Here is a 144179-nt window from a genome sequence, read left to right on the forward strand (position 1 = left end):
AACTTCAGAAACCTTCATTCCAATTATTTGAACCAAATTAGAAAGATTTACAAAGGGAAAGAGTAGTAACTGGGTTAGGTTGGAAGGATAGAGTCTTTACAATCTAGATCCTTATTTCAGGTGCTTTTATGTTCAGTCCTGAGTGCAATTTTACCAGTATAGCCAAAGCAGATGAGAGGTTACATGCGGCTTAAGAACAATTAAAATGGATTTATTAACAATATCAAAATCTATGGAGGGGGGGAAATTAGCACTGTCCAGCATGCATGAATGTGCCCCCACCCCAACCCCCTGCCACACACACCCTTATTTTCAGAGGTGCTGAACACCTGAAGCTCTCATGAACCATACTGGACATGTGGGTGCTCAACACTATGAAAGTCAAGCCCATATTATAGACGCGTTTATACCTGTGGGGAGTGGTAGGGGAAATATATGACTGGGGCATAAAGACTCACCAGAAGCACTTGATAGAACTGGAGTGAAAACAATCTCTAATGTTCATTTAGAAACATGCAATTGAGGTATGTCAGGAATTTGGGGAGGGGGAATCTATTTTGCTTTTCCTTGTATCTGGTTTCTTCAATCCAGGGCAGGCCATTATTCCCCTTGCTACAAAGGCAGGGCACCAGAATATTAGAGCAAAAGCAGGTATCTAAAGAGGAGGTCAGGTAATAAAACAAGGGACACTGATGCCAACAGCACAAATTAAAAGGTACCATGAACTTGCCTTCCTGTTCCATTTCCAGCTAGGACATCTTGTTATGATTTGGAGCTAGCAGATAATTAGGGGAGTGCTCATTATTGTATGATGCCTTATTGAACCGAAAAATGAGGACATGTTTACTTAAATGTTATATGCTATTATTGTAGGGCTCAGTCTTCCCATGTACTGAGCCCCCACAAATCCCATTGAAGTAAAGGGAAGACAAGAGTGCTCACCTCCACAGGAATGCCCAGCACCTTGCAGGATAGAACCTTACAGAGCAGCAAATCTGCTAAATGATCCCTAAGCATATTGGAACCAATCCTACTCTTACTAGAGTTAATGGTAATATGCCCATTGACTTCAGTGGGAGTAGGAGCAGGCCTATTGGCTCATGGGAGAAGGCCACTAACAATTCTGAACCCAAGTGTTGCTAGATAAAGGAAGTGTAGACTGAAGTGGATCCCATAAAGCACCTCTGAAGTCTGGGATGAGGGTAAAGTGAAGACTCATTCCCATCCAGCCCACTTGCGGAGATACCCAGGACAGAGCTTGCTACCCCAGTTCCAAAACTCTCTGGGCTTGATTCTTCATTCTGTCCAGCCTTCCTAGTCCCATCTCAGTTGGGACTATAATAATACAAAAAATTATAATGTAAGAGAGTTCAGGTAAATTTGGGTCTAAAAATGAGTCATATATCCCTCCAAATGAGAATACATACCAAGTTAGTTGTGAAACCTAGATTCAATCGGAAATGACTAAAACACCCCTAGTAATGATTTTTTTATTTCTTGTGACTACAATAGGATTTCCACATCCAACAACAGGATATGGCCCATTATTTTGCAATAAATGAGCATTAATTGAAGTGTAAAATGTATCTATTGAGCTAAATAACTTGGTTAGATACTATGTAATGTCTACCACACTGTGATAAATTCTCAAAAATTATTTTAATAATTGATTAGTGTTTAATGTGCCATAACTGTAATACCCAATCTAAATTAAATATGCATTTGGGAACCTTAAAAAGTGTTATCAGTATGTTCATAGATCCATGTCTTGTTTTGTTTTTAAACTATCCTATAATACCTTAAAGATATGGAAACTGTATCCTTAATGCTTCATTCCCTTTGCAATAAACATGTCACAGTATTACCTTTTTCTCTTACTCTATGAATTTAAAACATTTAGAATGGTATAAATGAGCTTTTTTTTTTAAAAAGCAATATATCATTTGTGGACCTCACTGACTCACGATGGGATGGAGGTAAATAGTTTACCAAGTTTCCTTAAAAGAATTATACATTGATCTGAACAAGAATACCATCTGCAGTTACTCTGACTGCGCAAGAGTCACAAAGGGACTTCGGCATTGCAAAGCAGAGCATCATACCACCTACCTTTTAGATTACCTAGAAAATCACTGGGATTCACAGAGCCTGGGGCAGGCACTAGGCTCCCTATACAATGAATGGGGAGAGAGAGGGCCTAACAATAGGATTCACGAAAGCCAACACAGTGAGTTAGGAGCTGCCTACGCTAGCCAATGGAAGATGCTGTGGCAAGAGGTATATCCTAAGCCCAGCTCTTCTCAGGGAGTTAGGTGTTTAAAGTTAGGTTCCTTTCTCCCCTCTGCTTGAAGGGGAGAAAGGATTTTCACAGGGTCTCCCACATCCTAAGTGAATGTCCTAACCACTGGGCTAAAAGTTAGATGGTGAGTACCACCTCCACCGCCTCTTCCAAAGGGATTTTGAATGGCATGCAATCTGGTAGGTATCCTCTGCGCACGCCTGCAGAATTGAGCCCCACAGCTACCCTTCCTATCTTCCCCTGTTTTGTGAATCACACTGTGACTTAAGCATCTGGGTTGTATTTGCAAAATGAGCTTTTTTGTCTGTATTTGCAAAAAGAAAAGGAGTACGTGTAGTACCTTAGAGACTAACAAATTTATTAGGAGTATAAGCTTTCGTGAGCTACAGCTCACTTCATTGGATGCATTTGGTGGAAAATACAGAGGGGAGATTGATATACACACACAGAGAACATGAAACAATGGGTTTATCATATACCCTGTAAGGAGAGTTTTCAGAGTAGCAGCCGTGTTAGTCTGTATTTGCAAAAAGAAAAGGAGTACTTGTGGCACCTTAGAGACTAACAAATTTATTAGAGTATAAGCTTTCGTGAGCTACAGCTCACTTCATCGGATGCATTTGGTGGAAAATACAGAGGGGAGATTGATATACACACACAGAGAACATGAAACAATGGGTTTATCATACACACTGTAAAGAGAGGTTTCAGAGTAGCAGCCGTGTTAGTTTGTATTTGCAAAAAGAAAAGGAGTACTTGTGGCACCTTAGAGACTAACAAATTTATTAGAGCATAAGCTTTTGTGAGCTACAGCAAATCAGTAGGTTTCCGATACAGGGTGGTGTTTATGTGACCATCGCTTATTAGCACCGTAGTGTCCAGGAAGTGGATCTCTTGTGTGGACTGGTCCAGGCTGAGGTTGATGGTGGAATGGAAATTGTCCTCACCCATAACTATTTCACATTTGGAGACAATGTATACCTTCAAATCAGTACCCGCATGGGTACCCGCATGGCCCCACGGTATGCCAACATTTTTATGGCTGACTTAGAACAACGCTTCCTCAGCTCTCGTCCCCTAATGCCCCTACTCTACTTGCGCTACATTGATGACATCTTCATCATCTGGATCCATGGAAAAGAAACCCTTGAGGAATTCCACCATGATTTCAACAATTTCCATCCCACCATCAACCTCAGCCTGGACCAGTCCACACAAGAGATCCACTTCCTGGACACTACGGTGCTAATAAGCGATGGTCACATAAACACCACCCTGTATTGGAAACCTACTGACCGCTATTCCTACCTACATGCCTCTAGCTTTCATCCAGATCATACCACACGATCCATTGTCTATAGCCAAGCTCTACGATATAACCGCATTTGCTCCAACCCCTCAGACAGAGACAAACACCTACAAGATCTCTATCATGCATTCCTACAACTACCATACCCACCTGCTGAAGTGAAGAAACAGATTGACAGAGCCAGAAGAGTACCCAGAAGTCACCTACTACAGGACAGGCCCAACAAAGAAAAGAACAGAACGCCACTAGCCATCACCTTCAGCCCCCAACTAAAACCTCTCCAACGCATCATCAAGGATCTACAACCTATCCTGAAGGACGACCCATCACTCTCACAGATCTTGGGAGACAGGCCAGTCCTTGCTTACAGACAGCCCCCCAATCTGAAGCAAATACTCACCAGCAACCACACACCACACAACAGAACCACTAACCCAGGAACCTATCCTTGCAACAAAGCCCTTTGCCAACTGTGTCCACATATCTATTCAGGGGACATCATCATAGAGCCTAATCACATCAGCCACACTATCAGAGGCTCGTTCACCTGCACATCTACCAATGTGATATATGCCATCATGTGCCAGCAATGCCCTTCTGCCATGTACATTGGTCAAACTGGACAGTCTCTACGTAAAAGAATAAAAGGACACAAATCAGACGTCAAGAATTATAACATTCAAAAACCACTTGGAGAACACTTCAATCTCTCCGGTCACTCGATTACAGACCTGAGCGTGGCTATCCTTCAACAAAAAAGGTTCAAAAACAGACTCCAACGAGAGACTGCTGAATTGGAATTAATTTGCAAACTGGATACAATTAATTTAGGCTTGAATAGAGACTGGGAATGGATGAGTCATTACACAAAGTAAAACTATTTCCCCATGTTATTTCTCCCCCACCCCACCCCACCTCAGATATTCTTGTTAACTGCTGGAAATAGCCTACCTTGCTTGTCACCATGAAAGGTTTTCCTCCTCCCCCCCCCCCCCCCCCCCCCGCTGCTGGTGATGGCTTATCTTAAGTGATCACTCTCCTTACAGTGTGTATGATAAACCCATTGTTTCATGTTCTCTGTGTGTGTATATCAATCTCCCCTCTGTATTTTCCACCAAATGCATCCAATGAAGTGAGCTGTAGCTCACGAAAGCTTATGCTCTAATAAATTTGTTAGTCTCTAAGGTGCCACAAGTACTCCTTTTCTTTTTGGGTTGCTGGAGTGAGGCATCAGTGCAAATGCCTAGAGGTAGAAACATAGGCATCTAGGGAACTTTTAGCCTAAAATTTAGGTGCCAAGTAGTTTTTAGGTGCCTACTGTGTTAGGCGGCAGCTGAGCAGGGGTTTTGTGAATGTCAGTGGCACCTAAATGTTGGACTTAGGCCTCTAAGTCCTTCTGCTACTTTAGCCCCCTGTATGTAGATAAGATATCACAGTGCTCAAGCTTTAAGACAAAGCTGATCATCAGAGCAGATCAGAAAGTGGATTCCCACTTTTGATAAAATATAACAAAGAGAGGTGCCATTGGAGGGTCTGCTGCCTCCATACCAGTGCTAGAAACAGGGTATTAGTCTATGGATCATTGGTCTTTTCCAGTATGACAAATCTAAACTCTTATAATGCTAAGTTTAACTGCTGCCTATTTCCGAGACTGCATCTATCTTTTTTCTTTGCTTCATTTTGATTCAAGTGTTTATAGCAAAGGGGCTTTAAAAGTGGTTCCTGCCTTTTCCCAGACACAAGCACAGTGGCATAGACAAGAAAGAGGAAGGTCCAAATTCTGATCTCATTTATGCAGTGCAAGTCCAGAATAAATTCCACTGAGATCAGAACACCAAATCAGGATCTGGCTCCTAACCAGAACCATGGTACAGGAATTTCTTTCTGAAACTTGCTTATGAGTCAGGCAGTGAGAGAGTTAACAGGGCTGGCCATGTAAGATGATCTGTCAGTGAGTAACGTACATAGTTGTTATGTTAAAGTTTTCAACAGCATTGCAATTTGGGGAGAGGGAGAGCTCTTATCTCTTGAGCTGTGCAGAGCTGATTTTGTCTTAGAAGGGGCACAGACGCAAGGTATGGGTACTTCAAGAATTAGCAACCTGCTCGAGTTTCCTTTTGGGGCAGACATCTTCAAACACAAACTTAACAAATGAAGTTATGCTGTTTATAATGTTCCTTATCCGTGGGGAAATATTCCAGTATATATTGATCACTGAGATATATTTGATTACTAGGCAAAGTATCCTACAAAATCTTTGTATTTAACATGGCACAGGTGCTGCACTGGATTTTCAGAGAGCAGGTTTCAGGGTTAGCAATATTTGTTTCAGCATCAGAAGGGAAATGATTCCTGGTTAGGTTTCTTTTTTAACACACACACACACACACACACACACACACACACACACACACACACACTCACTCTTCTACTGTGTGTTACAGAACTGTACTTGTTTTCACAAGCCATAACTTGAATCCAAAATGTATACATATTTCAGTGTAAACCAACATACAATTGTAAAAGGAGCTAAACAGGTTGAGTGACTTTACATTGTGGGAGGGAATGATGACTTCTCAGGCTAAGCAAAGCAACTAGTCTAGGTGAGGATGAAATTGCAGAGCTCTTTAACTAAAGTAATACTAAACTCCTTAACTAAAGTCTCTCTTCAAGGTACAAGAATTATGTTTGTATTTGGGTGACTTTTTTTAATATAGAATTGCTGCCAAAACTAGTAGAAAGAAAGCTAATTAGGAAAGATGTTAAAAATGAAACAGTGTGGGTGTGCGTGGGATTGTGTGTAACTAAACTGCTGTGTTAAGACTGAACGTATTTACTCTCGACTCTATGGGATATTTACCAGAGGATCTCCACTCCTGACCTGGTTAAAGTATTGTTATACTATTCAAAATTAACATTAGAATAGACTGCAAAGTATTACAGCAAAGTTTTCCTACAGTACATGTGAGAAGGGATGTTCCGGTCTTGATTGAGTTGCCCTGCTTTGGGGCACTGGCATGAATTAGTATAGTTTCCTCAATCTGAGCTAGGGTTATTTATCTACCCTGACAAACAGAAACTTGGTCTCTCCTGCAGCAGACTTGAGCTTGAATACAATTCTTCTCACTAGTACTGAATCACAAATGACTCACTTCAAACTTGGATGTGAGAGCAAAGTATACATTTGCAAATTAGCTCGTGAGGTATTGCTTTGCAATGTAGGTGGGATAGATTTCATACTGTAGCAGTCAAGTTCTGTTCTTTTATTTCCCTCCTCCTCTCTTTTCCTTCATGCAGGATGGTTTTCTGAGTTCAGGATTTCAGTGTCGTTTTTGAAGGTACTGAAGCAATTGCTACCCAATGCTCTGGTGAATGTATTATGTGGACTTTCCTGGCCTCACATGAGACTGGAGTTCTTCACTAAAGATGGACGATTTCGCTATACTTGACCTGTTGGAATGTCCTGTGTGCTTTGAAAAGCTAGATGTCACGGCCAAGGTGCTACCATGCCAGCATACCTTCTGCAAGCCTTGTCTACAGGGGATACTGAAATCCCAAAATGAGCTGAGGTGCCCAGAGTGCAGAACTCTAGTCTTCTGCAGTATTGAAGAGCTACCGTCCAACTTGCTTCTAATTCGCTTACTGGACGGTGTCAGATATGGACAAAATGTTATGAGGTTTGGCTCAGTCCAAAGATCTCGGGTCCTGACTTCTCCTGCTTCCATCAGGAGAGACAGGGGAGATCCAAGAGGTTTACAACTTAATCAGTACAGGCTGGCACCAAATCCCAGGATCCATATGGAAGGGGTAAGGAGAGTCCATGTTTCTTAATATCTTCATAGGCAGAAAAAGTTGCATTATTATGAGTCAAGAATTATGAAAACCTTCATGTTAGTAACACTGCAGAAATACTTAAAAATAGGAGAGATTAATTCACTTGTTTACAAATCTGCCTGCTGTCTCCCTGTGTTATTTGGCTATTTTGAGTTGATCTCTGCAGTAACAACATTAAATCTCAAGCTTAATCAAAAAAATAACTTGTCTTTCTGAAAATCAGGTTGCAAAAATTTCAAGAAAACAATTTTCATCATGAGTTTTCTGGTGTTTGCTAGTTTCAGTTGGGCCAGAAATATTGTGTGCTCTGACTTGCAGATGATATTTTGGTACATATATCTCCCGTCCGAGATTAACTCGGGAAATGCAGAATCATGAAAGTTAGAGATTGAAAAGTCTTTTCATTTTATCCATCGACTGAGACTGGTCTTTTTTTCCCTTCAGTGATTTTACCAGTCTAATTTTAGAAGTCCTCAGTGGCTTTTGCAGCATCCCATAAGAGCAGTTTTTTCTTATATATTCAACTCATGTTATTTGACCCTTTGAATAGGTTTGGTTCTGTCTGCATTTAGTGTAAAGGGTGGCATTAGGTTTTATTTTACCTGCATTGGATTCCTGTCCCTAATTTCTCATCGCTTCGATTCCTAGGCACTCTTCATATAATGCTCATCTAAACCTTTTTCATAATACTCAAGAACAAAGGGTTGTAAAGGCAGAGGGTATCTGGGTAGAATGATTGTCTGAGACATGAATTTACAAATGTACATACAGTGAAGAAACACACACTTGCATGTGCATTGTGTTTATGTAACATTTATGTACAAGCATATTTCTGTATACATTTAGAACCGGGTACAGTTTGTTATACTGTACCCTATATAAGTACAATTTGGTAGATGCATCCATTAAATCTCACAACCTCTGTTGAGTTAGAAACTCTTCTTGCATATGTGGCACTTTAAAAAATGATCTTTGAAGAATGAATCTCAGATTTTTCCCTTAGCGTGAGAAAATGTGACATTGTTGCCCGAGAAGTTTATGCACTGGACCTCCTTCTGATGTGGCCACCAAAGACCTGTGCAGTTTAGGGGAATAGATGGCTGTTATTATCAGTCAGTGGTGCAAATCGAGCACAGATTGGTGGTAGTGATCCAGAATTCCTACTCCCTGGTAGCTGTTGGGTGGTGTATGAGAAATATGTTGTATCTTTATTCCAATTTCCATCAATGGCACAGTGACATTAATGGTATCCCGTTGCAGCCTTATCCAAGAGTCTGAATTTCCCTCAGTTATAGAAGTCTGTTTCTTTAAGGTCAGGATTGACATATGTCACAGGGACAATATGGGTAAGCATGCATTACCGCTGTGTGTTCTAGACCTGGTCTGTAGTAAATGGAGGGCTAGTGGTTCCAAGATGGTCAATCCACAACCTTTCATCAGCCCAAAATTCATATGATAAATAAGTAAATAAATAAATACATACACACATACAGAGGAGGGAAATTAGAAGACTTGCTTTGCTTCCATTATTATATTGTTACATTCATCATGCATGCTGCAGCAAATGAAATTTTACAATTGCTTGGTCACTTGCAATCCGCTTGTGACAGTAAAAAGTGAAAGGTGAGGGTTGTTCAATACCAGATTCTTTGAAAAAAGGGAAGACATTTTATAAGCTGCAAATCCCACTGGAGAGCACTAGCAAACTTGGTAGCCTATTGGTGGCTATTACTGTAATCCCAATGGGGTTATTAAGTGAGCATGCTGGCTTTACCGCTGCCAGTAGTCGTCTTTCATTTTCATTCCATTAGGTCACTGGCCAGATAAGAAACCAGAGCAGGTCAGCATGGAGGAAATCAATCACCTAGTTCTCTTGCACACATACCTGTTTTGCCACAAAATATATTTAACCCAGATCAGGCAAATTCTGGCTGCAACTCAAATCCAGTCCCAAACATCGTAGACTAATCACAGCCCAAAGGGCCTAAACTGCAATATTCATAGAGTGATTCATTAATTGGAAGGTTTGGCAGGCACAATACTATAAGAAATCAATCTCCTGCTATTTACTTTATCATGTCATTCTTTAAATTATTGTATGAGTGAACATAGGGCACTACATCAGATGGAACAAATACATCAGATAGTGGTTATACAAACTTCCTTTGACAATACCCAGATCTGTGTTCTTCACTCCAGAGAACACCACATGGGCATTTCAGTCTCCATCACCATATAACCCTTGGCCACTGTATTAAAGCTGCCAATGAGAATGACAATCAGTGGCATGGCCAATGATGGGTTTTCCAATATAAAATAGCTCCCCTCTAGGAGCTGGAATTAATCATTTATTTATTTCAAAGAGGCTACTAGTCACTTATCAAATAGCAGTTGTTTTCAAAAAGAAAAGGAGTACTTGTGGCACCTTAGAGACTAACAAATTTATTAGAGCATAAGCTTTCGTGAGCTACAGCTCACTTCATCGGATGCATCCGATGGCATCCGATGAAGTGAGCTGTAGCTCACGAAAGCTTATGCTCTAATAAATTTGTTAGTCTCTAAGGTGCCACAAGTACTCCTTTTCTTTTACGAATACAGACTAACACGGCTGCTACTCTGAAACCAGTTGTTTTCAGTCACTATCACTATGGGCTGAGTTTGCACCTTGAGGTGAAAAGTTTCATAATTTATCCTGTTCAGAACCCTTGTGTAATCCAGCCCCCATTCAAAAGCTTAATTCCTTTTTATGATCATCTTACTCTTTTTTCTCTGTGTGCTTTAGATTTTACTTAGCTCTCAGGACAAGGAAAAACCTGTTGCTGATATTGTGCAGCGGTGTCATGCAGCTATTTGCTCCTACCAAAAACAGTCAAGATCAAATTACCCTTGAGCATAAGAATAGCTAGTTAGATTATTCCTTGCTGGCTTGGGAAGAATCCTAGACAACAGGACTGTGATGTTCTGTTTGTTGCTCTGGCACTGCCTCACTGAGTAAGACTGAGGAAGTCTCTCAACTTCTTCATGTCTTAGTCTACCCATCTGAGAAAAGGGTAGAACAACATATTATAGGAGAGTGCTGTAAAGCTTAATTACTTAATATTGTAAAGCACTTTGAGATCCTCAGCAGTAAAGTACTGCAAAATGCAACATGTTTTGGTAGCTCAGAATAAATACAGCAGTGACATATTTCCTTAGCTGCTGTACTGGGTCATTCATACACACCCCTAAGTGAACTAGCCCTTAGTGTTGACTCTCAAACGGTAACAATTAACCTCAGACGTGCTTATAGTGTAAAAATTCAAGACTAAAAAATTATGGCTGATCTTCTGTCTACATCATGGGAGTGTTTGAGTTTATATTCTCTAATCACCAAGATAAATCACAGTAATCTGAGGCTTCCATAAAAATGTTTTTATGGAAAAAATGTATGTGGATGTTGCCCTTGTTGTGAACATAGCTACATAGAGGGAAATGCTTTTCTGGTTAAGCAAATTGGGAGGAAGGAGAGTCTTCTGGTAACAGCACAGGAGCAACAATCTGGAGGCCATTTCTTCCACCAGACTCTCTGTGCGACTTTGGGCAAATACCAAATTATAAAACCCACATTGACTTCAGTGGGATTGGGATTAAACTGTTTTAATTCTCCCATCTGTAGAATGGTGATACTTACCTAGCTCAGAGGTACTGTACATTGTGAAGCTAAAATTATTTGATAATTGTAAAGCCCTTTAAGACCTTGGGCTGGAAGGTGCTGAAGGAGCCTTTTCCAATGCCCACTGAAGTCATGGGGAGTCGTTCCATGGGCTTTGGCTCAAGCTTTAGACATGACTAGCATTTTTATTATATAGCTAGGATGAAGGAATTTTGAAAGACAGCAGCCTGGTCTCTTGGGTATTTTTAGATCTCATAGCTGTAAAAGAACAAGTTTGAACTTCTGAGATGATTTCCCTCTCTCCTGATCCTCTCCAGCAGCTTTCGTATGTTCTTGAAATGACTTGATTACAAAAAAAAAAAACCAGTTTAACAAAGTGAAGTGAAAACCTCTGGGAAGGTGCAGAGATATCTCTTGAAGCCTATTGATTTCTAGCTCACTGTTTGCATTCAGATGAACTGTAACAATGATTCAAATTGGTGACTCTTCTCAGTTTAAGATTTCTGAAAAACAAGCTATTAGAGCCTCTGATAAAGAGCAATCTATTCCTAGGAGAAAACCCACCAACTACCTTCTCACCACTGAAATTTCCCATTTGATGCAGAGTAACGTGTGAGGCTGCCCTGGCCATTCTCCAATATACTATTTTTTTAAGAACTCCTAAAGAATCTTCATTAACATTTTAACCTTCCCCACCCCTCCTCTCTCCTGCCCTGCCACATATACACAAGGAGAGAAACCACTCGCCTACACACCTCTTCTGTTATTCCACATCCTTCCCAGCACCTCCCCAGTCGTATTTAATCCTTTCCTCCATCAGCACCAGGCAGACTCAACACATTCCTGCAGTATAATAAACAACTGTCTTCTAGATCTCAGCAAGCAACCCACTTATGGACTGGATCTGTGAGAACAGTTTTGCACATGGTGAAATTAGAGGAATTCACCTCAGCGATGTTTTTACAATGGAGGCTGGGGTGAGCCAGACATCTTTGGGGCATATTCAGTAGGTACAGTTAGAATTTCTGAGAAGGTAGCTCTTGAGGGAGAGTTGAGAGCATTATTTTATTTTTAAATGTTTCTCATTTGGGGCATGATCCAAAGCCCACTGAAGTCAATGGAAAGGCTCCCATTGAAATGAATGAGCTTTGGATCAGGCCCTGAGATAGCTCAGTGAGATTAGCATCTCATTTGTATGAGCTACCATAGTTCATTACAAGGCTAACATCAGTCACTTGCTTGTGTGTGCATGGATGCAGGGTCCATGTATGACTGTAGTGGGGAAAATCAGTGATGCCCAGTGGAAATCGTTTCTTTTCCCTGCCATGGGAAGCTGTGCATCAGCCTCAAGCTACTTCCTCTTACAAGGCTAATAAAATAATCTACTCTGTTCCTTGCCTCACTGCACCTGAGATGTGTCATGAAAGGCAGAATCGGGAATACAGTTTTCTTACACTTAGGAAGCCATCCTACAAACATATGGAGCTGAGAGAGATGGAAAGAGCTTAGAGCTGGGCACAAGAAGACCATTTGCTTGGATTCTCAACTCCTGGCAAAGAAGCCTCTTGTTGCCACTCATACACAGCAAGCTGTTGCTCTTCAGCCTCTTGAGCTCAGGAGGAGTGTTCACAAAGCCAAAAAACTAAAACAAATCCCGTCACCACAGAGCAAGCAAAGAATTCAAACCATTCCAAGCGCAAAGTGCATACGAGCCTCAGCAGAGCTGCTGAAATAATATTATCTAGAGACAGACCATAGCCAAGAATTTCACAGCCAGAGCCAAACTCCTACAAAGGGAAAGGGTATTTTATAGTTCCAGCACATTTCTAAATATTTTTTACCTGGTGGTACCTAAATCATTTTTATTCATGCTCTGCATATGTGAATACAATGTAATCTGTTTATATATCATACACAAATACATATGTGAATCATTATACAAACACCACAGAAGTGCAGCCATTTCTGAATTGGAGGACACAGGCCATTTAATAGTGCACAGCCTACTGCTCAAGAGCCAGGGGCAGGAGGAATTTTTGCAAAGGAAACCAGGGCAAACCTCAACTGTTACAAAGAGTGCTATGAGATCTTTAATGCCTATGTAGAAAGCATAAGACTTTTGCTTTTAAAAGTGTTATCTGAAAGATCCCCATACAATAAACTGCATGGAACTCAATCTAACAGAGGGCTAAAGGATTTGCTGGGAACTGAATGCTAGGGTGTGTAAATAATTTAACCTGAATACTTTAGACTGTTAAAAGCCATCCTCTCCATGTGCAATATATGGTTACTTTCTAGGTGAGGGCATACTTCACAGCTCAGGGGAAAAGCTTCAGTTTGGATACAAACTAAATAAAATACATTTTTGACAGTCGTGAGAAGAGTAAAAAGTTTCTGTGTGGAGCACTATGCATGAAGCTTCCATAGTCCTCCAAAGTGTAGCAGGGCCAAACTATAGCCCAGACACAGATATTCTGTTCATGAATCATGCCACTAAACTGCTATTTGGGCGATGAACATTATAGTGCATGGAAATACAGGAAAAAAACAGAGCCAGACAAAAATATCCAGAGAGTATGAAACTCTGCCCTTAGAAACACAGAAAATACTAGTCCACCTGAGGCCTATGTTCTTGTCTCAGTGGAGAATCCCCTTCCCCCCCCCCCCCCACACACACACAGAGCATTTTATGGGAGATAGACAGATACCTCCTCTGTTGAGATAAAAATACAGTATACTCCAACGTCACCACCTTCACACTGAGTCCTATATATAGTGACTATGCCTTGCTATTCTCTTCTCTTCTCTTCTGAAATCATCTCCAACTCCTTTTTGAATTGACAGACAGGATTTACTTTGCCAGCTCTTTTGAAACTATGCATCCAACATTCTTTGCACTGGCACCCAGGATTCCAGAAAGAGGAGACAAGTGCAGCAAGAAACAAGTTATGGATCCATTGCAATACTTAGCTTTCCTCCCCTTGCATTCTGCTCCTTTCCAGTCTCAGGAATGACCTAACATCACAAGGCAAAATCCTGTCCTTATTAATTAGAGTCAGGTCGGGCTTCGAGGGGAAAGGAGTGGATAAATGCTGAGCATGCATTAGGAACAAGAGTTTTCCTATCAGTGCACACTGACTCAGGGTGAGGCACACACTGCTGTTTCTTTTAAACGAAGGACCATTTTCTCCATGGCTAGCAGCTACTGCAGATAGTGGTATACGTGCTGCTCACTTGGGGGTCTGTTCATGCCACGCTGGCTGCCATTGTCCACCAGCTAGAGATGAAGTCAGTTCTCCTTCCATTCCTAGGGCTGGGCTATGCTGCTGGAAAAGGATGCAACCTATGCCCCTTTTCCCATACTATTGCCCCAGGTCAGGATTTGGCTTATGGTGACCAAAACAGCATAGGGTATCCTACAGTGTCATCAGTTAGCAGATCCAGGGAGCTAATGGTCCTCCCCCACAAGGCTTTTGCACTTCTCAAAGTTCCATAGGCTGCTGAGCAGAGTGGTGGGGCACGGCCTGACACCTTTAAGCAGAGGTCCTGTACCAAATTAGTACAGCTGCTACTAGAGCGGTGTGGATTTCAGCACCACTGACATTTGATCTGACCGCCCCTCCGTATGAGCTGAGCCAAATTTCATTGAGTGGTGTTGCCACCTGGCCCATGGGATCTGTTCCTGAATGGCAGAACATAGTGGAGTCCATTAAGAACTTGACCCCTGGTAGCACTGGCTCATACCCAATGTGGGTAAGAGACAGGAGGTTCCCCAACTGAGGGAGACCTGGGGTCCTTACAGGGGGTGGGGAGGAAACTGGAATTTACTCCCCTCCTAAAAAAAAAATCTGAATTGGCACCTCTGGTATCCTACATGTGACTTGACTAATGATTTCCCTAGTGCCAGAACAAATAATGCAGTTTGCAATGTGCACCCTCTGTGCATCACAACGTTGTTGGCCCCCCTGCCCCGATGGTCTTAGTGTGGTAATTGCCACCTAGTGGAATTAGAAAGCAATTCACTGAAATGCAGAGAGCCTGACAATATGAACAGCAAAAGAGGCTAGCCCTAGAGATACAGCAGGCTTTCAAGAGGCAGCACTGCATGCTACGTTTTAAGGTCTCTATATGTCTCCTGCTAGCCTATGAAAAATATAGTTACCAGTGTGTACAGGGGACATCAAAACTTTCAGTCATGTTCATTAGATGGGAGCACAATCCAAAACCACAGCTATAAGCACCCTCAGTGAGGAGGATTTCAGCTCTGAATTGTGCAGCATTAGGAACTCACTAGAAAGGCCACTCATGTAAGAACTTTAGAAGAAAATTTAATCTTGGAGCAGGAGAAAGGATGAAGCACACAAATTCACCTAAAAATGTGAGTAGGGATTAACGGGCTCAGTATGGGGGAACTGAATGAAATTATCTGGCCTGTTTTATACAGAAGGTCAGACTAAATGACCTCATGGTCCCCTCTGGCCTTAAAAATCTATGAATCTACTAATCACTTACCTGGTTAGAAACCTCTAATCCAGCTGAGCTGGGTGATGGTGAGCAAGAACCACACTAGTAATGCAGAGAGTGACCAAATAACTACAGGGAGAAAAAGTCCCCCTCCTGAATCCATCTATCAGAAACATGGAAAGACTGCAGAGATATTTATCCCCGATCCATTACAGATCACCCGACGCTCTTGTTCACACAATTGGTAGGGGAACAAAAATGACCATACATGAGCCAATTTTGTGCTCCATGCAAACTCTCAGCTGTTTACCATCCCACAGCATGAGTGCAGTTCCGACTTGGGCATGCATGGAGAAAGCGACACATAGTTTGCACGGGTTTGCAATAAATTAATCACGAATAAGAAAGCAAAGAGGTTGGATTAGGGTAGTGCCATGCATTGACAAATAGCAAAATGACCTGCCCTAAATCTCAAAAACTGGTTTCCCTGGTTTTACAAAATTAGGTCCTGAATAGCAAAACACACCCCAAAAAAGTGTTTTAATTTGTTACCAAGGCAATGAGTCAGACTCAGATGGCAAGTCAGGAATAGAATAACCCAGGCTTTCAGCAGAGTGCTATGTTCATCTATTAAATACTGCAGTTGGAGGCATGGATGGGGAAAGTCTTAGACACTTTTATTCTCCGGTCAAATATTCCACACTGGTGGTTGGTTGGGTTTGTGATCATGGAGTTCAAGTCAAATGGATTGATTTTGTAATTTTCATTGCTGGACAAAAGGGGAAAGAAAAGGCAGATTCATGGGTCAGTTTTGCTTTTAATCTGGGGTTATTCTAAAAGATGATCTGAGAGGTCTGAGGCTAGTTTTTGACAGGAAGAATACTGATTCGTTGCTTCAATTTTAAACTCTTCTCTTGATCTCCTTCAGTTCTCCTCCTCGCTAAGAAAACTATAGCATTTGCAGATAAATGTTGGCTTTTGTTTTGTAGGTATTATTTATGAGGCATTCGCACCAAAAGATGCTCCCTTAGCAGGCACTTTGAGTAGCACTGATACTGTCTTCCATATATATATGTAGGTAGCAGAATGACACAGCTACATATTATCCTTCCCCAGCATCAGACTGGCACACGAATCTAGTGAGAGACGAGAAGAACTTCTGAGAGTGATCTTGGCAGTGGTGTCAGGCTGCACACTCACTATCATTAGGGCCCAGAATGATGGGGATGGTCTCTTCTCCTTTAAGAGAGTTCGGAATGTCTTTGTGATCTTCCAAACGGTTCCATCACTGCTTGACCTACCACATGCATTGGTTATCTAGACACATACTGCCATCTTTTTGGCAGCCCTACCTGTCTCTGAGCAGTATCATCTTCCTTCCCTTGTTCAAGTACCACATAATGCACAGACATGTCATCTGGATTATTCAGGCCACCCCTCTTGATTCAAAGTCTCTAGGCACCTACTCTGTGATGAAAATTCCCACCTGGCTTGTCACAGTACTTACTGAGGTCCTGGTCAAGAGTGCATGCAGCCAAGAGACTGTGTAGAGCAGGGATAGTTAATTATTTTTTGCCAAGGTCCAAATTTCTTGGTCAAGGTATAGTGGAGGTCCAGACTCCACAGAAAAGAATAAAAAAAACCAATGATGATAAGTAAATAAAAAGATTTTGGGGTCTATTCGAAAGCATCTGGTGGTCTGGATTTGGTCTGTGGTCTGCCAATTGACTACTCCTGATACAGAGTATGAGCATCAAGGTCTTCCTGTTATTGTTGGGGCAAGGTCTGGTAGACCCAGTCATTCACATCCAAGCTAATGGTTAGAAGCATGTGCCATGATTAACAATATTCCGCTCTGAATTAACTTGCTGCAGTGCCTATGAATCACATGCTGCAATGCCTATGAAGAGAGAGTTTGGGGCCCTGTGCAATGATTCTTACAATGGTGAACAGAGACCTTTCAGATGATTTCCTTTTCCACTTGACCTCTCTGAACAAAATCTCTGGGGTTTTGCACCTTGGCCAACTTTCTGCTCTGCAGAGGTTCTGAGTAGCCCATGCCATGGGGTTTCATACCTTCCATGGGCAAAGACCTGGACAAGAGGACCCAATAAATCTTTTCCATATGTAATTCCTATGATTACACAGGTAACCAGCTTTTCTGCTAGTGGAGCATTAGCAGATGACCACTTCTAGTGATTGCTGCTGCTATAAGCAAACTATCAAATGTCCATCCCCAAAAAGCCCAGTCACCCACTCAAACAGTTACTAACACTCTGCTGTCCCTGACATTTTCCTGCCCTAATCCGATGATTAGGTGATAAACTCAATGATCAAATTTGCCCTACTCTAGGAATTTAAGGATACTGATGGCTACAGAGACAAGCAATAAGATTCTTAAATCAGAGGAACAGAAGCAAAATACAAACTTCCCATTGCTATTGACAATAATCCTGGGTGAGGATTAAACTGTGGTTCTAAAGTACAAAGAATTAGGATTGAACATGTTGAGGGCTGGCACATTTTGTTTCTGATGCCATTTAAAAATCATGACACACAATTTAAACACTGTCCCAGATTGCTGACACGGTTGTGGGGAAAAAGTCCGACAGCAATAACCATGAATGGAACAGCTGTAAAAGGTTTGATGCAGAGGCTACAGCTCACACATGCCTGTTGTAGTTACCACGAGCAGCAAATATACTATGCCTCCCATAAGCTACAGCACCAAGATGATACATACTGCTGACAAATCCTTCCCCCTACTTCCTCCCTCCACCTCCCCAAGAAAGAAGATAGGAAAAGATGAAGCTGGGTTAGGGACAGGTCTGAATAAATCATCCTACCACCTACATAATATTGTATGTACAAAAGAATTTGTAACCATCAAATAAAGCCAGATTCTGGTATAATCCCTGAACTATACTTTGTTTTGACATTAATTCTGCCTTTCTAAAAATTTCAGATACAATAATACTTAATATGGTAGTGTCATCATCCTGACCTGTTGTGCGGTATTACTGTGCACTGTTAAATAGCTGATGTGTTCCACCCCCAGGATGTGTGCATTTCAGTAGTGAGTCATGTAATTTCAGGGTGTAAAATGCTTTGAGATTCTTTGTGATAAAAGGGGCAAAGTATTATCTTTAATCATTTTTTTCTGCGCCGTTTCAGTCACGACCCCTCCCCAGTAAATATCTGCAACTTTATACCAAATTCACCAAATGATGTAACTGTGGGTGTGGTTGTGTGTCGAATGCAGATTAGGGAAGTGCTGTGATCTACACAGGTGAAGCACCACTGGCTGCCGTGGAGATGCACAGCTGCAGCGGAGTAGAAATTAGCCCAGTGAGCATAATTTACATGCTCTTTACTTTATATTACATGCTTTTATATACTATGTTTGGTTACTTTTCTTGATATCTTTCTTCAGTCTGTTACACCTGGTTTCTGACCAATTTACACTCAATGGGTAAATTAAGCCAGTGTTTTCCATACTTTGCTAAATCTACATCACTTACATCATCAGCTTCCATACGAGTTGCAGCCAGTCCCACCAGGTCTGAACATGGCTCATTCATTAACTAGAGTCACAAAGCATGCTTTCTTCTCTGAAGGATGGAAGTCAATACAGCAATAAAAACCTGCCTTCTATTTCTATGTGGTTCTAGCACTATACGAGGATGCACGAGACCTGGATTCAGTTCCCAGATCTGCTACAGGCTTCCTGTGTGACTTTAGGCAAGTCAGTTAATGTCTCTGTTCCCCATCTGTAACAACACTTCTTCCCCCACCCCCTGTGTCTCACTTGCCTTTTCAGATTGTAACTTCTTCTGGGCAGCGACTTTCTGCTACTATGTATATGTACAGCACCTATCACAATGAGACTGTGATCTTGGTTGAGGCCTCTGGGTGCTACCGTAATATAAATCATAATAATGACTGATAGCAGCAAAGTCATTGTAAATGAGAATTGTTAGATTGGGTATTTGTTTCAGAGCTCAAGCTTCCAATTTTGGCACTCACTCCATATGTATATTTGTATTTTCATTTGCATAACAGAATAGTCTGTCTGCACACTGCCAGAATTCAAGTAGCACAAGTACCATGTATGTTCCATACCATGTCTGTGCCATGTCTTCACTTCTTACATGTAAGAAAAACAAAATGATGTGTACTACCACTTGAACAGCAAAAAATCCAGAACAATAGTGAGGTGATTGCAGCAGTATGAATCCATGTCTACAGGAGGAGCATTTTACCGGAACAGAAATCCTGATATCAGCAAAGTTCCTGGTGTGGATGCAGCTATAACAGCAAAGCTGCACTTTGTTCCAGAAGAGCAAAGCAACCCCTCACAAATGGAAGAAGGTATTCCTGTACAAGTGCAGTTTTGCTGGTACCTGTATAGCTGTGTCTACACTGGGGACCACACTTATGTCAGTCAGGGATAACAACACTTCATGCCCGACTGACATAAATATGCTGGCAAAAGTCTGGAGTGTAGAGTTGGCCTAAGTAAACGTTTCTATCAAAGAAGTGCAATAGTGGGAGAATTTAAGACAAAGGCTAGGGTAGACACAGCCCAAGCCAACAAGTTATCTATAATAAGTGTATAATCGTGCCAAATTGCAGTCCTGAAACTTCAACAACAGTTTTACTTATCTGTTAAAAAGTTAAGTAGGTCTGGCAAGATATAATATGCTTCCTTGGTCTCAAACAATGGGAATTTGTAAGTTATTGCATAGCATGTACAATGATTCGGAATTGAGAAGTCTTCATGCTTGTGTGTGTCACGGAGGTTGAAAGGAAAGGGAATATGGCTAAAATGAGATGCATTTATAAGAGAAAGGGTCAACAGATCATCCTATTCATATCTATATTGGCTACTCATCTTTTGTTTTAAAGGGGAACTTAGTGCACGTGAGATAACAATAGATTGACCAAACTGGAAACAGTTTAGCCAACAGAAATGGATACAACATGTGCAGCATGAGCACAGATTGCCACACCCCATTCCACCAATGTGCTGCAAATATAATCTACAGAAACCACTCCTAGAGCTGAGCATATAGCTCACTGTGTTGAGTTACCCATTGTCTCTCTAATGAGACTGCAAACAATTCTGAAAACCTTTAACTCATAAATACACCTTTGCAGTCAATAGGCCTACGCATATGATTCAGGACTGCTCAGGTGAGTAAAGGCTGGCAAGATTGAAACCAAGGCTGTGTCTACACTTAAAGTGCCACCATGGCAAAGCCACAGTGCTGCAGCTATGCTGCTGTAGCGCTTCAGTGTAGCCACTTACGAAAGCAAGAGGAGGTGTTCGAGCATCGCCATAGGTGTCGCCATAGGTAATACACCTCCCTGAGATGTGGTAGCCAGCTTGGCAGAAGATTGCTTCTGTTGACCTAGTGCTGCCTACACCAGGAGTTGAGTCTGCTCAACTATGTCACTCAGGGGTGTGGATTTTTCACACCCATGAGCAACGTAAGTGGGTTGACTTACCTTTGAGCATCGACCTGGCCCAAGATTGTAAATTATGGTGGTGGGTTAGTGATGCGGCCTCCTGTCTATTATGATCAACCCATTCATTTCACATAGACCACCCAAAACCGGACAACTGTCAGTGGCCTGTGGTCACTACTAAACTTCACTCAGACCAGTCCTCAAGGAGGTGAAAACTACTGAGCAAAACCATGCAAAGCAATCTTAATTAAAGATGAAGTCAGGCAAAACTCACCCACTTGATTGTATCTAGTTTCATGTTTAACTAAAAATGGAGTTTTGTTCACTCAAAGAGTAGTTGAGGGTTCAAGACCCCTCAGGTGGCTATAGCTATGGGCAGGCCTGGGCCTCATGAAATGCTCTGGTGGGCTGTGTATGGCCTATGGGCAGTATGCTGGGCACCACTGTCTTAGGCAATGAAGACGAGTCCTTTCATTTCTCCTGAAATGTCACTTTTGCACCTCTTAAGAGTTTGCTTTTATGATAAGGAGAAGTAACTGTTGCCGGAGAGCTGCAGCCCCCCCTTTCTCACATGTTGACACTGATCCTCAGTCTTTACTCTTCTGTGGCTTTGCAGGGAGTGGGAGGAGGATGTTCTTTCAAAAACCTCTGTATGGTTTGAACACTTGACTAAACTTAGTTCAGACTTTTGATGGAGCACAAGGCACAGAGCCAGTCTGGAGGAGTTAGGGACAAGTAGGCTTCAATTTCACATGCTTCCATTAGGAATGGGTCTGAACAGAAACTCTGGATCCAAACACTTCTGAACATTGGGGTGTTCAAAATATAGATCCAGATTATAGATTTTGGCCCATCTCTAACTGATGTCAGAGCAGCACAGGATGGGACCAAGGGGCAATGGCACCGAAGAGAATTAAACAGACATTTACAAACTGAATCAAAAGCCTCCAACAGGCAAGAAGTCAATTCGGAAGATCTCCAGATTTGGGTTTCTTTTTCCTAGCGATGAAAACCTTGTTCCTAGAAATAAATCACTGCTCCAGAGCACAGCATAGTGAGGTACATAAACATCTACCAACAGGCCGGCCACTGCCTCAGTGTGCCGTTGCCTTTAACCCCCTCATGCTATTGTACAAATAATCCAGTACTTGAAGCAGAATAGAACTGCAAGCACATCTTGGATCTGTGCAGCCGTTTACATTGACTCTCCGGTCCGTTCACTAAAGAATGGCCATGCCTCTTCTCTGCAGCATCTCTGCTTCTCAATGTCCTGCCCAATGTTTTGGGTGGCACATCTGGGTCTAGTTTTGTTTTTCACAGCTCATTTACAATGTTCCAGTTCTATTTCTGGTCATCTGTGTCTATCTAACTGACAATGACTGCAGCCTGATTTCCAACAACCATGGACAAAACATTTTTGAATGTGCTCTTGACAGTCTCCCTGTCAGAGGCCAGCATTTTAAAGATATTTAGAGCCTGAATCTGCTCTGCATTGTGCCAGCAAGACTCAGGAGTAACTCCATTCCTGTCAGTGAAGTTACACCCATGAAACTGAGATCAGAATCAGGCTCCTGTTATTTAGTCCAGGGAAACTATGCCAATCTGGGAGGAGACTACGTGGTTTGGATGGTTTTCTGCATTTGAGTTTACAGGTGCAGGCAAGAGAGATTCCAGGGCATTTCCCATGTAGAATTATCAACATTGCAGCTGGGAAAGTCACTTGAGTGAAAATCCAAATGTACCTGAACCAAGCCATGTTTGAGCCTGCCAAAATCATCCTAAACACTGTGAATCGGCTCTAGCAATCAGAGCAGTAATGTGCTGGAGGGGGGCTCCAAGGCCTCTAATTAACATCCTGCCACTAAACTGAAAGGAATGAACTTCCTACTTCAGTTAAGCTCACTGGCACACTAGATCCTACCAAAAGGCATTCTCTAAGCATCATAATCACTGAACAGCATTTTTCCCCTTTGGAATGGACCAAAACACACCAAATAGGAGGTATTTTCAAAAAAATTTCCCAAGAGAAGGTACCAGCGGACTTCTTTGCCCCACCTCTCCTCCCACACACATACATGGGGCCTGATGCTCTGGCACACTAAATCCCTTTAACATTGCCAGAGCATCAAAGTGGATGTAAAGGGGACAGCAATGGCAACTGGGAATATCTCCCATGCAGAGGGTCTCCCCAGTTGGCCTACAGCTGGTTTCTGTGGCATAGTTCTGTGCCAGCACTGATCCCATGTTAAGGGAGAGAAGGGGCAGCCTGGGGGGAAGGGACTTGGCTGGAGCACACTCCTCTCTGGCCATACCCTTTCTGTCATGGTCCACAGAGGAGACGGGAAAGCAGAAAGTAAGTTAGATCAGCCCAAAGGCATTAAGTCCAGGACCACAGTGACCCTTCACACCACAATCTGAGATGGATTCAGTACTGACGCAGAGGGAAGGATGCCACCTATTTAAACAAGGTCACTATTTCTTACAATACTCTGTGTCATTCTTGAATGTCTCCTGTCCAAGCATGTAAGATCACCAACTGGTTGGAGGCCCTGCAGTAAGCAGACACTATGCAGTAACTAAGGACAACAAGCTGGAGAGAGAACGAAGGTGCTGCTCATTTCTTTATGTTTACCTACATAGCTGTTGCCTTTTCCAGGAATACAGTTGTTGGGAAAAAAGGGAAAATCCACACTAGCGTCCTTAGCTTGGTTCCACCTAAATTATTTGCAATGTGCACCTTTGGAAATGGGATTAAAGGGAAATTCTGTGGAAATGCATTGTTCTGATGCCTAAAACAACCACGTGTTCATCCTGATGTATCCCAACCAGTTTATTTGCTCCATTCATCCAGCTGCCAGGGCACCACAAGTCAGATCACACTGCTTGTCATGAACGGCATTCAACGGAATTGCCTGAGACTTGGTTTATCCAGAAATCTGTCTTCATCTGCCTCATTGTTCTTCCTTATTTGTCTTTATTTCTTGGCATTTTTAATGTGCCTTCCTCCCTCCTTTCTTTTAATTCCAATAATATGAGTTATGCAATTTTATAATAATCCAGCATCAATAATGGAGAAATTATAACTAGCTCATTTAACATAATTATAATGCACATTTATCCCAGATATGAGGAGGTGCTTTGAACTGCTTCCATATAGATAGATAGTTATTAATTTGCCTCTCCGTTTTGTATGGTAGGAGATTCAGATGTTTTGGACGATTGCCACAGCTCCGCTAAAGCCAGATGCAAAACAAACAAAAAAAAAACCCAAAATTCAGCCAGAAAGATTAGTTCTCCCACCTCCCTTTCAAATGCACCAGTATTCCAGAAAGCACAAAGGGCCACATTCTGCTGTCACTTACACCCTGTACAAGTGAGGGCAGAATCTTGCCCATAGATTTTATTGTGGTGATAAACCACAGAGCTCTTTAACTTTGTAGCCTTTAGTTTTGGCCCGTTGCATTCTCTCTTCCCCATCTCCTGAAGTCTCAAAATAATGCTTTACATTAGGACCAGACACCACTTGCATGATATAACTGGACTAGCTCGCTACAAGTGGTGGGCAAGCTCATTTGCCCTATTTTCTACCCTTCAAACATTGTGATCTTAAAATATCCACTCAAACATGAGTGCAATATCAGGGTCACATTCCACTTAGGCAAGACAAAAAGGGAGCTTAGAGAGAGAAAAAAAATGGAAAAAAATAGAAAAACAGGTGGGCATAAGGCAATGTTATTACAGACTGAAAAACAGAGAGATTGGGGAGTGGGGAGCCTCTAGCTAGCTTCTTTTGGAGGCGAGAGGGGAATTCTCCCCTCAATGTCTAGCACAGGTTCCCTGTAGCTTAAAAAAAGTGGTTTATAAAATTGAATCATACTTGGGAAAACACACACACACACACACACACATATATCCATTGAAATCTCAGGAAAATGAGTTTACAAACACAAACCAATTATTGCACACCCCAAAAAGAACATGCAAGGTTTGCACAACATGACATTCATCCATTCCTACTTGGCACCCTAAAAATGTGACCGAAGAGTTTAACTTTGATACTTAATTACCCCTTTTTGCCACACAACCCTCTTCCCCCCCCCCCCCCCCGCAGTGATGATTGGGAGTATTCAAGTAGGAGAACATGATGCATCCGATGAAGTGAGCTGTAGCTCACGAAAGCTTATGCTCTAATAAATTTGTTAGTCTCTAAGGTGCCACGGGTACTCCTTTTCTTTTTGCGAATACAGACTAACACGGCTGCTACTCTGAAACATGAAAGACTCAGTCACTTTAAAAGGATTGCTGCTATAGGCCCAGTATTGCATAAGCATCCTAGAAAACCACCTTCCTTCACATGTATTTTTCATCCATGTTGTGTCCTGTTGGTCACTCTGGGATAGGTTAAGGTAGATGAAGCTCTTCGGAACCCAGGCTGTGATATTTTGGTAATGAATGCTATCAAAACCTTGAGTGGGTTGTGTGTGAGCATAAACCACCCTGCACACTTGTGGCACTATAATAATATGGAGATGGGATTGCCATATCCTCTCACACTCACAATTCTTTAGTAAGGGTCCAGTTCTATCCATTCAAGTCAATTGGAGTTTTGCCTTTGATCTTGATTGACCAAATTCTGAATTGCTTATTCCAGCAAAATTCCCACTGGAGTCAATAGCCATGAGTAAAGACCTCAGATTTTGTCCCAGTAGTAGCAGGATCTGGCCCCAGGTTCCACGGCACGTTTACGCTTTGTCCTTTATTTTTTTTAAAGATTTGAATAAAAAATACATATCGAGATAAATGAAAAAGGTACACACAGCCTAAGAAAAAAAGATGCTCCTGGAGCCTGCATTCCTGTTTTATATCAAAGTTCAGCACCCTTAGTGTGTGTGTACATGAGAGACAGAGACAGAGAGAGGAACATTGAATGCAGGGAATTTTTCCAATGTATCACCATTTCTAAAGTTATCTGGGTTAAACTTTCTGCCACTATTGATGCTCTGTACAAATTAACCACAGTTCTCAGAGTATCTCCAACTAGGGAGAGGGGCATCTGGCTAGAGACTTGGAGGTACCCACTAGGATACACAAGGGATGCTGCTTCTAAATGCATGTTCTTTATTACTTAGCGCTACCAATTACTTGATTTCTGCAGTTATACTTACCTCATTTAAAAGCAGGCTGAACAGGTTTATTTTCAGATGCTGCTGATACAATCCCAAAAGCAGGCAGAAACCAAGCAATGGCTGAGGGTATGTCTACACTGCAATTAAAAACCCATGGCTGGCCCGTGCCAGCTGTTTCAGCCTCACAGGCTTGGGCTCACGGGACTGTTTAATTGCAGTGTAGATATTTGGGCTCAGACTGGAGCCTGGGCTCTAGGACCCTCAAAAGTGGGAGGGTCCCAGAGCTCGGGCTCCAGCCCAAGCGCCGATGTCTACACCTCAATTAAACAGCCTCTGAGAGTAATCCAAGCAAGGAATTAGATTTTAGGTATGTCCAGAGCTCCCAGAACCTCATATTTTAGTGCCATGTGCAGTGATCAAAATTAATATAGAGATGCCATAGTGGTCTCTGCTCTTCACCTCTCCCAGTTTCAGTAGGCTTTATTTACTGTACCTTTTTATTTTAGTCATTGTTCTTTGTCTTTAGATATTTCATGAAAGCTTTTGCAAAATGTTGAGCCTTGCTGTGCTCTCTGTAAGCCATCAGGTTCAGGTTTTCCTCCTTCAGTGGGCTGTGAAGTACTGTTGGCTTATGCTCAAATAAATTTGTTAGTCTCTAAGGTGCCTTTTCTTTCATTATTAGGGTTACTCTTCTGGGGGGGTTTCTGTAATTCAATCAATGTACTGCTTGTGTCACTTGTGTTCTCATACAGAGCTCTGCTTCTGCAAGTTCCCTCCCAATGGAGCTATCCTGCAGGACCTAGGTTCCCCAGTGCTGGGCTCTTCCAGCCCCAGAATCAGACGAACACACACACACACACACACACTAACAGAGCACATCTGAGAGGACCGGGTTAAACAGCACTCCCAAGCTGACCCCTTATGTGTCCCTGGACTCAGTAGGCTGGATCGAGCAGCACTTCCAAGCTTTCAGAGTAGCAGCCGTGTTAGTCTGTATTCGCAAAAAGAAAAGGAGTACTTGTGGCACCTTAGAGACTAACAAATTTATTAGAGCATAAGCTTTCGTGAGCTACAGCTCACTTCATCGGATGCATCCGATGAAGTGAGCTGTAGCTCACGAAAGCTTATGCTCTAATAAATTTGTTAGTCTCTAAGGTGCCACAAGTACTCCTTTTCACTTCCAAGCTGTCACTCTATTAGGCCTTGAGCACCTCATCAGAATAGAATACACCTGAGCAGGCTGGGTCGAGCAGCACTTCCAAGCTGCCTCCCTCATATGCCCCAGGTACAGCACGTCCCTATCCCCACTTGATGAGCAAACCACACAGGATTTTGGGGCGCTGCAGGAATCTTTAGCTTAGGTACAAGGAGCGTTGCTGCAGAGTGAATGAGGAAGCCAAAAAACACTCACCCGGGGGGAAGGGGGGGAGAGAAGCAACCAGCTTAACCATAAAAGTTATTTATTGCCAGGTAATAACCATAGGGGAGCCAAACAAACCAAACAGTTATAATATTAAATCTAACATAATTTTGATTATAAAAGTCAGGTTTAGAAAACTATAACTAATCACGCATGTCAGGGTCAGAAGGCTACACTTAGAGAGAGCGAGAGAGAGAGAGCACAGAGCTGACCGGTAACAGTAACAGTACTCTCAGCAAAGAACATCTTATCACTGGTTCTATAAAGTCACCCTGAGCACTATCAGCTGCATTGTCCCAGAGACACATAGCTGTCTCTGTGGGCCATGACTGGACAGGGAGTCTCTGATGTTGTTGTACCACAGCCCACAGAGATCCTTAAAGGTTGACATAAGGGTATTGATCTATGTCCTGATGTGGAACCAGTGGAAGGTGTAGAACTTTAGTACATGCTGTCAATATTTTTTCCAGCCAAGGAGGGGAGCTGCTGTGTTCTGCATGGGTTTGAGTTTCCATAGCTCCTTCACATTTAGCCCTATGTACAGTGAGTTATAAAGTCTGGAGGTGGCAGCCATTGATTACTGTGAAATTTACACATGAAAAGCACTATGTTAGCCCTAGGGGTCATTATTATCATCATCATTTCCTGGCCAGAGGGAGGTGAAGGAAGCTACTTCCCACTTCTGTTGCTCCCATGGTGTTCAGGATGAGTACTGGGTCCTGTAAAATGCAGATATTCGTCACTATCTCATTGAATGGAAGGCAAACGCACTTCATCAGTGAGTCTCCTGCTGTACTGTTAACCATTAACGCATGAATAGGTGAAAAATCTAGCTGTGGAGAGACAGGATGAATGTACTGTGGATACTGAACTAAGAAGCACTTCAGCATTGTCATTCATTATTATTACCATAGAAGCCAATAAGAGTTTTGCAGCTAACTTCAATAGGCATTTAATCTGACCAGTCGGGTGATAGGTGTGCTTAGCTACATAAAACCATGAGAGAGAGAAAGTCTCTGCCCCAAGATGTTTATAGTCAGCATTAAATTCTCTACACCAGTTAAGGTGTAAGAGCCGGAGAAGAGATTAATGGAAGGGTAAGCAAAAGAAGAGGGATTTGAACCAGGGAGGCCACTAGGAGACACAATAAGAGGGAGTCTGTTCCAGCTATAGTGAAAAACATGGTGTGGCGGAAAGGCATTGAATTTTGAGTGTCAGGAGAAAAGGGGGAACATTAAGGATTGAGTAATGGGCGAAGGGGTTGAGTTTGAGAGAGAGTGTAGGAGGAAAGGAGATCAACAATGTAGGTGGAGGCAAAGCTGTAGACATTGAAAAAGGTGAAAATGAACATCTTAAACTTAATCTGGAAAGAGAGAGAGAGAAAAAGCTACAGAAGGGCTTCAATGGGGAGAGATATGGTCAGAACATCAGGACAAGATGATACTTCATTTGTAGTGTTTTGGATAGATTGGGGAGCTGGGAAGGCCAGAGAGATAGAGGTAAAGGAACTAATCAAGGTACATGCCAACGTTTAACAATTTGTACAGAGAGGGATGATTGTATTTTAGAGACATTGCAAAGAAAGAAGCCGCAAGATTTGACAAGAGCCTGGATGTGAGGGTGAGGAAGGACAATGAGGTGTTGAAGAAATGAAGCCTAGGTTACAGGGAGGACAATCCAGCATACATTCTTTTACACTGGGAGCTCGAGAAAATCTGAAGTATATGGACAGGATCTACTGTATCCCTCAAAGACAAAGCCTTAGCGAGACCGTGTGACGATACTGACAAGGTTAGGGAGGGCATGTTGATCACAAGTAAAAGGAGTGGCTAGTATAGGAGGCAATGCCTGGAGGTGGATTAAGAGCCATGATAGTGATCAGCCAAAGAGTTCTTTCCCACATGGGTGGCCCCAGCAGGTTTTTATATGCATATGCATTAACTTTAGAAACTAGACTGACTGTGAACAAAACAAATAGTGAGCTACACCCACACCCCACTGGAAAGCCTCTATATCTAACTGAGCGGTTGCCATTGCCAATCCAATCTACAGTCACAATCCATACGATATGACAATTCCTAACTCCTCCACTTCCTGGGGGTTGACTTTGTTCACAAAGAAAATAACAATGAGGTAATATCAAGATCCTCCCCAGGTTTAGCTGCTCCCGGAGTGCCTCCCTCCAGATTGCTCAACCCACTCCCTAGATCTTCTCTCCTAAGAGAGTCACTCTTGTCTCCCACATATCTAGGTGGGGTGATGAGTCGCCTGACTCAGCAAGTCAGCAGACCCTGTTTAACCCTTTTCTAGCAGGATCAACAGCTATTAACAAAGACAAGGGTCTCACTCAAACATTGCCAGCCTGTTACACTAGATTGAGTATTTCTAGACATGGTTAATGGGTTTGATCCACATCTTGTGTTCATGACGTACTAAGAGCAGCAGTTCTCACCCGGGGGTCTGCAGCCCCCCTGGGGGTCCACGAGCCCTTTCAGGGGGGCTGTGGAGCCCTGCAGCTGAAACCCGGTGCCCCAAGCTCCAGCCCCAAAACCAGGATGGAAAAAAAAAAAACCTGGGGCTGAAGCCAACAAATCTCCCCTGCCCAAGCCAGGAGCAGCGTGGGGGCTGAAGCCAGGAGCCCCAGTGCCCTGCACCCCTGCTGAAGCTGGCAGCTGCACTGGGAGCCCCTGCACCTATACACAGCCCCTAGCTACCCCCTGCCTGCACCCTGAGCTCCCCTTCTCACACACAGCCCCTTACTACCTCCCTGCCTGCACTCAGTCCCAAGCTACACCCTGCCTGAACCCTGAGCTACTCCCCTGCCTGCCCACAGCCCCTAGCTATCCCTTCTCTGCACCCTGAGCAGTTTTCAAACTTTTTGAACTGAGTCCCCGCTTTGAGTGATATTTTTGGTTGTATCCCCCCACAGCCCAGGCAGACTGGGTGGCCTCCTGAGTGAGTCAGGGGATGGAGGTGGCGCTCCCTCCCTGGACCCCACTGTGCAGAGCTGGCTTGAGCCCCACCAGCCCTTGCCTCCATAAAATAAAAGTAAAACTATGCCTATGCCCTCCTCTCCAACCCCCACTGGGCCCTCGTGTTTTTATAGCATGTTGAGGGGAGCCTCAGCAAGAAAAAGGTTGAGAATCCCTTCTAAGAGGACCACAGTCATACACTGTTACTAGAGCTTTCTTCAGTATAGCACCACTAATGCTGTTCAGAAGAGAGTGGGAATTTCACCTGCTGACAACAACCAAGAGAGTTGATTTCCAGAGTGTGAAGAGAATAGGTTGGTATCAACACACACTTCACTAGGAAGGTAACTAAACAGAGATGCCAGTGAAAAGTCTCATGACATTCCTCAGTGAATAAACTAGAGGGCAGTTTTGATCCTTTCTTTCAGACTGTTGACATTTAAATTTGCATTGGCAGATACATCCTGGCCTCATCTGACTATTTCTGCAATCAGATTAAAATTTACTCTCTTTGTTAAGTACATGTATAAAATAAGCTAGCCTCATGTGGGCTCTGCACAAACAAATATCTCCGTTTCTTTCAGATATTTCAGACACTTTTTGTGTCCAGATTTGAATTTAAAGTGAACTGATAGGTTCTTCAAGCTACATCTACCAGGGCCTTTGCAGCCGTGTACTATCTAAGGGAGACTGACAGTCACTTTTGGCTATGGACAATTTGATATACCTTGAAAGTTAAATCTGCAGTTAACTAATGTCCCTCCTGCTTAGGTATATTTAGTTCTTAAAATAGATCGAAATCAGAGCAAGTGCTATGCTTAAATTATGTACGTGAAACCAAGCACCGTATGTCATTGCCACACATGCGCAAAACTTCATTTCAGTGAAGAACATAACAGCAGCATTTCCATGTTTGCTTTTTAAAAATTACTGCAGGCTGGAGAGATTGAGCTTGACATTTCAATATGAAGTCTCTGGTTATCTCTAGAACCATTCTGCAGAGGTTTTGTTGTGAACGTTTTTTTCCCCGATAGCACCAGTGATGTGCTAGGTACTCCACGGACAATAAGACAAGGTACCAACTCAGAAGAGCTTATGAACCTAAAGACTTAGTTAGGTCTATTTAACAATGGCCTAGTTTGTGGGTGGAGGTGCCAAGCAGGTACATTGGGAGGCATTGTGTCTCAGGCAGTCACAATAACTCCCAGAGGTTCCCAGCACACTGGCCATGTGTGTAACACGTGGGGGAAAATGTGTGTCTTGTCTTTCTCTAAGTGCTTCCACAACTATGGATTGTGACCCCAATCATCAATGGACGGAGTCATGAACTCCTCTGAACTGCTCTACAAAATGGCATCCTTCAGTGGCATGACCTTGTACTCACCATACCTGTAAAGTCACATTGCAGACAGGTTGCCATTTTGCTCTACAGTCTGACCTTGAGGGCATCATACATGCGAGATCATGTTGTAGGCCCATGTTGCTTTGTTGCTATCTGTGATCACGGAAATCAATAAGTCCTAAATGGGGTCATGCAGGTAAAAAGTTTGGGAACAGCTAATGCCTGGTCAATGTAAAATATAAGACTATTGCTACCAGCTAATGGAGTAAGCCCTTTAGCTCAGTGGTGTCCAGACTTTTCCTGTCGTGCCCCCCCCCCGACCTTACCAGTAATGGAATCTGTCCATGCCCCCCATCTGCATTACTGCACAGTTGGCTCAGCAGAAGAGTTTGGGCTGAAGGCAGAGCTGGGGACTGAATTGAGGATGGGGGGAAGAGCTAGGGCTAGAGGTGAAGGTAGCCTGCGGGCAGAGAGGGAATGAGGGCAGAACTGGACTAGGGGTGGAGCAGGCGGAGTGGAGCTGTGGCCAGGGCTGGAACTGGGCTGGGGGCAGAGCAGGGGACAGACTAGAGCTGCATATGGGGCCAGAGCTGAGCTGGGTGGCGCTCCCTCCAGCCCCACTGTACGCCTCCCCTGCGTGCCCCACAGTTTGGGGTCCACTGCTTTAGCTCAAGTGGTAGCAGCCTTGATCAAATTTCTGGGATTTAAAATCCCACTAATGACCCGGGCCCTCACTGAGCCCTCTTTAATAGATGCCACATGCATTTCCTACTGAGACCGACTAGTGAAAAATGATGGCAAGGCTGCATGTGCTTGGGACCCATCCACAGGTAGCATAGATATATCTGGTTTCTCTCTATTTCAGGCCAGCTCTAGCAAAGGCAAGAATTACTGGGGACACCTGTGGCTGCAGCCATCTCATTTTGAGCACCACAGTTGATTGTATTGGACTCGTCTGCTGTAATGCAGTGAAACTGTTGCAAGGCAGCCAGGCTTTTCACATCATGTTTGCATTGATCAACTTAGATTAACAGGGCAACTTATTGCTCAGTTCTTCATTCAGATGGACTAAAACAGCAGTGCTTGGATCCAGGCTTAGGCTGGGTTGGGCAGAAGGGGTTCTGGAATTCCAGACAGAACCAGGGCTAGATTGTGCATTGGATGGTGCCAAAATGAGTTTTTAATGCAATCTTGTGAATTGTCGTAGGTTTGCAAGGACATAACTGAACATGGATTAGCCTAGTCATAGAGAGCTCCTGGACAGGGGGACAAAGTAAAGGCCTCCAGAACCTTCTAAACTACAGGTCAGAATTGTATAGGGGCTCAGCACTAGCACCTGCCACTGGAGCCAGTGACACCTGTGGGTACTCAGCACCTCTGACAAATGAAGCCTTGTATCTGTTGGGCTAACACAAGTCATTTAAGTTGCAAGTATAAGATTGTTTGGCCCTTACATCTTCAGAGAGAGAGAGACTGTGCTCAGAAGATGAATATTAAAGCCACTTGTTTCTGGTTGTTTCAACAACAAACTCTAGTGACTGAAAAAACAGAGCTTGCAGAGTTCGGACTTTGTCAAAGAACTTTAAGGCTACATAGGGTTCTTTCATTGCCTTTCCTTTTGCACAGATGCACTTCAAGTATTACTAAGCCAGGTGCATGCATTTTTGCCATTAGCAGATATTACAGTACAAAATGAATTACTTAATTAGCATTAAACATTAATATTAATTGCTTCATGTTTCAAAATACTTTGAAGGTGTAAAGAGCTATGAAGGTATTACAGGAAGTTTTTCTTTTCCTGGCTCCTTTCTCTGTAGTAAGCAGCAATGATTACGTAACTATTCTTGAAGAACATTCTCTTCCCAAGTTCTAGGTCACTTTCTAATCTATCCCAAACTCTAATTAACTTGGAGTCTAATCTTTCTGTGGGATCATACCTCCCTCCCAGAATACTGCTGGGATTGACTGGTTTCTGTACATGAACTGCTAGCCAAATCCTAAGCTTTGACATATCTTAGCTAGAGTTGCAGTTGTGGAAACTTGTATTTCTCCACACACAGAAGCAACCAAACACTTTCAGTCTGAATGACAAACACAAGAACAAACATGAAATTGCAACAACGTGGGTGTGGGTGTGGGTGTGTTGCCTGTTATATGTTGGCTCAGTGCTGCCTCCCAACACCCATGGTACATTTAAAACCAGACCAGAGAAAGCACTAACAAATGTAGAGAGTAGGGAACAATCCTGCAGTGACAGGAGCTAGTTGACTAAAAAGGTCTTTTCCATCTACTATCACAAGTCCATTCAAGCCCCTCTTCTTGGCCACTCACCAGACTGCTGTGAGGGGACTCAGCCGCTGGCTCCCTTGTGTTTTAAGCCTCCAGAATCTGAACAAAGCCCTGGCACTGGCCCTGTCTTAGGGACCTTTGGCACCCCCTTCTGAGAGTTGTAACCACACAGCCCACTGCCAGGTCCCTGGAGCCCTCAGGCTCTCCTGGTAGCTTTAACATATCCTTCCCCAGAACTCCATGTGAAAGTGAGATCCATCTGGCTTATCTCTTCAAGGGACAAGTGATAAGGTATAGCACATACAGACAATTTGCAGAGGGTTCTACAACATTATTGCTATTTCTTTAATAGCACAAGTCTATACAAGAACAATAAAGGTTACACACACTTCCCTGCCCCAATTTCCTCACCTCTCTGGAGCATTCTTTGCACAGGGGTCAGAATCCTTTGGGGCTGTCCACCATCCTTCTGTTGCAGTGTATGGTTGTATTTGGCTCTTCTTCTCTGACCTTGGTCTATCCCGTATCCCTCTCCAGCTCAAACTTCCTGAGTGTGCCCCTGCATCTTCCCCTTTCCACCCTCTCCAATTCCTCCCCTCCCTGTTGAGGAAATTTGGAGAGAACTGTGTTGCCCTAGAGAGCAGTAACTCTTCTGTTGTCCCCAGGTAAGGCCTACTGAGGCGTTGATAGTCCTTAACCATTGGCTATTGCCATGGTCTGGCAGGGCCAGAGACCCAGCCCCACACTAGCACATTTACACAGGGGAATTCAATGATATAGCCATTTTCATAGTAACAACTTAATAATCAACCAGAATTGCATACAGGTTCCTCAAACCATCACACATACCAAGGGCCAAATTCTCCTCACATATTGGTCCTGATTCAGCCAAGCTCTACAGCATGGGTTTTAGTCACATTGAAATCCATGGGACTTAAGGCTATGCTTATGTACTTTGCTGAATTAGGACCACAGATCCCATTCCCTCCACGGGAGCTCTTGGGCCTCAAGATAGGAGGTGAGCTCAGAATATTTGCTTTGGAGCCATGGAAGCTTTTGGAAATGAAAGAACCAAACTGGCCCTTTGGAAGCATTAGCTGTTGAGCTACGCTTTCAAGAGGGAGACTGTTTTTTACAGCCACACGGAGCTTCAGTTTTGACAGACTGTGCTGGTGAAGGATGGTGGGAGAGCAATTTCGTGAATCACTGAGGGAGCAGCTCAGCAGAATCTAAAAGGGAACACAATTGTCAGATAAAAACATTGTTTAAAATAACAGTTTCACCCTGATTTGGGGGCGATAGCCACTTTCAGTGGAGAACACCGCCCCAAAGCACTTTCCACAGGAAACAGTAATCAACCTTAACTCACCACCACCACCCCAGTGAGTGGGGATTCCTACATTACAGATGGGGAAATAAACAACAGAGATGTCAAGTGAGGCACTTCAGGCCACATAGCCTGTCCCCAGCACAGCCAGTAATAGGACTCCAAAATTCCTGACTTCCTGTGATTGGCCCACTAGCCTGCGCTGCCTCTCCAATACGATGATGATGATTTAATGTATATTGGTTATTATGTGAGAAGCAAGACAGGATCTGGGAGCAGGAACCAGGGACTTCAATTTTTTCTATTCATACTAGTAGAGTTTAGTTTAGTTTTGTTTTAATTTAGGGCTCATGAAGGTAAGGTGACTTAATAATAATACTTGACTCTTACATGGCACTTTTCATCCATAGATCTCAAATCAAGGTCAGGATCATTATGCTCATTTTACAGATGGGGAAACTGAGGCATGAGGCGGGAAGTGACTTGCCAAAGGTCATCCAGCAAACCAGTGGCAGAGCCAGGAATTAAACCTCATGTCTCCTGAGTCCTGGTCCAGTGCCCTAGCCACTAGGACATGCTGTCACCCAGCCCTTGACTGCCCTAGGACTGAAATCCACAATTTATCCATTGAATGGGCACAGCCTGAGCAGTTGCAGTGGAAGCTCCCCACTGCCCCATTAACATGCCTTGCTCCTCACCTAAAAAGTCCACTTCTAGATAGTGATACAAATTATTCACTCCCTATGGACCATACAGTCCTTGGCCTCTCAGCCGATGGCAGCGGATCGCTTTTGAACAGTTCACGTCAACACATTTAACAGTAGTGAATGCCACTTTAATAAACCAGATCATGCTCCAAAAAGTACCTATAATGAATTAAGCACATTTGCCAGCTGCTTTACAATTAATGTGCAGTTAGCCCCCCTATATAAAGTTGCAAAACCCAAAGAATGGAGAGAGTTAATCTAGGGCTGCAGAGACAAGATAAAAGAGATGAAGAGGCATTTGCTGGTGCTGTCTTTAGCATTAGCAGTTTCATTCAACTCTGATCTGGACACTGGAGCCAAGGAGATGGGACGGCGGTTCCAGAATGTGGTCCTCAGAATATTTGTTCTACAGCACGTGGGAGGTGACTACAGAACTCAGCTGGTTTTAAAGGGGTCCTAAACATCTGGGGCTTTATTGCAGCAGGCGCTGCGTAATTTTGGGACTAGAGGTTGTGGAGCTGCAATAGAACAGGGGAACCCCAGACCATGTGCGAAGGGAGGTGCTTGTGACAACCTCCCTTAAGGGAACAGCAATGTACCTTTCTTTTGCTCTTAGTTCTGCTATCAACACAAAGGAGGAGGAATGGATCTTACCCATGCCTCTTCCATGCCCACTTCGAGATTCCCCATAGAAGCCCTAGAAGATGACATTTCCTGTGTCTGGGGAGCTTAAGGATGGCAGCTGTTCCCAACCACTGTGAGGGGAGGGGCAGAAGAGTCCAAATGGTGGAGCCTTCTGAGACGGGTTCCTCCCCTTCTTCGGGGTGCCACTTGGAACTGGGGAACCACTGAGCTTGCCTGACCCACCAGCCTGGGCTCTCTTTACACTGTATTGCTGATGCAAGCCAGCCAAGCCCTCCCCCTCAAGCTTCAGACTGCACTTTACCAGCACACATACAGGTAGGGACACACCCCGGTTGCAGCTTTACACACAGATGCTGAGATCAGCTCTGCATGGGAAGGCTCCGATAAGGAATTTCCCAGTACCCAAGTGCATGCCCCTGCTCTAGAGGGTAGATCCAAATTTGTACCATCTTGTGCTGCACAGAGAATTGTACAGTGTAAACTCATGAAATTCGCCCCGTCTCTCAATGTGGAGAGAGGTATGCAACAGCTTTTTTCCCCCCAGTTATGAATTCCACACACTGGGTTTTAGACAAAACAAAACAAGTTTATTAACTACAAAAGATAGATTTTAAGTGATTACAAGGGATAGCAAACAGATCCAAGCAGATTACCCAGCAAATAAAACAAAACACAATCTAAGATTAATATACTAAAGAAATTGGTTACAATTAGCAAATTCTCATCCTAAATGATGTTTTAGGCAGTTTGCAGAGACTTGCTTGCAGCTTAAAACTCCAGATATTCCTTTCACAAGCCAGATACCTTCTAGCCTGTGCTCAGTCCTCCCCACCCACCCCCAGCTCAGTCTCTTTGTTTCTCAGGTGTTTCCAGCAGCCTTCTTTCTTGGGCAGGGAGTTAGTGAAGAACAAATCACGATAATGTCACTCCCCTGCCTTAAATAGTTTTTGCATATGGCGGGAATCCTTTGTCTCCTAGGGTGGTTCCCACCCCTGGTTAGTGGGAAAATACTAGTATTTTCATGAAGTCCTGTACCAGGTGACTTGGTTACATGACCCTGCTGCCATAACTCAGAGGCTGTTTGCATGATCCCCAGGAAGACTTCCCGATGGGAGATTAGTATCTTCAAAGACCTGTTTTCCTAATGGCACTTCCCAACTGACCATCCAGACTGATTGCATTCTGTCTAGTGAGCATTCCCTAGGTGTAAAATACATTTGTAATAGATGCATAGGCAATATTCCTAACTTCAGATACAAAAATGATACATGCATACAAATAGAATAACCATATTCAGTAAATCATAACCTTTCCCATGATATCTCACATCACCCATCGTGCATAAAATACATCTTAGTTATGCCATAATCGTATCATAACCATATCTCCATGAAGAATATGGGGCGTAATGCCACACCTTCTTGCACAGATCTTCCCAATACTGGTGAATCTGCATGTCTGGAAACAACCCAGCCTTTGTTATATGTATCCCAGGGTGGCACTTCCCCTGGGAGCTGGTGGTGTTCTTCACACCTTCTTCCGAAGCACCTTGGTACTGATCGCTAATGGAGACAGGACACCAAACTCAATGGATGACTAGTCTGATCCAAATGTGTCAATTCCAACATTCCTAACTGATCAGACACTAAGCAGTTCAGATTTCTTTCAGCATGAATAACTGTGGAATGGATGATAGAATGTGGTCTTTTGCAAGTGGAGGGGGGAATCTTTTTTCAAGTCCCTGCATCTCCCACATGCCAAGTGAGTGCCCTAAACACTAGGCTATAGAGTCTCTTTCTCTCTCTGGCCCAGTGACTGTTTAACTATTTATACAAAGTGGAAGAGCTCTATCAGGAGAGAGACCCACCTCAGAATAGCCAACAGCCAGGGCACTCTTCTGAAATATGGGAAACTGAAGTTCCAGTCCCTCTGCTGAACCAGGCAGAGAAGGGACTTGAAACAGACTCTCACCTATCCCTGGTGAACGCCATAACTATTGGGCTATTGGCTATTCTGAGAGTTCCTCTCCACAGCTCCCATGAGAAACTTCAGAAGATCTCACCCTGATGCAGAGTGGGAACAACTTTCAAAATCTTCAAAATTTTTGCATGGAAGAGAGAATTGTTTCCCACCCAGCTCCAAATTTTTTTTTCTAGTCTTTAGACCTTGGCTGCAGCACTCTGGGCCACCATGGTATGTTGTATCTATAATCCACAATGGATCTTTGAGATATTTTTGACTTATACTTTTTCAGTCTTTGCCCTGGGGGAACCAGGATACCCCTGGAACCCTCTCTCAAGTTCAGAGTTCTCAGTGAATGATCTGTATACTTCCACAGAGAATGGGGCTGCCATTATTTCAAGAGGCATAACAATTGCAATGAAGGTACCTGAGCATATTCCACTAGGAACTGCATAATTGCAAATAAAAATGTATTAAAGGAAACATATTTTATAAGATGCATAGCCTGTGGAACCCACTGCTTCAAGATATTATTGAGGCAAACAATACTGTAGGATTCACGAAAGGATTAATACTTTATAAGAGTAAGAACAACATCTGCAGTTACACTAGCTGGGGTAAACTTTATCAGCTATATTCACCCTCCTTCTTCACAGCATAATACCAACAACTAACTGGCTCAGTTTAGAAAGAAACTTCTCCTATAGGCATGCTATTGCAAAATTGTGTCGCATAAGGGTTTTCATAGAATATTACAGTTGGAAGAGACCTCAGGAGGTCATCTAGTCCAATCCCCTGCTCAAAGCAGGAGCAACAGCAATTAAATCAGGACCAACACCAACTAAATCATATACCTCTAAAGCATTTGGTTTCGGCCACCCTTGCAAATTGGATACAAGATTGGACAGACTACTAGTCTGATGCAGCATGGCAATTGCTGTATTCAATAGCACCAAGATGCTGTATTACAATAGCATTGTTAAATAAATAATGTTTAGCAAGCCAAAACAAAGACATTCAATAAGGCTGCTGCTTCTAATGTCACTCTTCTCTCTGTGCTTAGAGATTGTAGAGATCTTTTGGCAGTGCTCTTTATTGTAGGTAATACAACTTTTTATAACACTCAGGCACCTGGAATGAAATTCACCCCTATTCAGAGAGCCTACACACTACATAAGTCAACTGGCCCTCACACAGGGTTATTTGTGGGTGGAATATAAGCCTTAACCCTTACTGCACTTCCAACTTTTTAGATCGTTTTGCAATTCAACCAGAAGCATACGGTACAAACTACAGCAAATATACGTGAAACCCAAATTCCACCAGTGTTATGTGGAGTGTAGTAGGACAGTATGCTATCTAATAAAGCTGCTCACCCAAGGTATTTCCACCAGCCTGGAACACAAGCCCCCCACCTCATTTTCTGAGCTGATGCAGAAGCTTGTTCCCTGTGCTTGTTGCACCAAGAGCTGCACACCTGGAACTGCTACATAGCAAGAAGCAGCCTTTGGCTTATCTGTACTCATCTTCTTCCAGGAAAAAATCTGCAAGGTTGCTTTCAAACTGTAGCTCTCAGGCTCAGGGCAGTGAGGCTAGTGATGGCTCTGGGTTTAATCCAACCATCCAAACAATCCATTGCACTGTGTATTAAATTGAATTTTTTTAATGAATAAAATATGATTCAGGCCAGTAAAGTGGATATTTTAAGTGAACTCTAGTTTTACTTAGGAGACTGTTGCAGGGGACAATGTGGGAAAGTTCCCTCATCTCCTCTGATTTCAGTAAATTTCTCCCTCCAACCCAGATTGAACAGTTAAGAAACAATAATAATAATAATTATTATTATTATTAATAAAGTACCTCCTCCTAAAATGCTGAGCAGGTAAAATATAATCTAAAGCCAACAGTTAAATCATAGTGCATAGGATACTGAATAAAAAACTAACTAATAGAAAGCCAAATGATGTGGGTTTATTAATATGAAAACATTGTGAGAGAATCACAAACTCACAGGAGACAATTAAGCCCCACAAGGACAGAGAAAGCAATTGTTCATTTCATCAAATTCCTAAATATTGAACTTGATGTGTTAGCTGCACTCGTGTCAGGAGTTCTCCTTTGGGGCTTGTCTTCACTAGACATTAATTTAGGATGCAAATGTGAGGAGTCATGTTAGCTTACACAATGATGACCAGAACTTTGTGTCAGTAGTCATGAGTAAAAGCTAATGTTTGTTTCTTATCCTGCAGGTTCCCCAGGCCAGAGCCCTGTACAGCTACAGAGGACAAAACCCTGGTGAACTGAGGTTCAATAAAGGGGACATCATCATATTGCACCGACAGCTAGATGAAAAATGGTACCTGGGAGAGATCAATGGGGTTAGTGGGGTTTTCCCAAGCAGCTCAGTGCAGGTTATCAAACAACTTCCACTGCCACCACCCCTGTGCAAAGCACTTTACAACTTTGATCTGAGAGAGAGAGATAAAAATGAAAATAAGGACTGCCTGACATTTCATAAGGTAAGGTTGTCTGTCTGCCAGTCAGGGACCGGTATTTGAACAGCTGGGTAGTTTCTCAACCTTGGGTCTGTTGTCAGCACCATAGAACCTTTTTATAGATCTATAGAACCTTTCATCTAAAGATCTCAAAGCACAATACAAACAAGAATTAAACTTCCCAGCACCTCAATGGGATAAACATCATCCCCATTTTGCACATAGATAAACCAAGATGGAGAGGTTGAGGGTGGGGTTTTCAGAAGTCCTCAGTGTTAACCCAACTCTAACCTAGCATTGATGTCAATGGTTGAAAGTCCCATCTAAGTGACATCCCCAAGGACACACACTGATATTTAGAAAATGAGTGGAAATTTGACAGAGGTGGAAACAGAACCAAGAAGCCTGATGTTTAGTCCGTTGCTTTAACTTCTTCACAATGCCCCTTTAGTCAATTAACTAATAACTGATTAGCTGCATTATTCCCTAAACTATGGGAGGGTTTGCCTTGAAAGATGCTTAGTTATATAATAAAAATGGCTTAATAGTCAGGGGACAGAGATTATCTATGCACCTTCAACATACATTAGTGAAGCAACACCTGCATGCTTCTACAGACATTTGCCATCTGTCCTGGTATTCTACTGAAATTACAGGACTTGCATTTATTCTTTTTAGAGTAGATACTTTTCAAGATAACTGTGCTTCACAGCAATGTCAGCACTTCCTAGTATATCAAAATTAGGTGAAGCATATTGAATCTAGCTGAGAAACCAATGCCTACGGGATCTGATGTCCTAACAGAAAAGTCACCCGTTTTTCCTTTCACTTGGCAACTCAGCCCCTAGTGCTGTTGCTAATTAGTGACAAAAACAAGCAGTTCTCTAGAGGGGCTTAAGGAGAAAGTTAAGAGGCTTGATGGATAGGGCTGGGTGAGGGGAAGGCTGGGGGAAAGAAAGTTCAAATATTCAAAAACCAGCTGTTATCTCAAACTGGGATGGGGCGGAACCAGAAGAGAAAGTAAGTTGCACTGAAGCATCTGCTGCTGCTCACTTTGCATTGTCACTTTAAAGTGTGGTTTCTAATATTGCTAACAATAACTCAGGGGACATGGGGAGCCAACAATATTTTTTAACTGCAGATGCTTTCCTCTCTTTCATGCCGTCTGGTTTTGTTTTCTTTTTTGCTTTATTTGTCTTTGTTTCACTGCTTACTCATTCTATTTATTTGCTTTTGGAGACAGCCTTCATTTCCACGCCTACAGTTCAGTTAGCACACAGAGCGTTATCGTACATATAAAACAGGCAGATGTTTCTTCGAGGAGGGGACAACACACTCACATCCTCGTGCCTTGCAACGTTAATCAGACAGCTCACATTGTATGTTCTCACTGAAGGACCCCAGCTGCTGCAGTGATTCCCTTTAATATCACCCATCAGGCTGCACGAGGTCGCTGAAGCTCCCTCTGTGCACCCAACCGCAGCAGGAGGATTCAAAGCTCAGCATACCCTGCATAACCTCCTCTCTGCTGCTCTTTTCCCCTCTTGAGGTTATTTGCACCCCAGTGGGTGCTAGTAGTCAGCAGAACTCAGGCACTGCCGTTGTGACAAGACCCATATGGGTGATGCAAGAAAGGAGAGGTTCTGTGCACCCATGCAGAGTGAACCGCAATCTGGCCCTGGATGTTTATGCAGTGATTTGAGAGTCACAGTCCAGATGACAAGTGCTATGAAAGTGCAATGTATTATTATTAAAAAAAATTTGGAAAAGGGGTCTGATTCTCCCCTCTCCTTTGTCTTGTGGAGTCATTTACACCTGGGCAAAAGGAAAGCAAAGTTCTACCAAAACTGTAATGGAATCCTCATCTACCCACTTTGCATAGATGCAAGTGATGCAGGCCAGAGGGGAATTAGGCCAAGACCATTCTACTCTCAATTGGAATTAGAGTAAAATTTGATTGATTCTCAAAAACTTCAAATTAATTCAAAGGGAAAAAAAACATGAGTTTGGTTCCATGCATTTTTGGACCTATTCTCCCTGCAGGTATTTTCAGTCGATCAAATACAAATATATTAAAAATGAATAACATTTCATTTCTGCTGGGTTGCACAGAAAATGGATCTTTCCAAAGGATTTTTAGCCACCAGTCAATATAAAACTAGTTTTGCTGCAGAGTATTTGAAGTACTGCAGGTCCAATAATATTAGGGTATTTCAGTTCTTGAAATATTGGTTTATATACGAGTTTCTTGGCAGTACAGTGCCAATTGCCTGGAAACTTATAATGGTTTATATTTGGTACATATCTGAATTGCCATTTTCATTATTTTATTCATGCATGATAATTAAAGAAGAATTTCCACATGAAGGAAGTATTTTAAAAGGTCATCAACTCACTTGCTTTTCATACATTTTCCATTATTTTTGTTAAATTCCATTGTTTTAAGTTAAATGCACGCTAAGCGTAGAGCTGAATACAGATGGACTTAAACATGTACTTAAGACAAAGTATGTGCCAAAGAGCTTTTCTGAAGACCTGTGTTCTCTACAATGGACATACCTCAGAGGCTGCTTAATGATTTTGTTTTGCAGCAATTACGGGTCAAACCCATCTTTACACATACTATCTGTCTATCCCAGACGGGAAGGTTGGTAACAATATACTTCTGCATTTCAGGGCGATATCATCACAGTGATTAGCAGAGTTGATGAGAACTGGGCAGAGGGCAAGTTAGGTGATAAAATAGGGATCTTCCCCATCTTGTTTGTGGAGGTAAGTGCAGCACATTCAAAAACACTTATTCAATCCATTACCACAGGAAGCAGTCAACATCTGTATTCACTCCCACCATGCTGAATGATGCTCCTCATGTGATCCATGATCCTGGAGGGTATTCTCTGGTTTCTGTTACATCTCATTTAAGTGAAGAATGGTGGTTGGAAGCTAAGGAGATACTCTCAAACACTGCCTTGTCAATGTATCTCACCTCCTAACTGAAGGGACCGCAATTACCAATGAAGGGGTAATTCAGTCTTTATGGCCTATTCAGTCCTTGGCATTTTGCTGACACTATGAATAAGGGTGAGGGTCACAAGATGGGTTTTGTGATGTTAATAATTAGAAATAGTTGCAAAATGTACATTGAAATTCTGTTTTAGTGGAAGGAGGGAGAACTCTTTCAACCAAACTGAACATTTTCATGGGGAAAAAAAATTCATTTTTTGATCAAAAATTTTAAAAGTGAAAATTCTCAAAATTATTCATCCAAGTTCCATTTTGTTTTGTGTTGTTTATTGGGGGGGCATTTTCTTTCACATTCACTGCCCCCCTTGTCATCATTTCCCGTGCGGAAAAATGAAAGAGGGTTATTTTTCCCCATCAAAATGACATTTTTCAAAATTTTATTTCAAACATATTTTTGGCAAAAAAAAAAAAAATCCAAAAAATGTCATGGAAAGTGTTCATTCCTTGCTAATTTTTTGACAAATTAGAATTGTCTTTTTTGATCAACTCTATTAATACATTTCCACTAGGAACTGTAATGAGATCAACCGACTGATTTTCCATAAAGCACAAAACATCTATCAGATAGTAACAGACTTAAGTCACTACCAACCTGCCCCAAATTCAAAGCAGAGATTTAGAGAAAGAGAGATTTAGAGAGATTTATTGCATTATCAATCTCCTTGGCCATCTAATCCTTCCCCAGCCACAGTATTTCTTGTTTAATACTGAATTGGTCATTAATGATCTCCCTAAAGTTTATCTTGGGCTATAAACTGTAAATGGCAATCCAAATACCTAGACACAAATGGAGATATTATTAAATTAATTACAGAAAACATCTGTTACTTATTCCACAATTACTTTATAGACAGACACTAGTAAAAATATTACTTGAAGTTCTAACAAATCTTGTAAAATGTCTCTTCTTTTCATGAAATAATTTTGACTCAAGTAATTTCTTACTTAATCTGGCATTAGCTGGAATAAATTAATTATGGCCACTGGGGAATTAGAAATTAATTATGGGAATGGAAAACCTGGGGCTAGTTTGGGAGATACTGGACTTCTTTTGGCTTTGGCTTTATAGACAATGATCAGATCCGTGTACTACTTTAACCAAATACCTAGTGTTAGGGGAATTCAGATAAATGGTTTTGGTTTTAGACTCATCTCTAATTGCTTACAGAAATTACAATATTATATATAACACTTATTTCTGTAAGTAGTTGGAGAGGAATCTAATATCACACACACTACCTGTTTTAAACCTGGTTTTAGAACGTGTCTTTGGGATTGAGGAGGAGAGAATATAAAAACAACCTATGCTTTTAAATGATGATACTGTAAGGGCAATTACCTGTTCCATGCTAGATTGATTATTTTTCATTCTAGGCATTAGGCATAATGCTTCAAGTGAGTGGGAGAGAATCTCAAAGTTTTGCAATTCTTTAATGTCAGCAGTAAATCATGATTAATTTCTTTGGCAGCCATTGTGGTAAGAAACATTGCCACCAAATGCCCTTTGCTATTAATATTGAGGTACTCAGCAGTTTCAAATAAATCCTGTTGAAATACAGGCTATTTCTACACTACAATTTATGGTGGCAGAACTTACGTTGCTCAGGGGTATGAATAAACCACACCCTGAGTGACATAAATTACACCAACATAAATGCCGGTGTGGACAGGGCTATGTCGGTGGGAGAGCTTTTCCCACCAACATCGCTTCTGCTGCTCATTGAGGTGGTTTTATTATGCCAATGAGAGAGCTCTTTCCCGTCAGCATACAGTGTCTTCACCGGTGCAGTGGTGCCGCTGCAGCACTGTACGTGTAGACATGCCCTTAGTCTCTATGCAAACTGAGGGTCTGACTCTGATCCCCTTAAAATCAATGGTAAAAATCCCACTTCTTTCAATGGGCGCAGGATCAAGCTGTGAATGTTTTGGTCTAAACCGGGGTGGGCAACCTTTTTGACCTGAGAGCCACATCTGGGTGGGGAAATTGCATGCAGGGCTGGGGCAGGGGGTTAGGGTGTGAGAGCGGGTGCAGTGTGCAGGAAGGAGCTCAAGGCAAGGAGTTGGGGCAGAGGAGGAGTGCGGGGTGTATGAGGGGGCTCAGGGAAGGGAGTTAGGGTGCAGGAGGGGGGTGCAGAATGCGGGAGGAGGCTCAGGGCAGGGGTGCAGGGAGGAGTGCGGGAGGGGGCTCAGGATAGGGGGTTGGGGTGCAGGAGGGGTGTGGCAGAGGGTTGGAGTGCAGGCAGGGTGATCAGGGCAGGGAGTTGGGGGGCAGGGGACAGGAGGGGTTCGAGGTGCGGGCTCCGACCCAGCACCACTTACCTGGAGTGGCTCCAGGATGGCAACAGCGCACACCAGGACCAGGGCAAGCTCCCTGCCAAAGCCCTGAGGGATCCAGAATCCAGCCCATGGGCCATAGTTTGCCCACCCCTGGTCTAAATTGATCTAATTGAATGGAGAAAACAGCTTATAAAGCTAACGTCAGTATGGACTTCTCCATATGAACGCCTTCATGTCAGTTGGAGAGACTTGACCCCCTGCTGTGAAATGCACCCAATCTTGCCAACAGAAAGCAATTAAGAAAGATGTGCCCATTTGTCCATTGTAATTTGGTGTTCCATTTATCATACTGTGTACTGGAGCTGAGTGGAAGAAACCAGCTGAGATGCATTCTTCTTCATCTCTGTGAGTCTCAAGTTTTGACAGAAAAGGAAGCCAAACCTTTCTGTGAGACTTCAATGGAGAGAGAACCAGACATACAAGCTTAATCAGATGGTGTCTCAGTGACAGACTTCTTCCAATCCATTTTAATTTGGTGGTCAGCTTTGCGTTAATTATGCCTCTGCGATTTGTCACTGAAAATATAACAAAGTTGAGCCACTCAATTGCAAAGATTAACCATAATATGTCATCTGAAGCCCAAACTCAGCTATGCTCCTTGTTAGGATGAGGTATAAAATGTGGGTCCTATGCTCACTGGGTTTGGGGTCTATGCAAAGCTTAACTTCTGAGATGGTGCCATAAAACTTCTCTTCTTTCTGTCCCAGCCAAACATGACTGCAAGACAACTTCTACAGACAAAGAAAAGCCACCGATCCCCCTCATTTAAATATTCATCACCTTTAAGGACAGCCTCTCCCAGAGCAAAAGGCACAGAGTCACCAACCTTCCGCAAGGTGTCAGAATCTAGAAGGAAGAGCCTGAGACCATTCTCTATCACGAGTGCCTTGAATTCACTCAACAGGATGGTCCACCCACCCACAGAGCGGCAAACACTGGAAATCAGCTCACCAGTGCTCATCAGCTCCAGTAATCCTACTGTGGCAACCCAGAGCAGCGAGAAAGTGGAATTCCCATATGGCCCTCCCGTCCAGGTAAATGAAAACCATTCATGTTGCTGATTGTTGAGCACATACATTGTTGGCTCTGCAAAGAATAGGTTGAAAAGTAACTTCTAGGTGGAAACATTTTTCACTATGCAGATAGCAACCTGAAAAGCCAAAGCTCAAATTAGCATTAAACAGTTCTTTTAGGCTTTTAAACATTTATATCTACAATGGTTTAAACTCTTTTTCACGGCTTAGGGCAGCTTTCTGTAAATACGACAGGAAGATGATAAAGGTAAAAGACTCCTTTTAAGGATTGCATGTTAAAAAAACAGGAGAGAGGGGAGATGGAATGCCGGTGCTAGAGACGCCTACAAGCCAGTGTGTCATCCATGAAGTCAGGGACTTCTTCCCTCCTTTGGAAATGGAAAGCTCTGCCTCTTGAATCACAGGTGCCAATGTGACTCATAAAAGGGGAGATTAAATGATCAGAATGACGACATTGTTTGCTGCGGGGGCGGAGACTGAGAAGAAAGAGGGTTTTCTTAAAAAATAAAAGACTTTCCAGTTTGGAAAGTCTGGCATGGGATGTGCATTCCTTGGGCAATTAACTGAGCCTCAGTTTATTTGCAGAGAAATGTGTACCACATAAACTATGCATGTGTGGGCATGCACACACACACACACACACACACTATTATGGGTTTGCTTTATGTGAAGGAATAGTCCAAACAGACAGAAACGAACAATATCAACAAAATAGAAGGTAAAATTAAAAACATGGATGGGCCAAGTTCAGAGGTGCCACCTCATTGATGCTTCTAGCCCCCCACACAGCCTCAGGTTGTAAATACTGGTACATGTTTGCCTAAGTGTTGCTGATGATCCATTTAAGACCCTGTTTCCTGCACTCACTGTGCTGCTTGGACTCCTAGGGTGATATTCTGGCTCCACTGATGTCATTGGAATTTTTGCCATTGACTTCAATGGGGCCAGGATTTCTCCCCTAATGACTTCAGTGTGAGGTTAGCCCCTGTGAGGAAGGACCTGCAAAGTCAGATCTCAAGTTATCATGTTTAACGAGGAGTTGAAAGTCCAGCTAGGTTAATGAAAAAGCAGCAATTCCTTAGGGAACCTTTCAATGGCAGTTGCTTTAAGGGGCTTCTCTCCTGTCTCTTTGCTTGAATGTCAAATGTATGTAAACTTGTGGGGCTTTTTATGTATTTATTTATTTAAATATCTTGGTCACCTTTCCAGAGTTCTAGGAACCTTCTGGCAACTAGAGCTATGTTTACACAGGAGTAAAAAACCCATGGCTGGCCTCAGTCAGCTGACTTGGGTCATAAGGCTCAGGCTCTGGGGCTAAAAAAGCACTATGTAGATGCTCAGGCAGCAGCCCAAGCTTTGAGACCTTGTGAGGGGGGAGGGTCCCAGAGCTCAGATTCCAGCCCGAGCCGGAGAACACCTACACAACGATTTTTAGCCCTGCAGCCCAAGCCCCACAAGCCCAAGTCAGCTGACCCAGGCCAGCTGTGGCCATGTACACATATTCTAAAGCACTCCATTAAAAGCCCAAAATGTGCAATACGCTATTTTAATGCAATAGTTTCTCCTAAAGGCAAATTTTCCACTTACGAAGCTTGTCCACAAAAATTAAAAGACACGCTACTCGGTCATGTTACAACGCCCTGCCCTCCCCCTACGGACGCAGCCCCGAAATGCTGGCAAGGAAAGATGGGTGTTTCAGCATGCCTGCCTGCCTTGAAAAGTTACCAAATCAATTTTATCTGGTAGATTGCAGAAGCTGTACTGGCTACTTTCACTACAGAAGTTACAGACTGTGAGACTGACCTCGTGCAGCAATTTTCAGCCATAAAAATCCACTAAAGGTTCTGTAGTGTGCTTTGACAAACTTCCCTTTGATAGACTCCTGTTTGAATCAGGAGTTTGAAACAGGTTACATTAAAACGCACAATGGAACTTTTATGTGCAGTAGTAGTATCTAGATAGCCAGTTAGTGCACCACAGGCTAGTGTGCATTGTAGATTCACACCCTGGCTTGCCACACACTGACTTGCTGCGTAGACAAGCCCTAAGATACCCTGTTTCAGTATATAAGCTGGAGAAAGCAAGAAATCCTGTAACTTGCCAGCTAAAAAGAGTGGAAACTATTATTTGAAAGCCAACATAGTGTTAATGGAAACCCGTCATTATTGAGGGCCAAATACTGCAACACTGAATTAAAAGGAAGTTTTGACACTGACTTCAGTAGGCAGGGATCAGGCCACAGGTGAGCTCTGCTCTAATGATATAGTAAAAAGCACCTTCCAGACAGTTAAGAGAGGTGGTACTAGAGTAATGAACTCAGACTTTGCTAGCAATAAACTTGATGCCCTCTGAAAGATTATCTTAGCCTATCAAGCTAAATACAACTTAGTGAGACTTATCTTTTCTCTTGATTACACATGATGCCACCTGCTTTCCTCCTCACACACACGTAATTCACTCTCCTCCATTCCATGACTGTTATGAAGCCAGCTAGCAAAGAAATCCAATCATCCAGACCAGAACCCTTTTTCCTTTGGAAAGGAGTCCACGTCACTCTGCTGCCTGATCCCTTTACTTCCAAAGTAGGAATTGCAATAAATTTTCATGGCAGCTTAGGAGTCCTTGCCTCCTTCTAAACCTTACCCCAAGATTGTCCCAAGACAGACTGAATTTGGGACTGTAATGGTGTAACAGTGTTATTAAAATACACCTTTCAAAATAAGATCTCTCCTTTTCAGGGAAGCGAAAGATCCCAAGATCCCCAGTCTCTGAGCAGAGGTCTCCACCCTGCTTGTTAACTGATCATCTGACAAGAAAATGGGGTTGTTAAGATTTATTTGGCACCTTAAGGAAGCTGCCACGGTTTTATGAGCTTTAAGCCAGTTCTTGATAGTGCAGTCGCTATGCAAGAAAACCCAGCAGGCATTTTGTGCTCAGCAATACCTTGCACAGCGCGTTGGATGCTAGATCCTGTATTACTGTGAGTGAAAGTGAAGCTTTACAACAGGGTCATCATTCAATTGAAATTGTATCATGGCTTATGAACCCAATGTCATTTCACTGAAAATGTCTTTCTGTGAACTACTGTCAACAGCATAAGCCATAGTGCAACTATGTTATCTTGTTGCCTTATAATGGCTCTTAATTGGCTTTTTTTCCCTAAGCCAACCTTTATTCCTGTAGGTTGGTTTACTTGGCTGGTGTTTGTTTTGGAAAGGGGATGCAGATGGCATCATGTGTAATTTCATTTCAAGCCTAAACTTGTGGATGGCCAGTTTATATCCATTTCTTCTTCTATCAATATGGGCTCTTAACTTGTCTCCTTCCCTGGTATTTATCGAGATCAATCATATCTCCCATCAGTCTTCATCTGGTTAGGCTAAACAGCCAAGCTCCTTAAGTTTCCTCTCACAAGGTAGGTTCTCTATTCCTCTGATCATCCTAGTAGCCCTTCCTTGCACCTGTTCCAATTTGAATTCATCTTTCTTAAAACACAGGAGACCAGAACTGCACACAGTATTCCAGATGAGGTTTCACCAGTGCCTTGTATAATGGCAATAACACTTCCCTATCTCTACTGGAGATAACTTGCTAAATGCATCTTCGGATTTCATTAGCTTTTTTCACTGCTGCATCACATTGGCCGCTTATAGTCAGCCTGTGATTCACCGATACACCCAGGTCTTTCTTCTGCTCTGTTGTTTCCAACTGATATGTCCCCAGCTTATAGCAAAAATTCTTGTTGTTAGTCCCAAACTGCATGGCCTTGCACTTTGCACTATTAAATTTCATCCCATTTCTATTACTCCAGTTTTCAAGATCCTCTAGATCTTCTTGTGTGATAGTCCGGTCCTCCTCCATATTGGCAATACCTTCCAACTTTGTGTCATCTGTAAATTTTATTCGCATATTTCCACTTTTTGTGCCAAGGTCATGAATGATAAGAGCCAAAGTTATAGATAAAATTTGATGCTAGATCATCATGTTGGGTAAACTTTTTTGAAAATCTGTCCTTGACTCAGGTGCTGAGAACTTTTGAAAATCTGGTCATCAGTGCATCCCCTAAAATGTGATTGTATCCTGACAACTGTCTGTATACAAATGGCATTGTGTGGTGGGGAGAGAGTGTTCTGTGTTCAGATTTAATTACTCCAGATCAAACATGCTCTGTTTGCAAGTAGACATATGTGGGTGGGAGTTCTCCTGCAAACTCAGCCTGGTATCTGAGAGTCATGAAAGGTTCTTTCCTTCTTGCACATCATCACTGGTAAAAAAAAAAAAAGTTCTCCAAGCCAATTAATCTATGCAGCTCTGTGGTCTGCAATAGGTTTGCAGAGGTGGAATTGACTGAAACTCAATAAGTCATTCTGTTGACGATGCACCAAAAGGAACCAAACCCACAGATCAGTCCCTCTTGGTGTGCTGGGCCCTCAGGCCTAAGAAGTGTAAAAGTATATTTCTATCACTAAAGTCAGCAGATAATGCTCTGAATACATAGAGGGAGCAGACTGGTTGATTTAGAAGGAGCCAGTGTCTACGTCCTTGCTATTCAGAGCAAATGGGACTTTAAACTTTCCTCTATACTTCACCTGACTCAGTAAGTATTCAACATTGAACCAAGAGGTTGACGTCCAGAAGGAGCTTTGCGTCTGAAAATCCCTTACCCCAAAATATCACTGTGGAAGGCTACAGAGTAATCAAACAGCTAAAAATGCCAGTGATCCTGGACAACCGATTCCTACAGAACAACTTCTGCGAGGCACTGACCTAGAAAGAAAATACTAGGTACTCTGAATCGAACTCGAGCTGGGGTAGCAAAGACTGGTGACAATACAACCAAGTGGAATCTAAGGAACGACCCCAAATGTGAATGTGGAGAGCATAGGCAAGCACTTGAACACTGCCTGATACAACAGTCCTTGTATTCCCAGGGCACTATTTGAGATAAGTGATATCATCAGGCCTTGGCTGCAGCTTTAGAGTGACCAGTATGATGATGACCTGCCTCTATAACAAGAGGCACATGTTTACTACAATTAGATCTGGTATTTTACCCAACTGTGTCATCCACTTAAGTATAATTGGTATCATTCTAATAGTATTAAAACAAAAAAAAAAACCAACAATAGTTTGTATATTGCAGTGTCATCTCTGTGCATGTTGCTGTGAAATTAAACCATAAGTACCTCAAGCAAATGCACACACACTATACAGCAACACTGGAGCTCAGATAAGTGCTGGCCTCCAGCAGGGCAAGGAGCCTAGGTACTTCCCTTAAGGGTAAGTCCAACTAAATTAAAACAGGTCCCACCTCCTTATAATGCTCCGTTGTTACATCTTACTGGAAATTCCAGTAGATTTCTTCAGAATCCTTCGCCTGGAGATTTTGCTTTGATCTATTGCCTACTTGGCCAATTAGAACCAGCTGAAATTTCCACATGCCGAGACATGATACAAAATAGGCCCCAACACCAAAGTCAAAATCTGAGACTGGATGCAAAACTTTGCACAAATTTGAGGCTATTCAGATCCATCTTTATGTTGTAACTGACAAGTGACAGTGGAGGTGCTAAACCCTGAAATTTATTCACTAGAGATGGGCCCAAACTCTTGCTCAGAATCCCCTTCTTCCCCTAAAACTTTAGGGAAGCTTGAATCACTCTCTGAAATGGAAGCATTAAGGAGGTGCATTCCTTGAAGCATTCCTGGGCTTGAAGCATTCCTGAGTTTAGGTGTGGGTTTTATTTGCTTTCTTAACTCAGTAGGGAGCCTGTCAGTTTCCCCAGTGCATGTGTAGAGACTGGTGATACCTCTGCCTTGGATGGTTGCCTGCAGGAAACTGGAGGGTTACATTGGCTTGTTCTGTTTGACTGCAAGCCTGGGAATCTACCGTCAAGACTTTCATTTGCAGCTTCAGAAGGTTTCTTTGCAAACAGGTTAGTTTTCCCTTTCACCAACTCTTTCTTTTATACAATCTAAACTGAAGCTTTGTCTCCAGTGCAAAAATAGGTCTGTTTTTACATCAAGATAGGTAACTTGAGACAGCTATTTCACTGGGAAAAAATACACCTAGTTTTGCAGTGAAGATATAGCATAACCTTTTGCTTTGTTTGGAACAAAAAAGATTATTGGGGCTACGGTCTTATTGTATACACTATATAAAATAGATGAGAAAATATTAGGGGAACCATGTAAGTTCCTAAATGGGGGACAGACTGCATATGTAGTACAGATAAACTAGATGGAGAAGGGACAGAAGATGGAACAATATTCACCTCTCCCTCTTTCACACCCTAGTGGAAGCTTCTAGCTGTCCTCCTAAGATGAGTGCAGGAAACATGCTTTTCTGCTATAAGGGAGGAAGGATGGGTTTATTTAGATGGAGCAAAAATTCATCACAGAATGAAAGACAATGGGTGAAAGCATTAGGACCGCCAGGTACACTGGCAAATAGCCTGAGTCACCTGCACGAGAGCTATGCATCATGACAGACATACTCCCTTGCTGGGAGCTAGGGAAAGTCCAGTATCTGAGGCGTCCATTTGAAATACAAAGCATTTGGGATCACTCAGTGCCATGGGGCACCACACCTCAAAACAGGAAGCTTCTCTCCTTTCAATGAAAGAAACTGCCCTAGTCAGCATCCTTCTTCTCTGTCTGGGCAGCTGCTCAATCCTAGGCTGGAACAAGTTGTCCTGAGTATGATCTCTGGTGAATTTTGGCCTTTGCAGCAATACATTGTCTCAGGCAGGAGTCCAAGTAGTGGGTTTGTGAGACTCAAACAAAAAGAGTAGATTGTGGGCAGGCTCACAGGCATCTGAGTTAGCAGAAATTGGGATCACAGAGGGAAAGGTCTCAATCTCTATACAATTTTGGAGTGGGGCAAAGTAGAGGTGAAAAAAGAATCAGTTATTAGAAACTGAAAAAACAAAACCCTATTATATCTTCCCCCCCACCCCCACCCCCCGTCAAGAACTCCATCCACTAGATAAATGTTAAGATTATACTTTGAACTGGTCATAAAATAGGAAAATTGTTCATGAAAAACTTCATAAAACATTTGTCACCTTTTTTCGCCATCAAATTTGGGGATTCACACACACACACACACTTTTTTTTTTGGCCAACTGTCATTATGCTACATTTGGCCTCAGTCAAAAGGCCACTAGATTTATTACCAGTGCCTCCTCACAGGCCAGTTAGAACTTCAGTATGGTCCTGAAGGAAGCGGACAACAATCTCGTCCATGAAAAGACCCCTCTTCCCTCCCCACCTTGATAAACAGCTGGATTATGGAGGTGGAAGAGAATTCCAGTCTAAAATAAAGGCATGAGAGGAAAACCCTCTAGCGTCCAGTCTCACTCCATTACTGCCTCAGTGCCTCCAAAGGAGTTGATGATGCTGGAAGTGTGGGAAGAGGATCAATCCCTAATCCCAAGCACCGTTAAGTAAATATGTGTATCTTTAAAACAGAGGCGGGGTCTGGTGGGGGTGGGAAGGGTGACACAACACAGCACATACCAGCAAAATAACTCATGTTCGAAAATCCCCACTGGATATCTCTAGTGTCTCCCCAAATCTGCTCTACCTGACTCACTGGCACCTTTACTGTGGAGGATCACGTCAGACTCATTTCAGTCCATAAAAGGAAATGAACTGGGAGAGACTTCTCTTATCAGCTCTCCTGCCATTGCCAGTAATTGCTGGCACGCTGCAATGCTCTCCCTTCCTTTTACTCTTGCCAAGCCACTCAGCCTGTAGGAGCCAAACCCAGTTCTAAAAGATTCTGGCCTTCTTTGCCCGGGCATGCAGTGAGCCACAAAAAAGCCATTGTTCAGTCACTGATCTCAGTCCTTCCCCTCCAATTCCACAAGAAGATAAAAGAAGCTACAGGGATCTCTTGTTAAACTACTACACTCATTTCCAGATCCAAACCAAGCCCATCCTGGCAAGTCGGGTGGTAGCAAGGTCAGGGAGCACTTAGCTCGAGGCCACTGCTACCCTTCACCACTAGTCAAGTGGGTCAATGAAAGTGGAGGAGCTCAAGAAACGTGATGGCCAGCATCACATTTTATATCATATGTTGTACAAACATGTAGGACTTGAGTTTCAGTTACACTAAGGCCACTTTATGCTGTAAATTGGCAGAAATGGCCCCCTGCAAGTATCCCCATACTAAGAAGGCTTCCTGGGTCAGTGTGGAGCTGGCGTAAGGGCTTCACTTCAGCGCCCAGTGTAGACAGCATATTGAGGACAGATGGCAGGAGTTGAAGAGAGGGGGTGGGCCACAGACCAGCAGAGGACACAGTCAGGACCGGCTCTAGGCACCAGTAAAGCAAGCACATGCTTGGGGTGGCACAATTCCAGGGGCAGCATTCTGGCGATCTTTTTTTTTTTTTGCTTGGGCAGTTGCACTCTCAGAGCTTGGGGCAGCAAAAAACCCAGAGCCAGCCATGGACACAGTTATTCCCTGCTTTCAAAGGTGCACAGGGAGGATCCATGGGTAGCAGAGCACAAATGGACAAATGGTTACAGCAGCCCTGAGGTTGCTCTTGACCTACAGCAGGTTGGAAACTTTTTGATTAAACTTTTTTCATCAAAAGATTCAGTTTTGACAAAACTGAAGTACTTTGTGAAACCATATTAATTTAGATAGAGGTTTCTTAGATCCAGGGTGGACTTGAAAGAGAGAGAGAAAGATCAAAAACCTGACCTTTTCAGTCCAAAAATGGATGTTTTGACACAATTTTCTTTTCATTCCAATGCAGAACTAAAACAAAATTTCCAAACCTCAAAAATTGTCACAAAACAGAATTGTCATTAGAGATGGCTGGACACTTGTACCAGAGGCTGGACAGTTCCCCAGGGCGAGAAAAGATTGCTTAAAGCTAGCTGTTTCCTTCCCCACTTCCACGCATGCCCAAAGCTCAGAATAGAGGAAATGAAAATCAGGGCTGATATGCTGCAGGGAATGAGGTTGGTAACGCAAAAAGCAGTGCTTTCTTTTAAGTCAGTACTCCACAAATGCCCTGGGCATGGTACTAAGGGGGGGGGGCACTACTGCTGGAATTGTTAGCTTTGAGATGAGATAGGAAATTAAAGCTCTGACCATTTTCATCATTAAAGATCCTGTGGCCCTTTTCTCCAGAGTAGGAGGATGAGTCCAGGTGGCCTGGCAAATTCCAGCTTAAATGCTTTCTGCTGACCTAAACTTCCCCACATTAGCAGAATTGCAGAAGCTATTCTTCACTCCCCCTCCTGAGAAAAGCTATGCCACATGAATGGTGCAATATGGCTTCTGTATTTCAGCTTGCAAGTGGCTGCATTTTAGAGGTGGATGAACTGATTCTTGTATTAGTTTCATCCCAGAGCAAATGTTTATGACCAAGTTATAAAGCTGCAAAAGGAGGCTATAATTAAAACTCTTTAATGAAGGCTGCCTATCACCTCGTTCAACTACTTGTGTCCTGTCTTTGAAGACGTGCCAGTACACTGCCTGCTCTATGCCATCTTGAGTGCCAGCCACCAAGAGTACAAGAGCTCTGTCTCTGAAGTATGCTGTGTTGTAAATGTAAAGAGGGCAAGTGGAATAACAAAGCTGAACTTCATAGGTAGAAATTAAGAGAGTGGAGAAGGACATGAAATCACCTGTATAAAAGCCTGTGGTTTGCTGCTGTACTGCTGTTACATACAAGGACTGGATCACAAAAAGCTGCCAGGGTGCCAGCTTATAAGAATCCCAAGATACACAGATGAGGGTCTTAAATAAATGAGACCTTCATGCACCAGGGTTCAACAGCACAACCCGTTTGTTATTCTTTCTGAAGTGAATTTTTGTTCCTGTGAATTTTTGTCCCAGTGCACAGAGCAGGTCCAATGCCAGGTGGCGCGATGCTAGCTTCTCCCAACCACCCTATGCAATGGACCTCAGCCTCCCCATCTGTACAAGAGAGATAATAAAATCTCCCTGCCTCTCAGGGTGAAGTGAGACTTCATTAATCTCTCTGTGTCTATAAAGCACTTGGAGAGCCTCCAAAGCAAGGTGTTAGAGAGGTGCAAAGGGACCACCTTTGAAGGAGAAAGATTTCATTCTCCTTGTCTCATTTAATCATTTGCCTAGCAACTGCAGCCGGTCAAAAAATTTCTGCTGAAATAGTTTTTCTCCTCCCGCAAAAAATTTGATTTTCAACTAAACAAAATGTTTCATAGAAAGTGTCTGCTTTCTGAGGAAAATTTCAACTTTTTTCATTCAACCAAATGCCCAAAGATCTACAGTTTTCCATTTGTGCCAGGAAAACAAAATATTTCAGTTAAGACATGCCACTGTGGTGCTGATGAGAGTTGTAATTTGGTTGCCTTATGTCTCCATTCTCCCCTATGGGCTGGACTCCATAGCCCCACTACATCTCCTAGGATGCACCATAGCCAGGAACTCCCGTGATCCATCAGCTCCCCTCACCAAGAAAGGAGACTATGGTGTACAATGAGTGATGCTGTTTGGCAAAAAAGTCCACGCAGTAGAGGAGAATGGGACCATGGAGCACCTGAACTACAAATTCCTATGTGAGACTGGCAACATTTCTAAATTAAATTATTTTGTTTTTTTATTTTTTGCCAAAAAGTCAAAGAGGATAGGGAAAAAAACACATTTCCCAACCAGGGTAGGACTAAGACCACCAACTCATTTAATCAAAAAGCTATTTGATGGCCACACCTTTAAATCACTATCAACTTTAACTGACATCAAACTGGCTACCTAGAGGTAAAAGCCTCTGATCGCATTAGCTGTACCCTGAGTCCCCACCCTGTCCTTCAGCATAGAGGTGCAACAGGTTTGAGTTTGTAGCTGTAGATTTTATTTGATTGGTAGAGCTGATCCTATTTGTCAAAGTATAAACTTACAAAATAATTAGCTGAATAATCACAGAGCCCTTTAGGTATTTGTTATGGGCAATAGTGGAAGTATCCTTGAGAGATCTGTACAACCCATCTTCCTAATTTCATTTCCTATAAGACATATATTTATAAGAGGTATATTTGAGAGAGACCCTAACCCGACTGCTCCCATCCCTCTTCACTGGTCCAGATAAAACAGCTGTGTTGCTCAGTGAAGATTTTTCTCTGAAGGCAAGCAAGTGACATCAGTTATCTGCTTGTAGCTAACAAATTACAGGCTGGTTTTGCAGACTGCACTGGCTCGGAAACAAACACTGATAAGAAAAATTAGTGACATAGCCTCTTGGGTTGATGACCCCCATCCACAGCCTGTCCCTTCCCAAATTAAAATTAATCAGCTCTGTTCTGCAGTTTCGTCTCCTCAGAGCTGTTTATCAAGCAGCATGTGACAAAAGGGAGCCCGTGGAGGATATCCCAACACAGACACACTAACAGACAGCTGGATATGGATTACCTGCCAATGGCATACTAGCATACTGCTGCAACTCATGCAAGAACAAGGTAACCAGGTCAAAACGCCTTGGGGTTCAAGCAGACCCCAAGACTGAGGGTGAACAGAGCAGTAATAACCTGCTTTCTCCAGATTCCACTATTTCAGCACCATTTCCTGCTTCCTCCTGTTAAGCACATTGCTCTTAAAGGGTTAATATGTTTAAGCCCTGGGTTGTTACAAACAACAGGCAAAATTCTGCTTTCAACTACAGGCAGGCAACCACGCAGTGTACTGGCACTTCTTAAGCCAGTGGGATAAAACAGAGAATGGAATTTGCCCCAAAAGCCCTTTCCCTCACACAGGTAAGTGTTTGCCTCTTACCCCTACGTGAGAAAGGAAGTTTTGTCCACACCATTACCATGTAAGTGAGGCAGAGCTAAAAATTAAATACAAAATGCACACAGTACTTGGAAAAGGTGGAGATATGCAAATAGATAAGAAGGAAATAAAAACTGCTACATACAAGAAAAGTTTGGCTTATGAATGCTGAAACATAGCCAGATGGTGAATCAGTAAGTTTTTATTACTACCTCAAAGGTGAACAGTTCTGAGGTTGGGCTTACTATTAGTCAGCTCGCATATGTAAGTTACTGCATCTTGACTAGATGTGGTTTAGGGCAATGACAACTATTAAGGTCCTCTAACCTACGCAAATATCTTACTTGCCAGCTACCAAGTCATAGGCGGTCTTGTCTAATGGTTAAAGCAAGAGTCTAGCCTACCACTTAGAGCTGAATCTAGATGGGGCAGCTCCAGGAATAAAGCCAAGGGTCAGCCAGGAGTCAGAAACCAAAGCCTTAGCTGCAGGATTAGCTGGAATCACACTCAGAAGGTGGAGCCAAGGGTCTGAGGCGGGTGTCAGAGGTCAGGAAGGAGCTGGAGCAGGAGCAAGACTAGAGACAGTGGAAGCAGGGGCAGAACTGAGTGTAGCTGCAGGCTAGGAAAGTATTGAGCAGCCACTGGACTGCTGCTGCTGCTAGAGAGGCTTGGTATCACGCTGCAGGTGTCTGCAGAAAATCAGGTGATGCAGTCAGACAGTTTCTATCAGGATCAGCTGAGCTCAATGGGTTCCCAAGAGACTAGGTCTGCTGCAGGCTGGATCCTGACAGTACCCACCCCCCCTTCAAGGGTGCCTACTAAGGACCATAGGACCTGGTTTTGGGGGGTATTGCTGATGGAAGGCACATATGAGTTCTGGAACATGGACTTTTTCTTACAACTCCCATGACTCCCTTATCCATCAACAAATTAACCAAATCAGGGATGCTATTGTGCTGAGTTGGAATGTTGTGAACTGGGCAAAGTCTAAGTCCAGGAAATTGTTGGAGGCCCCCAAAGTCCACAAGCCCCCTCAGCTCAACCTCCGATATGGTGGGATGTTGTAGCCAGAGAGGGAGTTGGAGGGCACTAGCACAGTGTCCCTTCACAGCTGGGGTACAAGTTCCTGGAGTGAGGGGGTGGGGAAAACATAAGCTCAGCCAGACCCCTTTATCAGGGCTGAGGCCTGAAGTCTTTCTAGTCAAGACACAGCTGGATTCCTCGCACGGCATCCCAAAGTGTGGTGTCCAAATTCCCCATAATACAGGCATATCCCCAAAGCAAGATGCCAGCCCTTTTCTGCATCAGAGGCAAGGCCGAACCCAGCTGATCTTCCTGGGCCACTGTAATCTTCCTGGGCTACTGAGAACAGGAGAGGGGACTGGGGACTCAACTCTCTCTCCAGGAGATGTTTGGTTAAGGGGTCATCGGTACCTTGACCAATCAACTTGACCAAGACATCCAGGATGGATAGTGGCTCCACCCGTGCCAACTCATCCTTGATTTGCTCACTTAGGGCATAGTCGGAAATGGTAGCGCTGTGCCACCTCATTCCATTTAAGCATTTGCTGCTAGAACTCTGCAACAAGCTTGGTGACCAACCTATTTCCCCGACTTGGCCCCCGAAGCAGGTTCTCGGAGGATCGTGTGCAATTTGGATCATCAAACAATTTCCGTAGCTCAGACAAACACTTGAAACTGTCCCAGCAGGGGTCTAGAAGTCTCCAGAGGGGAGACACACAGGCCAACGCCTCCCCAGTTAGCAGACTAATAATAAGTTCTACTCGGGTCTGGTCAGTAGAGAACAACTGGGGCCGAAGCATAAACAGGACTCAGCATTCCACAGAACTTGTTATGGTACCCAGCAAACTTATCCAGGATTGGAATCTCTGACTCCCTAGAAGTCAGGATGGCAGCTACTGGCAGGATGGCTTGAGCCCATAGAGCTCCAAGGCCATAACCTGGGCCTGTAGGGTCTGCAAGATCGAACAATGTTTAGCAGGAGCACAGTTGCCTCTTCAGAATCCATCTAAAGGGAAGTCCAGCCACTTACCCAACCGTGTTCAATCTTTTGAGCTGCTCAGACTGTCAGCAACCAAGTCATGAGCGGTCTGGCCTAGTGATTGAAGCAAGAGTCCAGTCTGCCATTTATTGCTGAAGCCAGATGTGGCAGATCCAGGAGCAGAGCCAAGGGTCATAGCTAGGAGTCAGAGACTAAAGCCTAAGCCAAAGGGTTAACCAGAGTCGCAGTCAGAAAGTGGAGCCGAGGGTCTTGGCTGGGTGTCAGAAGTTGTTGGGGGCTGGAGCAGGCACAGGCTGGAGCAGAAGCAGGAGCAAGGCTAAAGGACAGTGGACCATGTGCAGCTGCTGGCTAGGAATGTGTTGAGAAGCCACTGGACTGCTGCTGCTCCTATTGGGTTCCAGGAAGGGGGCGGGCACAAGCCCGCCCGTTGCTACAGGACCCTCCCCAGCCTGAGGGGAGGATCCACCAAGTCCAGGAACTCAAATAATTACGGGGGACAGCCAAAAATGTAACAGGGGCAGGTGTGAAAGTCAAAGGGTCAAACAAAGGGAACCTGAAGAGGACACGGACAGGGCCGGCTCCAGCTTTTTTGCCGCCCAAAGCAGCGAAGGGGGGAAAAAAAATAAAACAAACCTGGTTGAGGTGCCGCTGAAGAGGGAGAGAGGGACTGCCGGGCCCGCCGCCGAATTGCCGCCAAAGATCCGCACGTGCCGCCCCGATGACGGATGGAGGGCTGCCCCTTTCTATTGGCTGCCCCAGGCACCTGCTTCCTTCGCTGGTGCCTGGAGCCGGCCCTGGACACCGAGCATGGACTGCTGCTGCTGCCGCCACTGCAGAGTCTAAATATCAGCTTGCGGGAATTGGCAGCCAATCAGGTAGCACAGTCAATCAGACAGCTTCCATCAGGGCCAACTGTGCTCCTTTGGGTTGCCAGGAAGCTGGATCTGCTGCAGGCTGACACCTGACATTGCTCTTGACTGGCTTATCAGAAGCCAACAGTAGGGTTGTGGTTTTTTTCCCGGCCCTGTAATTTCATCCTTTCTTAGCAAGTCATCTCAAAGAAAAAAAAACAAAAAACGTTTACACTTTAAGAAATTGATGACCATAATAGAAAAGATTTCCAGAGGTCTCTGATGAAAACATTCAGAATGTCTGTAACAAAACATCTGAGGACCAGCAAAATGTATTGTCCCTTGAGCAGTTTCAGAGTAGCAGCCGTGTTAGTCTGAATTCGCAAAAAGAAAAGGAGTACTTGTGCAAGCTGTAGCTCACGAAAGCTTATGCTCAAATAAATTTGTTAGTCTCTAAGGTGCCACAAGTACTCCTTTTCTTTTTGTCCCTTGAGCGAACTTGGCTCTATATTAACTCTTCTATAAATCTTGACATTCTTCTTAAGAGGAGCCAATATCTGCCTATCTTTCTACATCATCCAAAACCCTCCCATGCAACATATGACACGACAAGATTACTCTGTTTTTACTGAATCATCTTTAAAGGCAGGATATCGAGGCATTCATAGCTGGGAAGAGCGTGTCATTTTTGTCTGGTGGCATGAGGATGGGAAGTTCAAGAATTAGAGATAATGGATGTGTGGGAATATGCCTGCCTTAACCCATGTCAAGTACAAAATGCTTCACACCAAGAGAAAATGTGGGCTGCTAAATACTAAATGCTAAATAAGTTTAAGGACCTTACCTCTAGTGCATTTGTTGAATCCCACTGTACTCCTTAGAATATGACAATCTCAGGATTTCTCACGTTGGCGGGATAGGGGCATGGAAACAGAGGAAAGAACCAGAGATACTTTTCAATGCCATAAATGTTAGGAGTGAGCCTAACACTGTTCATGACTGGTGCTAAAACAGACATGGCTCTACTCACCAAAGAGGCAAATCAGAGAAGCTGAGAAAAGAGGAAAACAGATCATAAGTTACTTCATAAGATAATCTTTCTGGCTAACGGGCTTGTATCCCTTTAACTCACGACTTTTTTCTTCAAGGGGCATTGCAGGGAAGAGACAGTGACCCATTTATTGATAAAAGCTTCCTGAATGTTCACAGGCAAGTCCCTAAGGGTACGTCAGCACTGCAATTGGGGGTGTAATTGCAGCCCCTGTAGACATACCTGTGCTAGCTTTAATGTAGCAAGGTCAGGTACCAGTAGCAGTGAAGAAGCAGCAGCATGGGCTATACAAGCCCACCTGGGTATGTACTCAGGCAGCTAGCCTGCGCTGCTATGGCTTTACTGCTATTGCTATATGAGCTAGTTAAATTAAAGCTAGCTTGGTTATGTCTTGGAATCACACCCCTGACTGCAGTGGAGAGGTATTGTTAGTTTCTCTGCGCTTCAGTTCCCCAGGAGAGGATAACAGCATAGCCCTAATGTCACCGGGAAGTTATAAGGATAAAGGCATTAAAGATTGAGAGGCACTCAGATTCTATGGTAATAGGGCTAGATCATTATGATTGATAGATAACTGGTGAAAGTTGAGATTTGTAAAGATTTCTTCTTTCCCTTCTCCTGGACTTTCTTTTCACTTACACTGTGAATAGCAGCCCATCTCCTAGCAAAAAGAAAAGGAGTACTTGTGGCACCTTAGAGACTAACAAATTTATTAGAGCATAAGCTTTCGTGAGCTACAGCTCACTTCATTGGATGCATTTGGTGGAAAATACAGAGGGGAGATTGATATACACACACACAGAGAACATGAAACAACGGGTTTATCATACACACTGTAAGGAGAGTGATCACTTAAGATAAGCCATCACCAGCAGCGGGGGGAGGGGAGGAGGAAAACCTTTCATGGTGCCAGCAATGCCCCTCTGCCATGTACATTGGTCAAACTGGACAGTCTCTATGTAAAAGAATGAATGGACACAAATCAGATGTCAAGAATTATAACATTCAAAAACCAGTTGGAAAACACTTCAATCTCTCTGGTCACTCGATTACAGACCTGAGGGTGGCTATCCTTCAACAAAAAAGCTTCAAAAACAGACTCCAACGAGAGACTGCTGAATTGGAATCAATCTGCAAACTGGATACAATTAACTTAGGCTTGAATAAAGACTGGGAATGGATGAGTCATTACACAAAGTAAAACTATTTCCCCATGTTATTTCTCCCCCCCATCCCACCCCCCACTGTTCCTCAGATATTCTTGTTAACTGCTGGAAATAGCCTACCTTGCTTGTCACCATGAAAGGTTTTCCTCCTTCCCCCCCCCCCCCCCGCTGCTGGTGATGGCTTATCTTAAGTGATCACTCTCCTTACAGTGTGTATGATAAACCCGTTGTTTCATGTTCTCTGTGTGTGCATATATCAATCTCCCCTCTGTATTTTCCACCAAATGCATCCGATGAAGTGAGCTGTAGCTCACGAAAGCTTATGCTCTAATAAATTTGTTAGTCTCTAAGGTGCCACAAGTACTCCTTTTCTTTTTGCGAATACAGACTAACACGGCTGCTACTCTGAAACATCTCCTAGCAGTCACTCTGGCAGCACAGACTCCAGGAATGCTCATCTTATGGGAGATGAAACAGGCAGCCCGACATCAATGGTAAAAGCAGCAGCAGTGTTTGGAAATCTCTAGGCAGCAACTTTTGCCTCAACAGCAGCTCTGGAAGGGACTTTTATTAAACATGACCACCAGCAATTGCTTTGACAACAGTCACAGATTCAGGCCCCTCACCCCAACATTAGAGATTCACATGAAAAAAGTGCAAACTGGGTGTTAGGATGACTGGTGCATTGGGACTGTGGCAGGAAGGAGGTGATCCCTCAACAATAGTCACATCATTTGTGGAATTTTGACCTCTAAAAGACCCCACTTCCCAAACTATTCTGCAGCTTGCCGTGTGCCATGTGGTTATCACCTGCCACCCCAGAAGAGGCTGCATGTCAGTGGAGCTTTGTATATGTGTGAAATGCTTTTTGATCCCTTAGGATGATATGCACCCTATAAATACCAGATAATAATTAATAAATACTGTTGTTATTGCTGCAAGCTCCCTGACACAAGGACTGTCTTATTTGTGTATCATACACAGCCTTTGGTTGGAGTTTAGTAAACGAAATTATGATTATACAGTCCCACTCACCTGTCTGAGGTGACATTCTTTCCCCTGGTTATCACACTTGTTATTTTAAATAACATTTTGTCAACCCCTGCCAGCTCCTCTTCCCTTCTAGGTTTCATGCCTGGAGTGCATATCAGTCCCAACAAATGAATCAAGGACTCGCCTTGTTGTAGAAGTAATCCAAAAGGAAAGAGAAAAAAACAAAGAGAGGAATGAACTCCACCACCTTTGAGCGGATCTCATATTTATATGATCAGCCATGATTACAGATTATGGGGAATGGGGGTTCAGACATAACATTTGAAAGTCATGGCTGTTAAATGACGTTTATTCTGTTTAATCAGTGTGATGAAAATCTCCACAAACACAAGATTAGCCCTCCTAATAAACCTGTAGCTTGGCACCTTGCCAGCAATAGGAAAGTATCTACCTGGCCATTTTTCTGTGCCAGGCAGCAATAGCACTAAGGGCAGAACCAGCTCCACCCATAAACTGGAGAACTGAATCAAAAAATGATGTATTGAATTCCAAAAGTAGGCAAAACGCTACTCTGCCTCCATTTTAAAGTATGTGGGGCTGATTAGCCTCTTACTTACACCAGTGTAAATGAGGAATAGCTCCCCTGAAGGCAGTGGAGTAACATAGCTGTAAAACCAGTGTAAGTCAGGGGAAAATCAGGCCCTATCTGTGAGTGCAAGTCCAGTAGGGGCTAGCGAAAGGTGCCGGGCTGACAACCCTCAAAATTAGACACTACTCTTTACTCACAGAATGGCATAGCATGGGCAGTAACAATGCAAGCTTCCTCCTCACTGACCCACCTCTGTACATCAGCGTTGAGGTAGAAAGGCCACCTTGAGAGATGATCGGGTAATAGCTTAAGTTTCCATGACCCATGCAGCTTTTGGACATCTCTTCTGTGACTGACAGCAAGGTTGCCAATGAACATCTACTGTGGTGTAGACAAGAGGTTTGGAATGTAGATAACCTGTCCACTAGGAAATTAATTGAGACAACCTCCATTGAAGAGATGGCAGCAATCACTATTGAACTGGGCTGGAATTCAGTCTGTCCCTGTCCCTACTCAAACCATTCTGTGATGTTCAAGGCCATCGGGGTAACAAAGGAACAGAGCACTTTTGTGGAACAGGGCATGTTTCCTGGCTGTGGTGGCAAATGTTTGTGGGTTCGTTTCACTCTCTTCACAGTGGGGTTCCGATGGCTGAGGGAGCCTAAACTCAAGGTCATTTTATTCTACTTACTTTGTTTCCATTTTTCATTGCAGGTCAGTGCTTCTTATTATACTGCACCAGGATCCCTGGGGCACTCAACTGCCATTGTCACCCTTCCCCATCTTCAGCAACACATATCAGCTAATATGTACGTATGAGTATTGAAACTTTGTTGCTTTCGTTTCAGAGGGTGGCAGGGAGCTTGACTAGTGAAAGCCCATCTCAGATATATGGCATCTCATTTTCAGTGGGGCTTCTGGGGGCTTACCCAGCCAAGGCAGAATGGACACTAAGTATTTTCATGAAGTAACACACCAATCAGGAGCTAAAATCAGATTAGAAGCTGTGATTCTTTGGACTCCTAGTTATTTCTTATGCATTCTAGCCACCAGATCACTGAGCCCTAGTAAAACTCTTGAACTCACAGCCTGACTCTTAGGCAAGTGAAAGGACATAGAGCTGTAGAAAAATACAGATAGAATATTGGCAGCACACAAGGCTTTTCATACATTCCAAGTGCTTTTGCTCACTTTAAATTAGTATGATCTTCATATTTCAGTTACTACAATCCTAACACTGTGGGTTTTTGTACCTGATTGTTTATCTCTTTCCAATGCCTGTTGAATTACTGATGTGTTTCTACATTTTCAAACCAAAAATTCTTTAAAAGTGAACTGAAACGCTCTTTAAATTTAACTAATTATTTTAATTAAGAAACGATTTAAAAGTTAATTGATTTTTAAAACAAATCATTCAAAGAAAAATACATGTTGAGTTAAAATTTGCAAATAAATATATTGCAGTTGTTTTGTTTGTCTGTCTCCTGGACAAGAATCAGCAGCCTAGCTCTCATGATAAGCAACCCTACAATAACAAACAAGCATGAATGCAGTCTACTGCTCATGAGCACTTCTACATTGAAAATCAAGATCCTGATCCTGCAAAGATAAATACATATTAGGAAGGTGTATAACCTTGAATTATTCTCATGCATAAACTTACATACACAGACCCTGATCCTTCAAAGATTTACACACATGCTTACTCTAGATCCATGAGTAATCCTATTGACCTGAAATGAGAGTGTACAAGGGGTTGCAATTAAGCACATGTGGAAGAATTTGCAGAATTAGGGCTATACTGAAGTGTTAGTAGGATTGGGTCCCTAATTTGGACTGTTCATTGCTCAGAACCTACAGTAACAAACTAGCATGAGTGCAAGCTACCGCCTAAGAGTGGTACTTCAATTAAAAAAAAATAAACCACTGGGAAGTTAGAGCAGGTCTGAATTTAGCCCCATCTGCACAAATAATAGAAGGAAAAATCCTCTTATAAAGGAAAGACATTTCAATTTCAAACTTCCAAATGGTTGTTATGACGAACAGAGAGAGAACAATCGCTTTTAAGAACTAGCAAAAAGTCCTTGACAGTCTCCTTTTTTTAATAACACTTGGTTTTGAGGTGCTGTAGCATCTGCTACTCAGATTAATATTTGAAAACAGACCACATCCCACTTGGGAGAAGAAAAAAACCCAATGCAATTAGATAAAATGTGTGTCTCCTTGGAGACAAATAAAAGTTCTTTTTTTTAAAAAAAAGAAGCCACAGGGCCCTGGGAAAAGGGTAAAATTGAAAAACAAGTGGATGAGATTTTTGATGTTTTGTTTTCCTTATTTTTTGCCATTCTGTCTCATGAGGCCCCCTGCTGAGAACAAGTGATCTCATTATACAACTGGAATCAGTGGAGTTCTTTTGTTTTGTTTTGTTTTTTAAACACAGCTCTCTGAGCAGGTTTGCTAAGCAGGAGAGACAGGTTGCAGGGAGCCCCCAAACACTTGTACAGGAGACAGCCATAATTTCGCAGTACATGCTGAGGAAAGCAAAGTAAATGGGGTGGGGTATCTGGCTAATGCTTTCTATGGAGCTCACAGTCCCTTTGGGCGTGTCTGGGTGAGATTATAACCAACAGATGCTGGCAGGAAGACCCAGGTTAACAAGTCCTGTTGCTGACCACATACTGATCCCATTGTGCCTTTCAAAGATATAATGCCTCCTTGACACAGTCTTTTGCGTGGTGCACCTCACCTGCGCTCTAGTGCTGCTCTGCTTTGGGAACAGGCATAACTCCATCCCTAATCAGTTATTCAGTGGAGTATTCACGGTTTGAGAATAAAAACAGCCCCCTCCATCCCCAATACTGGGCCCCTTTGGCTGAGACTGACAGTTCTAGGTCAAAAAATGTTGACAAAGACTGTTTCATTTCTGGTAGCTTTTCTTTTATTCATATCCCCCCTGGCCTTAAGATGTAAGCAGTTTCCTTCCTACAAAGCCTTTCCACATTCATGACAGCACCCAGATATACGATGCGAGTGCTATCTGAAGATGCTTCAGGCAATAGGCTCTACTCACATAGAACCAACAGCATCAGCTCCCAGAATGATTAGAAACAGGGTTGTTGTGTCATCTCCTATCCTTACGGCACACGGGGGAGGCAAATTTTCCATAGTGCATGTCTGTGCTTCTCTAATTTCCTGTGCATCACCAGGTGCGTCGCTCTACACTCCTACACCGCTCATGGACCGGAGGAGCTGGATTTGCAGAAGGGAGAAGGTGTTCGCGTTTTCGGGAAGTACCACGAAGGCTGGCTCAGGGGAATGTCATTGGTCACTGGAAGAGTTGGGATCTTCCCCAGTAACTATGTCGTCCCCCTTTTCAGGTCTGATTTCCTTATGTGAAATAATGTATTTGTAGAGGGAGTGGTACAGTGGGTAATCCTGGGGGGGATATAATGAAAGCCCACTGCCTGGCTCCAGGGCAGTGAGATGTTACTAGAATATTGATCATGGCTATCAACACCATGGGTATATGGAATGCTGTCCTGCTGCCACCCCTCCGAAATAACTGGATCTCATTTCACATTATCCCCTTCTGTACTATGCCATTGGCCACATCCGCTATATGTGCTTTTACCTCCCTCTGAAGATCAGGCACTGGCCACCACCAGCTGTAAGATACCCAATTGGATGGATCAGTGTGCTCACAGGAATTACCGTATGGTCTGGATAAGATGGACAGATGAGCAGTATGGCGACATCCTTCATTCGTCTCTTTTGAATCTGAAATGTCAACAGTGTAATGCAGTCAGAAGCCCTTTTCAATACTGCTCAGTCCACTCCAGGATTTAAGGAAACCCTGTTTAGTAACATGTGGCAACATGCTTAGTTATTTTGGAGCCAAAGAGCTAACAGGAACCACAGGATCTCTCTGTGCCCAGAAAGAATCCCCTTTATATTTGTTTCAGGACCCTACTGGAATCAAAGCACTGTCGTCAGAGCAGCTGTTTGCTCCAAGAGTTGGAAGGCAATTGACCTAGCAATATAAAAATGTGCATTAGCAACCCCCTAAAGTAAAGTCAATACCTAGGCAACATCTTTTAGGAACATCGTGGCTTTTTTTTTTTAAAAGCAGAGATTCCACTGCTGAAAAATGCATTGTGGATTGCTTCAGTTTCTTTTCTCTCTTACAAGCAAGGCAGGGATGGACACCAGAGTAAAGCAGGAGAGCGACATGCAGAGATGAACAGCTAAGGACTTGTGGGGATGATTTCCAAACCTACCCACTTTCCTTTCATCTGTGACCACATCAAAGCAACACAGCCCCTTTTACAGATGCAACGGCCTATCACTCAAGGGTGTGAATGCCACGGTGGGAGCGGAATTGTTTGGGCTGATCCAAGGAATAGGGAGATGAAGTAATGCATGTGAAAATGAAGCTTGAGTGTCAGAGACGAGAGTGAGTGCCAGGAGGGACTCGATTGGTTTGCAGAACAGTCTGCCAAAGGGAATAGTGCCACCATTTGGTTATTCAAAACTGGACTAGAGAAAGCACTCTAGCACGTACCTGCAGCCATAAAAACACGGTAAATACCACTTCCCTACTCCAGGGAGGTGTTGTGAGGGTAAATACATGAAGGATTGCCAGGTGCTCGGTACTATGGTGATCGGTGCTGTACAAATCCAATTGACTGATTTATAGATATCAATAAATAGCACCTCGAGATGTGATTGGTCAGCACTTAGAAAGGAGACTGTCACAGGAGGGGCTGCTCCACACCAGCGCTAGGAGTAGTTCCCCAAACAAAAGTTCTCCCCATCTTGATTTCGTATAAATGGGTTCAACGAGAAAGCACATCCTTTCTGGAAGATGAGCAGTGTAACATAGGGCCTGATTCTTCATTGCCCTGCACTCTGCACAGTCACTTACCCAACTGCAAAGTGAAGTAAAACATTCCCATCCTGGTCTAGGAGCATTTTACACTGGTGTAAACAGCCCTGTCTGGTGCAGAGCAATGGGGAATGAGACCCTCTGTCCTCTAGACTTTCCCCCACTGTTGCCCCCACTTTTCAGATACAGCAGCCAGGCCTGGAAGGTTCACAAGCCCTATCTGCATCTGCTTCCCAACTGCTTAAACCCTTCATGCCTAGTTCAAAAACTCAGCACACATGACAGGGAAAATGAGGTCTGGGGATTTAATCCTAGCTAGGCAGTCATGCACCCAACTGCCTGGGACTTCCTAATTCCAAAAGGATAGCATGCCCTATCTCAGAAACCTTGCCAGGAACTGAGTACCTCAGCACTGAGGAAAGGTCAGACCAGCTCAAGGTGTGTGTTACCCTCTAGTGGCAGAGCAGAGATAAGCCAGAATTCTGATACACGGATAACATGAGCTTCTCCTCTGGCTCCTGCCCAAGATGCCTGTGCTTTAACAACCGAAGTTGAGTTCTATGTTAATGTATGGCCATGAAGTCCAGTGCAGCTAGCATGCCCTAGAGACTGCAAAGTCCTGGAAAGCCACAGACACAGTACAAACTCCAGGGTGGTGTCAGAAGCGGGTATTGGGGATTTGCAGGTGGCTGCCTGCCTGGTGAGTCACTCCTGAACCAGTGCCCCAGGATGGTGTGAAGGGGTGCTGCCTTTTGGATGAAGGAGCGATCAGCTTTGGGAGTGTGCCTCAGTTTGGACTATGTCAAAACTTATCAAGGAACTCAGGCTTTGACCCACTGAAATAGCTTAATGGTGGCCTAACTCCCTCCACATTATCTCTGACATTGACAGATAGACTCTGGCTCCTTTTTCTTTTCCTGCTTATATTTCACTGTGTTAAATTCTCAGTTCAGACTGAAGATGATGCTGCTGCTTTGATCCCAGCATTAGCCCTCCCTGATTTAAAGGGAGCCAGTGATTATTCTTTGTCTTTTTGGCTCATTTCTCTGCAATACAGCCTCTGATGACACCATGGCCCCAACTCCCTGCTAAACAGAGCAAACAAACAATCCAACACAATGCCAGCTAGCCTAAAGTCACCTCAGCCATAAGCACCAATTTTGGAGCTGCTCTTCTGTATCCTCCTTTGGACAGTTCATCATAATAAATTGATGCGCCAGTTATTTTGATAAATCGCCACTCTGTTATTAAACCATAAATCATTCTTCTACTGTCCAAGAAAGTCATGGGAAGGGAAAAAGAAGAGTCAGAAGGAGCCATCTTTCCCCTTTTAGAGGAGTTAGCAGACAGCCTTTACCCTGACTGACTTTCCCACTGAATTAAGAGCATTTGGGAGAGTTATTAAGCATCACGTTGATGTGGGAGATTGAAGGCCTTTATGGCAATTTAACGGATTTAGGTGAAAAAGCCAACATGCCCTCTCCAAGGAAAGCAGATGAGGACAGGAATAATGGGAAGTGACAGCTGCTCGCAATGGGGCCCGAACAGCAGCTGGGCAACCAGAGTCAGAAGGGCAAGGAGTGTGAAAGCTGCCAGAGCCTTTTCCTTAAGGATCATTGTACTCCCTTTAGCGCTTTCTGGTGAGAGCTGTACCAAGAGCCAAGGTGTGATGTCAACGAGCCAATGGGCTCTCTTGCCCAGCTCATTCAGTGCAGGACAATTGGTCGGACACAGGCCAAATGAGCAAAACCAGCATGTTTTAGCTGCATGGAATTTTTACAGTAACACTGAAATGGTCCCATTTCCCTTTGGAGAGGCACAGATCAGACCAGAACACCAGGTGAGGTTAATTCACCAAGCTAGCTTCAGAGCATGTTAAGCTAACTACAGCACAATAGCTTTCCTTCCCTAACTCAATGGGTGGAGTGCAAACCTAATGATGAGTATTTACATACGACTCCTGACAGTGTCTGCAAGATTTTGATGGCTTCTGTGCTGCTTAAAACATTAGTAAGTGGGACAAATGCTGCAGCTCCACACAATAATTACCTGGCATGTCCCCTGCTGGCATTATGGAAGAACACTGGCCCCTAAAAGCCCCCCTTCCTTTTGGCACCCCATGGGAACTGTTGCAAAGAATTCTAGGTCATGTCTGAGAAGGCCCAGGTATAAAGTGGGCATGTGGAAGTGATGGGAGCAATAGGGCTGAGAATGATTGCTCTAATGGAACCAGAAAGTGAGCTGCATGGATTCCAGAAGGGTTTTTTTTTAACCTGATGAACTCTAGGGACGGGTGGGCTGTTAAAAATTCTCATCTGGCTCCACAGTTTTGCAAACAGTCCTTTTCTTTATAATGGGCTGAACCAAAACAAAAACAAAAAAAAAACATACACCATGCTGTGTGGGGGACTGAAGATTTGGATTGGAATTGTGCCTCTCTGTAGCTATATTTAATTAACTCTCTCTCTTTCTCCTCCTCCCCCCGCAACCCCTTTACCAGCAGGAAGTCACCCAATTTCTCTGAATCCAGGATACCTTCCCTGTATGCCACTTGGACATTATCCACTGGCTCACTCTCCTCCCAGGGGAGCATCTCAGAGAATGGCCCAAGGCAAAGCAGGCCTTTGAAATCAGCCTTCATGCCCACAGTGCTGTCCTCGCCACTGAGAAACATAGCTGTGCCGGCCACCTCAGGACAAACATCACTGAGGCGAGGACGCGGCAGTACTAGGAAGAGTAAGTTCTGGTGGGAAGGTGAAGACAGGCCTGTGAATGTTTTCCCAGGTGGGCAAGTGGTACTGGGAGCCTTTAATTAACACTCACAGACTCAGGAATGAGGTAATACTGGTAATAAATAACATGCTACAGCTCTTAGAGCTGGCCTTTTCATAGAACGCATCCAGCTGGGATGGAAGCCTATGGGGGCAATGTTTACATGATAGGCACTACAGTGGCATAGCCATGGTGCTATAGCTGTGCGTCTATACTACGGGGTTACAGCAGGAGCCTACAGTGATGGAAGGAGTTCTTCCCATTGCTGTAAGAACTCCGCCTCCCCGAGTGACATTCTTCTGGCAATCGGCTGCATCTCCCCCAGGGATTGGATCAACAGAGCTCCGACGGTCCAGTGGGTGGATATTTCACATGCCTGAGTGCCATAGCTCTGTCAGTTTAACCTTTACGTGTTGGCCAGGCCTTAGTCTTGTGTAAAACCTGCAGGTGGATGGACTGGGGGGGGGAGGGGGGTCTGTCAGGAGAGATGGTTTAACGGTCAAATACATCCTGGTTAACACACATAGGCTGACTAGATCTGCACTGTCGTTTCCCACTCCTTGTCCCTCCTTGTTAAATTAACTGATCTCCAGGCTGCTTGAAGGAAGAGGAAGTGGGATTTGCAGGAGTCCTTAAATGCTGAGGCACTAGGGCTGGAGTCATGGGAGTTACAGAGGGATCAATTTGGCTCCTCCAGAATTTAAAGCTTTGATCTTTCAAAGAGCTTCAACATGGCCTCTGATTTTGTACCTGCAAAGAACTGCAGGTGAAATTTTGTGAACATACATAATTGTGGGTGCATTTGACAGCACTTAGACATCTCACTACTGGATTTTTGGGTGCAAACAAGGGGTTAGATGTCACTTTGAGTCCAAGTTTGTGTTTGACCCACGTCCTTGACCCTAATCTTCCCTTAGTGCTCGCTATGTTGGTTGATCGCTGCCTTCTACTCCAGAAGTGGCTGCATTTCAGTCCAGTGGGCATACTCACACTTCATCAGGATGAAGTGTAAGATCTATTTATTGGCATAACTGTAATAGCTGAGCACCACAAATATCAATCATCATCAGAGAAGCCTGCATGAGACAAGAAAGTATTCTTGCACCCATTTTAAAGATGGGGAAACAAGCACAGAATGAATAAGATCATAGTGGAAGTCTATAGCAGAGCTGGCAATAAAATCCAAGACTCCTGTTCTTAGTCCTGTCTTAACCACAAGACCATCCTTTCTCCCAGCTCCTGCTATTCCAAATTCCTGACTCAACACACAAAAGGATCCTTTCCACGGGCTTACGCAGAGCTCAGCGTGCTGCATTCTTTCCATGAGGTTGGCAAGGTTTATTTCAGACAGCACAGACTGCCATGGAATAAATCTCCAGCTATATTTAAGCAACTAAGCAATGCATTTTTCAATAGTTTCAGCCTGAACTGCTACTTGAGCTATGTAGAGTCACTGGCAGGGGGTGAGGTTCATTTGCAAAGGACACGGTCAGTGTTTTTAGGCTCAAAATTGGATTTATCTTAGAAGTTGTTTTACCTTAAAGGACTCGTTCCCCACTGTGGTTCTATTTAAAATCAATCTTTCAAGCAGCAGGAAATTGCAAGAGGAATAAAGCATGCATCACCTATAAAGTAAACATTCAAATGGAATAGGCTGTGATGTGCAAACCACAAATGCCACACAGCTGAGAGGCCTGCTAGTGAGGGCTCAGGTATAGGGCTCATTCTTGGGATTAGCTGACTGGCAAAAAAAGGGGCCCACTTCTGTGAAGACAATGGTAGTTGAGGGTGCACAGCAAGCAAGGTCCTCACCCAAGGACCTTAGCACCTGGCAGAATCAGATCCTTCTAGGTTAGGGTTCTACCCACCTACTTCAATTTGTCAGGGCAGGGGCAGTAGAATTTTGTGGCGAATCAGTGTGTGACGTGTCATTGCCTCACCTGTTGATGCAAGTGTCCAACGTGGAAATTCAATATTGTTATGCTGTGTTAACATGGCTCAAAGCCTGAGATAGTTGTAGAGTCTTTAATGGTCCTGCAGCATACAGGTGGATCGAGGAGCATCAAGCCTGTCCTGCCCACTGCCATACAGAAGGCAGAAGAATTAAGGACTTTTTTATTTTTAAATTCCATGGATTGAGTTGAGCCTACATAAACTGACAAAGAGGAGGGGAGTATAGTCCAGTGGTTAAAGCAGGGGACTCTGGCTCCTCAGTTCTATTCCGGACTCCATCACAGACTCATTGCGTTGTCTAGTGTTAGTCACATTGTCTGTGTGCCTCATTTCCTGACATTTGGAAAATGACGACAATAGTACTTTTCTAGTACCACACTTAGTATTTGTATTGCCCCAGCATGCTGAGGCCCCAGCCAGACTGAGACCCCATTGTGCTAGGCACTGTACAAATACAAAGAAATGCTGGGGAAATGAATTCATTAAGCTTTGAGATTTTCAGATAAAAAGGGCACGATCCGTTACCTGCAAAGTGTGGGGAGTGGAAGAAGTCATTTTTGCTCATCTGTTATTTATATTGGGCCCCTAACTACATGCAAAGGCCCCTGCAGACCTGTAGAAATTCAGTCAGATCCTGCCTCAGACAGCAGACAGTCTCAGCAGCCAACAAGAGCTGGTGGAAGGGGATGGAACATGAGAGTTTTTGTCTTTTCTAATTTTCATATTTGCCCATTGGCACCTATTTATTTTAACCTTCATCTCCGATTGACTTCAAAACAATCTTTGTCCCCAGATGGATCACTGCAGAGACCTGTGCAGCCCGGAGCTCTTCCTCAGGTTGTCGGCTCCCTCAGTCGCGCTCCAGTTGCAACGATGAGGCCCCAGCAACTTCAGCTTTACCAGCATGTCTCCTCTCAGCCCCCTGTCACCCCTGGCATGGCGGACCCAGGAGCCAGGCCAAGCGCCTCCCATGATGCTTCGTTGCTGCTTGTGCCCAGGGCAGGTGAAAGTAGATCTCCTTCTGTATGTAGCTCAATGATCCTGGATGCCAAAGAATCCCCAGCAAAAAGCGAGCCATCTCCAAAGCCACCACCATCAGCTCCGCCCTCCATCCTGGTGAAACCAGATACCTCCCGGAACAGCACCGAAAAGGTAGCGTAAGGTTGAGTCATTGCAAGGAGCAGTACACTGACCCTCCACCTCTGGAAAGTCCAGAAAATCCTGCTGGGACTGACCTTAGGTTTAGCTGACTATTCACCATGGTTCAATTCCCATGAGGTCCTTACTTCAGTGAGTCCATATTCAGGCAGGACTCCCAATGTGATTCACTGGGATTTGTGCCTGAGTAAAGGTCTCAGGATTTTGCTCCCTCTCCTACACCCAACCCCACCCTAAGTTTATTGTTGTTGGAATGAAACCATTCACAGGGGCAGATATTTTGAACTCTTCTGTCCACTTATGGCCAAATCCTCACATCTTTACCCAGACCTTAACCCAGGCAAGAGTCCATGAGGATATGAGAGAGAAATGAGTAAGGAGCGCCGAATCTGGCTATTAGAACTCAGGCTTGTCCTACCAGGGCTTTTGAGATTGCTGTCTGGCTCCCTTTGCTTGTGTGTTAATTGCTTCTCTGCTGAATAGGTTGGGTGTTTTCTGATTGACATCTGCAGTAAAAAAAAAAAAACACACACACAAAACAAATGGTTCCATTGGAGGAGTGAAACTACCCTGGTGACAACTTTCCCCACAGATGGCACCTGCAGAATAACTTTGTAAAAGCCACACAAGTCTCACAAAATGAGGCCAGCCCAGAGGTTTCTGGTTAGCATATTAGCTAGAGATTAATCTTTCCAGAGTCCCAGGTAAAAGAGAGCCAGAGGATGGAAATCAGGTTATGTATTCTGGGTGAATGGCACAGCAGGCTAGAGGTCAGCCTCTCTCAGAGGTCTCCCCACCATTCCATAGCCTCTCTCCTTTGTTCTCCTCCATCTTAACTCATGCTGTATCCATTCCTGCCTCTCTAGGTTCTCATATTGCCCCCATTGTGTGGTATCCAGTTTTTCTGGTATCCTCTATGCTCTTCTGATGTTTCCCGCCTGGTACAGTACACGTTGTAAAGCCTCTAATCACTCCACTGCTGCACACCATCCCAGGTGTGGGGCACACACACACCCGCTGTTGTATACCCAGTCGCCTGCAGGAAAAGTATCTGTGCTCCATCCTAGCAGCACCATGCCAAGGCAGATCAAAGCAAGGAAGAGATTCATTGCGTTTCTGCAGTAGTAACTCTTGGTTCTGTTCACATTTCAGCAAGTGAAAACGGTGAGATTTCAGAACTACAGCCCGCCTCCGTCCAAGCGGCACAGCTCACAGCCGTCGCCAAACCATCCCAGTGGCAACACTGAGCAGACAGCCCAGCCAGAAGCAAACACCGTAGGCCCTGACATGACAGCTCTCTATTCGCACCGACTCAGCTCCAGCCCAGTGCATCTGAGGAGGACGCCACACCCAAAGACACCATCGCTGGATCTTTCTGCCCAGGCTGGGCAACTGACCTTCCCTACCAAAAAGAACTACAGCAGCGTTTCTGAGAACTGACAGGTTTTTTTCCCATTCAATTGCTTTCCTTTTCAAATGGGGCTTTCGCCTCTGTGATAAAATAAGCTCCCCACAGACCTCACACCAACCTGCCACCACCCTGGCTTCTCCTTACAAGAGCTAGAGATCCAGTCAGGCACTTACTAGAGCCCAGTTCCATGGGGAGCAAGGCCTCCTTCAGGCACTCATAATATCTGCAGCTGGCCAGCCAGTAACTCGTGGGCCTCTGAGAAACTAGCATGGGGGTCAGCACCTCTCTCTAATTTTATGGTAGAGTCTCATTTTAAATGCATCTGACCCACAAGCCACATCTGTATGTCATGGCAATGCATCAAATGTCATCAGCCCACACTGCCCCAATGAGTAGATGCAAGCACCACAGATCAACATGGAATGGGTTTGTGGTCCCTGCAAAACCAGTGTTCTCTGGTATCCTCCAATATCTTGCAGCCAGCCTTATAGAACAGTGGAAGAGGGAAGAAGTGTGCATATATCAGAAATAGTTAAACCTTTTTTGGTCTCCTTTCTGCTATAAAAGCCCATAGAGATCAAAACTCTGGTTCATTACCTTTCTCAGCTCTATAGAATAAAGAAACCATAAATCAAATTCAGGCAGTTCCTAGATGAATTTTCAAGTTCCCCTTTGGTGGGTTTTTGCTTCAGTTTTTTGAGCCTGGGAATAGAGGTAATTTTCTGGGAAAGAGAACCCTGCCCTGCAATCAGTACTAAGTTGCAGCTGTTTATGACAGTCATTGGGTCCTTGCAGTCATGTGATTTGGATCTTGCTTCTGCTGGTTGGTTTTTTTCTGATTTGTGCACAGTATAGGCAGCACTTCCTAGATGCCTGTGATTCAGCTGCAATGTTATTTCCCCCTATTTAAATCCTAAATGGATTTTTAAAAATCTGGGTCCATATTGAAGTTCACGACATATTTCTCTAAACAATATGAAGGAGATTTGCACATCTCCGTGACACATACCCTTCCTTCCCTCTCTTCATCCCCTACCTTCAATTGATCTTTCACTCTCCCTCTTAGCTGTGGAGCCACAGAAATGATAAGCAGAACTGGAAAGTGTATCCAGCCCTTCCTCTGTGACTGATGTTTAGCAAATTGGCACAACGGGTTTGCTTGTCTGTGTGTACTTTTGTTTCTAGTGCCAGTGCAAAGACGGTCCATTCCCTTTCCAGCTGGAGCATGGGAGCATTCGATCTCATGACAATGACTGTTGTGCTGGTTCAAAGACCATTGTAAAGTAACATTCTTGGTTCATTACACAGACCCAATCAAATTAACTCAATAAGTCACTCTAAGCTTTCTGGATCATTGGGACAGCCTCCAAGGGGGAAGTTCTCTCTTGGAATTAAGGAAGGGCAATGGATGAAGCCATGCTGTGAACAGACAGGTTTTTTTCATGTTTACATACAGAAATAAATATACTGTAACCTCTAGCAAAGCACAGTTATCTCTGTGTTACACACCAAGGCCTCTCAAAATTTAACAGTGGTAGAACTCAGATCCTCCCATTCCAAAAGCACAGCCCCCTAGCACCTTAAACTATTTGAAAATCTCCTTCAGCTATTAGTAGTATAAATTAAATGACACATAGTTACACAATTGACTCCAGCTAGCCAGATAGGACTATATCTTTTTTGCCTGCCAAAGAGCCAGAACAGGAATGATGTGTGTCTAATCCTACCCAATCCTTCCCATCCCAGCCTCCTTAATCTGTACCCTCTTCCTCAGCCCAATGCATCTGCAGAGTCTGGAAGCAGAGACTCATGGTACCCAGAAGTGTCCGAGAGCCCCAGTCCTTTCATAGCCCAATAATTAGGATTCCTAGTTTTAGATTAAAAGAGATATAACCCCTCTTAGACAAAAGTTTGGGATTAAAAAATAAAAACAAAGAAGCAGCCAGATTTTGCCTAAAACTAAACACCTAAAAATCAACAATGCTAAATACAATTATTGGTCTGTGGAATTTTAGGGCAATAGACGACCTTAGGGACAGAAGGACTGCCAGCTGGGATCTGTAGTGCACCTAGTCCAGTATACTGCCTATGACTGCACCAGATGCTTCAGAAAAATGGAGCAAGAAACCCCATGGTGAAATAATCTGCCTCCCCTACCCCACCCTCAGAAGCTCTCGTGTGTCGTAGGTGCTGGAACTAGGGGTGCTACCGCACCCACTAGCTTGAAGTGGTTTCTTTTATTTACAGGTTTACAGTTTAGTTTAATGGCTTTCAGCACCCCCCACTGTAAAAATTGTTCCAGCACCCCTGGGTTTAGTAGCTCATCGTAACACTGCACAAGTGCTAGCAATTGGCATCTGCTTTCACAAATTTAAAAAAACCCATTCCGTGGCCAGAGGCCACCAATGGCAGAGACAAAAGGCCTGATTCTCCACTGCCTTGTACTGTGTGCTGTCATTTAGGGTATGTCTACTCTTGGAGCTGGGGGTGTGATTCTCAGCTGGTGGAGACATACATGCACTCTCTCTGATCAAGCTACCACACACAATAGAGAGCCTAGTTACACTGGCAACACGGACTAGCCACCTGAAGTATGTACCCGTCTGAGAGGGTAGGCATGTACATGGAGGCAAGTAGCCCCTCCCACCACCCACACTGTTGTGGCTACGCTCTGTTTTTAACATGCTAACTGCATCAGAACTAGCGTGGGTAGGTTCCTCAAGCTGAGAATTACACTCCCTGTACAAAATGCAGACATAGCCTAAGACTTGGGCCAAAGGGATGTAAACCACTACCAAATGAGAAGTAGCAATGTACCCTCAATATGCCCAGACATAAATGACAACACAAGATGCAAACAAGTGGAAAAATCAAGCCGTTCGGTTTTGCTAAAAATTGTCACTCCGATGACTAATGAACATTTTAGAGACAATATCCCTTAGCTAAAGATTCATAACCCCTTTAAAAAAACTGCACCAAAAAGCACTAGATTCCCCCAAATGCACTCAAGGAGACAGAAAAGCCTAACAAACATGGCCTGGATCAGATCTTTTAGTAGTTTACACCTATAGCTAGGCAGGTTGGCCTGCTCGTGCCCTACCTCCAAATGACGATTTACAGCATACTGATGAAAAGTAAGGTGGCTTTCTATGACCCACTCTGAAATCTGCTGATATACTAACCAACAGATTTCAACAGCTGACTCCTCACGAGGTTCATCCAAAGAAGCTTGGTCAGAGCATGGGGAGGGCCCGAGGAGGGAAGCCACCTAGGAGAATTAATTATACAGATGGAGTCACTGGCAAATGCTGCAGGTGTAGAAAACAGTAGAAAGTGAAACCTTGGGTTCAAAATAGAGAGGCTATGCGGGCTTTTGCCTTTTACACCTTTGGAAAAAGCCATTTTACCCATTCATATGAACACACTAGAACCAAGCCTAGTGTGATTGTCTTGATTAGGCCATTTCTAGAGCCAGAGGTGTAGTTGCTCTGAACTGAATGTGGCCCATGGGCCTGACATCCATGATCTAAAGCATTTACCTTAAAGTCACAAAGCCCTGTGAAGGCTCGCTTGCCATTAAGCAGCGAAAGCTTCCTCCTTTCGGGCTGCAAGGACTGGGCATGTGAATGCTGAGGCATGTGCCACCCTGAGCAGTTAAGATTTTTACAATATACAATGGCAGCTATTCTTTGTAAGGTGGGGAGTTAAACTTCCGCTTCCTTGCCAGTACAGCAGGACTTGGAGCAGCCATTTCAGTTCTCTTCCAATGCACGAATTTCACTCAGCGCTTCATGTCCATAGGAGGAAGTTAAAGAGAGAGAGTGCACACCAGCTATGTCCTCCAAAGATGGAGAGATTAGGTTCTTAAAGTGCAGAATGCAAGTGCTGGAACAAAGTGGAATATTGTAAAGGAGACGCTCTATTTAGACTTAAAAGCTCGTTGCATCATGAACTAGTGGGATCAAGATGTTTTGCTCATACACATACAGTATGTCTCCGCACTAGACAGACAGAATGATTCTATATCGAATAAAGAACGAGGAGTCCTTGTGGCACCTTAGAGACTAACAAATTTATTTGAGCATAAGCTTTTGTGGGCTAAAACCCACTTCATCGGATGCATGCCATGGAAAATACAATAAGAAGATACATTGTATACACACACACACACACACACACACACACACACACACACACACACACACACACCATGAAAAGTGGGTGTTGCCATACCCACTATAATGAGAGTGATCAGTTAAGGTTAAACTGATTAAGGTTTCATGTTCTCTGTGTATTCATCGGATGCATGCCGTGGAAAATAGATATATCTTCCTACTGTATTTTCCACGGCATGCATCCGATGAAGTGGGTTTTAGCCCACGAAAGCTGATGCTCAAATAAATTTGTTAGTCTCTAAGGTGCCACAAGGACTCCTCGTTCTTTTTGCTGATACAGACTAACACGGCTACCACTCAGAAACCTGTCTATGTAGAATGTTACTGATGGCAGATACCTTTCCTGGCATTTCAGCTTAAAAAAAAAATTGTCAGATTTGAGGCTGTCAATTCCAATTTTGCCTTGAGCATGATTCATGACACCCCACATTCATCAACATCCTAGCCTGATGTGATGGATTGTGAAGCCTAAGGCAGCTCCAACAGAGATCCTCTCTGATTGCATCCGATGAAGTGAGCTGTAGCTCACGAAAGCTTATGCTCAAATAAATTTGTTAGTCTCTAAGGTACCACAAGTCCTCCTTTTCTTTTTGCGGATACAGACTAACACGGCTGCTACTCTGAAATCTCTGATTACTGACAATTAACCCCTGGTTTAGAAGGCTACGGTATTGTAACTTCAGAACCTCAAAAGATCAGGGTGAAAGAGCAAAGGAGAGCCCATCAGTAGTTTTGGAAACTCACAGGCAGTTTATAGCAGTCTGCGTCCAAAGAGAGATTTAAAGAAGGAGAACAGAAAGGAAGCAACACACTAATTCACCAGTAGCTTCAGACAGAAACATATGTTGAGGTAAAGTCACCTTGTAAGGTTAACCTGTAGCTGGGGCAGATTATCCCACAAGAGACTCCATTCAGGCAGAAAGAGATTATGAGAATGATTAACTGTTAATAACAGAATACCGTTCATTCTGGGGATACAAAGTTAGGTACCCAGCAAGAAATCTGTAATGGAGATAAAGCTATATTCCCTTCTCCCTTTCCTGAGTCCTGCCATCCATGCAAAGGCGTGAAAATTGGTAACATGAATTTTTTTGTGGCCTGATTTTCAGACATGTGGAGCATCTGCAGCTCCCATGGATATATTGTAGGAGAGCGTCTGAAAAATCAGCCCATTCCCACTGAATAAACCACTAAAGTCCTTCCTCAAAACTGTACTTACACTAACCAGATCCAGCTTGTATTAGCATCAGTTCAGGAGCTTCCCTTTCATGGAAAAACAAAACAAAAACCGCCCCTCTCCATATGAATGACAAGATACAGTGAAATGAGTGAGGTTTCATATCACCTGTGGACACACGAGTTTGCAAAGCCACACAGCTATCCATTATATGACACTGAATATGGAATGGAGCATACCCCCAAACAAGTGCCACATATTCAACGTGATCAAAACACTTGTGAGCTTAGACCTTGTTCCCATTGCATCGTGACAGCACTAACAGAATCAGGCTGATCAAAAAGGAGAGGGCTTTTTGCTTACATACACATGCATGCTTTGAGTCCTGAGCAGTGACAAAGAAAGGAAATACTGACAGTGAAATTGGCACTTTGGTAAAATAGCATGTAGTTATTTTGGGCCAGGAGATATCTCAATCAGAGTGTTTCAGTGCTTTGATGCCATGGTGATAGGTATCCTAAATATACCCAAGATACAGAAAGATACTGATGTGAGATCAAAGTGGAGCTGGGTGTATTTTAAAGTGACAGCTCTAAAGACCGGTTCTGTTGTCTTTGTCCAACCCCTTCCAGCTACAAAATACACCCACCTTCCTGTTTAATACCCAACGCTGTTATCGTGAAAATGTTGCAAAATATATTACATATATCCTTAGCCACCTAGCCCTTCACAGTTGGGTCTTTGCTGCATAACTTGGCCTCTTGGGACATCAAAAAGTAAAGGGGCTGGAACTAAGGTCTTCCTACTCCAGAAGCAAAGGCTAAAAGAAAATCCCCATTAAGGGTTAAACCATGGCTTTGCCTTGAACCTTGAGTAAAGAGCAGCACATTGGTTCCTGGTTTGCTCCTGAGGCAGTGCAACAAACTGTCTCAGGTCTTGTCGGCACAGGGAAATTGATTGGCATAGTCATAGCAGAATAGGCTACTCTGCTATAGTTATGCTGGAATAACTCTCCATGTTGAGACACTATTCTGCAATTTTAACAGTGACTTTTATTCTGAAATAGTGTCTCAACATTGGGAGTTATTCCAGCATAGCTATACTTTGGATTCATTGGGTACTGATGTGGGTGGGTTTTTTTACAGGTAATGAAATGTCAGTTATTACTTATGTGCTCTTGTTGAGGGGTTTGGAGGAAGGGGTTACGTGGAGTCGGACAAATCCTCCTTATCCCTATGCCGAAGATCCACATCACATCAGTTCTTCTGATCCAGTTTTGCTGGATGTGGCCTACTACCTCTGCCTGTTAGGGTCACTCAGTCCTCCCCAGGGGATGCACATGATATCTCTGTAGCACTCAGTTCTTACAACTTGAAATAGCAAGACCAAAACTTGCTATATTGCTAACTCCATTGCTTTCCATTTTAGTCACAGATTATCAGACAAAGTCCCAGGTACAAAGAAAAAAAATTTAGCAACATCAGAATAGCATTCCAGATGTACTGCAGCATAATGGGTTTGGATAATGAAAATATATTGCTTTCTATCTAACAAGTGAATGTAAAAGAGCAGGCTAGTCCCACAGAGCCTCCTACCATCAGTAGAGTACCTTGATGATCTGAAGTGCATAGAAAAGGAGCCCTGGGGTAGTGCATAAAGTAGAACCTTGGGGACAGAGGGGTCATTAATGAACCTCTCTCGAGTTTGTGAACAGGGCTTCTCCTCAGCTCACAGTATCAGCTCATTTTATATGAGTAGTTAATGAATTGGAGTTCAGATCAGATCATTCCTCAGCCCTGTTTTAATAGCCTGCCTAACTGCTCAAGGACCTGGAAGTCCTTCAATAAGTAACCTAACCCCTTCAGCTTGAACTGCAGTCATGTTTCCTGATGAGAAAAGAAAAGAAAAGAGAGACGAGAGAGCAAAAGCGAGACCCAGAACATTTTAACCAATTGTTTCCATGAGTGTCTCTTAAAAAATACAGCCCTGCCCCTAGCCAGACTTGACTGTACTCAGACTCACCAGAGAGGCAAACCAAACACCCGTGTAATGCTGATGGGATAATTTACCAGTTCAGACCCAAAATCTGTTCTTCCACCTGTTACCACAAGGAGGAGAATAATGAAAAAAAGGAGTATCTTCCCCATCAAAAACAAAGGCATGCATAAAGATGGGCAAGCAGGGACACAGGCCCACCCGCTAATAAGTGAGGGCACAGAACTCCTCCAGTCCAGGGGCCATGATGGGAGCTGACAGTTCCTCCAGCCCCAGGGCTGTGGCAGAGGTACAAAACGTGCCCTCCAAAAGCAGTGAAATTTTAAATTCCTGTACGTGCCCCTGATCAAAAACATTACCTGCCATGAACAGAATTTTGCAAGGCTACTTTAGAGGTAACCCCCCCTTTACTAGAAGGGACCACGACAGCAACAGAGTATGAGCTTGACAACTGTAATTGGGACAAGTTGCAGAGGGACAGTATCTGCCCCATGATGGGGGTGCCTAATGGAGAGTTTTGTCACTTGATGAGATGGATGGGCTGGGATTATAAATGGGTTACACTCAAGGAGGATGGCCAGTCACATGGAAAGTAGAATCAGAAACATATGTTTACTGGGAGTTGAGAAGAGCTGAGACATGCTAATGAGGTATATATGCAGATCACGGTCTACATAAGTTGGGGTCCCTTTTATTTGCCTTCTTATTTTTGAGCCTTCAGGGTTCACATTTTCTTCACAACCAGTAGAGCTGGAAACTTTTTGTAAATAAAAGCTTAGTGTCACTTAATCACTTGACTCCAGAAGCTGGGGCTTTGTGAAAAAAAAAACAGATACCACAAATCTTGTAATAAACTAGTCAAAGTTGAGAATGAGGAGTACAGTACCAAACGCTGGTTTCTTTCCCTCTCATGCTTGGTTCCTCCTTTCAGACACAATCCAGGTGTCTTGATACTGGAAAAACAGGCTGGCATCCAGGAAAAGAGTGTACTGAAGAAATAGCATCAGATGCTAAGGAGAATTAGGTTGTGACTAATTTCCATGGTAGGTAGAGCTGTATTGTAAATACAGGAAGACATTAAGTAACGTTTGTTGGATATCCATCTCAAGAGTGCTCAGAGAAAAGCCAGGAAGAATCTTCTGTTTGCATCAAAACAAGCAACAAAGTTTACAATCATTCCTCATCACTTAGCATGATATATCTACAGCAGTGATCTTATCTAACATGGGCATACAGTCCATTTACATGTCATGATCAAATGACAAACAATGCACCCTTCTTCTCCTGCTCCAAATATTTTGCCCTGAATTGGCAAGGTCATTTTCTAAAACTAGCATAAGGAAGACCAATTAGCTTTAGTGCATTTAGACATCAAATCCATTCTGTATTTTTAGTCACGAGGTATTTTAAATAGGTCACTTGTTTCCCAGTGTTTCATGTTCTGCCCTGATCCTGTTAATTTTTCATAAACTACAAAAAAGCTAACACACTAACAGGTCTGACCTAAATCCACAAAATCCAGGTTAAAGGCTAAAAGTCTGGGAGGATAGACAGCCCTTAGCTCACATAGCAGTTATTTACTTAATGGCAAATAGAAAGAGGCATAATGCAAAATAAGACTGGTGTCAGCCTATGTTTTTCATTCTTACCTCTGAACTGTCCTTGCTTTGAGGGGTTACTTCAACCTGGGGTTCTGTAGTTTAAGCTCTTTTTCGTTAGCTTTATAGCAAGTATTTTTTTAAATGAAAAAAACAACAGAGGCATCAAATATATAGCTGAAGAGTAAGAAAGAGGAGCAAGGCCAAATCAACACCACATGCCTACTGTATAAAATCTCTTGATGTTACTATAGGCAAATGTGTCACTGTTGTGTTATAGATACCAGGCTAGCTTCTTGAATCCACTGCGGCCCCTTTACTCTTCTAGGATGACACAAAGGGACTGCAAACTACTGAGACAACCACTTCTGCCCTAGAAATAACTCCAATATAAGGAGGATTTTCTGGTAGCACAGGACACACTATCTCTCCTCACAGATTCCACTACAGAGGTGCAGGGGATGTGTCCACAGCATGCTGCCCTCCAGCTATTCTCAGTGACGAAACCACAGGAGTTACCACATGGAAAACCATTGTAAATTACAGAAGCCATTGGGCTGCTCTAAATTGCTCAAGGCACAACAGGGCCCAGAATTTTGGGAGAACGATGGTGGGCTTTATGCTCCCCTCTCTCTCCCACTACTCCGTGCCTAATGCAGGAAAGCAGTAATGCAGGGTTTGGCCCACAAATTACACACACAAGTGATTTCATATGTATATTTATAATATGAATCATTTACTAAATAGAGTCGTTACAGTTTATTGTGTAAATATTTAAATGTAATAAAATCCATAAGAAGTGGTTTTTTTCGCTTCATGCACAGTGGCTTTTTAAAATGTTTGTTTTCTATCAATATCTCAGCTGTTTAAAAAGTAACGTTTTAAAACACCCAAAGTGGTCAATGTTTAGGGCCTGATCCTGCCCAGTTAAAGCCAATGAGAGTTTAGCTATAAGCTTCAGTGAGAACCTGCACAAGTCATTTACTCTGAATTCCGCTTTGTAAAGGAGACTGGTTTTTTGTTTGGTTGGTTTTTAAATTCTACTGATGGCAGAAACCACTATTTGGAGTGCCTCCTGCTAACTATAAAAATGATCAAACTTGGTAAACATATAAACATGAAAAAATAGACTATCTAGACCAAATTTCAGCCCAAAAATTCATATATTTTAAGGTCAAAAGGAACCATTAGATAATCTAGTCTGACCTCCTGCATAGCAGAGGACAGAGAATTTCATCCAGTTGTTCCTGTATTGAACCCAATAGCTGTTAATATGGTTGTAACATTGCATTGTGTTATAAATGAATAGAATGGAAACTTTTTTTGTTTTTTTAATAGAAATAGTAGAATATATTTTCTTCCCTAATTTTGTGATGGGGTGGGAGGACTTTGGGGAGGTGGACAGAACGTATAATTTTAGTCTATTGTTTAAAAATAACTGTTGTATAAATTCAGTTATATGAAGTTTATTTTTAAAAGGTTTTTCAATTTAACTCACTTTCCTCAAGAGGAAGAAGTGAAAAGTTGATGAACAAAACGTATCTTCATCTTCTGTTTTGTATTAACCACTGAGGTATTTATTTTGTATTACATCAGTTGAAAGGCTCTGGTTTTAGAATGCTCTAAGTTACTACAAATTTACTTGTTTAAGTTTATAACTCTAATGTTTAGGTTTGTTGTCTGTAGATCAATTAAAAAAAAAAAGTTACCTTGACTTGAGTGGAGTACTGCACCTTATACACTGGAAAAGTAATTGACAGACTGGGTTTCAGAATGAGTGCACTGCAAAAATTAGCTCATCAGCATGGTGGAGGTCAGCAGATGGAAAGTATAGATGTTGGTCAAGTTTTCAATGCCAAATATGTATATGATTCCATTCTGTAAAAGATTTTGTGTTGCCATGAAATTTGTTTTTGCATGAAACAATAAAACAATGTTTATTTTCATTTATTTGAACTGAATTCTACTTCTAATCTTTCCAGTAGCCTGCATGAAAGGAATTATTTTGTACAGGAGAATTATTTTAGTGCTGGTTTCAGGGGACTTAGCAGATCTACTCTGAATTCAGGCATTCCTTTCCCAGCTACTCTGGGAATGTGGTTTGAGTTTGGGACTCTAGCTAGGACTATCATGGCTGTCTCCCTCTACCCATCACCATTTTGACACCCAATTAAAGGGAGATCTATCTCCCTTCTTTGCCTCCAGCAAAACTGCAGTAATCTACAAAGGACTGTATTAATAATACTTAGTACTAAGAGAATTTTCCTCCAAGGATCTCAAAGTGCTTTTCAAAAGGAGGGTGAGTATCATTAGTCTCATGTTTAGGAGATGGGGAAATGGAATCACAGAGAGACTAAGTGAGCTGCTTAGGTCACACTGAGTTGTTAGAGAAAGAACCCATTTCCTTCCACTTCCAGTTTCATGCCCTATTCACGGCACTGTGCTTCCTCCCTTAAATGTGTTCCTATTTCCCTATAATCTTTTCAGTTGCAGTGATTTTGCCACTGCTGCTTTGCTAAGGAATTGCATGCAAAATGCTTTGCATTAGGATTCCAGATCCCTGTGCCCAGAGAAAGAGGTCATCAACGGCGCCATACTTCAGAGCAGGCCCTAGATCATTGAACCACATAATATGGTTGCACTGTGGAAATTTGCAGCTGAGCCAGTTAGGTGTTATATCACGGTTTAACATACACAGCCCTGCAGGATTATTAGAGAGCCTTTGCTGTAAGACAAAATGCATTTTATTTCTAAAAATAAAGTATCATGAAGCAAGCTTTCTGGCTGGGAATTTTTAAACTAGGGTATCTTTAGCTGTAGAAGCAGTGTTTATTTCATAGATCTGGGTCGTTGCCCTCCTCTTCAGCTCTCGGGCCACTTGGCAAACAGCAAAAGGCCAGCAGCAATGAACTGCCATCCAGTCTTCACACAGGGTTCCCTGGGGAAAGCAGGAAGATCATTTCACACAAATGGAATGATCGTGAAGCAGCTTTTCTGCCTCGCTATGTGTTTCCTATTCTAATCACCCTACAGTAAGAATGAGTTGCTGAGCCCGATTCGGACCTAAATCAACAAGTTACTCTGGATTTACACTGGGGTAAATGAGATCTGATTTGGGCCCAGTGTTTAACAGGATCTTTTCTAATCTGTTGGCCTACAGAAGATTTAGGATCTGTCTACGCTGCAAGCAGTGTACTATTAATCTAGCTAGCTCAGGTACTGGATAGCAGTGAAGCCACAGCAGCATAGACTTCAACACGGGCTAGCTGCCCGGATAATTGCCGAGGGTTCTGGGCGGGCTTGTACAGCCCATATTGAAGCCCATGCTGCTGCAGCTTTGCTGCTGTCAGTACCCGAGCTAGCTAGATTGAAGCTAACCTGGGTCCGTCTACATGACCTGCAGTTACACCCCCGCATTGCAGTGCGGGCATAACCTTAGGCTCCGACCTTGCACGGTGCTGAGTGCCCATGATTCCCATTAAAGCCAATGAGATTTGAGGACACTCGGTACCTCATAAGCCTTTAAAAAGTGGTTTGAACAATGTTCTTTGTTCCTTGCCATCCTGATTACATAGCAATGAATATTTTACAGCATCAGCTCTGGGCTATGTAAATTTACAGCAACCAAAAACAACAATCCCCACCCACCTACTCCCATAGTTCTGTTCTTCCAAAGTACTTTAAAAAACATGAATAGTTGCTTGGAATGGGCATAAATCAAACGCTGCCTTTGGTTCCCTGCAACGAGAAAGGGCATTCTTGAGGTTTAATGTATTAGTTCTGCTTTAAAAATGCATTAAGGCATCTGAACAACAGATTCTCAGATCACAAAGGAGTTTGGCTAGAGGACACCGTTCAAACCCTAGCTGAAAATAAGGGAGGAGGAAGCTAGTGAGGTGCTGAGCTCCTTGCTCTCAGGATCAGGCCCCAAATGAACTTTTTACATTTGCAGAATTTCTACATCATCAATATTCAGTGGCACACTCCAGCACACTAATCCCATTTGACCACGTCTACAGATATTAAACTTGTTCTGCAGTCTCTCTTTTGGGAACAGGAGGAACATGCCTCTTAGAATTATGTAAGCTGCACAAAACAGCCTTCTCCCCCTTCCGCAACACACACACAAAGACTTACTCGTATCTTGTATTTCTCTCTGGCGCCGACTCTCAACGCTAAGGTGGAACCTGGCAGCAATGGGAAACACAGGCACTCCTCATAGTGCCTTGCAAGGTTGCATTCTAGGCATGGACTACACAAGGCACCACAGACACCTGCCAGTAACCACAATCACAGAAGTGCTGTAGGTTCACACTTAACAAGAGGTAAACGGCATTTTGAAAATAACCTGGAACATTCATTTCATTCTAATAGCCTTGTCCCTTGGGGATAAGAGCGTTTTAAACTGGACTTCACAGAATTCTAGCGAACCCTACACTAGAAGGGAGGTGGTGGCTTTCCAATGACTTCTTTCTGTGGGCAACTCACATGCGTCCCATCTCCTTTTCCCAATCCCCTAGTGCTTAGTTCTCAACATGTAGCTTTCTGCAGAACACCAGGTACAGTTTCATAAGTCACAGTTTGATAATCACTACACTACTTGGCCCAGCAGGTCATTTTTGGTTCGAATGTCTATGGATGTATGAACTATGCTATCTTCAACCAACCATTGCTAACAGGATACTGCTATGGTTTTGATGATCAGTGTGGATAGGGGTTTTAGTCTTTGAGCTAAAATAACCAATGCAGGTATACAATGGATCACCCACCCCCAAAAAAGCAGTCTATAGAACACTTTTCTAACACTAAAGGCCTTTTTATACTACTGTTCCAACCACGGCAGAAGATACTGCTCCCCTGTAGTGCAAATAGGCCCTAAATCTCCAAAAGGGGGATGAACTGACAGCAAAGCTTAAAATACATTGTATTCAAAATATCTTTCCAGACAGCACTGAATCCCATTTGGCTTCATTTGTTTTTCCTTTTTAAAATTCTTGAAAAAGATAAATTCAACAGCATTGTTATCACACAGTTTCATGCAATTCATTTAAATGTCTTTTGTTCTCAAATCAGGAGTAAAAGCACCTAGGATAGCATTTGTCTATAGCAGAATGATAGCACAAGTGCCCACTGCAGGGAATCATTCATTTAATTTCTTTGGTGACTATAGATACAGTATTTTTCAATAAAATAAACTAGTTCCTGTTCTGTTAAGTATGGTCAATGGCCCCCTTTTTAGGAAATCTTCACATTAATCTCAGTGGAAGCCTGAATCTGTAAATTAATTACTTTAAATATTCTACTCTGAAGATGACAAAAGCTGAAAGAAATAGTACAGCCACAGCCCTCAACTCACCTCATCTGGGAGCAGGGTACTGGCTAAGACAACAAAGTCAATGTAAATGATCCTAGGTGACACAGCAGGAGAAACTAAACAGAGTTCTTTATCCAAAAGGGTATTTTCACCAGTGGCTAAGAGCAAAACTTGAAAGCCAAAAATGAATCCCCAGTTCTATGTTCAGCTGAGTAATGATGTCAACCAAGTCTTGAAACCCATTTCTATAGCCCAATCAATCCACCCAGAAATTGGAATTAAAAAGCCCTGCCCCTTCAGTGTAGAACTCCACTGATTTTAGTAGAGTTGACAGGTGTAAATGAGGGCATAGTTTGACCTCATACCTGCATCCAAAGCTCAGCTGAGCTACCTTCAGACAAACAAGTCAAAGAAGTAGCAGTTTTCTTAGAACATGCATATCAGCTGTATTGTTTCAGCTGCTCCACTGTGAATTTAAGTTCATTGATCTATTGAACAATTGCAAACACATTCATATGCCTGTTTAATCCTTCAACTGGCATTATAAATACTTTTTCCATAAAATAAGCAGCCCGGGCCTTTATAGTTGTGTTCAAAATAAAATTCAGAGAACTCATTCACAGTGAGCAATATGAAGCACCTTGTGCCTTTGAATAGGGCTTTGCTCCAGATTGTATTCTTACTGCAAATTAATAGGGAGGATTTGCTACTGTTGACATGTTATGAAAGAAAGCTAAAAGGACAAAAGAAAACAGACGAAAATAATAAGCGAGAGAAAGTAAAGGAGATAAAACATCAAACAAACAAAGAAAAAACATTGCTATTAGTTGTTTACCTTCTGTTTAAAGGATTAGAAATTTCTGCAACAATTTTTTTCTTTTCTTTCTTTTTTTTTTTTTAAGTTAAGGCAAAGAAAATTTATTTTTAAAGATCAGAGGGAAAATGATGCATGTTTAGGATTCCATGGTATGCCAGAATAAGACACAGAAGGCAGGTTTATTGCCTTTTTTAATTTTTAGCAACTGCTTATACACAAAAGAGTTTGTTTTTAAAAAAAAAACAAAAAACAGTGTTTACAAATATACTGTCTCTCTCTTAGTCAGGGATGGCAGGAAGCCATTGGTTAATGGCACCTAGTTAGTGCTTGTCAGGGTTCCCTCCCCACTCTGAACTCTAGGGTACAGACGTGGAGACCCGCATGAGAGACCCCCTAAGTTTATTTCTACCATCTTAGGTTAAAAACTCCCCAAGGCACAAATTCTCCCTTGTACCTTGGATTAAGTAACGCTGCCACCACCAAGCAATTTAGACAAACTCAGGGAAAGGACCACTTGGAGTTCCTACTCCTCCCTAATATCCCCCCCAAACCCCCTACACCCCCTTTCCTGGAGAGGCTTGAGAATAAACAAGATGAGCACAGACCAAGCTTGGGTTTTTTTAGGATACTAAAAAAAAACCCAAATCAGATTCTAAAAGAAACAGAACTTTATTATAAAAGGAAAAAGGTAAAAGAAGTACCTTTGTAAAATTAGAATGGAAGATAATCTTACAGGGCAATCAGATTCAAAAACACAGAGGATTTCCCTCTGGCCCAAACTTTAAAGGTACAAAAAGAAAACCAGGAATACACCTTCCTCTCAGCACAGAGAAAAACACAAGCCAAAACAAATATAAGCTAACACATTCCCTTACTAATTCTAATGGAGTTGGATTGCTTGCTTCCTTGATCTGTATCCGACAAGCACCCAGAACAGACAGACCAAAACCTTTTTCTACCCTACCCCAGATTTGAAAGTATCTTGTCCTCTTATTGGTCCTTTTGGTCAGGTGCCAGCCAGGTTACCTGAGCTTCTTAACCCTTTACAGGTAAAAGGATTTTGTGCCTCTGGCCAGGAGGGATTTTATAGTACTGTATACAGGAAGGTTGTTACCCTTCCCTTTATATTTATGACAGTGCGGTAATGCAAACTCTCACTGTAACACAGGAGATGAGGATGACAGGAGAACTACTAGTTAGCCAAATCCTTTTTGATGCTGAGCCTCCCTGACTCCAGCTGACTTCCATGGATGATGTTGGTGCTGAACACTATTCAGGGATCTAGCCCAACTACATTTAAATTTTCCCGCATGATGGCTAACAACACTGACATTATGAGCGGCTGTAGCAAAAGGAGTTCATTCGGCAGCCAAGATTTAACACAGCAGTAGAGAGGGGCTTATGTGTTCTGTTGCTCGCTTAACATAATTTATGACCAAATTAAGTAAGAGAGTAAAGAGAGTATATTTCCTTAAATGTCTTCCACCCACCGCATGCAAGCCCATAGGCACACCCAAATTACAGCTCTGGGTTATCCTACCATTTTCTGGTTGGTTGGAAGGGGACTCAAGTCCAAAGAAAATGGAAAGTTGAAAATAATGAGTTTTCACTTTTCTGTTATTTAATTAAACTGAAATAAGGGAGGAGGTGGAAAGGGGTTGTATTTCTGGCTTTAGCGCTTATTTCAACCCCTCGGTGGCATCAGGAACTCCAAGCGCTATATGTGGATATGCCACCATGTATGTAAATTTATTCTCTCTAAATTGAACAGAATTGGCAGCATTAAGGCTAATTTAATTTTGGGCAAGTTCAAGGATTGGTTTTCAAATAGAAATTAATACCTTCTGATCCTCCTAAATGAAGACATCAAAGACCTTGATAGACATACAGGAACTTAGTCTAACATGAGGCAAAGATATCATCCCCACTTTGCAAATGGGGAACCTGAGGGACAGAGAAGTAAGCGACTTGCCGGAGTTTACGATCATGAGACAGCATGTCTTTAGAAGAGCCAGGAGAAGAACTCATGATTCCCAAGTGCTGCACCTTAATGACTCAACAGTCCCCGCTTCCTTCCTTCACACAATTAAACTATTTTTCAGCTCTGGAGAATAGTCCTTTTTCAATTTGTTTGGTTTTTTAAATCAAATTCTGTCTAATTTAGGTACTTGTCTGGCCCTGATCACCGGAGTATCTTGGCACCTCACAGTTTGTAACATATTTATCCTCCCAATGAATGGCAGTGCTATTATCCCCATTTTACAGACGGAGATCTGAGGCACAAAAGGTATGTCTCCACAGTAACTGGGAGACCTGCTCCCAGCTGCAATGCAGACATACCCAGGGAGGCTAAGGATATGTCTACACTGCGACCCACAGCACGAAGTCTCAATATCACACAGGAACGGGGTGGAGGAAAGCTGGGACTTGAACTCAAATTTCTGGCTAGCTCCTTACCACTAGACCATCCTTCCTCTCTGAACTTCTGTTCAAAATGTGTTTAACACACAGGTAATCCAGTAACATGCATCTCTCATAGTACATACTCTATCTTACAAAATGGGGCATTCTAGTCATCAGATGACTTCCTATTGGTGAGAGTAACTGCTCTTAAAATGATAACTTTCGGAATCAATTCTCCTTTGACAAGGATTGTTCTCAATATTCTAGAAACTATTTTCAAGAACTGATCAAATATTTAAAGCTATTTTGCAACTATGGAAGAAAAGTAGATGGGGGGGTCTTGGTTCGGGGGTCCTTTGGTACTGAGTGAGTTGGCACTAGAAACTACAAACTACTTCCACAGACAATATGGCTACAAGCAACTCACTAATGCACAAGAGCGAACTGATTTGGCTGGAGATATCTAGTCTTTCAGACCCATCTTCCCTAGTTCTCTCAAGTACTAATGTGGTTTAATTCAGCCCGCAGGGCAGGAAAATAGACAGAGCCCATTTAGCTCAAACCTGCTACAGAACACCCTTCCCTCTCTTCTTTCTGACAAAGGAAGCAGCAGCCATTCAAATTAGGGACCATTCCAAATGCAGGGCAGTTGTGGTAACCACTGTCACAAGTAAAATTAGCATAGAGATCTCACTTTGATCCCATCATTCGCTCACACTATAAATCACCATGCAATATGATAGGATGGGTATTCCCTGTTCAGAAAAGGCACAGAACCTGCAAATGCAAGTCAGCAATGAAGTTCATTAGCAGGGCTGTGTAGAGGAAGCTTGCAGGATACACCACATAAACCAAAGGGGAGGGTTTGTGCGAAAGACTCTTTGTAACTATTTGCAAAATCCTTAATGAGTTCTTGCATTACGTGGGCTAATACTTTGTTCTGTTAGCCACTAATTTACATGAAGCACGAGAAAGAAACAGAAACAGGGGATAACTAAGGCCTCTGTGACTGGCCTTCTGTAGCTTTCAGCACCTGAATTGGAGTCAGGAGAATTGGTCTATTCCTGACTTTACCACTAATTCACTGCATTAGCTTCAGTAAGACATTTAATCTTTCGATGCCTCAGTTTCTCCACTGACAAAATGGGACAATAAAATACACCCAACCTTTAGAATCCATGAAAGAGGTTTCCACAAGCATTATTTGTTTTTATGATTTGACTATTGATTTACTGGGAGTCTCAGTTATATTAATTTCATTACCCCTAAACCAGCCATGATGGATGGTCTGATCTTCAATCTCCAGTGTCTGGTAACTGCTCTATAAAAGTCTCATTTTGTTTTCCTCCCCGTATTACTTGAATTCATCCCGAAAGGAGGGAATTAAAGCAGCAATAAAACACTGCAAACTCTTACACACACTCTTGTCACTGCAGATACCAAAAAGGCCAGTGGTCCAGTCTCCTCCGGTCCGTGTGACTGTTGTGATGGTGGACATGCCAACCCTGTGGGTCGGCTGAGTTGTCACAGGCTCTGTTGCCTTTTTGTTCCTGATTGAAAAAAACAATAAAATAAAAGAGAGAGGCTGGGCTTTTACCACCGAGGTTGCTCATAAATGAAGCAACCCTGAGTCTGACAGGAAAAAAGTGGAATTCATTATTTTAGTGCTACCAATTTGCTTTATGGCTATCCTCTTTTGCAGTGTTGTTTCTCTCTGTTTCTGTTGCTGCTGCTCTCTATCCACTCAGAGTGCGGCAGAAAATATAGCTGATCAACATTGCCCTTCAGTCTCTAGCAAACAAAGAATTGATCAGAAACCAAGTACTTCAAGTGCAAATATACAATATCCATGCAGGTGTCAGCATCCACCAGCCAAATCACTGCAATTTACCTCTTTAATGTTAACACTAGAAATCTGTTCCTAGCACAGACCTTTCATGCTTATGATGAATGTATCAATTCATTCATCATTTCACCAGAGGGGGTTTTCAAGGGCTGAGCTACTGATACTGATTTTTTTTTCTGAGTGGAACGATTTCATTTGCATGCTGAAATGTATCATTTTCTTTCTTTTTTGCACATAGCATGAAACTTGGTTTCTGAGCCGAACCCAACTTCTTTCCAAAGTAGTATTGTGAGCAACTCTTCTGGTGGAATATCTAAGGCTGCATTCTGTGCTGCATCTTCCAAGAGGTTTAATCGCCCTTTGTACCACCCAGACTGTGCCTGCAGCCAATGATGCAAGCCCCAAGTTATGACAGCATCTTCACAGTTATCTGCAGGGATCTTTGCAGCCCAGAATGGTAGAAGTACTCAGTGCTACAGCCACTTCCCTTCCTTTTGCCAACACCCTTGTCTCCCCCATGCCATGTTCCCAGCCCTGCTTCTTACATCAGGGAGGTTGGACTACAGGGAGAGGAGCAACAAATCAGATCTCATGCTTCAGAGATTCAGCCAATTGCCTGCAGGGTCATTAAGGAATTTTTTCTCTGATACACAGTTGGCCAGATGTATTCTAGGGTTGTTGAATGTTTTTATTAATTATTATTATTATTTATTTATTGCCTTCTTCTGAAGCACCAGAGACTGGCCATAGCTAGAGCCAGGATGACAAATGGGGAGGACCAGTGCTCTCAGGAGGCATGGAGAATCCTCTTTTTTAGATGCCTGGCTCGTGTGTCTTGCTGATATGCTCAGGGTCATACAGATCCTCAGATTTGGAATCAGGAAGGAGTTTCCCCCCCGTCAGACTGGCTGGGACCTTGGGGAAGTTTTGTCTCTCTCTCAAGCAAGGGTTGTAGATCATCTGGGCACGTCTTATCTAATCTATTTCCTGACATTGCAAGGGCCTCAAGCAGTGGTACCTCGGTCTCTCATATTCTCTGCCTATGGCACACAATGGTTTAGTTTGCTGAGGAATGAAATGCTTTTGTCTAACAAAAATCACTGTGCTCAATCTCAATGCATCAAATCATAGAAATGTAGGGCTAGAATGGACCCGGAGAGGTCATCAAAGCCTAGCTCCAGTGCTGAGGCAGGGCCAAGTAAACCTAGACCATCCCTGACAGGTGTTTATCCAACCTGTTCTGAAAAATCTCCCATGATGGGGATTCCACAGCCTCCCTTGGAAGCCTAATCCAGCGTTTAGCTGCCCTTATAGTTAGAATGCTTTTCCTAATATCTACCCTAAATCTCCCTTGCTAATTATGCCCATTACTTCTTATTTTCAGTGGACCTGGAGAAGTGACCGTCCTCCTTATAACAGCCATTAACGTATCTGAAGACTGTTAGCTGGTCTCGCCTCAGTCTTCATTTCTCAAGACTAAACAGGCCTGTTTTTTTTAACCTTTCCTCAGAGGAGGGGTTTTCTAAACCTTTTATCATTTTGTTGCTCTCCTCTTTCCTAAAGCATAGTGCTCAGAACTGGACACAAGACTCCAGCTGAGGCCTCACCAGTGCCCAGTAGAGTGGGACAATTACCTCCAATGTCTTACATAAAACACTCCCCAGAATATTCGCCTTTATATAAGGGTATCTGGGTGAAAATTCATAGACTGTGTTAAATAGGTGGTCAGACTAGATGATCTATAATGGTCCCTTCTGGACTTAAACTCTATGAAATCAATGAAAATAGGACCTTGTAAACTGGCATTATTAAGTACCTCCAGCATTGGGGGAATTTGCTGCAGGGCTTAGGTGGCACCTTTACAGCCCAGCCTACATGGCACGGTAGCAGCACAAACAGAGGCCAGAGTGGGAACCAGAATCTGGCTCCCAGGTTTATTTCATACAGATGGAGAGTCAGACCAGAGTAGTTCAATCCCCATTTAAAAACCAAGAGTTGGCAGCAACACACTTGCATGGATTTTTTTAATTAAAATGCTCCACACAGTAATTAATTTTCCCTAGGTTCAATAATGTTGTTCCACTTTCTTTGAAATTTAAACTGCAAGAACTTTAATAGAAAGGGATTGAGAGGCTGACTAGTTTCTCTGGACTTCTGGTGCGGTAACACTGCTTTTTCCTGAATGGCTTTTTTTGATGCTTCTTGCATCAATGCTACCTCAGTAAATCACAACAGTTAAATCTCCACTATAGTATCCTCTGGGAATTATTTTTTTCCACCCCCTTTCTCCAGCAGTGGAAGAACACAACTGTGCTAAATCAGGGAAGCTGTCATTCATGCCAATATCAATAGGTTCTGCTATTAAACTATATAACTCAGGAGGGAGCCTGTATCAGTCCTCAGCATTTCTTAATGTTATTCTTTGTGAGAACACACAACAATCCGCTGATAATTTGGTCAATATTTTGACCACATGGGACAACGCGCACTTAAATTAGAAATGGCAGCAAGGTCTAGTTGACATGGACCTAAGAGCCAAGAACTCCCGGGGCCCAGCCACCCTTTTCCACAGAAAGTCCCACAGGAAGGGGTCCTGTGGCAAGCCAAACTCTGTAGAAAACAGGGGTCTGCTGGAGAATTAGATTCAGGTGAATGGAGGCCCTATGCCTCCACACTGGATTCGGGATCCACTCCTTCCATGTTGCCAGGGACTCTTGTACCTTGGGTCAGTATAGAGGGGCTCTGGTTCATGAAGTAATATAGATGTTGGCTATATCAGTGCTTGAGTAGTGAATTCTCCGCAGAGTTACTGAAGGGAGGCCTGCGGGTTGCAGAGCTCTCTCAGCCTCATTCCCAGCCCCATGGAAGCAAGAGGAAGGTGCTGTGGAGGCAATTAACACACACATGCATACAAGGGGGAAGATCATCTCCATGTGGGCCAAGGAAGGCCAGTCCAGGCCCTGAGCTGTAATCCCAGTTTTGCACTGATGCTTCTCAGGCAAGACTCAACCGCATTGTATCATGCCATCATTTCCTATGCTGTAAAATGGGGATAATGCTTATCTATCCCACACAGGCAATCTGAGAGTTGGTCAATATTAACAGAGCCACGTGAAGGTGCAAAGCACTACATAAAAATTAAAAATGAGTATTTGCAAGTGTGCTCACTCATGGCGGTTTCCTAAAGGGGATTCCTTTCCTACTCAGCAGCTGATTTGTGTCTCATTAACATTTAGTTGATGATTTCAGATTGTTCCTAATCTCAGTGGAGAATAAATCCAGCAAAGATCATAGATACTAAGGTCAGAAGGGACCATTCTGATCATCTAGTCTGACCTCCTGCACAACGCAGGCCACAGAATCTCACCCACCCACTCCTACGTAAAACCTCACCTATGTCTGAGCTATTGAAGTCCTCAAATCGTGGTTTAAAGACTTCAAGGAGCAGAGAAGCCTCCCTCAAGTCACCCATGCCCCATGCTACAGAGGAAGGCAAAAAACCTCCAGGGCCTCTCCAATCTGCCCTGGAGGAAAATTCTTTCCCGACCCCAAATATGGCGATCAGCTAAACCCTGAGCATATGGGCAAGATTCACCAGCCAGATACTATAGAAAATTCTTTCCTGGGTAACTCAGATCCCATCCATCTAATATCCAATCTCAGGGGATTAAGCCTATTTACCCTGAATATTTAAAGATCAATTAATTACCAAAATGACATTATCCCATCACACCATCTCCTCCATAAACTTATCAAGTAGAATCTTAAAGCCAGATAGATCTTTTGCCCCCACTGCTTCCCTTGGAAGCCTATTCCAAAACTTCACTCCTCTGATGGTTAGAAACCTCCATCTAATTTCAAGTCTAAACTTCCTGGTGGCCAGTTTATACCCATTTGTTCTTGTGTCCACATTGGTGCTGAGCTTAAATAATTCCTCTCCCTCTCCGGTATTTATCCCTCTGATATATTTATAGAGAGCAATCATATCTCCCCTCAACCTTCTTTTAGTTAGGCTAAACAAGCCAAGCTCCTTAAGTCTCCTTTCATAAGACAAGTTTTCCATTCCTCGCATCATCCTAGTAGCCCTTCTTTGTACCTGCTCCAGTTTGAATTCATCCTTTTTAAACATGGGAGACCAGAACTGCACACAGTATTCTAGGTGAGGTCTCACCAGTGCCTTGTATAATGGTACTAAAACCTCCTTATCCCTACTGGAAATGCCTCTCCTGATGTTTCCCAAAACCGCATTAGCTTTTTTCACAGCCATATCACATTGGCACTCAGAGTCATCCTATGATCAACAATACTCCAAGGTCCTTCTCCTCTTCCATTACTTCTAATTGATGCGTCCCCAACTTATAACTAAAATTCTTGTTATTAATCCCTAAATGCATAACCTTACACTTCACTATTAAATTTCATCCTATTACTATTACTCCAGTTTACAAGGTAATCCAGATCCTCCTGTATAATATCCCGATCCTTCTCCGAATTGGCAATACCTCCCAGCTTTGTATCATCTGCAAACTTTATTAGCACACTCCCACTTTTTGTGCCAAGATCAGTAATAAAAAGATTAAATAATATTGGTCCCAAAACCGATCCCTGAGGAACTCCATTGGTAACCTCCCTCCAACCTGACAGTTCGCCTTTCAGTAGGACCCGTTGCAGTCTCCCCTTTAACCAATTCCTTATCCACCTTTTGATGTTCATATTGATCCCCATCTTCTCCAATTTAACTAATAATTCCCCATGTGGCACGGTATCAAATGCCTTACTGAAATCTAGGTAAAATTAGATCCACTGCGTTTCCTTTATCTAAAAAATCTGTTACTTTTTCAAAAAAGGAGATCAGGTTGGTTTGGCACAATCTACCTTTTGTAAAACCATGTTGTATTTTGTCCCATTTACCATTGACTTCAATGTCCTTAACTAATTTCTCCTTCAAAATTTTTTCCAGGACCTTGCATACTACAGATGTCAAACTAACTGGCCTGTAGTTACCCGGATCACTTTTTTTTTTCTCCTTTCTTAAAAATAGGAACTAAATTAGCAATTCTCCAATCATTCGGTACAGCTCCTGAGTTTACAGATTCATTAAAAATTCTTGCTAATGGGCTTGCAATTTCAGTTGCCAATTCCTTTAATATTCTTGGATGAAGATTATCTGGGCCCCCCGATTTAGTCCCATTAAGGTCCATCTATCGTGCTAACCTAATAAGACACTACTGAAATATATCCAGGTTTAATCAAAATTTGGATTCTGGGTGCTTTTTTGGTGCCCATGTAGTCAATGGTTCTCTCTTCATTGGCCATGGAGGCCTAAAAGGACCAATCAGCTTCTCAGCTGAAATCCACGTGGGACTGAACAACAAGGAATCCTCTCTAAGACTTGTGCCAAACTGAATCCTGTGCAGAGCACTATACTGCAGCAAGCACATTTCTCATCACCTGTAAAATATATTTTTCTTTTTACACAGTTTATTTATAATGCCAACATTGATGTGAAAGGCAGGCACCTTATTTTATTTCTTACCGTAGGGCAGAAAGAAAAAAAGTCCCATCTTCAGGTGTTATTAGGGAAAGGAGAAGTGGCGCTTGGATCTCGGGCCATGAGGCCTCCTCAGTCTCACTGAAGCAGCGACTTCCCAAGTGGTTCATTTGGGGTTGAGGGGAAAGAGAGAAAAATTCTCCTTCTCTGTTGAATTCAGAAGTGCCTCAAGGTTGTTCACAGCTGAATGTTGATGACATCATTGCATGCTCAGGCCTGATGTCACAATGGGGTCCCAACAGCTGAAACAACCCCCAGGTTAGAAAGTGAAACTGTCTCCTCCCCCAGAAATTACACACATACATGCACATCTTTACATGAAATTTGAAGATAGCCCTTCTGCCTCTAAGCTTTAGTCTTTTAGTCTAAAGCATGTCTGTTGTGGATGGGAGAGTCCTTTAAAATGATGAATAACTGGAGATACAGACCTGAAGTTTAAAGTGATGGAAAATAATCCAGTCCCCCTTGATTAAGAACTGCTAATCAGTGCCCATGTATGTTTTTGCCACAAATGTGATTCAATGGCAAGTGGGCCTATAGCTCCAGCTAAGAAATGTATAATCGTATAAATATCAGATCCAGTAGTATTACCACCTTTCCATAACCTTTCACACTATTACTACTAACAGTTATAGTACACAACTAATGATATATTATTTCACAGTGTTTGAAGAAATCTTTCAACAATTTACCAAAAGCAATGTGAGAAGACAGTTGCTAAGGGCATGTCTACACTTAAAACACTGCATCTGTGCCACTGTAGCACTTCAGTAAAGATGCTACCTACACCAACAGGAGGGTTTCTCCAAGGAGGTGACAGCTAGGTCAATGGGAGAATTCTCCCATAGAGCTACCGCTGTCTACACCAGGGCTTAGGTTGGTTTAACTGCACACTCAGGGGGTGTGGATTTTTCACATCCTTAAGCAACATAACAGGTTTCAGAGTAGCAGCCGTGTTAGTCAGTATTCGCAAAAAGAAAAGGAGTACTTGTGGCACCTTAGAGACTAACAAATTTATTAGAGCATAAGCTTTCGTGAGCTACAGCTCACTTCATCGGATGCATTTGGTGGAAACAAATGCATCCGATGAAGTGAGCTGTAGCTCACGAAAGCTTATGCTCTAATAAATTTGTTAGTCTCTAAGGTGCCACAAGTACTCCTTTTCTTTAAGCAACATAGTTATACTTCCCTAATTTCAAAGTGTAGACCAGGATTAAGGCTGGAGGAGAGAGAAAAAGTGGAGGAAGGGGCAAAGAAAAAGCTACAGTTTACTGTTGGCTGACAGCTCTGAAAACAGAGTATTCTACTAAATCAAGTTTGAAGGACAGAGATAAACCAGGCACAGAAGGAATTAAGTGCAAACAGATTTAATACCTATGTAAGGCAGCCAGGAGTTCGTGCTCATGATTTCGTTTAAACTATTCCCTGTTAAAGCTTGCCTAACCCCCATTCTCCCAGTAAGGCAAAGTCATCCCAAAGTTTTGCGAATAATACGGGGAATCTAACACTTTAACAAATCCCTTTATCCTGTCACTAACTTTTATCAGACATAACTGGTCAAGTATCCACATTACAGGCCCACAGTTCACATAGGAGGGGTTGGTTTCTTGCCTCCATTAGAGAAGGCCTCCCACACTGCCCCCAGTGATGTTAATTTAGTTCTTGGCAGGACCCATGTAAAAGATTGTTGATATTGGAGTTTTCCTTGAATCTTATAAGATGGGAACCTGATGGGGGGAATCAAGCCACATTTGTGTCATTTTGAAGAGGACTACAGCAAAAGAGGAAATTATTTTCAGTGTTAGTTTATTTTTAGATTGCTGAAATCTACGCACAATTTGGGATTTCATCCAATCTGTGATGACTTTAAGTAATGCAGCCATAATAATTTGCATGTTTATAGCACTTTTCAGGAGATCTCAAAGTTTTAGAAACATTAATGAAGTCTCACAAAACTCCCGAGAGAAAGGAAGGTATTTTAATACTATTGCTAAAGATAGGGAAACTGAGGCTGAGAGGAATTAAGGAAATTTGCCCAAGGCCACATAGCAGGTAAGTAGCAGAGCCTTGATCGTCATTCTGCTCCATACCACTGGACAACATTATACATTAGCGTGAGCAAAAAATTGCTCATCAATGTTTTTTAAAAGCAATTCTCTGTTAAAGCTTACCTAACCAAACTTTTTCCAGTAAGGCTATGAAGAAGGCACAGAGTTTTGCTACTAATATGGAGAATCTAACACTAACAAATCTCTTTATATCATCATTAGTTTTTATCAGACAGAAATTGCACACATAGCTGCATAACAGTGACATCTCCTGGAAACAAACAAACAAGACTAGGAAGAATGATCAGTTTAGTTTGTCTGGACTGCAGCAGGAACCTTAAGCAAATGTGAAGCATATTAGTCTTTGTTTTTTGCTTCACAATTAAAAGTACAAGATTTTCCTCCTAGAGGCCTTCTTTAAAAAGCAAACCAAAACATTATTTCAATATGCAACATCAGTTTAAAATCTTCTTTGTTCTTGCAATAAGCTTTAATGCAAACACAAGCTGTTAAATGACAAGGGTCAAGAAGCAACCTTTGCTGTTAGAAGGTTTTGGATCAAGGTCCAGCCTGCCCTGCTTATCTGGTTGTCAGTCCACACTGCTTCAGGATTATTTATTTATTTGCTTGCTTGGTTTCCAATTTCTGGAGCCAGCCAAGGTGATTCTAGACAAGGAAAGCATCTGTTTAAGAAAACCTTTTTGATCATCTCCATTCTACACTCTAGCCTGAAACTCAGCTGGGCTTTTTGGGGGGTTGTTGCCTGTAACATCGTAGTTATTTGCAGAAGCACCTATTCGTTACTTCCATCTGGATATCCACCAGAGCTGGTGGAAAGATTTTAGGCCTTATTCCAAAGGAGGAGACTTGTAATGTAACAACAATCTATAGGAACAGCATAGAAGGGTCAGCTTTAGTATATCGCCCCATTCCTGGGGTAGCACCTAAACCTTTAGCATTCTGACTTGAAGTTGGTGTCAGTGTTATGAACTGGGACCAGGGGGCACATCTGGAAATACTTAGCTGTCCCTCATTCCTTCTCTGTTCATTAAAATCTCAATTTTCAGTATCAGACCCAAAGCTGCTTAAGGAAAGTCAAACAATTTGTGACATTCAGAGCCCTGACAATCTGCGATAAACTATTTGCTATAAATAAGTAAGAAAAAATAATTCTGAGTCTAAAAAAGTGATTTTATCTGACAATTGAGCCTGAAAAACCTGAGTAGGAGGAGGAACCATTAACATCCTACAAAGGTTCTCCTAAAGCGGGATGTATTCCCAGAGACATCGGAGAGGAGAATGGGTGTATGGAGATCTTTTTAAAAAGATCCAGTGTCAGAGGTAACTCCTACAAAACACCAAATTGGTTGTGATGTACAAAGTCTGTTTATTCAAGAGTCCTTTACATAGACTCAGAAGAATTCTTTGAAATGTATAAAAAGCCCATTGCAGTGTTCACTATACACCTGTGTGAAATTAGGAAGCCATGAATTAAAGACTGTATTTCATGAGGATAATGAATGTAAAGCAAAGACTGTAACTTTACAATACAAGGTGTACTGAGTCTGTGGCCTGCATTGTGGAGGAGATGATCTAGATGATCATAATGGTCCCTTCTGACCTTAATATCTATGAATCTATGAGTCTTGAGCTAACAGAAGCAGCAAAGTGCACAATGGCAATCAAGACTTAACACCTTGAGCTGACCAAAACATTATAAATGGGGGCGGGGGGAACGATCATTGCTAACACATGGAGACGGGCTATTAATGGAAGCTCACAGAGGGACTGACATGATGCTAGGGCATGACAAAGAGGATGAAATCATGCACTGTTGGTCTGAGTAAATGGCATGAAAGTTTTTCCTGCTTGATTGTAACAAATAGCCAGACCTAGTTAGTTATGTTGACTGCATTGTTTGTCTAACTATAGGTTATAGGTGATGTTGGAGATTAGCACAGCGAGACACTTGAGAGAAGGCAGGCAGAATAAAAGCAGAAGTGAGAGCCTGAGCTATTGAAGGTACGAGAAGTGGGTTTCATGTCTCAGCCGCATAAGGCCCATCATAATCTCACTTACCAGCTAGGTCTGTTTTCATCGTCCCTGCCTTCCTCACCATTTTTTATTCCCAATCTTTTTACCTTTTAAGGCTCCTTATCTCGTTTCCCTCACTCTCTGATTTGTACCACTCTCTCTACCAGCAGCACTCTGCTATATATACTGCCCTAAGCCACCAAATGTTGAAAAAACAGGTAGAGAGGTAGGAGACCAGGAGAGGACAGGATCTTAAACTCAGCGAGGTCACAATGTCAAGAAGAGGAAAAGTGGTAGTGTCAAAAGCAGCAGAGAAGATTGAGGAGGATGGGGATGGTGTAGACAACCTCAGATTTGCTGATGAAGGGGTCACTAGAGACCTTATTCAGTCAGTATACGTATGTATTTACATACCTGTGCCTACAATATACAGCACATACTTACTACTTTGATCCTACCCACTTCTATGAACACACCTATTTCTTTTTCCTGAGTATAACTCCATCAAAAGCATGGAGTCTTCTGAGCGTTTATTTCCTTGGCTGGCCAAAAAAATCTGAGTCTTATTCTCAGTGTTTTATATACTTACACAAACATAGGGGGCTTGGTATGCAAGTCTCGCTGGATACTTACAGCAACCAGGGCACAAAGTTAGAATTCCCTCTCCAGCAGATACACACTTCAGAGCAGATTCCTACCGCTGTGATGACAAGCATTCAGCAGGCACTGTAATTGCACAGTTAAAATAGTTCATTTTCTTACTGACAAGCCCTAGTTAAAGAGGCGTGAGGAGGTAGCCTGGTTGTCTGAAGAGAAACAAATCAAAGCACAGAGAAAAAGGTGAGAAAAGGACCAGTGTCTTTCACCCTCAGCTAGGGTGACCGAATAGAAAGCGTGAAAAATCAGCACGAGGGTGGCGCGTAATAGGCGCCCATATAAGAAAAAAGCCCCAAATATCGGGACTGTCCCTATAAAAATCAGGACATCTGATCACCCTACCCTCAACCCCCTTTTCCACATTGGTTAATAAGTTATTGAAAAAGATGGTGGCTGCCACTCTGCCCAGGATATTGGACAGGATATGGGACAGGAAATAGAAATGGCTTGGACTATTATTTATTTTTAAATACTTCAGATTTTTTCTATGCGAGTTCTTGAAGACCTATGGCACAGCAGCAGTAAAGCCCATACTTCTTCACATGCTCTGTCATGTCCAGAAGAATGGTGCCAAGTACAGCCGAGTGACTTTCTCAGCCATTTTCTGTTGCAAAAACATGAAAAATTTGGGTCAACCTTTCGTGAATTCCTGTAGATTGTGCCAAACTGATTTGGCTGAAAGAGCCTTTAAACAATTCGGGGGGGATGAAGGGGGCGGGAAATCAGAATCTCTTGTTTCGACCTCTTTGAAACAAAAAATTCGATTTTTCAATTAAAAATGGGTTGGGGTTTTTTAAAGTAAAAAAATGCTCAAAGTTGAAATGAAACATTTTGTTGCGGATCGAACAAAACATTTCTTTTGACCCAAAACAAAGGTTTTCTTCAACTTTTCAATTCACTGAAAATTTTTCATTTTGGATCAACCTGAAATGAATTTTTTTCAGAACTGCCAGAGAACCCAAAAAACGCTCAATTATTTGCACAGCTATAGTTCTGAGCAGTTGACCCTGGCTACCTCCACTTGGAAACCATCTGATCTTCATACCATGAGGGATTTTCCCAGATAAGATTAACAACATAGAGACTGGGACATGGAATTGAACATAGGATCTAGGGTAGCTTTGACCAGTCTCGCTGACTGAGGTTCTAGAGGATCTTTGGCCTGTGACCTTACAAGTTGGACTCATTCCCCCCTGCTGACTTGTAAAGAGGGGAGCTATAGAATTCATCTATGATAGCTGAGATCATTAATTACTCCTCGCTGCTACATCAGCTGGTGATAGATGGAGGGAACAAATGGCACCCATTCTAAAACAATGGTATTGGCTCCCGGGTTCAATGCAAGGCTTTGTCCCATAAAGCCTAGTATAGCTGCAGTAGAGCCTCTCTCCTCGAGTTCTGCAGTGGTAGCCAACTTCAAGCTAACAATCCCTGCGGGCCAGGCATGCTCAGTGGGTGGCCCTCAGCTATGGAACTTATTTCCCGCAGTGGTGTGAGGGTGGATCTTTAGGGATCAATACAAGGCCTATTTCTCAAACATTTGCTTGGTGCGGCTTGGAAGGATTAGTGGCAAAGGAACGTTTGTTTATATTGGTAGAGGTTTATTGGTATATTGCTTTAGTTCTCTCTATAGAGGCAAATAATGTACAGCTAATTTCATTTGTATATGCACACTGCCATGGTGAGAGGGGACATCATGTATATTAAAAATACATCATAAGATGGGACAATGAAACGGGAGACGAGAAAAAAAACAACGTGGCAATATTTGAGTGTCATGATGATTGTCTTAGACTAATACACTATTCCCTTTATTTTCACCTCCATTATAAATTTGATCTTCCCTTAGTAACATGCTAAGACAAATGCAATATCAGAAGTTGTGAAACTCAGTCAAAGACTGATTGTATGGAACAAACTATCCCATTTCTGCCTGCCACCAGTGACCTTTATTTAAATACATATCTGCACAGGCAAATTTTGTATATGTAAGATTTCTGAAGCAGTTTGTGTTGATCCTCAAGTCTAACATAGGCCCTTCTCTCTAGGTGAGCTGAACATACTTTATAGTACCGTTGGTGCCTTAGGTTAGAACAGCTCATTTTTAAAAAACAATTTGGTAGTCCTAGAATACCAAAAGCCAGGATAGTTCAAACTAAAACTGTTTAGGAAAAGGACACTTCATCTCTCCACTTAAAAACAGTTCTATAAACAATTTTAAGAACAGAGTAAAGTGCGAGGCCTTAACTAACAGCACCTTGCTTGAGGTACATCTCAATTCTTAGTATCAATGCTTGCCTATTATATTTTATATTCACTGAGGAAACTTCCATGTATGCTTTCATTGAGGGGTCCTCACTATGCAATTTCTTCTGGTCCATATAAAAATCCATTGCACTGTGCTTAAAGCCCTACCTCAATCTTTGAAAGAGTCATCAGACAATGAAAGTAATTGCAATTTTTCTGCTTTCTATTATTTTTATCAATCTATCCATAAGAGATCTGATCACCTTCTATGTACAGAAATCAGTATCTAGCAGATAAGAATAATATCATGTAAAGGTTTGTCTAATACCAAAAAGCTAAGAAGCTCTTGAAAAAGGTAAATTTGCTGTCTCAGCATTTGGGAAAATTATTTCTTTCAAGAAGAGCCAAGGGGAAGGCAGAAAATGTTTATTATACCCATATTTAAAAGATTTTGGGGCCGTGCAACAAAAGATTTCTTTTAAGAAATGACAGTTATCTTGGTCCATTACAGATGTTTTCAAAGCCACTCTGGAGTTTTAAAATATCATATTAACCCAGGAACAAGCTGGTGTAGTCCACAATTTAATGAATTAGATAGACAATTGTGTCGCCGATATCCGCTGTCAGCCCGTTCTCGATTATGCAAACCCGTTTCTCAGCCAGGTCTAGGTGGAAGACAGCTTGCTCTAAAATGGGAGTTTTCTCTGCATCTTCTTTTCCAAGCACAGGAACACGACGGGGGCCCAGCACAGGATCATCAAATCGCATTAGTTTTACTTTAGAGAGCTCTACAAAAGAGTTGACAATTCTCACGTCACAAGAGTCTATACCCAGGTTTGTGTTTCACCCAAACTAACCAGAATGGAGGTCTTTAATTAATAATGGGCCCTTCTAAGGCATCTATCTTCAAAGAAATGCACAACACTTTATAAACACCAATCAAGCCTCAACAGCCATATGAGATATGTATTTTACCAATGAGCACAGAGGTTATACAACTTGGTCACAAAGAAAGTTGCTAGCAGAACTGGGAACAGAACCCAGGAGACCCGATTCCTAAAACTCAGCACTGAATGACATTAGCTGCTTTTTCAGCAGCTATTACAGACCACAAACAATACTTCGCATCTCAAGAGCTTTACTAATGAGCCCAGAAACTAATTGTCAAATAAAGCTCTCTCCCACTATTAGCATTCATCAGATAGAAACTCCTCAGGTACTTGCTTAACAGTGATATCTCCTAGAACCAACAGAGATCTGGAAGAATCATTGATTTACTCTCTCAATTGTTTTCATTCATTTCAAACAGCTGCAGAACTCTAGTTAATAGTGTGTACGAGTCCAAAATGTATTTTCTTTTCTATTTGTGCTTTGCCATGCACATTACCCTGTACTCCTTCCTCGGATAATTTTTTTTTTAAAATACTGTTTCCCTGTGCATCAATATAAAATGGTCTCTTTGTTCTTGAGATACTACAAATGCAAGCTGTTAAATCACATGGAAACAGAAGCAGCCTTGGTGTTACAAGCCTGTAGACCAAGTCCAGTTTTCCCTTCATATCTGGTTGCCAGTCTGCACTGCTTGAGGTTTCCTTGTCTGGCTCTCAAATTAGCCGTCTCCAGGCAAAGAAAAGCTGCTGTCCCTTTAAGAAAACTGTCAACATAGGAGCCTGAAATGTAACATTTTTCCACTGATGTGTTTGATGGCCATAGTATTCTCCAGTAAGGCATTCTTTAGCAAGTGAGTAAGGAGAAACTAGGAATTGCTAAACAAATCAATTTATCACTGTAAACTGGAGAAAAATACTTGTTTTAAGTGAAAATTAAAAGGAAAAAGTAATCTCTAAAAAAATGATGCCCAAATGACCTCTGAAATTATGCTACTTACAAAGCACTTTTTATTGTCAAGGCACTATAAAAATATTAATTAAATCAACCCTTACAGCACCAGTGGGAATAGCTATTATCCCCATTGTACAAATAGCCTCTCTGTACCTCAAATATGCTAAGGAATTTGCTCAAGGCCATACGCTAAGTCAATGGCAGAGCCGGTAGGAGAACATAGGGTTTCCTTTCCTCCATTCCATTTATGCATTCGGTCCCTCTGGCACTTACAATGCAGGGGATGCTATATTGCAACACAAGGCAGGAGTCAAAAGTCATAAGGCTATATGTGTGAAAAGCAAAGAATCAAGAACAGACACTGAATCACATGAATATCAGCAGCAACCTTGGAAGTCTCCAAGAGAAAGTTTGTGGAGGTTACTTTGGAGATAATTTCTCTAAATAGGAAACCACACAAGCACAGCACAATGGGAATTCGAGATGGGCATAGAGTCCGTGGGTTTTTTGGATTTGTTTCACACACATTTTAACTTTACCATGACCCACTTTTTCATTGTTGAAAATCACCCCGAGCTGCTACAGGAGGCTGCAGCACCTGCGTATTCCCTCTGATGTTTATGTGACACAGCTACCTCTTAAGCTATTCTAAGGGGGGGTGGAACAGCATTTATAGCAGTTTACCTGCAGAATCTGGCTCCTAGGTGACAAAATGCATTTGTCTTAATGCCTTCACACTGCAGCTCATTCCTGCCAATGAACTCTAAGGGCTTTTCCCCTATTTCTTTTAACACTATAGAGTCTGAAATTTAAAAAACTTTAAAATAAGGCATATCGTGTATTAAGAAATGGGAGGGAATGGATGGCTCAGGGACTTGTAATGGAATATTGAGCCTTTCACATTTAGGCCACTGGTTCCAATTTAGCAGAGGTCAGTAGCGACTGATAGACCACTAGGCAATTTTTGAGTGGTCCCTATTTGAAATGAACTGACAGCTTCTGACTAGGTTCTTAGAGGACAAGTGTTCACATTATAAATCATGATATTGTAGTTGGCACTGTTTGGCCTTCATGTCAACTGTCTTAACTAAGTGGCTTAAGCATGAGATGTTCTATGACAAAGAGCTCCCTCCCTGAAGATTGTGTCTGTAGACTGGGTATTGGTAAGGATATGGGGTGTAGAGAAGCTTTGCAGGATAAAGAAAAGCTTTGAAATGCCAGTCTGGCACCTTCTCCTCAATGAATTCATTTAAAATGTCTAAACAGAAAATAAATTGCAATCCGGCAATTCTCTTCAGAAGGCTCTAACCTAGGAAGCCCTCACCCTCCCGGAAGAAGCTCCATATAGCAGACTATTGGACCATTAAACCCCCATCTTGGGAATCCCTGGCACAAGAACACATCCACTGTGCAAATCACTGATAGAGAGTAAGTGGCTCTTTTGGCAGAGAATAAAGGACTAACCAAGGAGGGAAGACAGTGCTTAGTAAGGGTTCATATCAGAGGCACACTCATTTGCTTGTCAATAATGCCTCAGCTTCTGTAATTTTATGCCTCAAAAGGAGTATGTACCCTGCTTTATTCTGTATTCACATTCACTGAGCACAGAGCTCTTTGCTTCTTACTAAGCAATTATTAAAACAGGCCAAATTTCAGAAAGAGATTCCTGTTGATAATGAAAACCCGCCAAGCTGCCTCCTGTTTCCCTTCCTGTTTCTCCTGGGAATTCTAGAAAACTGCACAATTGTTCAGAGACTGCCTGGTTGAAATGTGATATCTGTACTTCCAAACCAGTATTTACCTTTGATTCCTCTGTCAACCTTCATTAAACGCCTGATTATTGCATCTCTACCATCTCCTTGCCTGACCTCGATTTTTGTAGAGAAGTGGCCATTAGATGGTTGGGGGTTCACCAAAAATAGAGATATGCTGGGCTGTAAGACATTAAGAATAAACACATTTTTAAAAAAAAATCATGCTTTTTGTGGGTAGAATCACACAGGAAGCATGCAACCAGCAAGGGAACAAAGAAATGTCCGGCATCCAACTGCATTCTAGATGGTCAAGAAAATCTTTTATTCAGAAATACTGAATACCAGTGGATGGATGCAAGCACCATCACAGACCTAAAAAAATAAACTACAGCATATGTATAAAAATGCTTATTGTTTCTTTAAATACACTCAAATGTTTTGCTTTTAAGATATCCAATTAGCCATATTAAATTATTATAACTAGCTGAAGGATTGGTAGAAAATAGCATTACAGTGAACTTCACTGAGCTCCACTCCTTATAACTCTACCTCTCAAAGATTTCACTACAGAGAGGTGTAATGAGATCTCTATTTACAGGCCTTTGTTGTTTTCACAAAATGCAATGCAGTATAGTAGTACATTATTGCAGTTATCATAATCAAAATCACAGCACATTTTGGGATGCATCGAATAAAGAATAGCACTTTCCATGTGGGAGCTCAAATTTCTTTAGACCCTGAGCTTTGCAATACCCTAAATAGATAGGGTGAGTAATAACTCCATTTTACAGACGGAGAGAGGTGAAGCGAGACTTGCCCAAGCCCACACAGGATTTTCGTGACAGAGCCAGGAATAGAACCCAGGGCTCTGTACTCCCAAGTCTTGGCCCTGTGCTTTAAACCACAAGATCATGCATTCCTCTCTAGCAAGCATTATTCTTGTGCACTTGTGAGTGAGTGAGTGTAGTGGGGAGAGGGGTGGGGGGTGTTCCTCCAAATTCAGTCACCAGTGACGAGTCTCCCAGTTAGTGTCAGTTAGAGAGGTTCTACTGAAAGTAAACTTAAGACAAGACACAATTACAGCCATGTTAAATTCTATATCTAAAGAACAAAACAAGCATCACTTCTTCAAGTTAATTCAGTGCTTGCGAGAGGCATTGGATCAAGAACAGAAGGAGAGTTCTTCTACTGATCACACAACTTGAAACGCCAACATTACCCTGCCAACGTGCTTCGGCCCTTAACCAGACGCCCCACTTTTCGACATGAAAAGGTAGTTTAGTCTCCACACACATCTAGACTGTGGCTTTTTTCAGCAGAAACACTGATCAAGGTGCAAATAGGGGGCTGGATGTTTATGATGTGCAATCACATCCACGGGGAAATGGACTGAGAACAAATTTGGAAATCACAGGCTCCTGGATAGCAAGATAGCGACAATTTAGTCATTACGAATTTTAGCTTAACATGAGCCAGCATGTCCTGTCACTAAGTGTCCTGAGCCACCGAGCCCTCCTGTGCGTATATTTTTTGATGGGAACACATCCTCAATTGAAAGTCATTTTATTTTTTACATCAGTTAATGATGTATCCTGTATTTCCAAAGCCTCTGGATTTCATAACTTACTTCCATTCTGAACACAGAAAAAGGTTTTCCAGGACAGCAATCTTCTTTTATTTTATCGTCCGCTTCAGAAGCAAATTTCACTTCGATATGATCCAGCTTTGGTGCATTGGGAAAGAAGAGATAAAAGTACTATCATCCCCACTGAATTAATGAGATACCAGGCCATTGAAGTAGAATTGTTTCTACAGTACAGAGGAAGGCAATCCCCATTGATAAAAGGCAAAACGAAGAACAATAGGAACAGCAAACTTAAAAGTTGATAGCATACTATTGCCAGCATGGTGATCTTGCTCAGAGGACTGAATTCAAAATGTAGCTAAGATCACTGACTTCATATATACAGAATATAAAGTGAGATATTCAATTGCTTTAAATCTAAATATCATCAGATTAGAGATCCTGAAATAAGTTATTTCCTGTAACTATGCCTAGGCTTTCCCCTTATTATGACCTGTCCTTTGAGCTGAATTCTGGCCATCACATGAAAGGGCATAATCACTCCCAAACTGGCATCTGTATGCAGTGAAAAAGCAGCATGCACTATATTCTAGCTCTAAATGCCCTGGCATGGAGATTACTCCTTTTAGGAGATGACATAGTTGCCATGGCAAGATCGGACACTGTAACAGCATAAGAATTCTGACTATGCTCACTGCATTCCTTGGAACAGCCCTCTACGGCTCCGGCCATGGAAGATGCTGATTTTCTGTAATTTTTGAGGAAGCCAGAATATTATCCGACATCTTCCACTGTTCAACAGCAAAGAGCCTTTTCCCACTGACTTTATGTCAGACACAATGCCAGAGAGAACTGGCTCTTCACAGCTGGGTTACCATTGGGGTCATCATGTACATACGAAGAGAATCTCTCAAGAGCAGCAACTCTGCTTTTTGTACTAGTGTAGGTGTCAGTGTTAATAAAAACATTAAACATTCATGGTCATCCCAAATCAGATATGAATTTAGTTAGGCTTAAAATCTAAGCAAGTGTTGGGCCTCCAGCCACTCCAATAAAGGTCAAATAAAATATGCCCCCAAATGAACACGAACCTCCAAGGAATTTGTCAAATAGACTATATTTTCCATGAGCACAGCCCGTTCATCAAATTCCAGCTCCAGATCAAGAACACGTGGACCCTTCTTCTCCAGATTTTCCTGTCATGTCAAAAGAAGGAAAATTGAATTAAAACTCTCCCAGGTTGTAAATGAAGAGGACGCTGGGAAGCTATACACTCTAGCTGCATCAGTCCTGGAGTAGATAAGGCTATTTGCTGTTAGAGCTCTTTGCTGGCAACAATTTCACCACACATTATAGTACAGTAGTTCTAACTGACAGTGAAATGGCTGTTTTTACAGCGAGAAACTGATGGAAGGGGAAGCGAACCTCAGCTCCAGTATTGTATGGCTGAATGTTCTTTAAAAGCGAGAATGCATTTGAGCGTAGAATTTGAAAAGTACATAGAAACAGCTGTGAACATTTCACTCTCTCTCTTTAAACGTGCATACTGTAGGACCCACTCAAGTAAACTGCCATTTTTCTCCGGCTTCACAGCAGGAATTCCAGTCTGATGACCTAGTTTGAGACAAGCAGGCAGAAATTGGGACACATTCAAAGTAATTGTACGATAAAGTTCTTCATAGAAAAAAAAAACGTACTTTGTATATTAAAGCACAGTTACTCAAAATCCCAATGTTTAATTTAATACGCACAATGGGTGAAGTCGGGGCCAGAGTGAAATCAATGGGATTTTCTCCATTGACTTCAAAAGGGGCCAGGATGTCATCTCCTACATATGAAATTTCTAATGGGAACAAAACAGAACTTCCTTTTCACAGCTAAGGCTCCAGCCCCTCTCTTCCTTTCACAAACAGAGCTGTGTTCCCTGAATGTCTAACAAGGTCAGATTTCAGGTGGTGGCGGCTTTCTGCTTCACTGATAATTTGTTTTTTGCCAAGAATATCCAAGAATCTTAAAAAATTATCAATAATTTGCTTCAGTTTGGAAATTAGAAAATCTTTCTTTAATGGAAAGAACAAAGAAATATCGTTTGTACACTGCAGTTGCTGAATAATCTACTTCTGAGCATAGCAGTTTGGCCCAGTGGCTCTCAACTTTTCAGACTACTGTATCCCATTCAGGAGTCTGATTTGTCTTGGATACCACCCCCCCCAAAATTTCACCCCACTTAAAAACTACTTGCTTACAAAATCAAACATAAAAATACAAAAAAGTGTCTCTGCACACTACTACTGAAAAAATTGCTTACTTTCTCATTTTTACCATATAATTACAAACTAAAATCAATTGGAATATAAATATTGTACTTACATTTCAGTGTATAGTTAGCATATAGAGCAGTATAAGCAAGTCATTGTTAGTATGAAATTTTAGTTTGTACTGACTTCATTAGTGCTTTTTATGTAGCCTGTTGTAAAACTAGGCAAATATCTAGATGACTTGATGTACATGTACCACTGGTTGAGAACCACTGGCCTAGGAAATTAAAAAATCTGGGCTGGATGTTTCTAGGTCTTGTTATATAACTGCTATCTATTGTTGCTTCAGAACAGAAATGCTGAGACTGTCTGATAAGCCTTATGAATAGGGAGGTGAAGTGGTAAGCATGACCAAAGCTCATGATGAAGGCAAGTTATCTAGTTAGTGCCAGCCTCCTCACATCAGAGAGGATCTTTAAATATAGGCTTGTTTCAGGATAGGAGAAACACACCCTACAACCGTGAACAGTTAAAACACTACACAGCAGCCCTTGTGACTTTCTGCAGCCAAGGCAAGACAGACAACAGCTCCAGCATCTACATCAATGGAGTTCTGCAGCATCAAGAAAGTAGAATGTTCCCTAATAAAACCTTCTCCCCTTATCCCCTAAAAGCCATATGGTGTGTTTTATATATGGGATGAAGGAATTAAACTCATTTAATCTTAAAAGGATGCCATATCCCCTGGCATATTTTAATGCAGCAGATACGGCCCAGGAGAATAGTCACTGGGGAGTGTTATAGCTGGTCTTACCCATTCTATTTCTCTGAACATTGTGTACTTCAGCAGAAGAGGGTAATTAGATTAGTGCTGGATGCAAAGGGAAGAAGAAGCCTGCATTTGTATGGTGCAATAAAACTCACTGCTCTGCTAAGCAAACAACGTTGCTTACATGTGTTTAAAAAATAGCCCCTCTATTCACCATCAACATTCCCATTTCAAGCTTTCAAAAACATGAGTCATGCCCCCAAAATCATGAGACTGGCTTAAAAATCATGAGATTTTTAAAAATAATAAATGTTAGACTCTTTATTGATCTTTTGGTTTTTTGAGCATTCAAAGTTCTTGTGTTTGAGCTTTTCTGTGCCACATGAGGGATAGAAGCTTACTTTCTGACTCTCATGAACATTACATGACAAGGAGCTGGGGGCTTTAAGAAAATCCCTAAGTATCTTGAGACTCCTGATAAAATTATGAGAGTCGGTAACACTCCATTACTAATAATCCAGCTCAGCAATCCCCTGATGCACTCTTAAAAACTAAATGCCCAGTAATTAACTCTATATTTGTGCCAAACTTCTAAACCATATTCAGAATTCTGCTAATACAATTTTTAATATCCCCATAGCGTCACCTTGTTTGTGTTCTCGGAATGAAAACTGGAACAAGAGATGATGAATCTAATGTATGCAGGAGGGATACACTTGAAGCAGTGTGGCACAAATCATAAATTTGTATTAGCTGCAAGCCACCGAGTGTCAACTAGTCCATAGTTCACTTAGGACAATACATATTGAAGGCACTTACACAGTACCTTTTGTACACGAGTCTGAAAGTGCTTTATAAACAATAGCAAAAAGGCCCATTTCTTCTTCTTGGGGATATCTCATCTGTTTTACAGATAAGAAATACAATAGAGAGGAGTTAAATGACCTGTCCAAGAGGGCAGAGTAAGGAACAGAGAGTCCCAACACCCAGGCCTGTGCTCTAACCATTCGATAACACTGCCTACATTTCAGATAATTCTCTTATTCCCGACTGAAAATTTGCCCTTATCTTGGTTCTGGTCTCTGGACACCTGGTCTCTGGACACCTACCTTAATCAAGGCAACAAAAGGCATAACCCTCTTCATATATTTCTTCAGCTCCGGCAAGGTGTTCAATTCACCAGCAATTACTTTGTTATCTGGCAATTGTCCTCCATTGATCTACAACATGGAACAACAATCCATTAAACAATGCACAGCAAATATCACACTCCACAGGGATTTACCAATTTTCCTCCACACCTTCTTTCACACTTCCCATATGCCTGTAACATCCTCCCTCCGCCTATAACACACACACACACACACACACACACACACACACACCTCAAAATCCACCTGCTCCCACGATCCCATGGGGAACAATCTTCCAAGCCCCTTTAAATAACTTTTAAAAAGTAAACCTAAAAAAAAAAAGTTTGGAAAAAAAAAAGAACATGACTATATGCCACACAGGCAACCAATTTGATTATGATGTATATCCCCTCACTCTCCCAACTCAATGTTTCTCCAAGCATCCTGTCTGTCCCAGCCACATAGATTTTAAGCTATTTGAAACTGGGCCTAGAGATATTTTCAGAACACCTAAGTGACTTCAGAGTCTGAATCCCATTGTCAAATCACTCTGAAAATGGGATTTAGGCACTTTTGAAAACGTTACCCAACATCTTTGTTGACTATGTAAAGCAACATGCATAAACCTATCACATTAAGTATGCCTGGATTTCACTACATGTTTTAAACTTGTGTAATAAGACCCTCCTTCAAGCAGATGTGAAGCAATACTATCTTGGTCATTAATTTTTTTAAGGTTCAAATTCCACACTCCAATATTTGCAACTTTCACTGGCAGCAGTTACCACTGCACCTCTGCATCCAATGGCAGACTTCGACCCTGATGTAAAGAAAATGCAGACTTAACTCCAATTTGGTTTACCCTCAGAATACCTACATTTGTTCATTTCCAACCATATGTGAAAATGTAACCCTGGTATTACAGATGGGGTGGAAAAACAACTCTGCAATCTATCGATTATGATATTGACTTGCAAGGGCTGAAAAGAACAATTATTCATGCACCATAACAATTACAGGATCAGTTCCAGCAGTTCAGCAATGCAGGGTTTGCTGCTTTTAAGCCAGATTTCCTTACACTGTAATATTTACAAGAGAGGAAGAATTGATTGGCATTTCAGCAAATTTCCTGCAAAGTTGTTTGAATATCATACTCATCAAGTACCAGAACTGATGTGCTTTTAAGCTCCTTGCATAATAAGGCAGAATTAGCAATATTTCCCTCAAAAACATTATTGGGGGAGAAATATTTTACTAATCTATGCATGTGAAAAAAGATTAAAGTAATGAATGCTGGCAGTCCTTATTTTAAAAATGTCAAAAATAATAGGTCATATTGTGGACTCAATCATGTGCCAAAAACCATTTTTACTGAACACTGTAATCCCTTGTAGAGTTGTAAGAGCATAATAAAGCACGTTAAACTATTTCTCCTTCCATTCAAATACCTTGGTGTCAAGTTAACTTTTGTTTCATGGACAGAAAAAACAGAGCATATGAGAACTGCAGTAAGGTGTCAACAAAAGATCACCTGGTAGTGCTTGCGCAAAACTGATAGGGTGGTATACTGCCAAAGTGGGTAGGTCTTGCCACATAGATGGTGCAATGGGATGGCTTCTGGGGCAGCTCCTTACTACCCTTCTAATGAAAAAAAGAGGGAAAATATGTATCATCTCAGAAGAGTCCCTGAATCTGTTAACTTTGCGCATACATTTTTCGAGAAGGGACTTAATGTATTTCACCTTCCTTTCGGGGGTGCCAGTAGTTCTTGAGACGCAGTCGGAGATCATGGGCTGCTTCCATGAGGTATTGGGAAGATCGGATCAATACTTCATCCAGTGGGCCTGCTACTGGCCATGAAGCTTTCATGATGGAGTCAGGCTGTCAACAAAGAAAATGCCAAGCCTTGGGATTAATGGACAAGAAATTCTGGTGGCTTCTCTATCTATTGTATTTTAATTGGAAACTGAACAGTCAGGAGATACATGAAGAGTTTAAAATTTCACAGTACACCAACTCACTAACCCCTATAATTCAGCTGTGAAGTACAGAAATATACTCGTAACTAGCATGCATTTGTGAAAGTGTATTTCACTCCACGTGGACACCCCTCCCCCCCCCCCACACACACACACAAAAAGAGTGCCATGGTAACGAACTGACATATATGATAATGAGTTGAAATCATTAATATACTAACCTATAGAGAAGGATACCTTAACATTAGTAAGGGGAGAAATACAAATAAGGAAGAGGGAGAAACCCCTACTGAATATGCATTAGATACGGTAGCATCAGCGTAGCATATTATAAAAGTGGCATCCTAGCTGTGGGCAGGAGGAGAGAGAGAGATGCATCTCTTGGGAGGTGACAGAATGATGGCCACAGGTGAAGATGAAGGTTATGATTATGAGATTATGAGGAAGATAATGGCTAACATTTCTGGTTGTTCTGCAAGGAATGGTGTAAGTATTGGATGTTCAGATGTACTTTCTGTATTATCTCTATCTACCTTACTGAGTTAAAGTGTTTGTGACTGTTTTAAATGTATTAATAAACTATTTGTAAATATAGAAGAGTTCCTATAGTGCGAGTATTGCAACTGTGCACATCGGGTTCCCCACTATATAGTAATTTAATAATACTGGCTTGATCTTGGGACAATAACCTGTCAACCCTCAAAGTGATAACTGTGAATTCTTATACATAATCTATAGATCAGTCTACATCTTGAACACTCCAGCATCAAATTTCTCACAAATTAAGTTCACATAACAAAAGTATCACAAATATACACTTCATATGTATATCATATACTGATAGAGGCCTAAATTTTAAACACTAACAATGAAACTGGGGCAGTACCTTCAATTCAAATAGATTGATGATGCAGTACAGATTAATGATGATAATTTTTCTCTTACCCCAGACTTTTGGTTCAGGTTAGTCACAGTAAGCACTGAACAGTATCTGATGAAGTGAGCTGTAGCTCACGAAAGCTATAAATAAATTTTTGTTAGTCTAAGGTGCCGCAAGTACTCCTTTCCTTCATACATGCTTAGTCAGCCCAAAGTAGAGTCTCAAAGAAGCATCTCGAGTTATATACTAGTACCTTTCCCAACAGTGTCCACACATGTTCGCATAGATGGAGGGCAGACTGGAGGCCAGCAGCAGAGTCTGAGCTTCAATAAACTGGAAGACCAAGTCCCCGTGCATTCCTTCTATCGCTAGTTCTCGATACTTATCTTTTGCCGCCTGAACACAGCCAGCAGAGCCATCATTAAACATTCCAGCTGGCATAGAGAAATATTTCTTAAAAGCCAATTTCTTTGCTTTAATATGTCTTTAAAATGTAACTTCTTAGAATCTGATAATGGATTATTAAAGGACTACATTTTCTTTAACAGCTGGGAATGGAAGAGTATGAACTTCTGCAAATTGGACATAGTAGTTTTACATTATTATGGCTCAAAAAAAAAAAAAAAAACATCTATCGACAGACATAAAGTCAAAGATTACTGTAAATATATATTAAGTGCTATCATTCTGGATGGCCCATATAAAGATGCCATTAAGTACTAAGAAAAAAGGCAATAAATATGATCTATCATTCCGTATGCTGTTCAGCCTTGCCTAATCATATTCCTGAAAGACAAGTCAAGCAGTCTCTACAAGATATTAAGTGAATCAGATGGTTCGGCAGACACTTTAGAGAAATACTGACACCTCAAGAAACATTTTGAAAACATTCCATTTCCAAATAGGTCAGCTGATGTATTTTTCTGTATTCTCATGTATATTATTCATGTTTTAAAAAAAGCTGAGGCAAGGAAATGCACTTTTTAACCATTTGTCCTTTCAGCTGCCATTGCTCACTTAAGATCATAGGGCTCTATTTGCAAGATCACAGCTGTTTCCTTTAGAAGTATTATGCCACAAACAGACCACCATGACCTCAGATCCTTAATCTATTTACTTATTCCTGTTTCTTAGCACAATACAGACCCTGATTTAACTGTATAGTTAAACAGGAATCAGACGTACCAGTATCAAAAGAAATGAGGTAACAAATGTCAGGATTTGGTTTTCTTGCCACCTGCAGCGTAGACCTCCTACCTGAAATTCAAAGAATCCAGTTTTCAGAGCTTCCTTGAACATCATCTTCTCATAATTTTGATCTGTCTTTGTTATTCCTGCATTCATTTCACTAGGAAGAAAAGAGAAGAGAAAAAATTAGTATCACACAGTCCAACTCACATAATACGGCAATAATAATTAAAAATAATGGCAATGAGACATTATAAATGATCCTGATCCGGCAGGAACACACACTAGTATGAAGTTACTGAACATTTGTTTGTTTTAAAGCATTCATTATTCGGTAGAAAATAGCTTCATAAAACAAACAAATGTGAAAATTAGACTCAATACGAAACTAAAACTATAAAGATATTTATTCTGAGAGGTACCTGGCAAAGACTCTGTCATTAAAGGTGTTGGGAGTCCCACTTCTTAAACTGTCTCTATTTGCAATCATTTCCTTCACCCACTCCACCCAGGTGTAGAGACGGAGAATACCAGCATCTGCCATAGCTTCCACGAAATTGGCATCCTCAACTGTGTCGCCAGCATCAGCCAGTGCCAGACGCATGCCTAGAGGAATGAGAGACAGGATTAACTAACATGTCTGGCTCCACAGCCAACTAGTATATGTGGCTGCCTGAATCCCAACTGGTCTTTCATGCAGAGGGCCAGCAAAATGCAGACGGAGCACTCACCTATGAAGGACAAGCGTGTATTGCATGTGGTCAATGTGAGTGAAAGCAGTGCCTCAAAAGGGATCTGGGTTGATTGGAGTGAGAAGGGCAGCGAACCACCTTGTTACAGGAGTGAGAGGGACAAAAAACATTGTGTCCCAAGAGGCAGGAATGATCTTGGGTGGGGACATGTCCAAAAATAGAGGGGTATGGGGGGACAAAAGAATGAGAGTCTAGCACAGCAGCAAAATTCTGCACTTTTCTCATTCACTATCTAAAGGCCCTGCGCCTTAGAAGGGGACGGGTTGACAGGAAGGATGCAGAAACTGCCAAAAGAAGGTGCCAAGAACCTTGCAATTGATGAAAAAAAGATCCTTCCTACTGACCCAGAGTGCCTCATAACTGATGCCAGGATTAACATGTACTCTGCATTCCTAAAGATACAAGAGCTCGGTGATTATTCACAGACAAGAGCAGCCGATAACCATTGTACTTTTGCAATTCAAATATCAAAGCTGCAATGAACCCATTACTCCTTGGAAGATGGCATGACACGCCCAAAAATTAGCATCACTAAAAAAAATGCAAGTTAGCACGCACTTACCATCTGCAGAAACTTGTCAACAGCTTGGCTCAGGGTGAGGAAGTTGCCTGTAGATTTAGACATCTGAAAGAGAAGACAGACAAGAGAATTCTGACCATGTTCATGCTGCTTAGTCTGATAACAAAGGGGGAAAAGACACAAATAAAACAAGCTGTCCCCGCCTAAGCGGGCAGGATTGTGTGTCACTGATAACCAAGATAGATAAAAGAGATTCTGTGGCTTTGCTCAGGAATTAGCTCTCTGCATTACCATGCAAGACATCCAAACTCAGCTTCTGATTCAGTCTCCCATTTTCCATAAAGGGCTTGTCAACATAGCTAACATGGTTTGCAGAGGTAGTGTCTCTACACTGGCAAGACTCCTCCATCTGTCAGCATAGGCTGCATCTACATTAGGGGGCTCTGCAGTGTTGGCACAGCCCCAGTCTACACTGCAAACAGAGATGTGCCTTAAGCACATGCAGACATGCTGAGTTATCTTTAATCTAACTAGCTCGAACAGCAGCAGTGAAGCCAGAACAGCAACACAGGCTAGCCACCCCGAGTACATTCCTAGGGACCTGGGTGGAGATGGACAGTCCTGGTTACTGCCTGTACTGCTATTGTTATACAAGTCTGCTAAAACCAAAGTTAGCTCAAATATTTCTACATGTGCTGCAGTCACAACTCTGACAGAAGTGTGGGCATACCCCATGTCACTTAGGCATTTTTGACAATTATACCCTGAGGCTAAAGCACATTTATTCACTTTGACAAAACATATTCAGTAAATCAATTTTGTCTGTATAAACTTTCCCCTTTTCCCCCACTTTCACTTCAAAGTGAAATGCACCTTTAAAGTACTGTAATAAGATCCGGACATAAGAACTCTCCCATAAAGGCAGGTAACCCTGAAACTCTGAAGAATTAAGCAGATACCTTAGGTAAACTTACAAGCATTATCAGATCAGGTATGCTATGATGATCTGTGGAGGACCATAAGTGGTCAGACACTATGGTATGAAAACCTAGACAGATGGAATGGAAGAAAGGCAGGCTCCTGCTTTGGAAGATGGGTAACTGAGGCATTTCACGAGAGGAGGTAATCAGCATGCTAAATGCTGCCCTGATTAATCTGCTGAAGAGATTTTTGAAGCAGGCCCAGGAGTTTCTAGTTGTCTTGACCATCCAAGAATACCAGATGAAAAACTGTTGTACCTTCTCAGAATTCAGGAGGAGATGTCCATTTTGCTCTCACAGCTACAGGCCATTTGTCTCTGCATTTGAAGACACAAAATATGGAGTATATTTTATTTTAAAAAGCAATTACTTTTTTCTTCAAAAAAGACCAAAAGTCTAGTGATTTCAGATAGGAACGGGCATGTTTTTAAGTGGAACCTTCAAAAAAAGGCACCTACTGGGGTATCTTGAGGATTAATGTTGTCACTTTGAAGACAAAAGAGCTACAATACAGGTGGCTAAGCCTTATTGCTACTACAATTCAAAACATGTACTACAGAGCTTTAAAAAAAAACTACACTCCACTTACCCCCACCATCTCCTCTTTTCAATTACATTTCTAATTTAATCTAGTGCCAATGAAATTAGGGACCAATAGCAATGGATAAAGCCAGTTGTTTCACACACCTTTACTGATAGAAGAAGCTTATGAGCTCTAAGAATGCTTGAGAGAGGAAATTTGCCCCATTTCTGCTATGATCCTGATCAGCAGCTCCCAAAAACTCTATTGGTTCACATATCACTTTCTTAAAGAATTGTTGAGAAGTGAATGGATGGAACATTAAGCTCACATATCACAATATGAGAACCACTAGTCTTGACGGTATATACACATACTTCCAACAAAGCCCACTAATAAAAACACATGATTTCACCCAAATCCCAAATACAGAACATCCTGTCAAGAGCCATTGACGGGGGTACCAAGGCTGGAGTGTTCGTAATTTTATCTCCACGCTTGCTTGACATCGCTTCCAAACTTACCTTTGATCTGACCACATGGCTACGTGGTTATAGAGGTATATGATAGATGGTTTGGGACGAGATCCTTGCCAGAGACTCTTAGATCCACAGGATACCAAAATTCAAACTCCTCCTTGAGCTTGTCTAACTTTTGCTTTGGAATCTGTGTCTTGGGAAATGGAGCAGTCCTGAAGAATATGTAATCCCCAGACTTCTTTGGACATCTGATGCGCCCTGCATAGAAATATTAACGTCTTAATAAAGAACACATACATGTGCGCGCAGTTAGTTTTTCTTTAAAATCAGGATGTTTGTTTTTAACAAAACCTGAATCTGAGGCCTACCACTACTTAATTCAAAAATTAGCACTTTACTAATTCAAAGTAAGCTACAAACAATAACAATGAATTCTCACAACAGTCCTTATGAGCTAATTACTCTTATTATTTTACAGGTCATGAAAGTGAGAGAGTGGGTACATCTACACTTTAAAAAACAAAACAAAAAAAAACCCACTGCAATAGCAAGCATCGAGTCCAGGTCAGCTGACTGAGGCTCATACGAGGGACTAAAATAGCAGTGTAGACATTCCTGCTCAGACTGGAGCTTAATCTCCAACACCTAATGAGGGGAGGGTCATCTGACTCAGGCTCTGAGACTCACTGCTGTGGGGAGTTTTTTGTACAATGCAGATGTACCCAGAGAAGCCTTGCCCATGGAATCAGAGGACTGAGTCAATGTCAGAGCAAGGCTCAGAACTCAGGATGTCCTGTCTCAGCCATGCCCCTCTCTACTTGACAGGTCCTTTGACTCCTGTAAAGTGAGGGGGATACAAACACTTTAATGCCCTGGAACTTGATTTATCTCTCTCTCCATTACTGTCTGGGCTAAATACTATCCTGAAAAATGCAGAACCAGAATCTAAGTCCTCCCTAAGCCTCTATGCCGTGGGTCATTCACAGGTCATGCTACCATCCTTCTGGCAGAGGACAAGATTAAATCTCCTTCATAAGGGTCAGCCCTTCCCCATAATGGTCACGAAGAGGGTAGAAAAAGATGGGAATCACTTGTCAACAACACAAGGCAATCTCCCACTTCAGAGAGTATTTTGCCTCCTAGCAAGCAGTTCCAGACTCTACCAATGCAGACCAAGAACAGAATCCCCACACAACTGACATTTTCTGACGATGAAAGGCATATACTATAACCCCATTAGAGGCAGGACGACAGCAGTTTTAGAACAAACGTGCTACCCGTGGAGATCAAACACCAAAGCCAAGGTCCAGTCACCAGCAGTCATTCAAGATCCCATGGCACTTTATTTTATGGGGGATTTCAACTGAAGTTTATTAGAATCTACCTGCTCTTATTTCCCAAAGTTTCAATTCCACCACTCTTTTTTGGCCCCTGCTCAGCATCAAAGGCTAACAATATAAGTTAGACAGAAACTACAGCTCACATATGAGACATCACCAGGCTATAGTCTACTCCCTAAAATGGGCAGTTTTTAAAATTTCATAGTTCTGCGTGGATATATGCTGAAAGGCTTTCAGTTACTGTCCTACCCTACAGGTTAGAGATGTGTGCTGTTACTCCACAGCTATGTTTCATGCCAAAGATCGCTGCACTATAACAATGGGTGAAGTGATCCCTAAACATCCCTGTTAAATTTCTCTGCAAAAAGTGCTTTGCAAACCTTGATGTTTAGATGTTCTATACGAGGCAAAGCACACGATAGTTTACAGAGGCATCTAAAATCCAATGTAATTCAGATTGCTCACTTTAAACCTTGTTTCCAGACAACCTAGTGCAAAAAATATTTTCTGTTATGTAATTAGAGGTCTGTCTTTGAGTCAGATGAATTTCTGCAGGCTTCTTAAAGATTAGTTTTTGCTGCAGGTACTTATGTTGGAATTCCTTCCAAGATAAACTAAAGCATCAAACAAGGCTCCAAAGCAGATGTGTACAGGGGTCACAGAACCGGGGGGGCGGAAAGGCTAGTGCCCCTGCAGTGGAAATATTGTGATGAGCTCCTGCCCTGCCACTTAAACTTGCACATGGGGGGTGTGGGGGCACACATAGATGGAGAGTGAGACCCAGAGGACTGAAGCAGCTTCCACAGTGCCCAGGATCGGGCTTGGGGAGCAGGTACCAAAAAGGCCACTGCGAGTCCCAGGAACCAGTAGAAAACCCCAAGAACCTCCTTTTCAGCCACGAACGGGATCAGCTCCCATCCTGCACGCCAGCAGAGTCTGAATACCTCCCCTCACTCCCTCTCTAATTCCTCCGTCCACTATTTGCACAAAGCTTCCACGTCTCCCTCTAGTCTCTCAGATGCATAAGTGAACTACTCTCCTGAACACCTGAAACACTAAACTAAAGCCCCAGCCTCGAAGGGAGAGTGGCAGGGCAGGACACTTGGCTGTTTCTGTCCTGAGGAGAAGACTGAACACAAACTATCAATCACAGGTCACAGCCCTCAGCCACCCCTTCTGAGAGGTCATGGAGCCGCAGACCTGGCAGACATCTGAGCACAACTACTTTCAGAGGACACTTACTATATGAGCCAGACCCCAGAAGTGAACCTATTCTTGGAACGTCAAAAAATCCTTCAGATTCAACAGAGGAGGAAAAGCTAGAAGCCTTCCAAATAAATATTGGCTGCAGCATAATAAAAATCCCAGTTTCTTAGAAACCCGCCAGTCTCTAGTGTGGGTTCATTTGTGATTGAGAGCAAGACCTATCTTTGTCCACTATATCCCCAGAAGCAGGCATGTAGACGGGGACCAGCTGCAATTTGCTGAGATTGTAAGAGGTTACAAAGCAGATTTTTAGCAGGTACCACAGAAGTACTTGCAGGAGCCACAGTGAAACCATTCAGTTACCAAAATATCATGCAGTTTCCATTTGAAGGCAGCAAGTGCTGAGCAAAGAAGGTTACTTGCAAACAGACCTCCTTCAGCTGCCCTTGGAGGGACTCCCTTGTGTCCTTCCCAATTCCTCCAACACTACCAGTCTAAAAGCTTTGCTAAATCGGGGCTCTGCCTTTATCTATACTACTATCTATATATAATGCTCTAAGCACAGATCTGAAGAGTCGGCCTACAAGTTATGCCTTTGGAAAGAGCCAGAGTGGAACTATATTGAAACATACCATTCCGCACCAACCTGTATCCCTTACCTGATGCCAAGCGGAGAATCTCCTTGTCCACGCAGATCATCTCCTTGCAGCAGATGAGCGACTGTGTAGAAGGCCATGTAGATAGTGGAATCGGAGAGGGATTCTATCAGCCACTGCTCATCCCAAGGCAAACGAGTACCTATAAGAAGATCCAAAAAAGATGCTCATTACCAGGCACAGGCCAGAATTCCAATTTGTCGAGTTCACAACAGATGATGGGATTTTCAAAAGTGCCCGAGTGACTTATGTGCACAAGTCCCACTGACTTTCAATTCGACTTGCGCCATCAAATCACTTCAGTGCTTCTGAAAATCTTACTCAGGAGAATGGGCCAGTTGTAACTGTTTTTTGTTCTTGAACATCTTGGAAGACAGAGGGAATCCTTTCAGGGACTGCCCTTAGCTTTCCTAATGCAATGGTCAGCTCACTTCTAAATTCAACAAACTGAAGCACCTGTTCACCTTATCATTTGCTCTGCATGTTTCATAGAAAGAGATTATCCTGGCCTGCTGCCATACTGAGTCAGGTGGTCTTGTATCAGGATCCTATTCTGTAAACTAAGAAGGGTTGGGTCTGGATGAGAAACCTGCAAGGAAAACTCCCAGGTGATGCAGGAAATGGTACTGGTTCCTTCTATGTCATCTCTGAACAAATGGGCTGTGTATGGTGATGGGGGGAGGGGAGAGGGAGGCTTGCTATTGCGGGTGGTGTTTCCATTTAAAAAAATATAAGAGCTCCTGATTAACTCAGGTTATGTGGAAGGGTGTCATCTTTTTGATGTCCTGGGTCAAATTCTAATTGGGGTAATTCTGTTCTGCCTACCTAATTCCTCCCACTAACCTCTCAATTAGATATTGTATTAGATGTAAAATGATAAGTATGTCTAGTGATTTTACAACTAATGCAATATCTAATTGAGAGGTTAGTGTGGGAATTAGGTCCTCTCCAGGTGAGGGTAGAGTAGCTGCCGTTAGTAGAAGAGTTCAAGTATCTAGGGGTCTTGTTCATGAGCGATGGTAAGGGGGAGCATGAGATTGACCAACGGATTGGTGCGGCGGCAACAGTGATGTAGGCACCAAACCGATCTGTGGTGGTGAGGCGGGAGCTGAGTCCTTGGATGAAGTTCTCGGTCTACAGGTTGATCTACATCCCCATCCACATCTATGGTCATGAACTTTGGGTAATGATTGAAAGATTGTGGGTACAAGTGGTGGAAATGAGGTTCCTTCACAGGGTGGCTGGGCTTACTCTCCAAGACAGAATGAGGGGTTCGGCTACTCAGGAGAGCCTCAGAGTACAGCCGCTACTCCTCTGGATTGAGAGGAGCCAGCTGAGATGGTTCGGGCACCTGATAAGGATGCCCCCTGGGAGGCTTCCTTTGGAACTTTACCAGGCATATCCCTCTGGAAGGAGGTCCTGAGGCCAACTCAGGACACACTGGAGGGATTATATCTCCCAGTTGTCCTGGGAACACTGGAGAATCCCCCAGGAGGAGCTGGAACCTGCTGCGGAGCAAAGAGAGGTCTGGTCCTCCTTATTCTCCATGCTGCTACTGCAACCCTCACCAGGAAAAGCAGGAATGGATGAAAAAGTGAGAGTTACTCTCCTCAAGCAGGAAGAGAGGAAAAGCTGTGTGTTTTGCCTACCTAAGCCATACGTTCTTGAGCAGGCATGCTCCTGCAGCCAGCACAGCGTAGCTTCAAAATTCTTTCTGGTCTCTTCACAATACCTATGTGGAACAGACTATTATTAATCCTTGGTCTCCCTCAGGGTTACACTGTCAGTACACGCCACTTCCCGACCTACACTTTATCCATCTCTTTCCCATAACTTACGTCTCTAGATCCTTCAAGCAGTCAGCTGCCTGCTTCTTCCAGTTTACTTCGCCATAATCTAGGTACCTGAAGATCAAGCAAAATAATTAGAATAAAGAAGTTCACATAAGGGTGCAACAGAGGGATGGGTTAAGGATTTCACTTCACTCACCACTGGTCACAAAGAGCCACCACACACTCATCCATGGACCTCGATATAACTTGTTTCTCGGGTTCCATATAAATCATTGCTTCACCCTGAGATAAAAGGGAAGAGGTATATTATACCTTTAAAGAAGATATAACATATAACACATACGGCATTATATGAAAGGAGTTTACCAATAATAACCCCCATTATAATCCCAACTCAGCCAGCAATTTACTCTGATGCCTTAGACGAGCCTCAGCCTCTCTGTGTCTGGTATTTGCAAAATAGAGAAATACTATCACCTGTATCAGCATTGCGGGCTGTCGGCTTATTTTATATAATGTTGTAAAATGGTGGCGATTCTCAGTTAAAAGGTGCTATAGAAGCACAAGTCTGTACTGTTTAAAGCTATGTACAGATGGTAAAAATGTGTAAAACAAGGCGTTAAGATATGATGCACAAATCCTCAAAAACTAGACAAATGGGGAATGGGACAGAAGTGAGTGATTAGCTTTAACTCCACACCCATATTCTGTATCAGAGAAAAGAGTAGAGCACCATCCTGCAAACTGAAGGGAACGATCCTGCACTGACAGAGATATAGACTAAATAACTGAAGCCTTTTCCGTACTATCACCATGATTCTATGGGCTATGACTAGGCCATAAGATATGCCTCTATTAAGGCAGTACGCACAAAGCTAAAAAAAATCAGACGTCTCTTCCTACTTGATCCATCAGGTACAATACAATACATTTCTCTTTATCTAAAATACCGTACTTTGCTTTAGCATCACTTTGTACTCTATTGTTACTGCTCTTTCCAGAGAGCATCTAAGGCAATGCTTCTGTGGAAACAAGCCAATATACTTTATTTAGTGACTATCCTGCTATGGGAAAGATAGATGATCATCTTGGAAAGCAGTATCCAGACCACCACATACATTGCCCACCATCTTCTTCTGTATAAGCTTTTTGACATCCTGGACTTTTGCCCCTTGTACTCATCCACCAACATTATCTGTAAGGGAGAGACCATTGCAGAAGTTAGGTTTTTTTAAAAAGATTAAGTTTCAAGTAATATGTAAAACCACCAGTTCTTTGGAGCCCAAGAAATACCGATATTGTGACTTATGATGGACCTTAAAAATTAGATGTTGAAAATCTGCCTAAAAAAAAATATCCCCTTAACTCCACATATATATTATACATTATGTGTTTTACTTAAGAGCATTCAAACCAGGAAGGCTAGCTGGACATGCACAGCCCTGCCACACAGGAAATTGATCTTTGAATTGCAAATAGTTTAGATGTGCCGAGGCTTAGGGCACTGTGACAGAAGCCCACTGAATGAGCTGAAATGGGGAAGAACCACCCTTCTTTCATTTTCTACCAGCCTCCTCAAGTCAAGGTTTGGAATGATGTTGACCATTTCTTGAGAAAGGTGCATCCAGTGGCCATACCGTGGGCCTCATCTTGAGGCAGACACACCTCCAGCCTCCCAACTGTGATTCTACACTATCCCCATACCACATTCAGAGGCTCACCTAAGGGGAAGTTCCTTAGAATGGGGGCCATGAAAAAAATCTCAAAGGACCCGACCCACATCCCCAAAAAAAATCCATACACCTTCACCTTCCCGATTTATTAATCTATTAATTCATCTGCCTCCTTTCAAATGTTTATCAACTTCAATATAAAAAAAAAAATCTTTCACAACACACCTAGGGAAGCCTAGTTACTTACTCCCTCATAAAATCCTTTCAGGTAAACTCTCTCCTTAGCCTCTGCAAGTTTCTCTTTGTCATTCTGACTCTGGATTTTCAACTCGTCACAGACCAATGGAGCAGAAAGGCTGCTGTAGCCTGGGATTTCGATGATGGGTACCTGGGATAGCATGGTATTGTCAGGATTTGTTTCAAAATGTGTGAATGCAACACAAGTTCCGCAGGTAATTGACTCTTGAATTTCGCAGCCTTCAGTGGAAATTGTACACCGAAGAAAATGCAGAGCTAAGTGTGTTTTTCTTCCATGTTCACAATCCACCACCAACATGGGAATTGAAACCAGGATTTGGAGGGGAGAAAGAAAGGCATATCTCCCAGCTGTGAAAATTCATAAGTTTATACTTGTATGATTTGCACAGAGCAAGTGATATTATAGAGAAAACACTATGAAAAGCAGCTGTCAAAGTTACAGCAGTCTTTGAATTCCTGCTGTTCTATACATAGTGTGCTACTTTCCAGAATTTACTGCTAATCAAATTTGGTGGAATTTTACAAAAATTCAACACAATGCCACTAAACTCATCAGGAATTTCTGGCACTCTCCAGAGTGACTCCCGATAGCATGTCGCGAGCAATAACCCAATTTTTTCCCCGTGCATGAGACAGACAAGGAGTACTGAGCAGCTAACTGAGAGAAGAGCAGGAGCAATGCAGAAAATCTGAGATGTATTTGGCTGTAACTTATACTCTCAAAATGACATACATGGCTGAATCCCCATAAATTCCATTAGCAATAACAGAAGTGGCATAGCTATAGCACTTTACATGGAGCAGATAATATACTCTCCATTAAATCAAGATCATCACAGAAGGTTTTAACTCACAGAGACTCAAACTCTAAACTGCAGCCTCAAAGTAGCACTTGCTACAAAATAGTATTTTGTGTAAAAAAAATTCAAAGTAATGGAGCTTTGCTACTTCAAGGCCTCAGTCTAACAACTGCAGTTTCACAACTATGAGGGCAAGTTCTGCTAATGCCTCAAGCTCTTTTGACTAATAAAGGATTTTAAAAACAAAATTTCTGAAAGGCATGCAAGCTCTTAATCCAAGTAAAAAAAGCCTTGTATATTTGACACACACACACTTAGCTACACTCACCGGTTCAAAAGACAGGACCATTTCATCTTTAATTCCATACTTCCCCCTTAGTGCCTACAAAAGATGTTTAAAAAAAAAAAGCACACCATAAAACAGAGGGTTTTTTTTTTTTTTTTTTAAAAACTTGCTTTTTTTGTTAATTCCATAAAAAAAGAACATCCTTCTGAATGAATAATATATCATGTTCTCAGATGTGCTGTCAACCCTATTTGCCCACTACTCCTTGGGAATTAAGAAATTTGGGTTCAATCCCCCAGTTTTGCCATCGATTTCCAGTTGGTCTCAGGCAAATCATTAATCCCTATGTGGCTCAATTTTCCCCAATTATAAAATGGGGAAAATAGTATTTCTGTACTGCATAGGGTGTTGTGAGGATAAATACATTAGCAGTTGTTAGCTGCTCAGGTACCACACTACCTAGAAAATCAATATATCTAGACTTTAAGCTCTTTAAGCTCTTCAGGCAGGAACCAGTCTCACTTATTTTTGAAGCACCTAGCACACTTTTGGCACTATATAATCAAATGGCTGCTATGTGGTTTATGTGAAATGAGTATAGTGGTCTCAACCTAGTAACTAATGGCCAAGTGAGCACACCAGAGAAATCCCTCTCATCCCTGGTACTAATTTCCACCTTAACAGTCTTGTCAACCCCACTTATAAATAATAAAAGTGATGAGGTTGTGGTACAAAATCATTTCCAAAGTCTGCATGAAAATGATACTGGAGATCAGATTTTTTTTAAATATTATTACAAGTGGATTCCAAACTAAAGTCTGCAACACCGTACACTTAAGTTTGCACATAAGTTTCGAGGCCACTCATGGAAGTTTCATCAATTAAAAACAAAAAAACAAAAAAACAAAAAAACTGTCCCCATTTTATTTATCAATGTTCTTGCCACTCAGAACACTCAAAATGAACTGTGAGCAATACAGATCTGAATGAGAGGCTGACCTGTTTTTTCTTCAAATCTCTCAGGGCTGCAATGTCATCAGGAGCATCAGATGGGACACTTGTGACCACTCCAGTGCCTTGCAAAAAAATGAATCAGGTAACAAAAATCAATTAATATATATTTTGAAACTTGGAATTAATGAACAGGCTCATTCAAGAAAATGATGTTGTAATGTTACTTTTATCTTACCTTTATCTTCCTTAATTGTGAGCATAGGAAGAGCATAGATTACTTTGTAGGAAGTTAAAGGGGCAGAGAGTGCAGCTCCAAGAATCTCCTGTGCAAGAGAGGAATTTAGAACAAGGAGCACTGTCTTGGCCTGGCTAAGCTGATGTTCCTTTAAACCCAGCTGGCCTTCCCCACACAATACAAATAGATAAATAAATTAAAAGGCCATGACACAATACAAAGTGCAGAAGCCCTTCTTCTGCAAAGTAACTAGATACCATACGTATCACTCTGTGGGACAGTATATGGACTGTGTCATTCATTACTAGGAAATGAAGTACTAGATTCTGGAAGGAATTCAGAGAAGAGCAACAAAAATCATTAGAACTGGAGAACAGTACAGAGGATTAAACCCATTTTCCAGACACAAAACAATTTTGATAAAAGGGTGGTTGAGTCGGGAGAGACTGTCTCCAAAGAACTGAAAAATGTAAACAGCAAGGTGAGAATGGAATGGTTTAGTGCGACACATTTAGGTGAAAGAGGGTTAAAGCCTGAATACCAGGAAAAACTTCCAGAGGTCTATTAGACTGAAAAACAGTCTCCCAAAGGAAATGGAGGAAGGACCTCAGAAATGTATTACTAAATTGAATGAAGGACTGGAAAAGCACTCATACTGTCAAGGCCACTCATGCATTGACAACGGGTTGAAGTAGGTGTTCTAGCAGTCTTCCCCACCTCCAATTTATATGGATTCTATCTTCATGTGACTTAGTAACACAGAGGACATTGTCAGAAGATCCAGTGCATCAAGTTTTAGCAGGTGGCATTCTAGTTAGACACTGAGATAGAATGGCACACCCATATTGCATTGTTATGTTGAATAAATGCCATTGGGTCAGCATTTTATTCAATGTTTGTGAAACTAAATATGCTGAAAACCTGGCACAATCATTCTAAAGCATGAACATAGGGAGCAGTCAAAGGAAGCAGCTATTCTCACCCAGGGTGAACTGGGTATTTCAGTAGAGAATGGTATTGGACTCATTTAACTCATTCTAACTAACTATTATTTCCCTTCCATTCTTTGTAGCAAAAATAATGAGTCACTGTTTTACATACTGCAACACACATTACTTGTGTCATTAGTTCTCAAATACGATTGTGGCAACACAAACACATTTGTCCATAGATTAAACAGCTGCACTAGTCTGGTAATCTCCTCCCCATTCTTTATTTGGTCACTTAACACTCACCAAAAAGCTACCAATAAAGATTAAAGTGTCATCAAGTTTGTATGCCATAAGTAGGCAAAGCACAACTCCTGCAGGAGTCCATAACTTGGCCTATAAGCTGCAAGATGCTCACCTCTCCCATCAGCTCCTTGACAACAGGTACCACTCCGTTATCTTTTGTAAAGCCCTGGTAGGACATGTTCCTGGCCGCTCTTTGGGTGCAGATAAAAATATCCCCATTCACAGTCTCAAAGCCAATGTACTTCATATCTGGGCGAACCCAACAGTTAGTCTGTCCAAACATGGTCTCTGGTCTGAGAGTAGCTGCCACCAGAAGATATTTTTTCCTTTAAGGCCACTAAATAAGATAGAGCACATTAAAATAAGAAAACTCGAGTTATACAGATTCTAATTACTCACAAGCTACCCTAGCCCTAAGGAAAGTTCTGTAAGGGATTGAATCTGGATGGTCTATTAGCGTTTTTCACTTAATCTAATACTGTAGAATTTAGTGAGTCTTATTCAGATTCATGAATCACTGACTGAAGATAACAAACAAGACTTTCACAAGCTGGATGCCCAACTTGAGACACTTTAAAGGAGCCCGATTTTCAAGTGATGGATGGTCAGCACTTTCTGAAAATCAGACCCCTTTTAAGAAGTCTCAAATCATCACTTTTGAAAAATCTGAGCCAAAGCCTTTTCTCTTCCAGGAAAGGACACTATTGGCCAAGAGGAATAAAGAGCAGTAAACTGTCAATTACTTCACTAGGTGTGAAATTGAGCGCACACAGGCGACATTCTGTCACGTATGAAAACAAATTTTGAAAGAGAAAGTAGTAAGGACCGAGGTAAATGGTAATTGGGAATAAATACACATAGTTTTACAAAAGTAGATCGTGCCAGACCAACCTGAGCTCTTGAGAAAATAACTGATTTTTTAGACAAAGGAAATGCAGTAGATCTAATCTACCTGGATTTCAGTAAGACATCTGATACAGTTCTACCTGGGAAATTATTAGTTAAATTGGAGAAAATGGGGATTAATGTGAGAATTAAACGATGGATAAAGAACTAGTTAAAGGGGAGACAACCACAAGTCATACTGAAAGGTGACCCGTTAGGCAGGAGGGAAGTTATTAATGGAGTTTCTCAGGGAGCGGACTTGGGACCAATCTTATTTAGCATTTTCATTCATGACTGAGGCATAAGAAGTGGGAGTGTGCTAATAAAATTTCCAAGATGATACAAAGTTGGGAGTAGAACTGGACTATCTCACAAGATCTGGAGGATCCTGAAAACTGAAGTCATAGAAATGGATGAAATTTATAGTGCAAAGTGCAAGATCATGCACTTTGGGACTAACAACAAGAATTTTTTGCTATAAGCTGGGGGACTTATCAGTTGGAAGTGACGAGAAAGGTCTGGTGCATCAGCTGATCACAGCATGAGTCATGAGACACCAATATGATGCAACCATGAAAAAGGCTAATGCTATCCTAGATGCATCAGGCAAGTTATTTCCAGTAGAGATAGAGAAGTATTATTGCCTTTTCCCAAAGGCATTGGTGAACCTCATCCAGAATACTGTGTTGAAGTTCTGGTCTCTTATGTTTAAGAAGATTAATTAAACTGGAAAAGGTGCAGAGAAGGGCGATTAGATGATCAGAGGAAAGGAAACCTACCTTACGAGAGGAGATTCAAAGAATTTTTCTTGTTTAGTCTAAAACCAAATGAATATTGACGGGGAGATATGATTGCTCTCTATAAATCTTCAGAGTGGATAAACACCACAGATGAGAGAAGTTATTAAGTCAGTGTAAATGTTGACATAAGAACAAATGGATATAAACTGGCCATCAACAAGTTTAGGCTTGAAATTAGACAAAGTGAAGTTCTGGAACAGACTTCCCAGGGTAGCAATTGGGCAAAAAACCTAACTTGATTTAAGACTGAGCTTGATAACTTTACTGAGGGGATAATACGATGATGCACATGCTATTGTAGGCAATCTGTGACTGCCAGTAGCAAGTATACCCACCCAGCCAGAGAGGACATACTAGATGAGCAGGGCACTCTAGTTAGAGAATTCTTTCCCAGGGGTCAAGTTGGTGGGTCTTGCCACATGCTCAGAGTTTAACTGACTGCCATATTTGGGGGTCAGGAAGGAATTTTCCCCCAGGTCAGATTGGCAGAAACCCTGGTGGGTTTTTACTTCCTCTGCAGCATGAGGCAAAGGTCACTTGCTCATTTAAACTAGAGTAAATGGTGGATTCTCTGTAACTTGAATTCTTTAATTATGATTTGACAACTCCAGTAAGGCAGCTAGATGTTGTGGGGTCCATTACAGGAGTGGGTGGGTGAGGTTTTGGACTGTGATTTGCAGGAAGTCATATAGATGATGATGATGGTCCCCAAGGGCCTTAAAATTTGAGTCTATGGGAAGTGCATTTTAAATATCTAATACAGGAGAGAAAAAAAATCAGAACTGGACAGGTGGCATAAGAAAATGAAGAAAAAAACAATATTGCACAATTATGTTTTACTGTAAGTTTCTGCACTACACACTTCTCTATACCAATTTAAATATTTATTAAAAACGGCTTTTGAGTTCAACTTAAGTTTCCTGACCAACTTTTTTATTTTTTATTTATTTATTTATTTTAAGGAGACTGGATCCCTCTTTTAAATACATTATAAGGAGACTTGATGCCTTTCAGGAAAATACATTTTAGTCACAATACAAGGTATTAGGCTCAATGCAGAGGTAACGGTTGAAATTCTGTGGTTTGTGTTATACAGGAGGTAAACACTAGAGGACCTAGTGTTCCTTCTGGACCTGAAAATCCATGAATATATGAGACCTACCTTAGCTTTGCAGGGTAGGCTCTACCACCTTCATTTTTATTAACGTATATTCTTGAGGTCCAACACCCTAAGAGTCACACACACAGACCATTAGTCAATTAAAAGTCTACTCATGCAGCAAAAGTACCATTTCCCAAAAATCAATTCTACATTTTGTAGTAGCACAATTCAATGCTATTTCAGGATCTTATATTGGAGTCCTTAAATTAACTAGACTCCACTGATGTCAATGGGAGTTAGCAGCATGCAGACTGCAGGACTAGAGTCCTATTTATTCCTACTGACCAAACACCTTACTCATTGAGGCTATATTACCCCACTAAGTAAATGAATGGACTTCAGGGGGCACTGATTCATGCCCTTATGAAAGTCAGGACATCTGCCAGATTATCACTCAGAGAAACCTGGCTAAAGTTAACACGATCTATTGCATGTGTCACAACAATTATTTTTTCTAGAGACATCCAAGCTTCCCGTGTATTAATAGCTTGAGAATCAGATAAGTCACATGAAAATATATTTAATAATCATTTTCAGCATAGAGCATACATCTTCATTATTTAAAAGTTACTACAATATACAAAGAACCTGTGTCAACATAAACACATTACCTCTCCATTTGTCTGTCATGATCCAGCAAGGTTGTCCATCTTTTGGAGAATAAATATGTATACCTAGGAAACACAGTAATTATTTTAGGGGTATGCATGGCAATCTACAGACGGGAGGACAAGGTCCCTGCACAAAGAACTTTGGGTGGGATTTCAATAGCACTCAGCTTCCATAACTCTGCTACATTAATGTCAATGAGAGAGTCTTACCACTGATATAAATGGAAGCAAAGTTAGGTAAATATTGAAAGCTTTTAAAAACCTCACCCCTGATGCTTAAGGACCCCATTGGACAGCTTGCCGAGCATAGTAGCCCCACTAACTTCAGTGGGACATCTGGAATTCAGAGGACTTGCTGGGGTGAGTCTGTATAAATTACAAAATGATTATAACTAAGTCACAGAGACACACATTATACCAAATTTTTTAAAGCAGTGCATGGGGGAAAATTTACATTTTTTGCTAGGTTTTTAATAGTACAGACTTAGTAAATTAAGAGAGCATGTTTACCGTTTCCCAAATTTAATTTTATTTCTTTCCTTCAATGTTAAAAATTGCCACCGTACAAATGAGTCGTAATAAGGGTTTAACATCAGTGGTAATGAAAGAACGTCTCCAATCCACCTGAAAAGATATGCAAGTAACAGGTAAGCATATCCAGCCAAAGATTTCTGTGAACCACTCACGTACAGACACTTGTTTTATCTCACTCATTTGCTATGCTTATTCAACCCTACAAGGGTACCTGCTCCATGAAATTTAAAAAAAAAAAAAACCAAAAAAAACCACCCCTTGATTGTTTGACACTTGTATGATATCTACAAAGTCTATGCAGTTGATTGCATATGAGTCTTCAGAAAAGACCTTCCAAAAGCCTGGGTTCTGTCTTCGTGTGCTCTATGGCACTTTTTGTAATACCAGGTGGGGGGGACATATTTATCTGATGTTCTTTATGGAGTCTCTTTCTCCTCTGCATGTGTTTTGCACATGTTATCTACCTGGAGGCTATGCTACACTCTCGAGGGGACTGCCTGTATATGGCAGTGCATATAAATGATCTGTAGCACCTTTCACCCCCAAATCTTCAAAGAAAAATACGGTATGATTATATAAAAGTCACATCGTACACACACACCACACAACAGTCCTTTATGGAGAAGCAAACTTCGATCCCTGAAGCTCAGGGAGATGGCATTTTTTAAATAAATACAGAGAAATAACTAATGTGAGGGGGTCTGTTAATTTATTTAAATAAGTTTTTGATGGTGAAAAGGCTACATTAAAAGAACTAAAATCTGACCTCCTCTCTATCCACAGAACAGGTGCAGCCATGAGAAACAAAGTGGAAGTTTTCCCACCAGTTAGAAAAACAGCGAGTTCAACTGTGACATGGAAGAGACTCCTCAAGGGTTGTTGATGCAGCTCTGTCTTCAATATACATTCTGTCCTTGGATTTTCCTACAGAGACTTCCCAAAGGAGCCACATTAGTACTAATAACAAATCAATGCACAGACGTGAGACAGCAACAACTTTGGCTATCAACCACCAGGGCAGGATCTGACCCCCGGAAAGTCATGGATAGCAAAACAAAACCTATCAATTACTTGTGCCACTATCTAGTCACTAGTAAGCCAGGGTCCTAAAACATGAAGGAATTCCATCACTAAAGAGCATTTTGGCACTGAGAGTTTCCTGTGATGTGGAAGTAACTGTAGGGATAATTTAGCATTTGACATATCTTCTGGGGTAATACACAGTGGGTTCTATTCCTGTCTTGCTATGTGACCTTCGGTGTATCAAGTAATCTTTGTGCATTAGCTATAAATTGAGATAATACTTACTGATCATACAAGAATATTGTGAAGCTTAATAATGCTTTATAGCACTTTGGATGTTCCAATACTTACTGCACTGCCACTAATGTTAGGCAAACACATCAAGGGGAGAAGAGATCTCAACATTAATTTAGTAAAACCAGTAAGAGAATTCATGTTTGTAACAGCATTTGAGATTTAAACATGTACCTTCAGCCCATGCTCTTCAGGTCCTGGAGAGCCAGGGTGGAAGTAATCAAGCCAATGCTCAGCCTGAAAACTTCACTATTCTTCATCAGAGAGACCCAAAGACTTCATGATCCCCCACTGGTACTTGGAAGAGCCAGTCTTGGCAGCAGCTTTACTCTAAAAAGACAAGTATAGTGAACAAAAGACATCCAAGCATGTCCACTGTTTTCTTCTCCTGCAGGAATCATTCAATCCTAACATAACATCTCCAGTCACTAAGATGCATACTAGTACCGCTATTTTGGCTGCCCTCTCTGATTTAATAAGGATACACTGCGATTGGGTGCTGGTATATACTCACGTCTGGCCTCACATTCATGTGTCTACTCTAACATGCTGCAGCCAAGAAACTGAAGTTCAGATCAGTCCAAATACTTTCAGAGATAAGGGCATGCTGTGGGGCAGTTAGCAAGCACTGACTGATACAGGCGAGGACTTGGTCTAGTAAGATACGTTTGCAGGAAAAGGTTAAGTAACTCTGCTCTAGATCCTTCTGATGATTGATAATCTCTTCTGCTCCTTATTTGCTCGCATATGCTAGGGACAATAGTTGGAAATTAAGACTGAAGATTTGTGAGAAACAAAACCAAATATCGCTTTGCCATAGGCCAAATTAGGCTTTCATCTACACAACACACCTTTTAGTGAGACGGTTTGTGCCACGGCCACTAAAGCACACAGTGATAGCTTGCTCCTTTGGTCAGCAGGAGAGAGTTCTCCTGGCCGACAAAAAAGTTGTCCATCCCCAGCGAGCGGCAGTACCTTTGTTGGCAGGGGAGAGCACTCCAGCCAACAACGCGTTGTTCACACCGGACGCTTTTGTAGAGAAAACTTTTGTCTTCGGAGGGGAGGGGGTTTAACACCTCTGAACACCACAAGTTTGCTAGTGTAGACAAAGCCTTACAGAGAGAGCTGTTTTACCACACACACACACACACACACACACAACACACACACACGGAGAGAACAGATTGTGTCCCAATCCTTGCTCACAAATTATCTAACAATTATCTAATGATTATTATTCATAGAATTAATCTGTGTGGAACAAAATTTACACCCGCAAAACTTTAGTTTTCCCAGGCTCTAATATTTCTTGTATCTTTCCAAATTCATAAATCTCTGTAACAGTTTATTTGATAAACCACTTGTTTGAATATGGTTGTACTTGATACATCTAGTCAGGGTTTGACTCTCAGTTTAGCCCAGAGAGCCATCAGAAAATCTGGAGATAGAACTACCAATTAGGCCGTCTAATACATCACGCTGACAGAGCAGGATTGTTTCCTACAGTGTGTTTTCAAGTGCTTTGTCCAGTGACCTTTTCAACATCCCAAGTGAGGGGGCAGACTCCATTTCCCTTAGACTATTGAAGAGTCTAAGCAAGCTCA

General features: G+C 42.3%; 3 protein-coding genes and 1 long non-coding RNA gene across 5 annotated transcripts in view; 1 reads left to right on the forward strand and 3 right to left on the reverse strand.

Moving 5' to 3' along the window:
* Positions 1 to 5618: 5618 nt before the first annotated feature.
* Positions 5619 to 82475, forward strand: SH3RF2 (SH3 domain containing ring finger 2). Its single transcript, XM_038412530.2, has 10 exons — positions 5619 to 5683; positions 6906 to 7415; positions 41070 to 41339; positions 43992 to 44087; positions 47384 to 47710; positions 66865 to 66959; positions 69357 to 69527; positions 73539 to 73771; positions 76554 to 76912; positions 78071 to 82475. Exons 2-10 carry the CDS (start codon positions 7035 to 7037, stop codon positions 78356 to 78358), a joined length of 2220 nt encoding a protein of 739 aa, XP_038268458.1. The 5' UTR covers positions 5619 to 5683; positions 6906 to 7034; the 3' UTR covers positions 78359 to 82475.
* Positions 37471 to 63389, reverse strand: LOC122461239. The gene is made up of 3 exons (XR_006283099.1): positions 63196 to 63389; positions 62134 to 62554; positions 37471 to 38058 (listed from the first exon to the last, which is right to left on the reverse strand). It is a non-coding gene; the product is annotated as an uncharacterized LOC122461239 (long non-coding RNA).
* A 6279-nt stretch (positions 82476 to 88754) lies between the features above and the next one.
* On the reverse strand, positions 88755 to 108766 carry PLAC8L1 (PLAC8 like 1). Of its 2 annotated transcripts, none has more exons than XM_043520249.1 (6): positions 108450 to 108766; positions 107877 to 108013; positions 103191 to 103447; positions 97225 to 97358; positions 91412 to 91548; positions 88755 to 90212 (listed from the first exon to the last, which is right to left on the reverse strand). In XM_043520249.1, the coding sequence occupies exons 3-6, from the start codon at positions 103313 to 103315 to the stop codon at positions 90069 to 90071; spliced, it is 540 nt and encodes a 179-aa protein (XP_043376184.1). In that variant the 5' UTR covers positions 103316 to 103447; positions 107877 to 108013; positions 108450 to 108766; the 3' UTR covers positions 88755 to 90068. The 2 variants fall into 2 exon arrangements, with proteins under 2 accessions (XP_043376184.1, XP_038268464.1); XM_038412536.2 differs by having other exon boundaries at positions 107877 to 108093.
* Positions 108767 to 110602: 1836 nt separating this feature from the next.
* The window catches only part of LARS1 (leucyl-tRNA synthetase 1), a 45785-nt gene continuing 12208 nt past the window's right edge, over positions 110603 to 144179 (reverse strand). Inside the window, 37 exon segments of the mRNA XM_038413878.2 lie at positions 110603 to 110979; positions 113835 to 113967; positions 115415 to 115510; positions 116464 to 116568; positions 119509 to 119619; positions 121064 to 121116; positions 121119 to 121173; positions 121261 to 121413; positions 122645 to 122680; positions 122683 to 122787; positions 123649 to 123739; positions 124002 to 124185; positions 124894 to 124902; positions 124905 to 124956; positions 126090 to 126119; positions 126121 to 126148; positions 126876 to 126915; positions 126918 to 127059; positions 127061 to 127088; positions 130036 to 130174; positions 131682 to 131764; positions 131871 to 131936; positions 132022 to 132107; positions 132944 to 132987; positions 132990 to 133020; positions 133746 to 133886; positions 134885 to 134938; positions 135842 to 135918; positions 136032 to 136119; positions 137379 to 137578; positions 137581 to 137603; positions 140114 to 140132; positions 140135 to 140180; positions 140720 to 140787; positions 141227 to 141311; positions 141313 to 141348; positions 142750 to 142905. Coding sequence (XP_038269806.1) covers positions 110774 to 110979; positions 113835 to 113967; positions 115415 to 115510; positions 116464 to 116568; positions 119509 to 119619; positions 121064 to 121116; positions 121119 to 121173; positions 121261 to 121413; positions 122645 to 122680; positions 122683 to 122787; positions 123649 to 123739; positions 124002 to 124185; positions 124894 to 124902; positions 124905 to 124956; positions 126090 to 126119; positions 126121 to 126148; positions 126876 to 126915; positions 126918 to 127059; positions 127061 to 127088; positions 130036 to 130174; positions 131682 to 131764; positions 131871 to 131936; positions 132022 to 132107; positions 132944 to 132987; positions 132990 to 133020; positions 133746 to 133886; positions 134885 to 134938; positions 135842 to 135918; positions 136032 to 136119; positions 137379 to 137578; positions 137581 to 137603; positions 140114 to 140132; positions 140135 to 140180; positions 140720 to 140787; positions 141227 to 141311; positions 141313 to 141348; positions 142750 to 142905 — 3099 coding nt within the window. The 3' untranslated portion in view covers positions 110603 to 110773.

This window comes from Dermochelys coriacea, chromosome 8 (genome assembly GCF_009764565.3).
Source record: "Dermochelys coriacea isolate rDerCor1 chromosome 8, rDerCor1.pri.v4, whole genome shotgun sequence".
NCBI lineage: Eukaryota > Metazoa > Chordata > Testudines > Dermochelyidae > Dermochelys > Dermochelys coriacea.

Bases quoted from the DNA above. Each gene is read 5' to 3' on its own strand.
- PLAC8L1 (XM_043520249.1), bottom strand. From the start codon at position 103,315: ATGAACCACTTGGGAAGTCGCTGCTTCAGTGAGACTGAGGAGGCCTCA. The intron at 97,359-103,190 runs GTAAGAAATAAA...TTTTTCAATCAG, and splicing joins TTTTTTCTTTCTGCCCTACG to GAACAAAAAGGCAACAGAGC. The intron at 90,213-91,411 runs GTAAGTCTTTGT...TGCTTTCCCCAG, and splicing joins GAGAGAAATACAAGATACGA to GGAACCCTGTGTGAAGACTG.
- SH3RF2 (XM_038412530.2), top strand. From the start codon at position 7,035: ATGGACGATTTCGCTATACTTGACCTGTTGGAATGTCCTGTGTGCTTT. The intron at 7,416-41,069 runs GTAAGGAGAGTC...CTTATCCTGCAG, and splicing joins CCAGGATCCATATGGAAGGG to GTTCCCCAGGCCAGAGCCCT. The intron at 41,340-43,991 runs GTAAGGTTGTCT...TCTGCATTTCAG, and splicing joins ACTGCCTGACATTTCATAAG to GGCGATATCATCACAGTGAT.